This window comes from Tachysurus fulvidraco, chromosome 13 (assembly GCF_022655615.1).
Source record: "Tachysurus fulvidraco isolate hzauxx_2018 chromosome 13, HZAU_PFXX_2.0, whole genome shotgun sequence".
Lineage (NCBI taxonomy): Eukaryota > Metazoa > Chordata > Actinopteri > Siluriformes > Bagridae > Tachysurus > Tachysurus fulvidraco.
In genome coordinates, this window is record NC_062530.1 from 20,380,593 (window position 1) to 20,502,488 (window position 121,896).

The 121,896-nt window shown below is 37.6% G+C and overlaps 9 protein-coding genes across 17 annotated transcripts in view; 4 read left to right on the top strand and 5 right to left on the bottom strand.

Moving 5' to 3' along the window:
* The window catches only part of cry1b (cryptochrome circadian regulator 1b), a 10,149-nt gene extending 2,357 nt beyond the window's left edge, over positions 1-7,792 (top strand). Inside the window, exons 2-11 of one of the 3 annotated variants that reach the window (XM_047822646.1) lie at positions 273-381; positions 1,386-1,528; positions 2,030-2,214; positions 2,363-2,451; positions 2,764-2,919; positions 3,125-3,436; positions 4,129-4,280; positions 4,478-4,680; positions 5,244-5,342; positions 5,577-7,792. In XM_047822646.1, the coding sequence (XP_047678602.1) occupies positions 273-381; positions 1,386-1,528; positions 2,030-2,214; positions 2,363-2,451; positions 2,764-2,919; positions 3,125-3,436; positions 4,129-4,280; positions 4,478-4,680; positions 5,244-5,342; positions 5,577-5,677 (1,549 nt within the window). In that variant the 3' untranslated portion in view covers positions 5,678-7,792. The remainder of the gene's footprint in view (positions 1-272; positions 382-1,385; positions 1,529-2,029; positions 2,215-2,362; positions 2,452-2,763; positions 2,920-3,124; positions 3,437-4,128; positions 4,281-4,477; positions 4,681-5,243; positions 5,343-5,576) is intronic. The other 2 variants (XM_027161962.2, XM_047822647.1) reach the window with 2 other exon arrangements.
* On the top strand, positions 6,805-9,579 carry zgc:153031. The gene is made up of 6 exons (XM_027161964.2): positions 6,805-6,942; positions 7,742-7,791; positions 8,322-8,427; positions 8,569-8,695; positions 9,076-9,191; positions 9,403-9,579. Exons 1-6 carry the CDS (start codon positions 6,842-6,844, stop codon positions 9,503-9,505), a joined length of 603 nt encoding a protein of 200 aa, XP_027017765.1. The 5' UTR covers positions 6,805-6,841; the 3' UTR covers positions 9,506-9,579.
* A 2,320-nt stretch (positions 9,580-11,899) lies between these two features.
* Positions 11,900-13,851, bottom strand: mterf2 (mitochondrial transcription termination factor 2). Its single transcript, XM_027161243.2, has 2 exons — positions 13,814-13,851; positions 11,900-13,399 (listed from the first exon to the last, which is right to left on the bottom strand). Exon 2 carries the CDS (start codon positions 13,367-13,369, stop codon positions 12,251-12,253), a length of 1,119 nt encoding a protein of 372 aa, XP_027017044.2. The 5' UTR covers positions 13,370-13,399; positions 13,814-13,851; the 3' UTR covers positions 11,900-12,250.
* An 11,365-nt stretch (positions 13,852-25,216) lies between these two features.
* On the top strand, positions 25,217-31,105 carry si:ch73-62b13.1 (Carbohydrate sulfotransferase 1-like). Of its 2 annotated transcripts, XM_047822610.1 has the most exons (3): positions 25,217-25,300; positions 28,761-28,923; positions 29,592-31,105. In XM_047822610.1, exons 2-3 carry the CDS (start codon positions 28,770-28,772, stop codon positions 30,701-30,703), a joined length of 1,266 nt encoding a protein of 421 aa, XP_047678566.1. In that variant the 5' UTR covers positions 25,217-25,300; positions 28,761-28,769; the 3' UTR covers positions 30,704-31,105. The 2 variants fall into 2 exon arrangements, with proteins under 2 accessions (XP_047678566.1, XP_047678565.1); XM_047822609.1 differs by lacking the exon at positions 25,217-25,300 and having other exon boundaries at positions 28,686-28,923.
* Positions 31,106-35,352: 4,247 nt separating this feature from the next.
* Positions 35,353-39,538, bottom strand: tmem263 (transmembrane protein 263). Its single transcript, XM_027161975.2, has 3 exons — positions 39,301-39,538; positions 37,987-38,057; positions 35,353-36,841 (listed from the first exon to the last, which is right to left on the bottom strand). Exons 2-3 carry the CDS (start codon positions 38,048-38,050, stop codon positions 36,543-36,545), a joined length of 363 nt encoding a protein of 120 aa, XP_027017776.1. The 5' UTR covers positions 38,051-38,057; positions 39,301-39,538; the 3' UTR covers positions 35,353-36,542.
* Positions 39,539-42,961: 3,423 nt separating this feature from the next.
* Positions 42,962-53,331, top strand: si:dkey-103i16.6 (uncharacterized protein LOC557125 homolog). Its single transcript, XM_027161495.2, has 8 exons — positions 42,962-43,492; positions 49,436-49,625; positions 49,707-49,880; positions 50,545-50,777; positions 50,866-50,966; positions 51,056-51,217; positions 51,336-51,548; positions 52,251-53,331. Exons 2-8 carry the CDS (start codon positions 49,438-49,440, stop codon positions 52,353-52,355), a joined length of 1,176 nt encoding a protein of 391 aa, XP_027017296.1. The 5' UTR covers positions 42,962-43,492; positions 49,436-49,437; the 3' UTR covers positions 52,356-53,331.
* Positions 53,332-54,124: 793 nt separating this feature from the next.
* Positions 54,125-70,311, bottom strand: ric8b (RIC8 guanine nucleotide exchange factor B). 3 transcript variants are annotated; one of them, XM_027161491.2, is made up of 10 exons: positions 70,095-70,311; positions 67,583-67,630; positions 66,383-67,000; positions 64,160-64,254; positions 61,185-61,335; positions 60,982-61,077; positions 60,719-60,863; positions 60,221-60,365; positions 59,241-59,360; positions 54,125-55,638 (listed from the first exon to the last, which is right to left on the bottom strand). In XM_027161491.2, the coding sequence occupies exons 1-10, from the start codon at positions 70,176-70,178 to the stop codon at positions 55,527-55,529; spliced, it is 1,614 nt and encodes a 537-aa protein (XP_027017292.2). In that variant the 5' UTR covers positions 70,179-70,311; the 3' UTR covers positions 54,125-55,526. The 3 variants fall into 3 exon arrangements, with proteins under 3 accessions (XP_027017292.2, XP_027017293.1, XP_027017295.1); XM_027161492.2 differs by lacking the exon at positions 70,095-70,311 and adding an exon at positions 67,725-68,250; XM_027161494.2 differs by lacking the exon at positions 70,095-70,311 and adding an exon at positions 67,991-68,013.
* A 2,265-nt stretch (positions 70,312-72,576) lies between these two features.
* Positions 72,577-90,494, bottom strand: rfx4 (regulatory factor X, 4). Of its 4 annotated transcripts, XM_027161371.2 has the most exons (19): positions 90,424-90,494; positions 89,023-89,190; positions 86,525-86,611; positions 86,333-86,393; positions 84,750-84,873; positions 83,695-83,756; positions 83,272-83,485; positions 82,725-82,802; positions 82,444-82,607; positions 81,705-81,805; positions 81,553-81,611; positions 80,863-81,007; positions 79,822-79,916; positions 79,123-79,240; positions 77,959-78,078; positions 76,673-76,825; positions 76,372-76,537; positions 76,147-76,285; positions 72,579-73,897 (listed from the first exon to the last, which is right to left on the bottom strand). In XM_027161371.2, exons 2-19 carry the CDS (start codon positions 89,063-89,065, stop codon positions 73,628-73,630), a joined length of 2,199 nt encoding a protein of 732 aa, XP_027017172.1. In that variant the 5' UTR covers positions 89,066-89,190; positions 90,424-90,494; the 3' UTR covers positions 72,579-73,627. The 4 variants fall into 4 exon arrangements, with proteins under 4 accessions (XP_027017173.1, XP_027017177.1, XP_027017172.1 ...); XM_027161372.2 differs by lacking the exon at positions 90,424-90,494 and having other exon boundaries at positions 72,577-73,897; positions 76,673-76,822; positions 89,023-89,399; XM_027161373.2 differs by lacking the exon at positions 90,424-90,494 and having other exon boundaries at positions 76,372-76,498; positions 89,023-89,399.
* An 806-nt stretch (positions 90,495-91,300) lies between these two features.
* polr3b (polymerase (RNA) III (DNA directed) polypeptide B) lies at positions 91,301-116,342 on the bottom strand. The gene is made up of 28 exons (XM_027162021.2): positions 116,145-116,342; positions 112,917-112,949; positions 112,767-112,823; positions 112,626-112,690; positions 112,469-112,544; positions 112,032-112,132; positions 111,447-111,538; positions 111,252-111,369; positions 111,039-111,147; positions 109,868-109,990; positions 107,320-107,436; positions 107,041-107,175; positions 105,406-105,567; positions 103,935-104,135; positions 103,183-103,345; positions 102,815-102,968; positions 102,168-102,242; positions 101,867-101,965; positions 101,318-101,445; positions 99,813-100,022; positions 98,687-98,845; positions 98,358-98,475; positions 97,902-98,044; positions 94,138-94,241; positions 93,067-93,233; positions 92,734-92,847; positions 91,934-92,107; positions 91,301-91,850 (listed from the first exon to the last, which is right to left on the bottom strand). The coding sequence occupies exons 1-28, from the start codon at positions 116,214-116,216 to the stop codon at positions 91,721-91,723; spliced, it is 3,399 nt and encodes a 1,132-aa protein (XP_027017822.2). The 5' UTR covers positions 116,217-116,342; the 3' UTR covers positions 91,301-91,720.
* Positions 116,343-121,896: the final 5,554 nt, after the last annotated feature.

Consider the following 121,896-nt stretch of genomic DNA (forward strand, 5'->3'; position numbering starts at 1 on the left):
GCAGTCTGGTAATTTCTCTAATAATCCCTTTAGTTATATGGTAGCTGGATTCCCAGATTATTGCAAAGGTTTCTGTTTGCTTACAGGCTGGTATAGTAAAAAAAAAAATACTTTAGAGACCCCATGTGATAGGAGCATTGTCAAGCATACATGCCATTCATTTTAATGTTTCTAAACTATTTTTAAGCTTTTGGAAATGAACGTACCCAGAACTAGCCAATAACATGACTGTTAACTTCCTGGTGCTGCTCTTGTCCTTTGCTTTATTTCAGGTTTTTGTTGCAGTGTCTGGAGGACCTGGATGCCAGCCTTCGCAAACTCAACTCTCGCCTGTATGTTATTAGAGGTCAGCCCACTGACGTTTTTCCAAGGCTTTTTAAGGTAATGAAACTTTCTAAAAGTCATTAGCTACTTTTATGTTGTTCTTAATTTAGTGCCCTCTTTACAGCTTGGCCTGTTTTTTCCCCTAAAGTGAGACAGACAGAATACATGATGTCATTTATCATTTTTAATTTAGCAATGAATAAAAAGGTAACAAACAGTTGCATCCTGAAGCAACATGAACCTTACTTAATAAAGGAAAGCTTTCCTTTTTTCCCTTAGACTTTTATACATGAATTTGTATGTGTGTGTGTGTGTGTGTGTGTGTGTGTGTGTGTGTGTGTGTGTGTGTGTGTGTGTGTGTGTGTGTGTGATCCAGGTGTTTGAAGAGTTGTTGCTGGATGCAGATTGGAGTGTGTTTCTTTACTCACTTTTATAGAAATGCAGATTATAGATAGGCTGTCAAGAAGCTGTGTTTTGTGCATAAGCATGAATTAGGTGTTAATCTGCAATACTTTTGTGGCAAGCAGATCTATGAACCTTTTTTTTTTTTTGGCCACTGAGAGTATATCGTTTATTTAAATAAATTGGAGTTCATGATCTATTGAGATTTAAGAGATTTCATTTTGTGAGAAAGCTCCGTTGGCTTAGTGGTTAGCACGTTCGCCTCACACCTCCAGGGTCGGGGTTTGATTCCCGACTCCACCTTGTGTGTATGGAGTTTGAATGTTCTCCCCGTGTCTCCGGGGTTTCCTCCGGGTACTCCGGTTTCCTCCCCCGGTCGAAAGACATGCATGGTAGGTTGATTGGCGTCTCTGGAAAATTGTCCATAGTGTGTGATTGCGTGAGTGAATGAGAGTGTGTGTGCCCTGTGATGGCGCTCCGTCCAGGGTGTATCCTGCCTCGATGCCCGATGATGCCTGAGATAGGCACAGGCTCTCCGTGACCCGAAGTAGTTCGGATAAGCGGTAGAAAATGAGTGAGTGAGTGAGAGCTTGATGCTCTTCTCAGGGTTCTAATCTTGAAAAATAAAATACACAGATGTACATTGCTCTTTATTGCAGGAGTGGAACATCACGCATCTTTCGTATGAGTATGACTCTGAACCATTTGGGAAGGAGCGAGATGCAGCCATCAAGAAACTGGCCAACGAGGCAGGGGTGGAGATCGTTGTTAGAATCTCCCACACACTCTATGATCTAGAGAAGTGAGTGTATATCGGTGCATATTGCCATATGGCTCGTCATCTTTTTTACATTTGTTCTTTTTGAAAGCACTTTTATTCCAAGTAAATTGCAAGTGAGGCAGTCCAATTTTAAGCATGGCATTGAACAGTTGTAGATTGTGGGTATTGTTGCATTTGAGTTCACAATATGCTGGTCACCAGAAAAAAACTATAACTGCAGAGCTTCTGCTATTACTCTTAGTCTTTAATACAAAAGGGCACATTTGTTTCTTTGTTTCTTAACAGTTTATATTTTCTTTAGGTAACGGTATATGGTTATCTGCAATATTATTGTGTCTAATTAAACATAAGTGAAAAAAATATTCTAGAGTATAATGATTAATATACATGATATATGAATAAATAAAAATCTTTGTAAAAATAATCATAAAAACAGCATATGACAAAATCAGTTTTTGAGTATGAACGTATGTACTTCATCACCACTTGTTCTATTTCTCTACCGCCTCTCTCTTATATTAGGATCATTGCACTGAATGGTGGGCAGCCCCCTCTCACCTATAAGCGCTTCCAGACGATTATCAGTAGAATGGATACTGTAGAGATACCAGCAGAGACCATTACTGCAGAGATATTCAGCAAGTGTATCATGCCTATCGGTGACAACCATGACGAGAGGTTTAGTGTGCCCTCACTGGAAGAGCTTGGTATGAATTTATTTATTTACTTGATGTAAATAAGTGTGTGTGTGTGTGTGTGTGTGTGTGTGTGTGTGTGTGTGTGTGTGTGTGTGTGTGTGTGTGTGTGTGTGTACACTGTACACCTTCTAGTTCCTAACGTGTCTTTTTGGTGTAGGCTTTGAGACGGAGGGTCTTCCATCTGCTGTGTGGCCAGGTGGAGAGACTGAGGCTCTGACTCGTCTAGAGAGACACTTGGAGAGAAAGGTGAGCAGAGGCGACTGTCGGAGAGTGAATCATCTTGGACTTGATTTCCATTTAATACAAATGATATGCCTTGTCAGTACAGAGAATGTCTGGAGTGAATTGAAAATACTAATATAGCAATATGGGTGTACATTCCATGCTGTATGCATTTAAGTATATTGATGTACTGTAAGAGTACATCTGCCAAGGCTTCATAAAGGCAAGTAGTGATATGGTGTTCTGGCAGTGCTGAAGTTCAAGGTTGTTGGACAGTGATTTCTGAAGCAAAATCCCAAATTCTTAATCTTGTTTCTTTATGATTTTTCTTTATTGATCTCTTTGGGGAAGGCATGGGTGGCAAACTTTGAGCGTCCCAGGATGAATGCAAATTCATTACTGGCCAGCCCTACAGGTCTGAGCCCTTATCTTCGCTTTGGCTGCCTCTCCTGTAGAGTTTTCTACTTTAAACTCACAGACTTGTACAGAAAGGTGAGCATAAGACTACAAGCTGTATTTTGTTTGACTGTATCTAAATACAGTAAATGTATGTAGTACATAAATATTAATATAACCATTTTGTGTCAGTTTCTTGCAATAATTTTGTAACAAGTATATTTATATATGATCTCATCTGTCAACATTAGTTCCTAACATTGCTTCAACCGTTCATCAAACATTTGTCTGTCACTGTTAGGTAAAGAAAAATAGTGCACCTCCACTGTCTCTCTATGGCCAGCTGCTGTGGAGAGAGTTCTTCTACACTGTTGCAACAAACAGCCCACGCTTTGACAAGATGGAGGGAAACCCAATCTGTGTGCAGATCCCATGGGACCGTAATCCAGAAGCATTAGCAAAGTGGGCAGAGGGCAAGACAGGTTTTCCCTGGATTGATGCAATTATGACCCAGCTGAGGCAGGAGGGGTGGATCCATCATCTGGCACGGCATGCCGTCGCGTGCTTCCTTACCAGAGGAGACCTGTGGATCAGCTGGGAGGAAGGTCTCAAGGTGAGAAGAGGAAGACGTTTGTTTTATTATTTTGTCACATATCCATAAACCCATGTAAAAAACACTATCAGCATGTACACATTTTATTGCTTTTCAAAGGTTGAATCAGATCAAATAAAATCTATAAATTTTTTTATTTTTTTAAAACTGTTTTAGAGTCTTTCATAAAATAATGTTAAGGTACAGAGCGTTTGTTTTTTATTTTGTTAATTGTATTTAAAGATAAAGTTACATGTCTGTCAGTAAATATCAATAGGTTGTATCAAAAAGCATTGGTTTATTAAAGTATAAGACCAAAATATTTGATCCAAGATTAGTCTCAGCATGTGATCATGTGTCACGTTGGTTCTCAGGACCAGTCAATCAGGAGGGAAAACAGTTTTGTCATTGCAGAGCTTTTTAGAGAGCTGAACAATCAAGTAGAACTTGAATGAACAATCTCCTCCCTAGACATGAGCTGTTGAAGTTACATCAGGAAAAAGTATTCATGAAGATTTGGCAAAGTTACAGCAAATTACAGCTGCTGAATATCATACCATGATATTCATGGTATGATATGTGGGCAGAGGGCATGTGTTACCTTGAAACACAGCGTTTGTGTGTGTGTGTGTGTGTGTGTGTGTGTGTGTGTGTGTGTGTGTGTGTGTGTGTGTGTGTGTTTGTGTGTGTGTGTGTGTGTGTGTGTGATCCAGGTGTTTGAAGAGTTGTTACTGGATGCAGATTGGAGTGTTAATGCCGGCAGCTGGATGTGGCTCTCCTGTAGCTCATTTTTTCAACAGTTCTTCCACTGCTACTGCCCGGTGGGTTTTGGTCGCCGCACCGATCCCAACGGAGACTATATACGGTAGTATTTCTCACTGAGTTCTACTACGTTCATATAATTTCATGCTTATGATGCTCCTTTTTGTACTGGGTACAAAATTATTTTGTACTGGGTAACTTACTACTAAGACTTAGTAATATTGGTAGACTATACTAAGTATTCCAAAAGCCAAACAAAACAATTATATGAAGATTTTTTGTGTGTGTGTGTTTGTATAGTCGGTATTTGCCTATATTGAGGGGTTTTCCTGCCAAATACATCTATGACCCTTGGAATGCACCAGAAAGTGTACAAAAGCTTGCCAAATGTATCATTGGGACACACTACCCTAAGCCTATGGTCAATCATGCCGAAGCCAGCAGAATAAATATTGAGCGTATGAAACAGATCTACCAGCAGCTGTCTTGCTACAGAGGCCTTGGTGAGTATTGGAAAGATGGTGTAAATGATTCTTTTAGACAGTGTTCATCTTGGTATTGGATTATTAGCTGTTGGATTGTCTTTCGTTAAAAGCCACTAAAGATTTTTAGTTACCATGAAAGTATGTATTGTATTGTATAGTATAGTGGTGCACTGCTTGTGTACTACTATATAATACATGCTTACATGGTAACTAAAAATCTTGCCTGGAAGCCCATGGCTGGGCATCCAAGAGAGAAATACTGATCTGCTTTTAGGGTAGGAGGGATAGCCTTCCTTTCCCTAATAGATCAAAATAACATTATCCAGTTGTGGGCATCATGTATGTAGAGTAGTATAATGCTGAGGTAGTTATCCTTATCCTCCAAATACATTTAGCTCCATTATTATTGAGCAGCTGTAAAAATGTGGTGACAGGCTTCATGTGCCTCCGAGGAAGTGCATGTTAACTAAACCTAAACCTAGCTGTTATGTGACTATACCAAGGACTAGCCAGTGGAATTGGCTTATTTGGGATGGGGAGGTAATTTACGATAGTTTTTATTACTAATTTTATTATTTCAGGGCTTCTGGCCTCTGTGCCATCCAATACCAGTGAACAGGTTGAAGGTGCAGGAGCAAGTCTGAACTCTGCAGACAGCACACAGGGAAGCAATGGTGCAGGTAATTTCACTAAAATAGTTACTGCATAATACCTTTACCAGTCATAGCAAAGCTCCTTTAGAAAACATCTGATTATTCTGGGAGGTTATTTATGTCCTTGGAAGCATTATGAAATCTAGAAATACAGGTTTCATCTTTCTTTAAAAAAGATCAGATCATCACCACACCCATGTAAGGGAACATTCTGTACTCCTGTGGTGTCAGCTGACTGAATTATTATTTGTTTTTTTTTAGGCCGAGGAACAACCACTCTGAAGCGACTTAGTGAAGAGCTATTATCAAGCAACAGATGCAAGATTCAGAAACCGAACAATGACGAGACACGCTTACAGTGAAAAAAGCACATACCTCTCCTCAAACTGCCAGCAGGATTGTAGTATTCTGAACTTTTTACATCTTGCTTATGTGCTTGTATCACTTTTACAATAATATGTACCATGTGTGCTTGACCGTAATGCTTAAAGTAAATCTTGATATGTGGCTATATGTATAATACACTATACATATTCACATTATACTGTATTATAATACTTGAAATCACATTTTTAGAAAAAAAAAAACATTTGTTCCCTGGTTTTATGTATATTCAGCTATATGTCCATGCACTAAATCTAAATTCATACGCGTCCTTATCTACATTCCAGATCAGTGTGTAAATATTTGCATGCATGATTTTTTTCATATATTGGTATATCTGTGCCATAAGGATGTGCAGTGTAAACACTTGCCATTGTGTTGTTCCTGTAATATGTCAATACAAAGCAATGAATGTGTTTATTTTGATGTTGCCGATAATAATAATATTAATATCAATAATAATCGCATCCTAAAAGGGTCTCACCTTCTAACATGGCTAAAATGCTTATTTTTGTGTAAAGATTTAGTGACTTGTATTTGAAGTGTGTGGCTTCTAGTCTGTTTTTGTAGAATTACAGGGACACTATAGACTACAATGTGAATATGCATGTACTTTTCTGGCTCATTGGCAGACTTATATTTTTATATTGAAAGCAATACCATTTTTGTCTTTTTTTATTTGTGTATGTTTTATCAATTGGCATTAAATAATACATTTGTAATGTAAAATTTTCCTGGTAATTTAGGCCATTTGACTTGGAGAAAGTGGCCTAACTTTCATTGGGGGATGAGTTAGGAAATGTCCTGCTTTAGGGCAAAATACAACATCACCATCACCTACTCAAATTTAGAAACTCCCAGAAATACCAATATTTATTCAACATAACCGGTTTTGTCCCAAAAGACTTCTGATCAAAGACTGAGTGCTCTGAATAGGGCGTAGAAGGCAATGTTACTCAAACTAGTGCCCTTTGATGAGGATTTGAAACGTAGCACACGTGTTGCCAGATTGATGCGTTACCATCTTTTTGCAAGATAATCGAAGGATTCACGCTCATTCTGCGAAACACAAGTCGGTTCATGGATAACATCCATGTTGTGTGCAGTGTGTGTGGTGGCCGTGTTAAAACAAACAAACCAACATGAAACCGAAGGATGAAACACCGAAGCCGATTCGGCTGATAGCTGCGGCGTGCAGAAATATGGGAATAGGCAAGAAGGGTCGCCTTCCGTGGAGTCTTCCGTAAGACATCATTAAGGATTATAATATCTATGGTCAGAGTGACGCGGCTGTATTGTACTGCTGTTTGTGTAATATTTATGAATGGGCGGTGCAGCAGTTCAGTGGCTTATAAAATATATTATACTGTTATACTCAACATGGACTGGACAGATGTTTAGGTTAGGGTAGGATAGGACAGGACAGAATAGGGTAGGATAGGACAGGGTAGGTTAGGATAGGATAGGACAGGGTAGGTTAGGATAGGACAGGACAGGGTAGGTTAGGATAGGGTAGGATAGGATAGGTTAGGATAGGACAGGATTGGATAGGATAGGATAGGATATGATATGATAGGACAGGACAAGACAGGATAGATCATAAGTTAATGTGTTTTCAGACATGAATTTATGTTACAAAAATGAATGGAACCTGACTCTCTGGTGTTTCTTATTACCTTAGTGTGTGTTCTGAATGTCTCTGGGTTTCTCCTAGTTTATCAACAACATAACATGAGTGGGGGGAAAGTAAAAGGGGTTGGGGTGAGAGATAGAGTCCATTCCAGCTCAAGTGCACAGTGGTCATTAAAGCAAAAAAAAAAAAAGAAATATATTAAATACTAAGAAATACTCAAATTCATGTAAATATTTCAGAGATTCTCTAAGTTTGAGATTCTCTAGAGATTTTCTAAGTTTGATACACCATCTCTGATTTGGTGGTAATGATGAAACTTTTGAAAGAAAGTATAATTTTCAAGTACAAGGTGAAAACTGAATCCCAGTCTCTATCTCTTTTTGGAAAACAAAACAAAACAAAAAAACAGGACAGAGTTTCAGTTCTTTTTGAATACCATCACGGCTGTGTGTACATCAGGTGAGTAGTGCACTCACATATATGTTATCTGTTTGCTTGCACTTTGCTGGGTTCAGTGATCAAACAAATAAAGAATGATGTCTGTATTTCCTTGTGCAACTCATTTTGCAGTGATATGTCTGGGTAAAGTGCGTTCGTTGCACCTTTGAACACAAATGTCTTCAATCCATTGGTCCCTTACTCACTGAGAGTGATTATAATAAACCCTTAAGTGTACAACCTTGACATAAAAGCTCTATTTGTTCCCAGTGATAGTCCATATGCAAAAAAAAGTAGGCAGTACCAAGTTAGGCACATATTGAAGTCATTACTATTAGCTTAGCTCAAAGGCTCCAAACCCTGGTCCTGTAGTACACCCTTTCCTGCACAACTGAGCATTTTATTGTCGAAACTCACCCGCTTCAACTCTGGTTGAAAACTGATTGAATTTGGTGTTAGGACAAAAGGGAAAATGCTAAAACATACAGGACAGGGGATGGAAACATGACTCTTAGACAAATCATTACATGAATCTTAAATGCACATCTTAGGAAAGAAGAACCTGATCATATGGGGTAAATACAGCTGGTTCTCCTGCCCAGAGAGTGTTTTCCCCCTGGCCAACAGCCTCAATGTAGTTCTGAGCAAAAAGCTGAGGTAATATATTTTATTACATTAGCAAAAATATGAATCATGTTCAAGCAGTTCTTTTACAAATTGTGCATTATTGTGCTAAAGTAGTTTTGTAGCTAGGGCATTCCTTAACATTCCAGAAAGCCAGATGTTTTTCATTCCCAGGTCTGTCCCAAAGCATGCTCACTACGTGTGTGAAGAGTTTGTCAGTGCAGTTCATTTGGCCTCCCACCCTCCTCTCAGTGACCTTGTAGAGACCATTTGGATCTTAGGAGGAGCTAAAGTGTACAAGGTGAAAATTAAATCACAAATATTATTAGCTTTTGATTAATATTCGTAGATTTTTTTTGTCATCAAAAGTGACTTAAATCCAAACAAAGAACTTGAACTAGTTAAAGATTAAAACTTGATTGTCAGTGCTAATATCAGTTTTAAAATGTTAATAGATTCATAACAATCATATAGTTATTACAAGAATACTTCACTGTGATTTGTAATATTGCCCTGAATTGGCTCTTCACACTTTTGGAACACTTTATGGAAGTTTCCACATAATTTTGATCATATAATGTATGTTTTGGTATAATCATCATATCATAAACCCATTGCTCTATTCATAAAGCATTTCCACACTTCAGATACAAAATAATCCATTGAAATATTTCCTCACAGGAAGCTCTGGAGCACCCTTGGTGTGACCTCATCTACCTCACTGACATCATGGCTGACTTTGACTGTGATGTTTTTTTCCCAGATTTCGACCAAAATGTTTACAGGAAACAAAGCATGTAAGATAGCTTTGTATTTTTGGTGAAAAGTTTGTATCTACTTAACCCAAGGTTTTGTTTGTCCCAGCACAACAGGCTAAACACTACTATTTCTTAAATACTTCTACAACAATATCTTAAATAGTATTGTTTTTTTTGTCGTTGTTGTTTTTTAAAGTTTTCCAGATATACCCAAGCCATCTCTAAACTCATTATTCATAATTTAATTTAGTTTCCCTGGTGTGCCAAATGAGATTCAAGAAGAGAATGGCATCAAATTTCAATTTCAAGTCTTCAGGAGGGAAAACTGCAATAAGAAGCTGCAGCTACAATAAGAAGATGGAAGTGTTATTTTTATCAAGTGTGTCTCGGTGCATACCATGTAGAAATAAAAAACATTTAGCCTTTTTTTTTATGTCAAAATTTTTATTTTTTTTATTGCATAGTGTTATTTAACTCACAGAATGATTATATATATATATATATATATATATATATATATATATACATATTGTATTTACTGTACATATATTGTATATACATACAATATTTATATATATATATATATGGATTAACTGAAAGACTAGAAATACTGAGCTTCTCCATCCTACAAGCATGAAGTGCATTAATTTTCCAGTGAAGTTAGGAGCTCTTTGTCGTTCTGCGTTTTCCCCACAATACTTGAATGAATTATGTTCTTCAAAAGATTTCTGTAATCTATTTTATTATGGATAGGATAAATATCCAAAGGTGCATTGATTAATTTGGCTGGACAGTTTCAAGCAGAATATCGATCTACATCTACTGTTATATTTGTTATATTTTTTGGGCTTTGTATGGTTATGTGTCTGATGGATGTGTGAAGATTCAGGGAAACTTGCTAGACTGATCTCCAAAACATTTTCAAATCATATGAAATAAAATAAACTTTTTGGGTCAAGTATAATTTTCTAGAATATGACGCTGCCACCTGGCTGACTGTACAGTTGTTCCTAATAAAGTAGATGATGAGTGCATGCATAGTATATAGAATTATTGTATTTTTTTGTATTATTTTTTTGTATTATATTGATATAAATCATTACTATATCTAGAGATATCATTGTACACTCAAACATTACTGAATATAATCAAACATTACTAAATAATAAAAACCAATCACTAAACATTCAAGTTGTTGTTGTTTTTTTAACATAAAATTGCTTTATTTGTTATAAATCAAAATATTTTGCTACATATTGATACTGAAATATTATCAGGTGGAATCTATATCTACCTCCAGCCGGCAGGTCACTGAAATCTACCTTTTCCACTAGATGGAGACATTGATCAGGGTAAGCCTTGATCATCTGCAGGATCTCTGCACATACAACGTAATAGTGTAAGAATAATACCTGAAATTGTATGTGTGTGTGTGTGTGTGTATGTGTGTGTGTGTGTGTGTGTGTGTGTGTGTGTGTGTGTGTGTGTGTGTGTGTGTGTGTGTGTGTGTGTGTGTGTAATCCTCTATAGCCATATAACTAAGAGCTTTCAGGTGAATAACGTATGACAATGAAACTAATAAGCACTGGTCACACAAATGTCATCATCCAGGCCTGAACTGTGTGATTCCACACATGGGATATTTACCACATTAATATTAATATTCTACTAATGGCCAGGACAGTGAGCGATTGATGAGATAAATGAGAGATTTTAATTGCATGTGTCATCTATGTTCACATTTTCCTTGATTTATGCCCCATAAAGCCAATGTGTAACACTTGTTAATAATAGCCATTTTCAGAACTATTTATACAGTACTCCTCTTATTAACCTCCTGTGCTTTTGGGGATAAACCTCTGTCATTAGATGGGGAGAAGGCTGAAGACTTTCAGCCAGAAGTGGGGAAAAGAGAGGATAAAACAGGGACAACAAAAGATTAATACAAGAATCACCCGAGAAATGAGGTTCAGTTTTCTTAGCATTTTCATTGTAAAAAAAATCACCAGCAACAAGCCCATCAATTATATGTTAATGTTAAGTCAAAATCTGAAAAAATTAGATTCTACTACCTATCATTAACTCAGCAACCAGTGTCCCTCCTAGGTGTAAATCTTTTGAACATACATAGAAATATACTCAATAAACAATAAAGTTTCCTCCAAATAGCAAATATGTTAAACGGAAAAGCTGACTTTGGCATTAGACAGCTCTAGCAGTTGTATCTTCATGTGATTTGTACTACACTATGTACTTCCTGTCGCTTAGTGTCCACTGCTTGTTGTGGCCATAGAGAAGTGAGCTTAAATGCATTAGCCCCACAAATGGGCATGAAACATAGTGGGTTTTTTTTGTATTTTGGACTAAAAATATCAGCCCCAGCTGTATGTTACTTACACCTGTTAGTGATGCTGATTATCTGTAATCCACTTACTCCACTCAGTTTGATCATCTGCCAATTCCCACCCACCAGTCAACTCTTTCACTATATACAGTAGTATACGACAGCTACAGTACCTCTTTGGGAACTATTGTTCAAACCGCTTCACAAAGCAGCATTTTGCTCCTTTGTCTCCCAGGCTACAGGTGGCTGTGGCTTTGTCAGGATACAAACTCAAGATCTCCTGATAAGAGAGCAAACACCTTTCTTTTGCACCTCTCGGGAGCCTTTCTGATGTGTATTCCAAAAGCATTGGGCATCATTTCTAATTATTTTTCATTCAAAGAACTAAAAGCCCTGCTAGCCATTCAACATCAGACCTCAATTTTAATAACATCAAGTGGTATACATCACTGACTACATGAGTGACTTGTTAACAAAGTTAGAGCCGCTTTACAGAGTTTGTATCATTAAAACACATTAGATGATATTTCATACACAACACAGTAGCTGGAAATGCAGTAAAAGCTGTTCTCGAATCAGATTTACTAATATTACAAAGGGCCATTTATTGTGTGCATTACAATTTTTTTAAAAACACATTTAAAAAGTCAGAATTAATTAATCATAATCTCCGTAATTACACCTATATAGTTTTATTCCACACCATGAGGTACAATAAATAGAGTTAAGCGCATAGCACCTTTCCACAAGAATCTCACTCTTCTGTCCTTACAGGTGCTACTGGGTTAAAAAGTGGACGCTCTCGCCTCAGAAAGAGTTTTCCACAGCTCATTTCAAAGTTCTTCTTAGTGCCTTTGAGGAGATCCAGGCTACCGGTACTAATATCATGACCATAAGACTGCAACTTCTGAATGCGATACTGAATAATCTGTGTAGTCAGCTCCAGGACTGCGGGTGTCTGCATGATCTGCTGCAGGCTAATTCCAGCACTGATTAGGCATTTGAATCTGTCTGTCAAAATGGGTACAGAGTAGTACAGTAATGCTGGGCACTGCAGCACTATCTGTCGAAGCTCAGCTTCACTGCAGGCCAGCATTTCTTGTGAGTAACTCAAAGTAAGACCCATTGATTCTGGGTGAAGTTCTGTGACAAAGCTTTTTAGTTTGGACAGAAGCTGAAGGAGCTCACTGCTGGTAAAGCCCCGTTTATGCAGGAAGTTAAAGTTATTCCTCATGGCTTCAGGAGACTTCATGAGCACGTACGGGTTCTGACTGAGCAGTTTTTGCAACCAGACCTTCATATTGGTGTCATTTCCTCCAAGGTCTATGTACATCTTCTGAAGGGCCTGAACCATCTCCTTGTTTTGCTCAATAGGACTTCTGAAATTTTGTGGGGCGCTCGCCATCAGCTTAGCGATGACACGTTTATTAAGGCCCAGGTTCTGGAAGAACATTATGTTCGCCCTTTGGTGGTCGATATGGCATGATGTGATAAAAAACGAGGCTGGAAATTTTTCAATTATACCAACTAGATCACTTTGGCTGGCGCAGACGGACATCCAGAGCTCCTTTTGAGCCTCTAAATGTTCAGGTGTGCAGAGGATTGCCTCTGGATGCTGTTCAAGCACTTGAGTAATCACTGAGTCTTTGGCCCCTAAGGTTTTCAGCATTCTCACAGTCTCTGTCACATAAACTGGGCTCTGGTACAACACCCAGCCTCTGATCTTTCGAATCTTTGAGACGTTGACTGACAGGTTGTAAAGGGCATCTATGGTGGAAGTATTCTCTGCCTGCATGACAGAGGAGCAATGGGTGCGTTGGAGTTGTTGAAAACGCCGACAAAACATCACGGACACGGTTAGAGAGCGCAGCATGACTGTACCTGTCACAGGTGTGTCATTTACCTGTGACAATGCAAACATTTCATTCAAATGTCATTAAAGTCAGTTAGGCATAAACACTAAACAAGTAAATATGAACCCTAAAACATGTTTTGACTAGTTGTTATTTACTTTATATGGAAATCTCTGGTGTGGCTACATAAAATATTCAAAACAGTGAATCATGTTCACTCAGTTATTCATTTAAAAAAGCAAAGCACTACATAATGAACTCAACAGAAGGTTAAACAATTTTATAACCACTAATCCATGCCATGTTTTTGCAATAAAAAAACTTTTCCAAATCCAGTTTTATATATCCACATTAGTCCACTAAATAACGTTAAATAATCATATCTACAGCCAATTTAGTACAATGTACAGTATTTACACCAGATTTTTAAATCACTCTTAGCCAAAGAAACATTGTTGTTCTACCTTTTCCGTATTTGTGACCCTTATAATATGATGTTTCACTTCTGCCCCCTTCAGGATAGGAGCTAAAATGAACTGAACATCCTTCACCATGCTGAAACAATTATTTGACTATTTGCATATTTCTGATCATCTAAAAGTATTTCAATTCTTTTGAATCACTAGGAGCGTTTTAAATATGGTATTTTACCGATAAACCCACATATGAGCCTTCACCAGATGGAACACAGTTGTCTGGAATATCTGTGTATGCTGTAGCATAAGTTACTTCAGTGTAAATAAAAAGCCCAAAACAATTCCTTCTTGTAAATACACAAATATTCTTGTAAATGCACAATTCTCCTCATTCAATGTCTTCCCCGGAGACTGAAGTTTGTTCTAATAATAACAGGGGATCTAATCTGGAATGGGATGTTCATTATATGGACAAACGGTGTAGCTTTCTAACGCTTGTAAAGGTCTTTATACTGTAGGTGTTTGAAAGGGTATAAAACACACTTACATGTAAAATACTGACACTACAGTAAAAATTCACTTGAGTGAAAGTAAAATTCTGTAAACATGAATCGGAATCAGAAATCATTATTAATCCCCAGGGGTAAATTGGGTAAAATTAAATAAGAAACTTGGTGCAAAACTAGTTACTTTACAAATAACTTTTCTATGTTTACAATTACAACAGCTTAACCTTAAATGTTGTATGCCCTTTAAGAACAATAATGTTAAATAACAAGGTGAGCTTTGCTGAAATGAGCATTCTGTAGATAGACAAAATTCGCCGACTAGCTCTGGTATTCAAGCAAAAATAAAGCAATAATGCACAAGCAAGAATGAGGTTATACTGAATATCAGCACAGCTGTAACTCAGACATAGGTATGTATCACAGCCATAGTGAAATAATCAGTATAACTGCACAAATGCATCGGTGACACTGCTTTTATACAAAAGTTCTGTTCACAACTAATTAATAATGAGTAACTAACATTTTGGATACAAGTCAATGTTATTATTATTCTGATTATTAATTAGTGCTCATCTGATTATTCAAAATCTCAAAGCTCAATCTGTTCACTTATTATTTAAACAGTTCCTTCCGCATAGCTACACATTCCCAAAGAGCCTTGAAAACATAGTGAAGCAAAAATGTGAGCAAAAACATGGTGTGTTCCAAATTGAAACGTGTGATCATCTTAATGTCTGTTCATATGTAACATATATATTATTAACTGTGATTTTTTTATTTCTTGTTTATGCAGTATGTTTTTCCTTGTGTAGACTTCCCTGCACATTCCAGCATGTCTAATGCACAAACTCACACCCACACACACGCACACACACACACACGCACGCACCTGCTGAAAAACACAAAACCTGCCCAACCACACATTGACATGCAATCTGTGTCTGTTTTATGTATGAAATGCAAATTTATAAAACTGGAACACATGTGAGTTGAAAGGATTGACTTCAACATGATTGATAAATTATTCTCATTTTTTGGAACACAACTCATTAGAACAAAGAGAAATAAAATAAATGCACTGTAAAAATATGGATAAAAAAAATAAATAAGTACATCATGAAATGGGCGGACCTTATTGCCAAACAAGTTGCTCAGAACTTTCACTGACTGTGTATTTCTGAGACAGTTTTTCAGAAAGCTGGGGAGTTTCATAGACAACCTGTGTTGAACATGATGTCTAAATACGGATTAATACTGGTTTTGCTGCTGGCTAAGACTCTGGCCCAACAGGACCCAGAGCCCATTTTTAAAGCAGTAGGAGAAACTCTGGACATGTTTTTTTGCTTTGGAGTGGACTACGTTGCAGTATACAGAATAAATGAGGGAGAAAAGCTACTGTTGTGGAATTCCTCTGCTTCAGTCTCACCTCCTGATGATTACAAGAACCGAATCAAGGCTTTCAACACTCACAGCGAACTACTTGGTTGTCAAGTTACGAATCTCAAGTTATCTGATGCAGGAGTATATCTGAGAGAATGCTGGTTGGAAGGAATTCTTACTAACCAGCATACAAACTACTTGTACATGTGTGATAAAGCAATGCCGTTCCAGGAACTTTTCCTACAAAATGGAGGTGAAGTGGTAGATTGTGACATCGATTACTCTGAACAACGCGACAACACAAGTATCAAATGGTTTAGAGAAGTGTACCCTGGATACAAAACAACTTTGTTTTTAGATACAGAAAAGTTAAAAGAAACATTAGAGGAGAAACTGAAGGATGTTATCCAAGTGCAGGATGAAGGCTTTTCACTTTACATTTCAGAGGCTGGCCTGGAACAGAACCAGAATTTCTACTGCCTTTTTTTTAAGAGGGGTCAGTGTAAGCACTTCAAGAGCATACATCTGCCAGAGAACAATAAGCCTGAAATGCAGTCTGTTTATTTTGCTGTGGGAGAGAAGGCAGTTCTGTCATGTATGTCAGAGCATCTGAATCAGCAGCAAAAATACTGGAAAACACCTGTTGGAGACATTAGTGCAACTACACCACTCGGCCAGATGTTTATATCAAAGCGTGAAGGGAATATGGATAACTCACTGGTTATACCCTCTATTACAGGCAATCACTCTGGGGAGTATACATGTTTGTCACAATTAGTTGAAGCAGAATACCACATTACTGTTTGCTCTGAGCTGGTTTCAGATAATGTCCATTTGCACAATGGTGAAAAAGTTATCCTGGATTGTACCTTGACCAAAAATGAGTCTGTTAACATTCTGTGGTACAGACAGCTATATCACATGGAAGTTGAACTACTCTATGACTCAGAGGATCCTTCTATAAACTTACCTGCCGATATAATGAACAGAACCCATATTTCAGACTCAAATGCTTCACTTATAATCAAGGAATTTAATGAGAATGATAGTGGAGCATATTGGTGTGTGGTGTTGTTTTACAGCATTGTACTTGATAATGATGAGTCCTTAGAAAATGATGATGAAGAATATGATGACGCTATAGAGGATTACACGGAGGAAGATAATACAGAAACATGCATTATTAAGAGAGTGACCCAGTTGAAGATTCAATCCAAAAACCCCAGACGCTTAAATGAAGACCTTAGTCAAAGCCCCCAAACTGAGCCTGAGTCTAGCCCAGTTCCGTATGCTATAATTGGAGGTGTGTTAGGCATATTGATACTGGGATTGGTAGTTTTGTTTGTGGTGAAGGTGAAAGCTAAGAAAAGAGCCTTGGATTCAAGGAGGGCTGAGCACAGAACACAAAAAAAGGACCCAGCTGTCTCTGCACCACTGGTGTCCTTGTAAATCCTTGTACCTTTTAAATCCTTGTAATTTCTCATATATCATACCTGTCTCGTATTTCACTTAAATGCTTATTCATGTTAGCAAAAAAACTGTTAGTGTTTTATCTAGTCCTAGAGCACAAGAGTAAAACAGGCAAAACAAGAAATTGTGCAGGGCACAAGCAGGTTTAGGACTGTTGGAAAACAATCATGTGTCTTAATAGGTATACTCTGAAATGGTGAGCTGAAGTTTCAGTTTACACTGCGGACAATGGAAAGGGTGCTGGGAAAATTTACCTGGGGTATGCAGTTGTAATCAGGTATGAATATAAACTGCAAAACAGCTTCTGGCACAGAGTGACATATCCTCATACGAACGGATGTTTGTTTCAATGTCATCTACATGTATGTACTGTATATATCAAATAGATCAAATTCCTAAGAGTCAATTGCAAAACATATTTAACATTAGTAATAGTCGTATTTAGTAACTGAGAGATTCTAGCACGTCATATATGTTTTGTAGATCCTTTTGTGCATTATGCAAATTTTGGGGGAACTTTACAAAGTACTGATACCATAGCCAGACCACTGTCATTATGTATTTTGATACCCAAATTAATTGCTGGGTGGCATGAAATAGTATTAGGTAGAATTCACACAGTTTTGTGTTCCATTATCCAGTCCTGAATTTGGGTTACTGCCTGTAGGTGGGTTGGCTACTCTGATAACACTTTGCATCAAGGTTCAATTATCTGCTATTATTATTATTATTATTATTATTATTATTATTATTATTATTATTATTATTATTATTATTATTATTTAGTTATATGAATAGACATTAATACATTTTTAATAGCAATGAATTAGCATAAAACTAATAAAACAAATAACAAGTAATCAGTGCTGACATCAACCACCAATGAGTAAAATTACTCACTGTGAAAAAAGAAAAGTTTTTAAATCTATGAATAAAATGACTCATGATTTGCTACATTATTTAATCAATGACTAATATTACCAAAATACATCAATTGAAATGTTTATCAGCCAAATTTTGGAAATTTTTTTATTCATTTGTAGTCATGTATTTAATAAATTAGTTATTGCAGGTATATTTCATTAACATTTAAACAGACAAACATTTAAAAATGTGCCAATATAGAGAATAGCCACCATCTATCACGAGTGAAATATTGCTTAATTAACTCTGTTTCATTTTATACTAGCTCATTAATTATGAAATTAGTCAATTAATGTTAGTGGTAGTTTGGGTTAGGTTCTTTTAAATATCAGCTTTCATTGCTCTAAATTGTTCCTATTGTCATCAATTACACTGTATCTATGTATGTAATCTTTCATGGTGTTTTATTGTATACATAGTCTACATTATCATGAATACATGATATACATGAATTCATTTTTGGGGGAAAAAATCAAAAATAAATCATATACTGCTTTGTTTAACAGTGGTTTAGCGGTGACAGATTTATATATTTATTCATTATGTCTTCTGTGATCATGATAGTATAATGGTAGGGCAAATTTTCTGTTGTCATCTGAGCTGCGGGCTCAAGTGAGAGAAAGGAGATGGTACGGAGAGGAGATGATAATTGAGTACAAAGTGCTGTAGGGCAAATTTAATGAGCATAAATCTGGTGGAACATGCTCCTGTAGAGGAAATACAGATAAAGGAAACGGCTCTGGTTCTGTAAGCAGCAAGGTGTAAAGATAGAAAATCAGCTTTAAATGATTCAGATCAGAGGAAACCCCTGAAGCATGAGGAAAGCATGCACACCAGGCATACAGGCCACCTTGCCCCTTAATTGCATATCTATTCTATATTATATTGATTAATTTATTCAAGAAATAGTTATCCAGCATGTTTTAACCATGTGAAAAAACTTTTTACTCTTTCAAGTGTAGGTTTGTGAATGAAGTGCCGAATGTCACTAATGGACGAGGTCGTCCAAATGCTGGAGGACCACTTGGTGGCATATCCAGGGGAAGGCGATCCCTTCTCTCTCTCTCTCTCTCTCTCTCTCTCTCTCTCTCTCTCTCTCTCTCTCTCTCTCTCTCTCTCTCTCTCTCTCTCTCTCTCTCTCTCTCTCTCTCTCTCTCTCTCTCTCTCTCTCTGCTTCTCTCTTCCACTCTAAGCCTTCTCCTTCTCCTTCCTCTCCCTGCTCTTCACCCCTCCCTGCTTCATAGAAACAGGTAGAAACAGTATGACGATTGATGACTCTAACCAGAGCTCTGCATGTGTGTGCGTAGAGCCTCCTGATGGATTGATGTACAGCTAAAACACTTTCAGTACATGAATGAATAATGGGGGTTTACTGTTAGTAAATAAATGCCCAAAAACATGTGACAAAAAAATAGTAAGAAATAATAATAAAAAAAAGGTTTTTGTATTTTAATACAATTAATAATGTATCTATGATTGCTATGTCCAACCCATCACTCTGAACAGAAACATATCCTTGAAACTGTGAGAATATGTATTGGCTACAAAATAGAACTGTCTCGGGTGAAGCTGTGGAATATAAACAATAGTTTAGTGGAACCAAATACCTTTAATTAGTTATTAAAGATAAATGTGAAAGCAAAGGTCCCAACAATCATGATGAATGTTATTTAGCCTCAATAACCAGTCTTTAAATGTGATTTAAACACATTGTTAAAGGCTTTACTGTTATGTATCATTTGGTTCTTGACTCAAGAGTCATGTCAAGAGTCAAGAGGATTTTATTGTCATTTTGACCACATATAGCTGATGCAGAACACATTGAAATAAACCAATGTTCCTCCAGGACATAAGACAACACAGGTCTAGAGCTGAAGAGTAAAATAAAAATTACTGACATATATCTTATGACATAAAATATGACATAACCCATTGACATAAAGTGAGTGTGCAAACTTGGGCTAATAGTTCAAGACAAAAGACAGGACAAAGGAGTGCAAACAGACAGTACAACAAACTGCAAGACAGATAAAAGACAAATACAGTAAGTAAGGAATGTACAAATCATCCTTTAATGCTTCAGCTTTGCCTGTAATGATCAATGCTTTAAATTAGATACAGTATATAATGTCTCTTTAACAAGGAAAGCAAAAAAACTCTTTATATATAGCACATTTCACTGCTACACTGTGGTTGTTTTGGAAGGAATCTGTGAAACACGGTGTTAATTTAAATCTCCATTCACTGAAACTTGTTAAACATAGGCTTCTGTAAACTATTTGTGAATAATACGTTTTGGGCTCTCCTTACTTTTCACACATTACTGTTTTAAAAGTGAAAAACTACTGACTGTCATTTCAACATCATTGTAATATGCCATGATAGCACATAAATATACAGTACATCAAAATAGAGATAGATGTGATGTCACAATCCGGCCTGGACCTCTGTTTGGAGCAACGACTGTGGTAAGTCTAGGGGTGAACGACGACCATGTCAAGGCCAGAGAGAAAGCATTGAACGTGCCGAAACCAAGAGGTGGGAGTGACTGAGATGGTAAGTAAGGGGAACACAACCAAGCATCTCAAAAAAAAGTTATACAATTACAACTACAACTGTAAACCAAATGTTTCTGGATGTGAATGATAGAGGAGTGTATTAAGTAATATATGTATTTTACTTGTGTATGTGTATTACTCCCTGTGTAAATAACCTTGGCTTTCTGTTTGACATGAGCCTTAGATTTTATAAACAAGTTAATGCTATGGTTAAATAGAGGTTAAAGCCAGATAAAAATGAGAGGGTTGTGTCACGAAGGACATCTGACTTAAAACTGTGACAGAATCAAATATACGGATTGGATGATCCACTGTGGCGACCCCAAACAGGGAGTAGCAAAGGACAATGACCATAATAACATAATAACTCTTATTCTGAGTACTTTCAATTTTATATTCCATATTGAGTTTATAGTGCAATTTATTGTCTCTCTTTGATATCCCAACTTTAAAATATAGCTATGGTAAATTTCATTTATAGCCACTATAACTAAGAGCTTTCAGATGAATAACAGATGAGACAGTACAGGTTATAAGCACTGGTCACACAGCTGGTCAAGCACTGGTCACACATGGAATATTTACCACCTTAATAATATTCTACTAATGGCCAGGACAGGAAATGAAAGATTTTAATTGCATGTGTCATATAAGTTCATATTTTCCTTGAGTTATGCCCCATAAAGTGTAACACTTGGCATTGACAGAACTATTTATACTCTCTCTTATTAACCTCCAGTGCTTTTGGGGATAATTCTCTGGTCACAAAATCTAACAGGATGCCTAAAAAATTCTACTCCCTATCAGTAACTCAGCTATGAGTACTATTTGACCTTGTGGCTTATTACGCCTAGAGAGGACTTTCTCTAGGTGTAATGTTTTCATAAATACACATAGAAATACACTTATTACAAGATAGATACATTACATTATACCTCACAGCCAAACCGTAAAGTGAAATGTTCTAGTGGAAAGTCGTCTCTGCATAGTAGAGTTTATTATAAAAATAAAACAAGACCTTATCTGGAATGGGATGATAAATATGAATATAAATGTGACCATCACATCTTTGTAATGTTTGTTACTCAAGTAGATTTAAATTTTCTTATTTTATAAATAAGTTGAATAATTACTTTTTGAATGCTTGTGATTAAAACAGCAAATCTGAAAATATTCTTTATCTGAAGAATTTTTGAACAATGATGTTAAATAGCATGTGAGTTATGCTGAAATGAGCACCACATCGTTATTACAAGTACTGTATAATATATAGCTAGATATGTAGTTAGCTCTCCTGCAAAATGCCCCACATTATCCTGAGCATCAGCTACAGTAACTAGCACCATGGACCAGGAATGCTCATCTGTCTCCACTGTCTCAGTCACTTCTGCTTCTGTTTAAGCTTTTGTCATCAAGTTTGCAGACTTTCAGAAGAAAAATCCTTTATTTTAACTAGGTCTCAAATGAAAAATGAATGATTTAACCTTTGCACATACTGTCTTTTAATTGTCTTTTTTTCACTCCTACGAGGTTAAATGCACCGTCTCTCTTCATTCTGCAAAGACCATCAAATTATTGTAATAATTTTTTTAAAGGCCCTAAAAATGATGATTTAATTTTATACAAAAAAAAAAAAATTATTGATTACATAACTGAAATACTGTAACAAGTCTATATATGTCATTTCTTTTCCAACGCTGCTACGTACTTATATAATAGTACACAAGCAAGAATGCAGTTATAAAGAATACGGGCCACAGCTAATCAAATCCAAGTGTTTGCATGTGTCATCTGTATAAAAGTAATCGTACAACATTCTGTAAATACAAATTAATATATATCGAGCAGATATAATAGTGGAGTACAATTTACCTGTACAGTATCTGGCAGACACCGTAATTCAGAGGTGCTTTACCTAATAAAAATATAAAAATATACAAAGAACAAAAAGGTCAAATTCTAAGAATACTATCAAATGAAAACTAATAAGTAAAGGACTCTTGATTATGCAGTGTATTTTGACTTATGTAGACTTTGTTGCACAAACTGTATGTGTAGGGAGTGTATTCTCCCTTCTGGGCCTAGTTAATGTGTTTCACATGTTTCTGGTTTAACTTTCGTACTTGCCTTGCTTTCTTGGATTTCTTTGTTTATACGTTTTGGTATTCTCTGAGTTGTTGTTTGTTTTTTTTGTGACTAAGATTTTTTGCCTTGGAATTATTGCTTGATTTACAGCCACTGATAAAACAAAGCACCTTGCTAAGACAACTGAAGACACCTTGCCTTGAAATGCCAGTCTCAGGTTTCAGGGCTTTTTTTGGTGTTTGGTTCTATCAGTAATATTTTAGACTTAAAAATCCAGAGATCCTGGTTTGATACCCGCTCTAAACTATGACAAAAACGCACACACATTCACACGCACACACACCTGCTGAAAATCAAGTACACACTGACATGCAATCTGTGTCGTTTTTTTATTTATGAAATACAAAGTTATAAAACTGGAACAGATGCATGAAGAGAAGATGAGGCATGACTCCAACATGACTGATAAATTATCACATTTTTTGGAACACACCTCTTATGAACAAAGGGAGCAATAAAAAAACACTTAGGGAAAAGCAGTCATGAAATACAAAATGAGTGCACCTCAATTAAATGACCTGTTCAATAAAATAACATCAATTAGTAACAGTTCAATTTAATTTTTGCTGGATAAATTCTTAGTCACATATTTAATAAACATTAAATAATTCACAAATATTTCATTCAAATTTAAACAAATTTACCAATATTGAGAATAACCACCCTCATGTCTGCACAAGAGCAATATTGCTTAATTAACTCTGTTTCATTTTATACTAGCTCATTAATGCTGAAATCAAGGAATACAGCATAATTGCTGACACATAAGAATTAAATGCTATTAGACATTAATATCTGTTGTTCATATAGTAAGTGCTTTATCCTGGTAGTGGATCTGAAGGCTGTCTGAACTCATGGTGAGGACACAAACTGGATGAGACTCCATTCCATAGCAAGCCTCCATGCACACACACATTCACCCACTCATTTATACCTAGGGGCAATTTAGAGTAATGAAAGCTGATAGTTAGTGAAACCTAACGTAAACCAACTCTAACATTAATAGACTACATTACTTTAATTGACTACATGACTATATGTATGTATTCATTTTCTTTCATGTTGTTTAATTGAATAAGTCTACATTATCAGATCCTGAAAGAAAAAAAATCCTGACTGTCACCTAGTGAACCAGTACAGTATATATGTATTTATTACTAGACTTCAAAGCCCTGTACTGTATAAGGGCATCTGCGAAATGCCGTAAATTTAAAATACATAATTTAATCTAATAAACAGCTTTAAACCTATCTTGTCAATTTTGGGAGTAAAATATATCAAACTGCTTTGGTTTTTGTTCAAGTCAAATGTTTGACAGTGACAAACTGATAATGATCTGTACTGTATGATTCTTTATGTGATTCTTTATGTGATCTGAAATACAAATTGTAAACAACCCTAAATTTTGTATTATAATTAGAGCAGCAGGCAGTAGGTCAGAAAAAGAAGATGGATATACACAACTGAGTACAGAGAGCTGTAGGGCTAAATTAATAAGCATAAAGCTGCAGGAACAAGCTCCTTTTGGAGACGGAAAAAAAATAAAAACAGAAACAGTTATGGTTTTGTGAGCAGCAAGCACTTACTATGTTTTATTCTAGCAGGGCTCACTGACATTCAAAATCCCCAAATTGCAAATGTCTTCTTAGTGTATTTAAGCTAATCTATTGTTAGATTAAGGGGATGGTTTTTGTTTAATGGATTATAACCAGGAAGCATGATAATATTTGCACAGAAAAAAACTCTTTATAAATGTTTTATTACACAGGTATATTCATCAGTCTGTATATAAAGGAAAAATGTATTCCAAAACCATATATGATAATCTTTTACATAATTCCATTGCATACATCATAACAAAGATCTTAAACAAGACTGACCCATCCAAGGTAATAATAATAATAATAATAATAATAATAATAATAATAATAATAATAATAATAATAATAATAATAATAAATTTATATAATACTATTATATATTACATGTATGCATTTCTACAGTTATCTATCTATCTATCTATCTATCTATCTATCTATCTATCTATCTATCTATCTATCTATCTATCTATCTATCTACTTCTTACACATGTCTTTAACATAGTTATACAAGTACAAATGAAAAAATATATTTTAAAATTATGTTTATTACAGAAAATTGTTTGCAAACCAAGTCATCTACTATTCACAGGAAATATTTTACTTTATTTGTTTTCTAAAAACATTAATTATGATATTATCATTTATTATAGTAAAATGCAATTCCACAATTAATTCTACAATACATTCCAACCTGGTTTGCAGTACCTGTGATGATTTACTTTATTATCTACAGTTTCTTTATAAAAATATTTACTGTTGCAAACCTTGCAAATCTGTGGCAAGTTGGGCGTAAAGTCAAGGACCATTAAGTACACCCACTTGATCAAATGTAGTCAAGCCCTCATTGTAAACACCAGTCATGTCAAAAGATTCTAGATGCACAAATTAGAGTGTAATATAGCAAGAGAACCTCAAGAGACTGAACTAGCAGGCAAAGAAATCTAAGAAGTAAGTAAATAATAATATGACGTTTCTATTGAGATATTTTGTTTAAGACGAGAAACATATGAGAAAAAATATTAATTGACAAATTATTTGAATATTCTGGTTGTTTATAATATGTTTATATTTATGAAAAAACAAAAACAAAACAAAACAATTCTACAGAGCCATTCCTTTGACTTCTTTTTTACTTAAGACTTTTTCATACATTTCTATTATATATTCTTATTCTTTTTGTAAGGGAGATGTGCAAAGTGAGAATTTTATTGTATGGTCTATTGTGTTTTCACAGTGCACATGACAATTAAAATTAATCAAAAACTGAAATCTTTTACTCCAAGAAATATTCAGACTTCTGTTGATAGGTGCATCTTGTTTGTTTTTTGTTATCCCTGAACTCAAACCTCTGAAGTTAAGAATTTGAATTGATTGGACAGACACTCAGTGTGGATCCTGTTAGACAAACAAACATCTCTGTAGCACTTTATAAATCAGGCCTTAATGGCAAAGACAGAGTTAAGGACTCATAAACAACATGCGAAAATAGATTATTCCTGTGGTGAAACCGGTGGTAATGGTAATATCATGAGATTGGGGTGCTCAGTGGCAGAGAAAGGTACTGGTGACAATAAAACTTCTTTGGATGAAACTTCCTCTAGAGCCTTTTAGAGCGAGTCACAAAAACAGTGAAGTAGTTTTGGGAAAAGTCTATGAATGTTTTTTTTTTTTTATCAGAGAAGCTAAAGCCAAGCTAAAGCCTAGCACATCATCCGTTTCTGTGGAAAGACCAGATGATGGCATTTCACAGAAGCATCCAATTTGATGATATTGAAGGATCTGTCATGAAAAATGGATAAAATGATCGAAACAAAGTGAACAAAGCTTGAAGATATTTATTGGGGCTTCAACAAACCAAAAAAGGGGTCTGAGTATTTTGGGGAATAAGAGATTTTTGGTTCTTATTCATTCATCAAATCTGCAGCACAATAAAGTGTGCAACAATGAAAGGGGTCTAAATACTTTCTGAATCAGTATAGTACAGTTTTGAATGTTATTTATTTAAATTTAAATGGAACGATATAAGACTTCTAGTGCGAAGCTTCCATTTTGCATTGTTAGAATCTTAAAATTATTTAGAGAATCTTCAGAAATTTGTAAATTATTCTATAATAATTTCTAAATTTATTGTAATGTTCTACTGTTGCTTTAATAACAGCATGCACTTTAATTAGCTTGTTTGTCACAAGGTTCTATAAAACCTGATGAACTCATGTTAGAGCAACCTAATTCTGTGACATAGAAGGGAAAAGACAGTTTTATTTTAATTTCAATATTGACAGCCATTTGTTTTTCATATTTGTTGATATTGATTAATGAGTGCTGTATTTAAAATTAAAATAAACCTGCCTATCTCATGTCTTCTGTCAATATTAGCACTGAAAAACTCTGTAATGCACACAGTACCTAAATAGCATTCTCTCTACTTTTGTATGAAGAAACTACAGAAGACACCACTAAGTGTTTATACACCCTTTAAGATATAGGCGAACAAATGAGACACTTCCTTCTGGTGATTAATGTCTAATCTAAATTTGTCATTTTGCTGTCATTTTGATTTGCTGTCATTTTGTAATACATAATTGAATCCCTGCAGGATAATAAATTTAAGTTCAAGTTTATTTGTATAGTGCTTTTTACAATAGACATTGTCTCAAAGCAGCTTTACAGAGCATAAACATAGAGCAGAAGGTAAACATAATTAATGATAAAGGAAATAACGAATAATAAAAGTAAAAGAATTGACAGAATAAAAAATTCTCAATGCTCTACTGGCAAAACAAATTATGTGCCCAAGTAAATCAAGTAAACCCAAGTAAATAAACTCCTTTCCTGGCCACACACTTCTCCTGTTACTGGTCACCTCATGGTTTTCCAGACCCACCAAATTATCCCATGTGTAAAATATCCATATCTGCTTATTCCTGTGGAGCAGATACAAAAGAGTGAACGTACAATCAGTATTCCCAAAGTTTTTCAGTCCACTGTAACACTCACCAGGATAAAGCAGTTACTAAAGATAAATGAACAAATGAACAAAAATAAATATGAACTATTATAATGAATTAATTAAAGAATTCAAATATAATAAAAGCTAATTATAATAGACACTGCTGCCAAAGCAGGTGAGAAAAAAACTACTGATTTTAAATGCAAAAATTATAAAAGTTTAAGACAAAGATTATTTTTATTATGTGGTCTAATGTGGTCTTAAGTGGTCTTATGTGGACTCTGGGCTCTCCATAGAGTTAGGGTGGAAGCTAGCATAGGAGTCCAGCATATAAGCTGCTTGTCTGGCCAAGACAGTAGAGGATTGTGGCATTATATTCATTTTAGGCCTAGAAGGCCTTGATGAAGCGGGGTAACTAGCTAGTGGTTGTGTACCTGATGGAAGGCACTGACTTCATGTTGAAACATGCTAATTGTACTTCTCAAAAAATCATAATGTCTTTGTTTAGATTTTTTCTCCTTTGCAGGCAAAAACCCAAATCACCTAAATGAAAAAAAATGGTGAAATAAAGACCACATGTTTGACATTTAAACAATAATATAATTTCATTATGGTTAATAACCAATTGTTCAGGAAAGGTTTGTCTCGTTTTACTGCCCTCAAGTGGTATCATGTTGACAGGATTCAACAAAACAGGAAGTCTGTGGTTGCTAATATTAGTTATAATATTGGTTAACACTTAACCATTTGTTTGTTTGTTTGTTTGTTTGTTTATGCATGAGAAATAATTTTTGTATTACTCTAAGCTGGCTACTCACAGGCTGGACATGCCAGCGATAGACATCTTATTATACAGATAAGCCCTATATAGATGTGGTACAGCCCTCACCAGCAGAATTTTACAATGACAAAGCAATATAGTAGCATATATACTACTGTAATTAATGGTGAATTTGAACACGGTTAGAAGTCATGTGACAGACTGTAGTGTTGTGTAAGACTTGGGGTAAGGGTCTTCATAGTGACAGATGTATGCTTATTTCTATTTCTATTTAATTCTTTTGTATTAAATTTATTCTATTTGTGTAGCACAAACTGCATGACTAAAACAAAATATGGCTTTTATACTAGTTATATTCAAACAGTCCTATGGTTTTTCTTTTCATTTTTGAGAGCTTCTTTATGTGCTCATTGATACAAAAGAAAAGTCTCTAGGTCCTCCTTCTCACCTTCTAAATATTTGATTGGTGACTGGATAGTGTTTAATCCCATTTGTCTTCTGTTAAAAAAAATGAAAGATTAAATATAAAATAAAAGATTGAAGCCAAGGCAGCTTTACAAATATTAATTTTTATTGTGCATATTAGTATTTTAAAGTTAGGCATGAGCAGAAACAGGAGACAGGTTATACAAATTAGGAACTGCAGTAAAGTGTCCTCTGTGTGTCCTCACTGGCAGACTAGTGAAATGGAAGGGCAGCAGAAGACCATGAAGTGCTCATGGAAATTCGTGCTCCTGCTGGTATGCATCTGCCTGGCAGTGCAGTACATAGCTATTCACTCCATCCACAATTTCCTCCCAGGACCATATCTGGACTCCAACCTATGCCAGCAATGCTCTCGTAAGTCATGGCACTTTCAGCACTATAGTTATGCTAAAGTAATTTTCTATGTTTGACATGCAGATTATGATATGTCTAGAGTCGTGCATTAGAGATCACAGTTGTTTGAGAATTTGTGTGCTGGTCGGATCGTGCACAGATTAATGTTCTTGAAAGCTGTTTGGTTTTTCAATGGGTGGGAGGTATAGTCAATGACTTATTCATTCATCTTCAATCACCACTTTTGTTCTGATCAGGGTCATCAAATAACTTAAACACTGAGCTACCACTGCTGTTAGCTTAGGATTGAACCCAGGGACCCTGGATGTGTGAGGAAACAAACACATTTATCTCATAAAATATATACAGTAGTCTGCTCTCAAAGTACTTCCACACACCTTGGAGCCTTATTTTTCAATCTGTGATCAGTTGACTCCGACTCTGCTAATTTTCAAAGTCATTTGTTTAGAACTTATTCAAAATGCTTCTTGACAATGCAGTTTTTAACATCGTGCCACATTTCTCACTGTTAATGTCTTTAGTTGAGATTAGATACAGTCATTCAACTTTAGGCACTCAAGCTTTAGATGTGATGTGTTGAATAAATAAAGGAACTGTGTATTTTGTTGCTGAGCTCTGTTTTGACCATAAGCTCACAAAATCTAAATATCTGCTCTTTTTATTCTCAGGTCACAGCTTGGAATCCTCCTACAACAACTCTGTATCCAGTAAGAATACCATTGTCCCTGCTCGAAAGCACATTCTTCTTTTTTCACAAACCCGCAGTGGCTCCTCCTTTACTGGTCAGCTGTTTAACCAAAACCCAGATATCTTTTACATGTATGAGCCACTTTACCATACCCAGCAAGCCATCTGCAACTACAGCGAGTGTCTCTGGAAGCCCATGGATAGAATTGTGGAGGTGGTCAATAGGGACCTCCTCTTCAACCTGTATACCTGTGACCTTCATTTCCTGGAGGGCTACATCAAGCCAGAACCTAAATATCACCTGACAGCTTCACTCTTCCGTCAGAGTGCCAGTCATGCTCTCTGCTCACCACCTGTCTGCCAAAATCGTAACATGGAGGTTATGAAAGTGCAGCCAAATGAGAGCTGGTGTTACAGAAATTGTAGAGTCTTAAACTTCACCTTAGCTTCCATGGCTTGCCAGTTAAGACGCCATGTGTCCATCAAGACAGTGCGGATCCCTCAGATCAGTCAGCTTCGCCTCCTCACTGAAGACCCACGATTAGACCTGAGGATTGTTCACCTAGTTAGAGACCCCAGAGCAATCTTGGCATCACGTATAACTGCATTCCCTAGTAAGTATACTGCCTGGAAGATCTGGAATGCCACAGACAAACAGCCAGCTTCTGTGGACTTAACACAGATCACAAAAACATGCCAAGACATGGAGGACTCTGTGAATATTGGTCTGGAGAAGCCAGCCTGGCTGCATGGACGGTATTTACTAGTACGCTATGAGGATTTAGCGCTTAATCCTGAAGCCAAGGCCAAGGAGATTTACAGATTCCTGGACCTGGATATAAGCAATAAAGTCCTTGAATGGATATCTCAAAACACCAATGACACTTCTAAAATTAAGTCAGTGTACTCCACCAAAAGAGACTCCAAATACGCATCAGAACGCTGGAGACTTAACCTAGGCTTTGACATTGTTAAGACAGTGCAGAAATTGTGTAACAATACTTTGAACTTATTGGGCTACAAAATAGTACAGTCTCAGGTGGAACTGAGAAACATGAGCAATAGTTTGGTGGAACCAGAAACATTTAATTAGATAGTGAAGAAAAAAATGTGAAGGCAAAGGTCCCAACAATCATGTTGAACATACATACTGATTTAACCTCGATAATCTGATTTAAAATGATCTAAGCCTTAAACTATGTGTGAATGTGTGAGTGGTAAGTCTGGGGTCGTCTTGCCTTTTAACATCACTGTTATAAAATCGACAAACTATTAACTGTGCTTTTCAAACTGACCATGAAGGTGAACACAGACTCAAAATATTAACAGTATAAGGGGGAACTCAAAACATGGCAAGTAAACACTCAGAAAACAACTATGGTTAGCAAAAATACATGCTATCAAATAGTTGCAAAACACAAGTGATTAATGAGAAATCAAAAAAAGAAGTGATCATAATGGTCATGGTCATAAAAATGTGATAAAATGTAAGTCACTCCGGATAAGGCTGTCTGCTTAATGCTGGAAATGTCAATGTAAATGTCATGGAAATATGGAAAACACAACAGAAAAGGAGATTCAAAAAAAGGAGATTCTGGCAGGGAAAAGATTGGTGTAGTCATGACAGGTACAGTAGGTGAATTGTCCATCTCTTAGTTAGCCACTCTCTGTGTAGACGAGGTGTTCACATCACATCTGTGGTGTAACAGTTAATCAGATCTGACCTGAGGGTCAAATAGCGACAGTCCAATCCAAATAGTAATGAGAAGCATGTACATAGAATAAAAATAATGCACTGTAGGTTCACCTTTAAGGCAGAAACTATATATGCAAGAGCAGTTACAGTATCACCAATGCAGTTCAGACATTTTGGAAACCCAACACTAGAAGCCTTAGAGCTACAATATGTGGACTTACCTTGGACGTGAATGCTGGCTGTGATAACTGGGTGTGAAGGAATGTGTGAATGTGTGTGTAAATAATGGCTTGCAATGTATTGGTGTCCAATCCTGGGTGAATTCTGTACCTGAATTTTCTATTTACATACATTCCTAACTACTAACCAACCTACCTATCTGTGGCATATTTGCACAATCTGTCTTTGCAAAATAAAATTATCAGATTTTCTTGCTTATCTATTATATTATTACTGTCTAAGACGTTCATTAGTAGCTCTGTATTATGTTTTTAATATGTAGTTTATCTTTTCTATGTTTGCATTTGCTTTTCTATCATTGCGGTATGTTTCCTCTGAAAATAAAACCATAATTACAATAACGAAAATTTCAGTTGCCCAACTTAGATGCTCATTTGGCTAAAACTGTTCTCATTAATTAAATGTGTAATTATACTCTAATGAGTATTTATCCTTAAATGGAGGCTTTTTATAGACCCTCATGGGAACGTGGCCAAGCATAAGGTTCATAGATAATGGGTATACATTAAGCAATACCTGTACAATTGCATATACTGTAGATATAATGAATGTATCCAGAATATTATATTAAAAGTGGTGTCAGTTGATTTTAAGTCACAGAAATGAAGAATCATATGTTGTTCTTTTTTCTTTTTTTAATTATTAACAATTACACAATTTGACATCGTCAAGCTATTATCCCATGCTGAAAATGATTCGAAGTTCAATTCAAAGCCAAAATGAACACAAAGATTACTGAAAGCTAACCATAATGTGTCCTTTATTAAAAATATATGCTTTTAAGTTCTTGTCACTGCTATTTACCCATTGATATAGAAAGAAATATCCATGTGCAATTCAAACACACAGCTACACTATAAAATGTCTTTAATAATAATAATAATAATAATAATGTATTAAAATAATAACATAATATAATATATATAATATAATAATAAAATTATATAATTAATAATTAATAATAAGCCCTTTTTGAAAAAAAAAAAGTATTCTCTAGCAGTGTGAATCTGTTTTGCATCCGTTCTCACTCCCATAATGTGACAGATGGACATTAAAATGAATAAATGGATATTCCAAAATAAGTCACTTATATACGTAATTTTTTTTTAGCATATAACTCAGATTTTTTGTTACCAGGTTTTATGGTAATCTATCACTTCTCCAGTGCTTGTCAGATACGAACTATAAAGATACAAGAAGCTAAATGATTGATTCTGGCATGTTTTATGAACCGAAATACCGAAACATTTCCGTTCTTATTGTTCACTAAGTGAACTTCACTTGAACATGAAAACATTTCTTGAACATTTCCTTTGTGGTTCTTGCTTGCACTTAGCTTCAGAAATACTCTAGTAGCCTCCCCCACGATAGCTGCCAATTTTTATAGGCCAGAATAATCTGATAGCATAAACATCATCAGCACCGTGTGTTGTGATCAACTTCCTTCGGGAAAGTTTGTTTCTCTAGATTGCATCACTGGACCAAGAAAAACAGAGAAAAGCCACAAGGCAAACATGGGTGACTGATATGAACATCACAGTGCTGTACTGTGGCAAGGCACTGAAGGATAATCTAACTGTAGCTCCAATAACTGCCATAACAAGAGATACTGTACATTTGGATATGGGAAGTTTGTTAGAAAAGTTAGTTAGTATAAACATATTATTATTTAAATAAATGTTTGCACTTGATGGTAAATTCTTTTATTTTTTGCCCTTACATTTTCATTTATTTTACAGGAATCAGGAATGCTTGAGGTATAATGCAGTCAATGCATTTAGTGAAGTGTTTTCTTGTCAATACTAAACATATCTTTGATTTCAGTGCCTTGTTTAAAGGTGTAGTTATATAAAAATGAGACATGATTACAAATAAGAATGACATCAATGTCATTCAGAAACACTGATCTTCTTTAGTTAAGCCATTGCTTTTTTTATTTGGATGCATGCCTTGGACTTACTTAGCAGATACACAATGATCGCTTTTTGGTTTTTATGGAAACACCTTGTTTGTGGTGATTTAACAACTAAGGTTTTCCCAGCAGAACATTGTCCTGAACATCACACTGTGCCATTATAACGAGATGATCAATGCTATACACTTCGCCGGTTAATAGATTTAATGTTATGGCTGATCAGTAAGTATCTTAGGAAACCCACATGAACTTCATATTGCACTTTGTTTTTACCAAAAAATCAAAACTTATTATTTTATAAATACACATACAACAAACAGGGAAGAAAGTGCTAGTCTTTCATGATTAAGTAGGTCTTCAATCGTCATTTGAAAGTAGCCAGTGACTCAGCTGTACGGACCTTTAATGGATGTTCATTCTACCACCTTGGAGCCAGAACAGAAAAAAGTCTTGTACTGTAGTATACTTACCTCTAACCCGGAGAGCTGGTGGGACCAGTGGAGCAGTGCTGGTAGAGGGTGCGAGGTGCATTGCGAGGAGTGATGATAGCTTTGTCAACCCAAGGTTGCAAGCTGTGACTAAAGCAGAGATCAGATCATTGTGCAGAGATATTGCAAGATCATGACCTGGGTATGAATCACTTGGGATGGTCAGCAGTTCAGTTTTGCTAGGATTGATCTTCAACTGATATTGCTGACAGACATGCTGAGATCTGAAAAGAAGCAGTGGTATCTGGGGGTGGGAAAGAAAAGATACATTGTGAGGAAATAACTTCAACAAGAGAGTGGAGAACAAGAAGAAAAGAAGGTCACTCCCCTCCATGTTACCTCCAGGTAGAAAGCAAACCATACCCATGCAGATCCACAAATCCCAAGACTCCTGAGGGTGGACAAGAGAAACTTGTGGGTGACCGTATCAAACACTACTGAAAGGTCGAGGAGGACAATAACAGCTTGGCTGATCTAGCAGCATGTAGTTTCTCAAAGACATCAAAAAGGGCTGTCTGTCGAATGTGCAGCTTTAAGGCCAGACTGGATCTTGAAGGTTGTTCTGTGAGAGATAGACAGACAGTTGATTATACACAATGCGTTTAAGAATTTTTGAAAGAAAAGAGAGTGAGTCCAAAAAAGTCAGGAGAAAAGTAGATTGAAGCTCTTCAGAGGGGAGGTTGAAATCACCAAGTATTGTTAGAAGGGAAAGCACTGAGCAGTGTGTCCATTTCTTCCAGGAAGTCTCCTAGGGGACCAGGAGGGCGGTAGATAATGATGAGAAGGTTGATTGGAGAGGTAACTGAAATGACATAAAATTCAAAAGAGATGTTTAAATGAGACGAGGAGACCATGTGGTGCGGTAGAATATATCAACCAGTACTAGACAATTATTTACAATGCGCTAGAGGGATACTTACAAACCGCTTTAATTTAAATGAGTAAACCCTGCCCACAATTCACACCTTAAGGGAGACTAAAACTACTCCTGATAAATCAGCTGAGAGAACTACTAAGCAAAGGCCAACATTAGAAGATAAACAATGGTATAAAATATAACAAAATTCAAATCACACTACTCTAGAACAAAGTCAAAATCCTACCTTAGCAGAAGACAATATATTCAAATAAAAAGAGTTAAAGATAACTATTCCTGCACATACAGTCAATACCTCCAGTGTCCTAGAACCTCTAAAGTCATGAGTGAGCTTCTCAGAAACTATCAGATCCTTGAGTATCAGATCCTTGAGAAATGAGTTTTTGAAGGAAGTGACAGACCTGGAAGGACCTTGAAACTCATACCTTGAAATGACTGTTGAGGAGCTAAAACATTCATTCAGTAAGGTACAACCAAGTGTGGTTGCCACAATTTCCATCAATTTATTGAGAGTCAAAACACAATGCAATGTTGAATCCTATTACTTTATTTAATTCACATTATATATTCAAGCGCAGACTTACATATTTGTGTGTAAAATGTATACACTTACATTGATAAAATCTAAAAAGAAACAAAGAAACAAAAGAAAAAGAAAAAAATTGCTTATTAAAGAGAGGACCTACATTGACTGAGCATCTTGCATTCTTTGGTTGTAGGAAAATAAAGATTTAGAGCACATCTTTGAGAAAATACTGTTCATTTATAAATTGTCATCATATAAAAATGTACTGCGGTATTAGCCTGGGAAAATCTCCTTATGAAATGGACAAGACAAATTTTGAAAGCCATTGGAAAGAAGGCTTTAAGATAAATAAAACATGTATAATCAAACATACTTTATTGGTTACATTCTTCACTGCAAGGCTAGAGTAGAAAAATGGCCCAGTCCTTATCATACGTTATAATCAAACCTAAACAGATATTACACTGAACAATATTACGGTGTTGCTTAGGAATGTTTGCTACCAGCATTCAGTTTTCACATGAAAAACTCCTTAGCTGTTGTTTTGGTACAGAGTAAACACATTTGTTTGTGACTAGAGGCTCAAGGCTTCTTTGCAAAGTACTGCAAGTGGAAAAGAGAGAGACTGATGAACAAGCTGTATGAAAGGACAGCAAGGCTCAGTCCGGACCCCAGAGGCTGTATCAGAGAGATGAAGCATTATTTTCAGCCCACCAGTCTCAGATTTTCTCCTGCAGTACACTGAGGGATACCCAAGTGATGCCTGTCTTAATTTTCTCTAAGTCTCTGCTACAAAGATATGCATGGTACCTAGTTTCTGGTCAAAGATACAAAACCTGGTCCAATGTGGCTTAGCAAAACATGACAATGTTATAGTGGTCCCTCATTAATACCCAAGTCTCCAAACTTTCACTAATACTTCAAAAATAAAAACTTTTTGCCCTTACTGGGATCACAACATTCTCACCTTGTCACGTTCCAAAACATACAACCTAGGACACAAAAATGGCCTCTTATGAGAAGCAGATGGATGCTCCTTAGTACACTGAAGTCGCTTATTCATAGATCAGATCTAGATATATCTGGTCCCAACAAAACGTTTTGCAGAATATCAAACCAACCGTCAACCCAATGAGGAGTCATATAATAAAGTCACAAATGACAGCATCTCTCCCAACAATTCAGCCATTTCAATCAGACTTGTCCTTCTTCTTGGCCCCTCCAATGGGAACTTTGTTAGCAACTGCTGAGCCAACTGCAGTTACTCCGCCAGCTACTGCTGTTACGCCCCCTCTCACCAATCCGACTCCCATGCCAGGAACAGCAGCAACAGAGGTGACCGCGGTCTTAGTGAGGTCCAAGCTCTTCCCTCCGAGCCAGGCCACCCCACCAACAGTGGCTCCAACAGCCCCCTTGGTAACACTAAAGAGACCTCCCGTCACTCTGGAAAACATACCTGGCTGAGCTTGTGGGTGGTCTTTATTCATATCTGTAGAATAGAAAACAAAAAAGTACTTAAGATCAGCAATAATTACCTATAAATTATAACGATTATATGATCAATCTAACAGCAAAGTACTATAGTCAATAATCTAGTGTAACTCAGAAAATAGTTCCATGTGGCTAAACTTTTTTCACCGTATATCTACTGCTTCCCAATCCATGTTATCTCTTCTGCTTGAGTCTGCAAGTGATGCTTTGGACATTTTAAATTGAAGAATTTTCAGAACCATCAATTATAAATATTGGTAACTGATGTTAATTGTATACTTGTCTGATTATAGCTAATATTTATTTTGACTTTAATAACCCCTTTGTTTATACTGACAGAAAGCCAGCATCAGCATATCTTTCAAGCAGAATTTTATAAATGTATGATGAGGGAAGCAGATACCACTACCAATATCGGATAGTCAAAAACACATATGCAGTCATATTTATTTGTTGACTGGTTTTAGGGAGGAAAAACAAGACAAGACAATGCTTAAATGCTTTGTGTTTCATGAGTGTTCCTTTCCCTCCCCCCCCAGGTCAAACCACCCCTAAATTAGAGCTCAGCAGCCCTGCTTTGGTTAGATCAGAGTTCATGCCAGAAAAGCCTACAACAAGGAAACCAGTGATATTTCATGACATAGCATTGTACATATGATTATTGAAGTTTTTTTTTCATTATTACAAAAGACACACTGCATCTTTAGATGATCATGTGACTAAAGAGCTATCTGATTTTTTTTTTAAGGAATCGGAGTATTTAAAAAAAGGCATATGCTCAAAAGAGAAATTCACCTGCAAATATGAATGAACATCATTTTTGTATTTAAATTTCAATAAAATCTGACAAATGCTGACATAGCTTTGGACAATTCTGGAACCGAATGCAAATTAACAGTGGCTGGAGAATAGCACTGAAACACCTAAAACAATTATTTAACAATATATAACAAGTATTTGATGCTCCAAGCCTCAAGAGGGGATGCAGAGGAGAAAAAGGAGTATGAGGTCATTTGTTAGATGGAGGACTAGATAGCACAAGAGCACCATCATGTGAATTCACACTGGTACTACTTTTATGTATGTCAGAATCGATTAGATAATTCAAAAAAAAAAAAAAAAACACTCAAAGAAATTCACTACCTCCTGGAGGTTCATCCTTTAAGTATGCAGGCTCATCATGCTGTGGCTCATCTCTTTTGCTCATTGTGGCTCTGTGGAAGAAAAATGAGAAGGTGTACATGGTTTTTAAAAATACACTCATGAAAGGGACCAAAGAACTAACTAAGGCCTAGAGTGTATGGTGCTGCCAAGATCAACAAAGAACAAGGCTGACCAGTTTACAACTAGTCAGGACTGTGTTTACTTACATCTTTAAAGACAATGAATAATTTGGCATACTGCCAGAACTGTTCTGAACATACAGCCATTGACATTTTATAAAACAAAAAAACATGGTCTGTCCTCACTCACATACTATTTTAATGCCATTCAGTGTCATATTAGTGAGAATGTTGGAATCAATAGACCAGAATGTATTGCAGGTATAGGATACAGCTGCTTTGTGCTAAAGCAGAGGCCTGGATAGATATGGAGCTACAAGATGAAAAACACGATGCTGTTCGTGGCAGGATCAAACCGATCGGCTTTAGAATAGCTGAACAGTCTAAAGGACTAAAGCACTGCTGCATCAGTCACTGGTAGAGATTAAGCGAGACTAAATTCCTCCAGCAACACTTAGTGAAAACAGACCAACATGTAAATATAAGGCAAAAAAGTAAAGGAATAAATAAATTTTATACACCATTGAAAATCACAGAGATCACGTTTTAAAGATCAGTATGCAAATCACTCACGGATGAACTTTTACTCCTACTATAAAATATTCTAATCATTTTGTTAAAGGCCTTCAGTGTTTCCTGTGAGAGCTGAACATGAGCCTAAAAACAAGTCATCCACTGAGTGCAGTTACACGTAGGCATGAATGATTACAGCAGTGTGCCACCCTTTACTCCACCTTTACTCCATCACAAAGACTAAACATGACTTCAGAAAACAGTATTCATTAAAAACAAGTGCACATATTTCATTAGAAACCTGAAGAGGCTGACATCGTATGTTACATGAACAAAAGCTAAAATGCTAGAGATGTTAGAAAGGTTAGACATTTTAATTTGGCTGAAATCTTAACAAACTAAAAGGTTTTTAAGGACATCAGACATATAACAACCACCAGCAAAATATATACACTGATACATATGTGTGTGTGTGTGTGTGTATATAATATTATATACAGAGATATGTAAATATATACAAAATATATAGATATAAATCCCAAAATGTTAACTGAGAATTACTGGTATTATGACACACTAATGCTAGCTAGTTAACTCTACAGCTCGGTGTAAAAGTTCTATGTAAAACTTTCCTAAACTGTTAGCGACATGATGTTCTTACTTTTAGAGATTTTTAGCAGGAGCTGCTTTTCCTCTCCTTCCTCTGAACTTTCACTTCTGTCCGCTTCTTTCTTGTCGCCTTTTTAAAAGTCAATCAGGTCTGAAATAATCTTAAATTCACCGACTCTTTCTTTATTTCTTTCTTTCTTTCTGTCTGTCTGTCTCACGTACAACACACTCACACGTTGCGTGACGTGACGTGGCGCTCTACTTTGCTCTTTTTTTTACCACCTTGGACACATTAAACAGGAAGTGACGTTTACAGTCGCACTGACGTTTCACATGATTACCAAAAAACAAACAAACAAACACCAAAACAAACAAACAAACAAACAAAATTGCACTCGCATTTGTTCAAAACTCACAACAGTCGATACTTATTGGAGGACACGTCGTTAATTCGTGTCACAAACATAAGAACGTTCATAGAACATTCATAGAACATTTACACCGAGAGTATAATATATATATTTGTAAATATTATACATTTGTAAACCAAAAATTGATGTCTATTGATGTTGTTAGGATTCAAATATTTCACTTGCAGCAGAAAGACGTTTACAGGAAAAGTGTGTTGGAATTGAATGTGTTTTATTTGATATATATAAACATATAAATATGCATTCTTCCATGATAGCTTTCCAGTTAGGGATTAGGTTACAATCTGTATGGATTTTGTAGGTCTGTGTCAATGTGGAGTTCTTCTGAGTTGTCTGGTTTTCTCCTACCTCCCTCCCAAAAACATGGATATAGGTGGATTGCTTGGGTTAATTGCCTCTAGTTCTAAACTAAACGTGTGTGTGTGTGTGTGTGTGTGTGTGTGTGTGTGTGTGTGTGTGTGTGTGTGTGTGTGTGTGTGTGTGTGTGTGTGTGTGTGTGGTGTATCTTGCAATGGACTGGAATCCCATCCACAGTATTTTTTCCTTGTGCATAGTTCCTGCTACAAGCTCTGAATCCTTTATATTATCTCAGATATAACACTGTGTTCATTCCATTATTGCTGCACATGCAATAATGTTGAACATACAGTATTTACACTGGTCAGCTCTGTTTCTGTTTATTGTCTTTTGTGTATTGTCTTGTCTTTTGTCCTGCATTGTCTTGTCTGTCTTTGTCTTGTCCTGCACTGTCTTGTCTGTCTTGTTTGTCTTGTCCTGCACTGTTCGCACCATGTTTCACAGATGCACTTTATGTATCTAGGAATAACTTACTAAGTCTTTATAGCTCTGTCTTTGTTTAATGTAGCACCATGATCTTGAAGTAACATTGTCTCATTTCTCTGTGTACTGCAACAGCTATATATGGTTAAAATGACAATAAAAGCTTCTTCACTTGACTTGACTTGACTTCACAGTGATCCTGAACAGTATACAGTACAGTGGTTAGTGAGTATAAATAAATGGATGTATAGAGAAAGACCTTTAAAAAAAAAACCTTCTAATCTAAAAATCTAACGTATTTCCACACTATGCAGTAAAGTAGCCCAGGTGATTTTTTTAATAAGCTTTAAATGCCCAGTTTTGATGAGTTTGTATCCTCAATAGCCTCCGTTTTCTTGTTCTTGGCTGACAGGAGTGGAACCTGATGTGTCCTTCTGTTGTTGTAGCCAGTCCACTTCAAGAATTAATGTTTTAAGCATGCAGAGAATTTCATGCATGCTGAGATTTTTCAACTCATTTCCACTCACCCTGGTTGTAAACAATGATTATTTCAGTTATTAATTACTTTATAGCAAATTGAGCTGTGTGATTATTTGCAGTGTTCTTCTGCCACTTGATAATAAAGTGGACAGTGAGTGTGTATGTGTGTATTGTGTTTGAGTGTGCTTGAAGCATTCAAAATGACTAAGATTCATAGTGCCAGAGTGGACAAAAACAGTAAAACAAACATTTTTCTTTTGTCTTTGGATATTTCTAGAATTGCACATACAAACAACAGACATAAAAGCATACAACATTTTTCAGCTTGCATCACTTAATGATTGTTAGAATAATCTCTACTCATGTATTATACTGTTGTATGTTCACAGTGGGGTATATGCAAATGTGTTAAATGTGGTTAAATGGGCACTTGTCAGTTTAACCACTTATGATTTCATTAGCGAATATATTTAGAAAAAAATATTAACCATATGAAAATAATTGAACTGCCCACTAGCCTCTGTAAGCTGGATTGAATGAAACGGGAGCATGGAATAAAATTGTTACATGTGTGTCTACGACTCAAATATATTACTGGTTTTTCCCTATCACTTTGCAGTCTCAATCAAAGGTCAGCAGATGAAACCAAGAGAGACTGATCTTAAAATATAAAGCAACCAAGTCTACCATATGCCTGTTTCCTCTTTTCTATATGATCTGGAAAATTTGTTGATTCATATTAAACATAGTCCCAAGGAAAAAAGTGGTGTTTAGTAGTAGTTGTGTTTATAACAGGTACTGAAGTACCCGCCTGTGTTCTTTTTACTCTGAACACTACTCCAGAGCAGTATTTGCTGACTGTTTAATGGCCTAGAAAGCATTAGAATGGGTTGAATTAGTTTCTATATCTTTATGGTAAATCAAATAGATCTGGTCTAACAAGGCCCAATCTGTGAATAAAAACCCAAGAAGAAAATTTGTCTAACACGATAACAATTGTTAATGAAAGAAACTTTAAAACTTGTAAAATGCAATATATAAATAACTTGTTTTGTTGTTGTTCGTTGTGTTTTATGGATGTGTACTTAAACATCATTCTTGGTATTTCACATTTATGCTTATAGGCTGTACCACAGAGAATGCAACGGTTTTGTTATAACAATTCACCGCCGAATTGTGCAAACGGACATTTTATCCCATTCTGCCCTGCTGGGGTTCATGATAAGGTCTGCCAGAACTGTTATGAACATACAGACATTGAAATTTTATAAAACAATAAAACAAAAAACATGGTCTGTCCTCACTCACATACTATTTAATGCCATTCAGTGTCATATTAGTGAGAATGTTGGAATCAATAGACCAGAATGTATTGCAGGTATAGGATACAGCTGCAAACCGATCGGCATCAGAAGAGCTGAACGGTTTAAAGGACTAAAGCACTGCTGCATCAGTCACTGGTAGAGATGAAGCAAGACTAAACTCCTCCAGCAACACTTAGTGAATGCAAGTTGAATGCACTTAGTATGCAAGTCACTCATGGATGAACTTTTTCCCCACTTCAATCATCTATAAAATATTGTAATCATTTTGTTATTTGTCATGATTCTGAGGTGCCTGATAAGGTAGATAACTTGAACACAAATCTACTTTCGTGCGTTCAGGAGTTTACGCTATATTTCAGACAACATTCCCCAAACAGACGTTATTGTAGTTGTTAGTAGTGATGTGTCATGAACGAGTCGAATCTTTGATCCAGGTTTGAACCGACTCACATACACGTGCCCTTTTGAAGATGTAGGCAATGAGCTTTCTCTATTTATTTTTATTTTTATACAGTTAAACTAAAAGGAAAAATGAACACATAATATAGCAAATATTGTCCTGGTTTTTATTATTCACGTTAAAGGTCTAGAGGCAGTCGGAAGAATCGTTTTTATCTATGAACCGAATCCATTGATCTGATTCACTGAACAGAACAGGAATTTTGATTGAAACTGGATAGGGAGAATAAAATTACACACACAAGAGTATGTCGTGGGTACCATATTTACTTTTTGAAAGTATCAACCATCCAAAGAGATTGACAACAAACTCCTTTCCTAAAATAGCTCTATTTTGTTTCTCTTTAAAAAAAATTAATTAGAAAAAAATGAGCAATCACATGGTAATCGACACAAGACTCCCTTGGTGCACACCTTTCAGTTTTTACTCTTACTCGTATTATAACCAATAGTCTAATCTTCAAGGGTCTAATTTTCCTCATTTCCGCTCAAACGCCATGTGATGTTTGAATACACGCGCTCAGTTTCCTCGCGCTTCTTTAGAGTGACGTATTTCCTGTCCGTTTGTTGTTGCCTGGTTGCACATTAAACCACAGATGACCCACAGATTTCTCGCCTTTCATTCGTGACATGGTGTAAAGCTGTCTATAAATCTAAGTACGGTGCTTTATAGGAGGAGAACACGGAGCTGCTGGTGCTGTTTGGGGGGCTTTAACTGAGCTGTAACATCTCAACCCTTCATGTTTACCTGACAACTAACTGGAAGCAGGTTTGGCCACAGAACGACTAGCTGCTATTTATTTGTTTACCTTTCTGTATAACAACAACAACAACAGTGGTACAACATGATGTAGTTAGTACAGTGTATAACTAAAGGTAGTATTAATGTTATAAGATGTAAGAATGCATGCATTCATGCCTTTCTGCAAAAATCAAACAGTTCCACTAGTTCATGAGGTTTTCAATGACATCTGAGCATCATTCATCATCAGACTAACTGTTTAAATATATATCTACAATATTATCTTAAGATGCATGGGTAATTTACAGAACTGTGTTTACAATACTTTTTTTTCTGCTATTGAAAATAATCCATGGGCAGCTTTTTTTTCTTCTTCTTGTTTTCATTTTCTTTCATTAAAATAGCACTACAAGCAAATTGTACTATAATAATACAGCAACGTTGTTGTTGTTGTTGTAATTTCATCATGCAAACTTCAGAAGTAAAGATAAGGTTGAATTGCCTTTCTTTTCCTGTGGACAGTCACACAGACATTTTATTAGGAACACTACACTAATACACAGAAAACGTTCCCTACATCCATCCCATCACCACCATCAGCCTGAACTGTTGACCTGAGCCTGAGCTTGTAGGGTCCATGGATTTATGGTGTTGATGCTAAGTTCTTTCCCCGGCATCTGATTTTTGCAACAGATTTCAAGATTCGTAAGTGCAGGCAACATTTTTCCCAAGCTTTATCTATCTTTGACCTGTGGTCCTGTAGCCTCTAAAGCCTCAGATTCCTGTTCTGGGCTGAGGCTTGAGCCTGATGTGTTGTTCTGCTGTTCCAGCACATTCAACTCAAGGTTCAGTATGTTGTTCACTCTGTGTTGCATTTCTTCTCAACACGGTAGTAACGAGGTATTATTTGAGTTACCATAGCTTTCCTCTCAGCTCAAACCAGTCTTCCCAGTCTTATCTGGCCTCTCGAATCAACATAGTAATCCCACCTGCAGAATTTCTGTTCGCTGGATGTTTACCATTCTACTGTATATAAACTCCAGAGACCAACCCATCCAACACTAACAAAAATGCTGTGTCCGACATCAATTAGAGCACACAACCCACCATCAAAATACAATAAATACTATTAGTTACCCCACGTTGCTGCTGTCACCTGTACCACCAGATGTCAGTCTTCACCAGGTTTTCTTAAAAGGACATTGTCATGTTGTTTTCTTTGCTTTAATCACTTTGAAATTAACAGTGGAGGAAAATCACTGAAACTAAAATGTATGTCCTTCGGCACCGTACAAAGGTTTTGTTTTGTTTTGTTTTTTCTATTTCTTTCATTACTCAGTGTTCTTCACCTGTTCAACACTTAACAGTGTCTTGTGGATTCTGCATTCCAGACTTAAACTCATTACCAGGTCATTTTAGTGCTGTAACATCTCGCATTGCCAAACCCACTGTACAGTATGTGTTTTTTCTGTAGTCAGTTGTTTGCTTTTTCTTATGTACACCCTTGCACACACCCTGAACAAATAGCACATTGAGCCTAAATTAGTTGCATTGTATCATATAAGGATTGAACAAAGAAGCAACCCAAAGTGACTTGTCATTAGCGCAATGGTGAATAAAGAGGAATGTAGACCTTTTTGTGTTGAAGTGATCACCGTGGTGACAGGAGCTGTGAGGGCAGCAGATGTCGTAGAGTAGCTCATTATACAAGTAACACTACGAGATGGAGCAGTTATCAGACTAGGCGAGAATGACGTTTTCAACTGATTTTACAAATTGTGTTTTATTTGCACCTTATAGCACCTTTGATTAAGGTGCTAGTGATTGAAGTTTTGACCATCTAAGTACAGAGAGACAATTTGCACACACACTTTTAATAGGTCAGTTTAAATGATGTATAGTTATATACCCATACCCAGTTTAAATGAATTATTCACTATTTTATTTCAGATTGATGTCATGGTCTGTCTGAACACTCGTCATTTTTCTTTTCCCCCTTCTGCTTTATTGGTGATTTCTGTAGAATATGTTTATATGTATGAATTTTTTTGGTTGTAGAAATGTTTGTAGTTTGTTGCCTGGAAAGCCCATGAAACCTGCCATTCAGAGGCTTATGAAACTAAAAAAAAACACCGAATCATTCTATTTTTAACACCTGATGTGTATCTTAGGTCACTTGTTTTTGTGTTTTCCAATGCTAATTGATGGCATAGCTGCTAGCCTGCCTGATTGATAGCGCATGCTGCTGTCATGTCATGTCTTGTCATGTCATGTCATGCTAGGCTTAATACAGAATATCATATAAGTTTGAAGATGCACTTTAGTGCCTCCTCATGTCGTATTCTCATAGTGAGCTTGTCATGTGAACCATAATAAAGTGAGTGTAACTAAAAACTAACATTTTGTTGCTCACTGTGTGTAACAGTCAGCTTGTGCCTTCCCTACTTAAGGTTTGCTAGTTTCTGCACATGGCTTGTGTTATTGCTATCACCTCTCTCTATGTTTAGTAAACATTCTCTGAGGTAGACAGCTACGTGTTTGCTGTCTTTCCACTGCTGACTCCATGCTAGCTGGCTAAAGAACAGGCAGAAATCAGCCGTTACTACTTAAACACTTCATTTATCCTACTGGAAGCTGGAATTGTTTGCCTGATTCTACATAATCTTGCTGTCAGATCTGCTTCATATCCTGTTTATTTTGTTTCTAATTATTCTATGTAGTGAGTTTGTGAAAATTCCCGATGGTGTTTCCCATCAGTATGTTAATTTGACATATGATTGTAGTTAATTAACACCAATTTGTTGAATATTAAAACTCGTGAGTACCATTTAGGAAGTACAAAAATGTATGAGTGAGGAGTTTCCCTGACACAGCATCTCATTAGATTTCATCTGTATCTTACTACATGTCAGTGGTTTCATTGTTGGTGTTCTCCTTTTCAGGGGAGATGTACTGGAGAATGCTCTGTGTGGAGTCGTATTAAGATGTTCTGTGATATATTGGCCCTGCTCAGCGGTCTCTCTATGGGTGGACAGGACACAAAAGCTGTGATCTCTTGCCACCTGTAGTTTTTAATAGTTCCATAGAAATGGGTATTAAAGTAATGAAGATAGGGAAGTTTAATCTTATAAGGAGCCTGGATGCTTTTAGAACTCCTCAAGAGGGAGAAAAAATAAGAGAGAGAGAGAGAGAGCTCTAATCTACTTAATTCCAGAAGCATCTGGTGTGTCACAGTAGACAAAATCAACATGTCAGTGGTGTGCTCTGGGTTTTTGGTTTGGATTGGTATAGTTTTTTTTTTTTAAATTGATAAGACTTCCAAAGTTTAGACAGTTTTGTCAGGTTCTCGGTCGCAGCCAATTGTCACCCTGAATGTGATTGTGTCCCTCCAGCCTGTGATAAGTTTAACATTCTTCAGTAAAAGGACAGACTTTAAATCATTTGTATGCTATGACGCAGGCTCCATTTTATAGGATGCATTTCTTTGTCTTCAACTCATAGTTTAAAAGAGTGTAAGGTGATTAAAAATGGTGCAGTGAGAATGCTGCCACTTCACATCTCCAGGGTCTCTGGTTTCATCCCATGCTCAGGTTTCTATGTAGAGTTTTATGTTTTCCCCATGTCCTCCAGATTCACTGGTTTCCTCCCACCCCCATCTCCATTGGTGGATTTGATGTACACTGCGATTGTGTGCATGAGTGTGCCCGCTGCCCTGCAGTGTCCTGTTTGGGGGGTGTTCTTTACATAGCACCCAGTGTTCCTGGGTTAGGCCCCGGATCCATCACAACCCTGACTAGAATATCACTATAGAAGTGCTTACTGGAGAGCCAGCTGCCTAATTTATTGACACTTTTTGTAGTCATCCATGTTATATCCTTCTGTCTGTTTATAAGTAATGATGCAATTCTAATTAAATATTGACAATCAAACCATTAAACTCTAAAACTTACGAAAATGTTTGTAAATCTTTTAGTGATTTTATACAGAAATTAGATCAGCCGTAACCTCCAGACTTCAAAAGAATAACCCGTACAATAACTGGTTGAGTTCATAATTTCAAACATTTGTGCTTTAAAATCCCAAACCCTTCATCTGTGTTCAGTTTGATTTGCCATTATTTTTTCACTCCATATCTAATAGACAATCCGCACCTCACCAATTAGCCAAAAATCGTTTAAAGCCTTTCTGGGTTTCAGTGAAGTTTGCCATGACTCATGTGGTAATTTGATACAAGCTCCAGCACACTTGGACTCTGGCTGAAATTTTTTGGCTAATTTTGGCAACACACTCCCACATCTCTGTTGCCTCCTCAGTACTCTCTTTATTGAAATTTACCCTGAATCATCTATCTCAGTTCAGTCACTTTTTGCGGTGTTTGAGGGGCCTTCTGTGGGGCTTCCTCCTTTCTGTTCCAGCTGGGTTTGTTGACACACGGTCAATCCTGGACCCCCAGCACCCCCACCTTCTCTGGGCATTAAAGCTGCCACAGCTGTGAGCTGTATTAGCATAGCTGCTCAACAAAGGGGGAACACTAAATATATTACAGCCATTAGCTTTTGTTTGTAAGGTGACAGTTTTAAAACACTGAAGCTTTTCACTAACCAAAGCAGGAGAATACAAAAGAGCCACACCGTGATTTTGCTTTAAGTGCAGTTTAAATATAGCCTCAGAAGATTCTGGATCTGAGATAGTACCGAGTCACACTGAGGGACCTGTTGCTCAAATCAAGAATGAAATCGCCTAAAACATTCTGATAAACATGGCATACATAAAAACATACATTATATAGGGTTATAATGTCACATGTAAGCATTGCCAGGGTTGTTAGTCTTTCTCAGGCATCTTGAAGCTAACTGTGGGATGCTTTATATAAGAGGATTTATTTTTTTTATTTTCATTTTTTTTGTGATGATAATGATGATGATTGATGAAATTCAACAATTGAAGAGTGAAAAGACTTTTACTTTTTTTATCAGTGATGATTAATTTATTTAGTTTTTACAATAAATTTAATCTTGAAGTCTCCATTTGCATGCGTGTGGGACATTGTTTCCACACAAGCAGTATTTGAACTCATGTTGGTCAGTTGGTTACTAATTTAATATCTTAAGTGCTCGGTCCACCCGTGTTAGTTGAATATAAATTGAAATCTGTTTGCTCGTTTTTGATCTAGCCTGTTGATCTAGCTTTTCAGGCTGTATGTAAACCGCTAATTTGTGATACAACTAAGGAATAAATCACGTTGTTATATAGAAGAGTCAACGGCTGTGTGGTCTGACACTTGGCCTGATTTGTTACCAATCTGAAGTTTAATTTCCTGTTAAATGATTGGATTTGTCATATAGTACAGCAATTTGTCAGCATTTTTATTTAGTTTTTATGGAGCATCACATAATCCTTTCCATTTATAGTTACATTGAATGTTGTAGAAGTTCTTTAATACTAGTTGTTTCCTTTTTTCACTTATTTTATAAGCATTAGCACCAGTTTTCTTCTTCTATCCCCCTTTCAAAGTTAATAAGACAACAAAAATGCAGATAACTGGTATCACGTTACCATTAAACTGTAACTCCATTGTCTTGTTAAAAAATAGGCTTGTGGAAAAAGCTTACAATTATTGAGGAACCACTTAACCTGTGCTTCATTTCTGACTGTTACAAAGTACTGATACTAGAGATATTGAAATGTTATATTCAATATATATATTCAATGTCAAACATCGATTTATTATTAGTCTTTGGTTATGTGGAGTGTCTGCCATATAAGTACCTGTTTCTACTGAAAAGGAAATGTATTAGAATGAGTATATTAATATAACCCTTTGATTCGCTTTGCCATCTGATCTGTTGTCAGAGCTGCTGTTCTAGAACAAAAATGTCAACATTCTTTGTCCAATCAGATGAGAGAATTCAGCAGCACTGCGGTATAATGCAACATAATAATGTACCATGTACGTTTGTGCATGTGCAGGCATGAGCAAAACGAAGATGAGCAGGGACAGACGGAGCAACCAGCCTGGATTTGGAAGAGTGACGCGCAGCTCCGTCGGCTCTCAGGAATCCGCTCCATCCTCCTCTCAGCAGAGCAAACCCTCAGACGCGGTCCTACTCGATGACCTGAGCCTCATGAGAGTGAGCGAGCTGCAGGCCTCATTAGCACGGTGCGATACTGTGGCAGCGCTCTTAATTTCACTGTTTGCTGTGAATCGTGAAAATGACATGAGTTCTCCTTATCATCTCAGGAAAGGGAAGTCACCAAAAGCAGGCACTGACGTTAGTAAGAGCACATCAGGTCACTCAGTCCCCCAGGGAGCTCTCGAGACTGTGGGCCGACTCATGAAGCTGGGTCGCTTGCGTAACGTGGTAGTAGTGGCTGGCGCTGGAATCAGCACAGCAAGTGGCATACCAGACTTTAGGTAAGAGTTTCAGTTCATCATAAGCACTGTGCTGTAGAGTTAACTGATCTGATTGGCCAGGTGTTGATTACTTTAGTTCATTTAAATTAATTTAAAAACGCCGACCTGTAAAGTAGACATGTAGATACTTTAAGCTTAAGTATATTTTAAAATATTTAATACTGTATATAATAGCACATAGCTATTGCTTTGGCCAAGCCTTCTGTAAGGAAATGTTTGTTAAAGAAGAAAAAGCTTTGGAGATAAATCTGTTCTTTTATCATCTACCACAGGGAAAGATCCTTGTGCTTTGAGCTTTCTCTATAACATAAGCTACAATTTTTTGACTTATCTTTGAGAGAGGTTCTCAATGTGATAGCTGTTTTTTTTGTTGTAAATAATACAAATATTTAATGGGAACTAACTTGTTTTATAGACTTTACATTACATGTAATTATAAACTTATATGCTCTTCTTTAATATTTCAACAGTTGTCATCACTGGTAACTCACTTGGGTATAAGAACCTATTTATAGACCAATTTTGGGACCTGCTTTTAGATAATAAATCATCAAACTTAACATGGCATCATGCCGATCTATCATGTTTTATTCCTTAATTAAATACAACATCCTCCTCATTAACTGTCAGTTTTCTACCATATCATGTTATTTTTTGCCACCAGAACACCGGGCACTGGCTTATATGCCAACCTGGAAAAGTACAACGTTCCCTACCCCGAAGCTGTCTTCAATATCGACTACTTCTCTGATGACCCTCGTCCTTTCTTCTCGCTGGCCAAAGAGCTGTACCCTGGCAGACATCGACCCAATTACATCCATTACTTTATCCGCATGCTTCACCAGAAAGGTCTGCTCCTCCGCATGTACACCCAGAATATCGATGGCTTGGAGAAAAGTATGTTGAATTCAATTTTATTAGACATTTAGAACCCTGTTTTTTTTTTTTTTAAGTTTTAAAAGCCTTACTTTTGCTATTTTCTTAGTGTGTGGTATTCCCGATGATAAACTTGTGGAAGCTCATGGAAGTTTTGCGACTGCCTCCTGTCACTTGTGCTATACACCTTTTCCTGCTGATGATGCCAAGGTGAAAATCAGCAATGTCCTGTTACAACTGCTCTACAAGGGCCACTATATTAATAATCACCTATATCCTTTTTGCATTTTGCATTTCAGAAAGCCATCATGAGTGACAGCATCCCCACGTGCTCGTTCTGCTCTGCCACAGTCAAGCCGAACGTTGTGTTTTTCGGAGAGGATCTCCCCGAAAAATATTTCCAACATGAAACAGACTTCCCCAAGGCAGACCTGCTCATCATCATGGGCACTTCTCTAAAGGTCAGACACGTTCATCATCATCAGCATTACTATCATCACAAACCTACAGGAAACATTTGAATTGATTATGGTGGTTATACACAGTCTCTTAAGGTTGTGTTCTTATTTTTTGTGTTAGATTGAGCCCTTTGCCAGCCTGGTGAACACAGTTAAGCCCAGAGTTCTACGTCTGCTGCTAAACCGACACGCAGTGGGGCCGTTTGAGCGGAAACCCCTGAGAAGAGGAGACTACGTGGAGCTGGGAGACCTGGTGGATTTGGTCAGACGACTCGCTGAGATTCTGGGCTGGCAGGCAGAGATTCAACACCTGATGAACAGCACTGAGAGTGGGGTATGTGGTGGTGTTTAACTAGGATATAATCTCAGGTCAATATGTTAAATGTTTTATATAATGGCAATAGAAAAAATGCTGTTTTCTTTCTGGTTTATTTCTTTACAGCTGGAAAGTTTTAAAGCATATCCAGCATAAAATGTAATAAAAATGACATTAAATCAGTTCTACTCATTTTAAAGCAGTACAATATGCAGAAAAAGCCAAGTATATGCTCCTCATTGTATTACGGTTCAGTCTGTGTTGGTTTCCTCATTTGCTCATATCAACAGTGTGATGGCTACAAGCCTAGCTACAAAAAACTTTGTTTTTCAGTCCTGCTGTCTGAAAACAACTAGTCTCGCATCAGTAAACATGCCTATTCATTTCTTTAACAGAAGGGGTGATTTACTGATCATAGTGAGTTCCTGGAGCCTGCTGCATATCCCTTGGTGTAAAAACTAAAATTTTAAGGACGCACTGACACAAGCTAGCTTGTACTCCAGTTATTACATCTTGCTTCAAAAAGATCATTTTGTTTTGCCCGGTACAGAAGTGCAGAGAGATTGTAACCCTCCCTTTCCTGCAGATAAAATAGTGTACTGTAGGTGGCGCATTTGAGGCTAAAATTAGAAGAGGACACACATCATCACTGCTGTGTAGCAGCTCTTTGCTTTTACTTTTGGGAGTCAAGTTTTACATATTCGCTTGAATTTCTTCTAGGATTTGCAGACCATCCCCATGGTCATATCTGGTCCTCACAAGGCCTGCTCCTGCAGCAACAGTGAAGAGAGTGACTCGTCAGAGACAGACAGCAAGGGCACTTGACTTATAAACTACTGTCACACCCTGCCACAGACCTCCACTCTTATAACTCTGATACAGGCCACATTATCCTTCTTTTTATTTAAGGTAATGTTATGTGGGTGTCTTTCTTGACATGTCAGTGGCGTGTTTTTACCTGTGAACATTTTAATAGGGTATTAAATGACTAATTATTAAAATAAAGTATTTAATTATGTACATTTGTGGAACATTTCTCTAATAAAGAGTTTTAAACCTGATGAGACCTAATTATAAGACATAAAGTGGGTATTTTGGTGGACATAACCCACGACATATGTATGTGTGTGTATATGCACGTTGGGTCAAAGTGTACTCTGTGGAACTTGGAGCAGGTCCAGCTCTGAGAGGACAGTGCTAAATTAGCATGGGAGGCGTGACCTCCTGAGTGTGTAGTGTCCCGCTGTGTGTGTTTTCACAGGCACTGCAGTCTCCAAGCTGGGGCCTCCCTCCAAAACTCTAATAAATGTCTCTGCTTGGCAACAAAGAACCAATATCCTGCTGCTGCTGTGTGTGTTTGTGTGAGAATGTGTATTTGCTTCTTTGTGTCAGTGTGAGTAAATGGCTGTCAATAGGGTTGTGTGTGAGTGAACTGCAGTTTTGCTTGCCAGTGTGTAATTGAGAGAAAGCAATTATTACATTTTGCACAGTTGATTAAATAACGATCACCTAATCCTGACCGTATCTGCTCACATCTCTGGCGTCGGTTCATGTCTCAGTGTCTGTCTTAAAACTTATGATGGATTTGTTTAATCTGAAACTGAAGTTTTTCAGTTTTAAACTATTTTTATGCCTTCCTTATGGATGGTGTACTTAGTGACGTTTAGATCTGAACAGTTCGGGACATAGTTGTATTCAGGAGTCGCTGCTGTTTTTTTTTTTTCTTTTCTTTTTTCTTTCAAAACTTTACATGCATTGTATCGGTATCAATTTCTCTTGATAATAAAAGTATTTAAGTTCTGCCTGCCTGGTCATTTTTCTAAAAACATTAGTCAATGTTGTTAACCTCTATTTTGCCTTTTCTAAATATAATTTTTGTGACACATATTGAAAGAGAGATTATATTTGGGGGGAATTGCTAGCTCAAAAAAGATAGTAATTATGTAATCGAGTGGATTAGTTTCAGCCTTTTTTCAACATTTTCTTTCCCAGACCCAAATGACATGGTGTCGAACATGGTGCATATTTCAGCACTTAATTGAAACTAAATTTTAGATATAAGTATTTAAAAACCTAATCAACGAGATACTGAACAGACATGGACACACTGACAAATTCCTAATTTAAACAGAGTTTAGTAAAGTATAAAAAAAACAACAACAAAACTTACACACATTGTGTAAATTTATCATAGAGGTGCAAAGAAAAATCAAATACCAATCTGTTATACTAAAATTCCAGAAAAGTAACATATTTTGTCGAGGATGAATTAGGTGACTGTGTGGTGATAAACAAGCTGAAATATAGCATTAATGACTGAGGAAACAAACGTGAAAATCTGGAAACACGTCTTAAATCATAGGTAAAATGAAGCTTCATTTACATGCAATTTGCATCTAGCTCATCGACCTCCAGTAAGTTTTATATGTAATAAAACAAACGATTCAAGTCAAACAAACCTAGCATTTCTTAGTAACTCTGTAGTTCTAGCATTTATGTTCCCAGCACTTTGAAATTCAAATAGGTTTTGACTGACTGATTTTCCCTTTTAAATAATATAATAATAATAATAATAATAATAATAATAACAGAAATCTACTTCACAAACGCAGTTTTGCTTTAATTTATAACTTGTATGCACAAACAGAACTCATCAGTGAACCGTCTACAATGAAAATGGCTTTGTTTCTCTCATTTACAATTATTCTGAAAATAAAATTGTTTTACCAGAGAAACGGGCTGAATAATGGACTATAATACAAACATGAGCTTTAACAGTAAGGCCATCGAAGTGTGTGTGTATAATGTTTTATACAGCTTTCTACAGATTCTAATAAGCACAAAGGAAATAGACTCATGGTGTCTCAATCGAGAAATAAGGCTGTCGAGACAAATAGACGCCTCTGAACAGAACTACAGCTCATGTGGGACTCACTCTACTGTACATAGTGACAGTTAATCTTTCTTTTACACACTGAATTTAAGGATACATTCTCTTTAGTATTATTTATCTATTGAACAAATATTTGTTTAAAGTTTAAAAAAAAAAATCTTAAGACTTTCTTTAATACAACCCCCCCCCAAAAAAAAAAAAAAACATTTGATATCCTTAAGATTGTCCAAATGTAATATTAAAGCAATGAAGTCATGCTTAAATTATAAAGACTACCCTGGTCTGTATGTACCTGTGTTCTAAAAGCCACATTAGTGATAAACATTCAGCGATAGCCAAAGTTCACCTTTAGTCTTTCGTATTTGACTACAATATGGTGATTGATATCTGTTACAGCTCACCGGCTGTCTGTAAAAGACACATACACCAGAGTGGTAAAGAGCAGCCCATGCTAGCTGTCCTATTTACACATAAGATAATATTAACAGTCTATATATTCTTCATCCCTGTTTCACAGAAATGATTTGTGACAGTTTAGTGCACCTCGCAGAAAGTAAGGAATGATTACTAAATGTAGCAAAGTAAAGTAAATTTCCAACTGATCTAACAGAAAAAAGAAAAACATTGGATTACAGCAAGGTTCTGAATAGGACAGTGGAAACAGTTCCCAGTTCGCTCTGAGATGTACGGATTCCATCACATGGAACAGAAGTAAGGAACCCGAAGAACGTAATAAAATGTGTTCCTTCGGGCAGCATGAATTCTGAGAGGAAATGTTAAATTTGGTTTCTGAGATGAAATGTTAAATTTATGATCGAGGGTGATGTCACCGAGCATTAAACCTGAGAAGAAAATCAAAACAAAAGAAACTAAATCTCAACAAATGTTTGTGCTGGACTCAAAGTAGTCTGTGCCCGTTTGATTCTACGCTGTGACTCCGCTCTAGATCGTTCGTTTGCGTGGATGTAGAACATCTCAACAAGCAAACTGTCACAAACAAAACTTTCTAACACAAACACAATACAAAATAGTTTTAGATTATTTCTCTTTACATAGAGGTTCAGTGAGTGAGTGAGTGAGTAAGTGAGTAGACTCGGCATGTCTTAATCCGAGTCCGAGTCACTGCACTCTGGAACTCTGCATGTGTGTAGCGTTTCCTCTAGGGGAGCTAGTGTGCCATCCTTCCTCACTCCCATTGGCCGGATCAGTTGCTGCCTGCAGGGAGAGAAGCGCACAGTCAGACATTTACTGAATTGTGAATTATTATTTACAAATGGTTTCCAATAATCAGTGAATAGCGATTATAGTTTGTGCCCAATGCATGAAAAACCTGTAAAATACATGATGCAGAACAATTCCATGTACATATTTTCTAGTTGCATTTCCCGTATACACATCGTCTATACAAAATAGTGCAAATCACTGATAGGATACAATCACTAAGACAATAGTAACAGCTAGCTAGCTGGGATAATCATTTGATGCAGTTGTTGCGCTCACATCTCATGAATGTGGTTTTTCAAGCCACCAATTTGTCCCTACAACCCACCTGCTCTTTGAATGCAAGCCATTGTGTCACCCATTGTAATACCATTGAGGTTCTTCCTCTAAAGAGGCCTGTTGATGTGTAGGACATCTTTCTTTTCCTTCACATCCGGCTACACAAGAGCCCTTAGAATCATGGCCCCGAAGATAGCCCTTCAAACACAGACCCTGAACCCAGCCCTTTAGCTGTGCACGCCTTACCTTCCCCCCGCTTTGCAGTTTAATTACAGGATCAGTACTCCTTCTAATCTCTTCAAAGCTGTGGCTGCTCCTTCACGCTAATCCAATTATATCTGCACTATGTGTCACTAGCACAGCTTAAGATGATTCATCAGAGCATTATCCAATCAAAGCAAAACCTTAAGATTATCACAACATTATAGAATCAAAGATTGACAGAAAAAAAAAAGAAAAAGAAAAAATAAGCTTAATGACATCCATTTCTGGGATGTGAAGCAAATAAATGATGGACTAATGGATGTGATTCACAAATTTGTGGTAAATTTGCACTTTTCTCAAGTGTAAACACTTTTCTGATGTATACACAAATGCTCATGTACACTCACACAAAAAAAGGTTAAAACATGCAGATTGCTTTTTAAGAAAGATGTTCAGTGATTTATACCTTTGGTTTTTGTATTTGAAATGGACACAGGTTATTTCTATAAATTTACTACACATCAATACACCTGTCTGAGGCTGATTTCTTATTGTCTCATTTATGAACTGGACAATGATTCTGCTTGCCAAGAAGAACGACGATGCCTCACTTGTCCATAAAAATCACACCTACTGATTCGTTCCACAGATGATGAAGTAGTGAGCAGAAGGATGAGTATGAGTGAGCGTGTTAGGGGTGGGTCTGAGTCAGTGCTAATTGGAGCGAGTCAAGCAGTAGCAGGGTGGGGGAACATTCTTGCAAGGCACTGAGCTGTCTCCTGAGCAGCCGTACTGGGGGAACTGGTGACTGTCCCTCTGCCCTCACCACATCACCTCCTTTCTCTACAATGAAGAGAATAGGTGAGGAGAAAGAAGAAAGAAGGATCCTTTCGAGGAAGGAATCTGCTTCTCTTGGGCACACGCTGCTCATTATGGCTCAACCACACTATAGATGGACAACAACAATGATGTCCTCTTGTGTTTGCAAACTTATTCAACACCCCACATCTCTCTCTCGCTCTCCCCCTCCCTCATGTTTCTATATCTTTGTGAGGACCTTTATCTCAGTGGTCAGAGCACTTTTTTAAGCCAGATTATCACTGTAATTTGCTGTGTCGAGACGGAGATTGATAGTCTTGGGCCACGTTCATGCACACAGTGACTAACAATGATGAAGAGACTTGAGGACATTCATTATCACGGAGATCTGCCGACTTCCAATGATGGTTGGTGACTAGACATGGGCGTGACCGGTTTCACAACAAAGCTGAGAAAAAGAAAAAACTTTATGCAAATATGTCCAAAATCTCCAAAACTCCTTCGAAAATGTTTTATTTTTATTTTAAAAAGAATGCTAGTTGCGACACCCACTGATAAATGTTATTACTCTGGCAAACACCTACTGTTGACTACACAGTACAGCATCTGGCAGCTTGCAGCGATGAAATCACTGTACGTGTGAATGCAGCTTTAGAAGGAATGATGTGACTTTACGATGCAGTGAGCCAATTTACATGTAGTGCTCATCGTCTAAATGCCATCATTGAGGGGACGACATAGGATTACGTGAGACATGAGACAGCTAGAAATGCAATGTGGCAATGACAATACTTAATCAAAACATGCTAAAGGACAGAAAAATAATATCATCAATATCTCAAGCTCACAAAGAATGTTTCAGTTTACAAAATCAGAAGCCCAAATTACACTGATTAAGGAATAATTTCCTTTATATTTTCTTCACTGTATAATCTAACATGAAAAAAAAATGTTAATGCAAGGTCGACTAAGATTTACTGGGACTCTCTCATAGTGTGTCAAGTAATCGTCTTAAAAGGATCTAAAGCCTGATTTAATCCTTATAAATAAAATTTTTACACATTTTACACCATCCTATCAGACCTTTTGGTCCTCACAAACAGTATAAACATGTATACAACACACACACACACACACACACACACACACACACACACACACACACACACACACACACATACACATACACATACACACACACACACACACACACACACACACACACACACACACACACACACACACACACACACACACACACACACACACACACACACACACACACACACACACAAATTGAGCCTTTGTTCAGTTCTTATTTTGGGATAATGTTTGCCATGTCTATTGAATACAGCGAGTGTGTACAAAAGACACGTATATGTATTTACAAAAAAAAAATAATAATAAAAAGACTTGAATGTGGAGCGCAAAGGACCAAAAGCTTGTGTGTGTGCCAATTAGCTGGTAATTAATGCAGAAGGACTGATGTGGCGACCGGTGCGACAGCAGCTTGCATTGACTCCTGCTGAATGCTGCAGTCTAGAGGAAGGCAAGCTGTAAATGAGGCAGAAAGACGCAGCGAGAGATTCTTGCTTTAATGAAGCGGTTGGTAAGGAACGTGCTCAGAGCAACGCAACAGCTCCTCATACTGAAGCCTCTCTAGCCTTTGCTGCCAGTCATTGACCAAAAGGTCAACATGGAGGCAGTCTGTTCTTACCAAAGTCTCTAATGAGAGAGGAAGAGTAGTAGAAATATGATGCACTTGCTCAGTGTGCAAAGGCTCTCATTTGCAAAGATCTGGAATGGTTAGACATATAATGCATTCTACACTAATAAATAAACAATTAATTTCATCAGTGGTTGCAAACCACAGTAAATTTAAGAGATGAATCTGCATCAACTGATCGACTGTTTTTTTTAATGTTTTTTTTTATAATGATCATTTAATTCAGCAATCAAAGACACAATATAAGCCAAATTGAACTGAACTTAGGAAGCAAAATCTATAATAATCATTACAAAGAACAAAACTACAATAATAATCATTATTATTCTTATAGTAGAAACTTGGTCCTTGGTCTGCTTTAAAAAGCACAGTTCCTTCTTTCCTGTATTATTTTTACTAGAAAAAAAAATCTTGCTGTGAATAAAGATTACTCACAGAGCAAGAGAGAGATTTATATGTATTACTGCAGCTAGAGCTTCATCAAGTGCCTCCAAACTCATGTCCTTTCTAACTGCATAATCTGCCCAAATCTAAAATCAGCATTTACAACAGCACTCATGGGACCCACCTTGACAACTCGCCAATCATGTTTGCAAGTTTCTGAGCTTCATATTCCTTCTGTTCCTCTGTCATGTCATCAATTGGGTTTGGCATTGGCTCCTCTATGTGGCCTGTGATAGGGTTAATGCTAAAAGATACAAGTGGGGGAAGGGGGGAGTGATTCATGAGACAAGATGAATTATACCCTATATATTCTTTAACGAATTATAACAGTGATACACTTCACACACCATATGTTTGTGGACACCTGACAATAAAACCTGAATGTACTTTTCCCAACATTGCATTCCAGATTGACTTCCATTTGATGATTTATAAACATACTGAAAGACTTTCTACAAGGCCTTGAATCTAGTTCAGCCTCTGTGGCATTATTGAGGTCAGGTACTGACATTGTAGTGAGAAGGCAAGGACTGAGGTCAGCGTTTAGGATAAACACAAAGATGTTCAGTGGGGACAAGGTCAGGGCTCTGAACAGGACTCTCGAATTCTACCTATCAAAAACTGGCACCACGTGAAACTTGCTTTGTGCATTGGGGCTTTATAAACACTCTAGTGACGGAAAAGTGGAATGATAGAGCATAAAAAGCTCTTCTACATATTTAGGTACTATGAACACTGTGATGGTCAGGTGTCGACAAACCTTTTGCCATATAGTGTATTATCAGGAAATCAAACTATATAATATAATTTCTATAAGAAGCTGCTTTTAACTTGTGTCTGTGTTGAAAATAATAGCTGAATTTCATGAAGAAGAAGAAGAAGAAGAAGAAGAAGAAGAAGAAGAAAGAAAGAAAAAAGAGGAAAGAAGAAGAAAGAAAAAAGAGGAAAGAAGAAGAAAAAAGAAGAAGAAAGAGGAAGACTGCAATGCTGTTTCATAAATGTATGATTACAGATACATACTAACATGTAACATGGCCTTATTTGACATTTGTAACACATTAGATTTTTTGCCACTGGTATGGTATGATGGTTTTGATAACTTACAATGGTTTTGCTGATTTATACTCCTCCGTGTCTGAATCCTCATCAGGAGAGTACTCAGTGTCTCCTCTGCCCCCTGCCAGCAGCCCCCGAGCCACCAGAAGCCCCGCAGCATTGCCATAGCCAGTGTACTTCAAAAGGTTGTCCACTGCAGGATGGTAAGAAAAGCAAAAATTGAAAAGGCTCAGCACAGAACCAAGGGAGGGATCATAATCCTTCTGCAGCTTCAAAATGATTTATTCAGCAGAAAATTATTCAAAACTTTAAAGTCTTTCACTTACATAAAGCTTAAAATCATTCACAAAATTACAGATCTTTCTTTTAAACAATGCATTTGACAACTTTGCTGCAAACTAGGCTATATCTAATATGCAATCATGCTCAGCATTGCACCTAATCTAAAGCAGGAAATAAAACATGTTCTTAAAGCTATGGCCTAGAACCATAAAATCCTCCAGGTTCCTAAAGTGGAATCCTGCCTTTAAACACACCGACACTCACCATTTTCTTTGCAGAGAACGAAAAGAAACTCGGCGGCTCCCTGTTTCACCCCCATGTCTATGTGGGTCATGAGGCGCACCAGTTTGTTACGCACTGTGCTGCCCACTTCTGGTCTCACTTTTACATCTTTCAGAGGTGGTAAAACCTGAGCATTAAACACTTTCATTTAGAACAGGCAGAATGAAAATGGGGTACAAACTTCGCTCTAGTGGACGACTGCCGAGCAGACAGCAGGGTGTTACAAAGGAGCGTGCAAACGGTACCTTAGCTTTGAGGTATCTGCGAATCTCCCGGTGGTATCTGGAACTTTCAGTCATTAGGCTGAGCACTGGAGTCAGGCCTTCTTTGTAGTTTGAGCCCTGAGAAAACAGAAAAATACAAATCCTGTATAAACCCTGCATATTCTACAGGCATATGGGGGGGAAGAGACAATCTTGTTACTAAAGCTTTATATCTGTTTCAGTACCTTGTTTATTCTTTTCTCCATGAAGTCAAGAAGCACTTGCAAAATATCCATGTTCTTTCCACCATATTTCTCAAGTCCTCCCTGTACAGGCACATCGACCAGGACATCTAAGCAGGATACGGGAAGGTTGCTCAGAAGATTTATGGCATTACTGTTAGAGATTAATGGACAGAATAATTGATGATTACTATTAGAGTACTGTAAAAGTGATTATATTTACAAACAGTCAGTTCCATAATTAATGGAAAGCCAAATACCACCATTATGAATGCCAGGGACCGATAATCCAACCAAAAGACATAGAAGAAATGGAATCGTTCTAAATGTTAAAGCTGCAAAATGTATAGAATGTGAGTATACACTATTCAGGGAATATACCCTGAATATACACTATTGCGATGTCAGTAATCGCAAAGAATACATTTTTATATATATATAAATATATACGGTGGCTTAGTGGTTAGCACGTTTGCCTCACACCTCCAAGGTTGGGGGTTCGATTCCCGCCACCGCCTCGTGTGTGCGGAGTTTGCATGTTCTCCCCATGCCTCGGGGGTTTCCCCCGGGTACTACAGTTTCCTCCAAGGTCCAAAGACATGCATGGTAGGTTGATTGGCATCTCTGGAAAATTGTCTGTAGTGTGTGATTGCATGAGTGAATGAGAGTGTGTGTGTGCCCTGCGATGGGTTGGCACTGCGTCCAGGGTGTATCCTGCCTTGATGACCGATGACGCCTGAGATGGGCACAGGCTCCCCGTGACCCGAGAAGTTCGGATAAGCGGCAGAAAATTAATGAATGAATGAATGTTATAAGTTTATAAATACTGCCATTTAGAAGTAATACCTCCTCACCCTGTAATAACCCTTTACAAAAAAGTTTGCTTCAGTGATTTGTACTTTTTCTGGCTTGCTGTCATCTCATTATAATTCATCCGTACTGACACTGTAAACCGTGCCAGGAGAGACAATCAGACTGAATAAATATTTGCAAAACTCTTTACAAACTGTTTAAACTTACATGCAAGCCATCTAACAGACACTAACATGTCATGCTAACACTGCATTCTAGAATGTACATGTCTGGGCATTTTGCAAAGCCGGCGAAGGCCCGGGGAAAAGTCAACCCCTGATCTTATTTGAATAACAAAAGCCCAGCTACTAGTGCTCAAGTCTGCTTCAGCATATTCAATCTGCTTTAAAAAGGCACAGAATATAGTCGGTGAGGCCAGAGAGTGCTAGAATGCATTGTGTTTGTGTCAAGAAAGCAAGACATTCCAGAGGTGTGAAAAGACTGGCGACTGAGCTATTGGGCACACAATGAGTCAAACCCACACAAACAGGGTCAGGGAATCAGAATGCACTAGCTTGTCTATGCAGGGCAAAGAGGGACACCATTAATCACTGAAAAATGACACCCTTTTCTCACACTTACTGCCGCACTCTTTAAGTGAACTGAAATTCATTCGTGTAAAAGTATACACACCCAGTTTGATAAAGATCTCAAAAATTGATATATCAATACTTTACAATATCTCATGTAACTGCTGCTGTAATACTGTAATGGTAACTATAATAATTCCAGTATTTCTTCACAAGCAATCTTTGTATTATATTGTCTTGTATTTTTTGTTTGCACTGTCTTTTGTCCTGCACAGTGTTGTTTGTCTTGTCCTTGTTTGCACCAGGTTGCACAGATGCACTTTATGTATCTATAGGACTAACTTACTATGTCCTTATAGCTCTGTCTTTGTTTTATGTAGCACCCTGGTCCTGGAGAAACGTTGTCTCATTTCACTGTGTACTGCAACAGCTATATATGGTTAAAATGACAATAAAAGCTTCTTGACTTGACTTCTTGATATAGCACTACTAACCATGTGTAAAACCAGTGTTGGGCAATAACACGTTACTAGTAACTACTAGCATTTCCAAAGTGGAAATATGCTCATTATTTCACTTTAGTTGAGCATAAAGACAAAAACCTTTTAGTCAAATGTAAGCTGTGTCTTTCTGGTTTGAAGGTCCTATCTACTGTGATAAACAGCGACTCCAATCTGTCACAGCACCTCTAGAAACTACATGCCTCGACTAAGCTCCAAGCTAACCCGGTGTCGGTGGACACACTCGAAGTGAGTCAAGCCCATCCAGCCAAACAACAGTGACTAGATTTTAACCAGACTGTTAGACAGGGACAGATCAACAAGCAGTTTTGTGTTTGTATAGACCATAACGCATAAAAGGGCATTAATGGGAACATTAAAGAACGTTCTTTAAAAAAAAGTTTCACGTCTGGTTACGAAGTCTGATTAGAATGTTCTTATTATAATTCACCTTAAAGATGCCCTGCCACACATATTTCATTACTTTTGTGGTAATGTCTGAAGTTTACCATGGACTCTAACATTTTTTGTGGAAAAAAATGCCTTGATTACCTTGTTTCAAGCCATTCTAGTGTGGTATAGAAAGCCTGCAGGAAGACTCAGCTCGATTTGTGCCAGTTCTCATTAATATTCAATGAGCTATGCTGCTTGGCTCCGATTGGCTAACCGCTAGGATATGAGAGCATGACTATTCATTCACCCAGCGCAATAAGTCGCCTAGGATAGAGGAACTTTGTTTACAATCACCTGGAATTGCGGCAAAATGGCTTCTTCAGGTATATTGACGTTCAGCCATCCTTGCTGTATATGTAGGAAACTCACTGAGATCATGAATAGTAATGAGCTCGTCAATTCCACTTCACACTGAGCAGCTTTTCTAATTGACCTGATTTCTCCGCTTATTTCTTTTCAGTGGCTAGAACTGACCGGGGAGGTAGCAGTTCATTTTCACATTCCTGACACAACACAAACACATATGGACCTAACACATATTAAAAAATACAAGTAAAAACGGTTTTGTGTGGAAGGGCACCTTTAACATGCAAACACAGGAATGGAGATACGTGTGAGAGGTAAGGACTTCAGGAGAACCTACCTGTGCACGTCTTCGGTTTTCTCCTCGGTCTGAGCCCTCAGCATCAGAACGTGCCTCATTATGGCTGTGATACGTCTCAGCTGGTGATCATTGTGCTGTTGAAATAAAGACACAAGCACAGAGTGAGCTAACTACATAAATATAAATATATAAACTGGTTCTAAAGTAATGCACGGCTGTTGTGCACTAGGGATGCAAAATGCTTGGCTACCAGATATATTTCTCTAAAAATAACCCAAATTTGCACATTCAGTATTCTGTGTATGTACGTAGTATGCACCAAGCCATATTCATATATAGATATTTTGATATTTTCTGTATATTTTTCCCCCTTTGCCATTAAATATAATTTTATTTAATTTTCTATTGTAGCCATTTTATTCTGTTTTGTTTTTTTTAAATCCTACTTTTGAGACACGGACAGTCCGAATGCATTTCATGTTGCATTGTGTATCTGACAAATTAAATTTTAAAATTCTCCAAACAACACAGACGCATGTCCCCATTAAATACAGAAAAAAGCACCTAGTACAGAAGCGTTTTCTGTAATTATACCCAGACAATCTAATGCTGCTGAAGATATGAAGGTGTGCGTATATAAAGCAGAATTCACCTTTTCAGGCTAAAGGTGCTGAGCTATTTAGCAGTAAATATGATACATGGAAATATTTGCACAAGACAGCCCTAAATATTGACCTATTAAGCATATTTTATTTTAATAGATCACTGTTTTACACCTATACGTAACACTTATTAAAAGTGTAAATCAAGTGTGTGACTGAAAAAGGGCCGGAAAATCTGCACAGCAACCTGTACAAGCTGTACATTTCCCCCACATCATCACTTTAATGAGGAATGAATGCATTGTTAATCAAAAAAAATTACTTTCTATTTATTTGTATAATGTTTGTATAAAGAACTGTGTTGTATTAAATATGTATTATCAGAGGATTTTTAAATATTTAATGTGTCCACCAAGCTCTTGGAAACATTTTGGCTGGTATTTTTTCACTAGCCACTTTAAAGGTGGGGTGTACGCTGTTTGAGAAATGCTTCAGAAAGCTGAGTCGGGCTGACAAACAAAACAAACGTGTAGCCAATGAGCAGAAAGGGGCGTGTCTTGTCAATATTCTGCGGAGAGAGTGTTCAGTGCGCATGTGTGACATTAGCCGAACGCGATTAAAACATTAACGTGGCAGATAAAAACAAAAAGCGAAAAAAGGCTTACGATAAGACAAGAAGTAAGACCTGTGTTAATATAGGATCAGCTTTCCAGCGCTGGAAAGAACTGAAGGAAGGCCTGCGATGGGACACCGAGGTTGCTTTTTTCCTTCTCGATAGGTGAGTAACGTTGGTTTTGCATTGTTACACAGAACTAATATATGCCGTCCTTTGCATGATTATGCTTGTGTGTCATTTTTGCTTGTTTGTTTCTCTTCAATCGTATTGTTCTTCCCTTCAGCTATGATAAAGACACATTTCTTCCCATTTTTACGTATGTACCTGGGTTACGTATGTATGAGTGAGCGGAGCTATCAATACAGGGATGGGACCCATTTGGGTTAGGGGCGTGTTTGTTTTGGTGATTTCAAATGTCGACATTGGCTTTCAAACTACAGAGACCCCACCTTTAATGGGAACACTGGCTCCTCTGCTTATTCATGCAATAATAAAGTTAGGGTTCGTTTGGTCTACTGTGGTTTAGTTGTCTGCTTTCTGACATACCAGAGGTTATTTGAGCCACCATTCCCTTCCTGTCATCACCAAACTTGTGATTCTCCCATCACCAAGGCCTCTCCATCTGTAGCACTACTGTTTAGTGGATGTTTTTTGTTTATAACACCAATCTCTGTAAAGGTTTATGAAATGCATAAATAGGCTGTCGGACAGCAACAACTGTTCCGTAGTCAAAGTGTCTGATTTGTCCCATTTCATTTATTTGAGGTGAACATTAACTAAAGCACCTAACTTGCGTCTGCATGATGTTCTGCATTGTGCTGCTGTCATATGAATAGATTTCCATATCAGAACCTAAAAAACAGATATTGACTGTCCACAAGACACAAGGTAAATTTACTACTGGTTATCTAGCTGATTATGATTTTGTCTGGAGAAATAATTTATAAAAAGTTGCGTTACCAATAAGCTTTACTTAAAAAAAATTAAAATAATAATTTACAATTTATAGGAGAGTTGAAGAAGGTGCTCCTACAGGCTTCTCACCTCATCACTGGAGTTAGCCATAGTTAAGTTGAACAGAACTTTAAGTGTCTCCATTGTCCGCTCGCTCCTCTCTAAAGAAAGAGGTGGGGCCTGAGAGTCAGGACATGCGACCTCGTATTGCCCCGCCCAGCACACATCCAAGGTGCGCTCGAGTATACCAATGAGCAGCTCCACCGCGTCTGATTCCTCATGCAGCGCTCTTCGGACGTCTGGCCTCAGGGCAGAAAGCAGAAAGAGCAAACGGAGAGAGAAGAGCTCCACGTCATGTTTAGAGACGGTCAGCTTGCGCAGACGGGCACACAAACCCTGTGCCAACTGCACGTCTGCACCCACCTGCTGCGCTGCTATGCTGTTAAACACCACGTTACACATGCACTTGAGCGCCTCCACCACTACCCGCTCCTCGGCCGCAGAGAGCGATTTCTCCAGAGGTTCCACATCGACATCAGGCAGTGGGACGCATGCCAGCCGTGCAAGAGTGACAATGCCGTCGTGGGTGGCAACAGGCCCAAGGACATGCTTATCACGAGACAGGATGCGCATGGTCTCCAGACAGGTGCTCTGACACTGGGGCCGCACAGGCTGTCTGAGCACTGTGAGGATGCCTTGACACAGCTTCTGCAGGGGAGAAACACAGACAAACAGTGGAATAGTGACACATTTACATAACTAGCTTATTTAAAAACAAGCTAAGTTGGCCTTTGATGTGATCACACAATTTAGAAGCCATGTAATCCACCCACTGACATATGGACTAAAATCAAAGAACTGAGAGAAAACGCATACAGATATGGAGAAAAACATGTTCAAATGCACAGAGAGAGTTACCTAAGCCCAGGATCATGTCACACACCCTGGTGCTATAAGGCAGTAACAAAACCTGCTGCAACACCATGCCTGCCGCCTGTGCAGCACAAATACTCATTCTTTTTTAATGACTGATGTTTAATTATTCATTAACTGTGCTCTGGCATTTATCGGTGCATGCCATTTTTGTTTTCCATATGGAAAAACTCACATTTCCAACCCTCAGCAAACGTGTCCTGTATTTTTTTTAATGGTCTGCTTAAATTTGTCAGTTATAAAACCAAGTAGCTCTAAATAAACTTCACTCAACAAATCTGGCCATGAGAAAACATCCTTTTTTCATTAGATTACAATGCAGGACACCTCAACCCAAAACATCAATCATATACTTACTATTCGAGCCTCCTCTTGTTTGCAGTCAAAAGCAAAAGTCTTAGAGTTCTGAAAGGGAAAAAATGCAACATGAAATACCAGAATACTGATTCTCATCTAATTTACATTATGTACGGTTAAGTCACATGACTGAGAAACACACCGAGGCTGTTGATGATCAAGATGTGGTGACCACTCAATCGGAAAAAAATCGCACACATTTTGCATACAAATAACTTAGAACAAATATATAATAAATAATAATAAAGCATAAAATCATACAGCACACTATCAACATCTTCAATCAGTAGTCACTTTAAAACTGAGGTAAACTGAGAATGTCATTTCGTTTAAAAAATTAAAATAAAAAATAAAAATACTTTAGCCTTATATTTACTTTATTTAAAATACTTTAGCCTTTATACTGACTTTAGCCTATTGGTCGTGTATAATTTCAGTTCAGTCGATAGACCGATTACAGCTCTGGCGTCAGAATCAGAATCAGAATCAGTGTGTTCACACACACAAGGAATTTGGTTCCAGCTGTTTGTGACTCTCAAAAGTACAGACATAAATAACACTATACTATACAAGAAAAGATAATACAGACTATACAAGAAAATGCAGAGGATGTGATAGAATATAGACAGTGTGAGTATTAAATATGAATACAGGATATATGACTGGTCAGTTATGTACATAAAGTGTGAGAAGTGCATGGTAGTGCAAATAGAACAATATAAAAAAACAATATTGTGTAATATTATGCTTTTGTGCATTATGCAGCAGTTCTGATAATGCAGTACTTGTAGATATGAAGCAGTGAATATAATTCGGATGAGTTGTTAATCAGGGTGATTAGGGGCCTGGGGAAAGAAACTGTTTCTATGTCTGGCAGTTTTGGTAAACAAAGTTCTGTAGCGCCTGGCAGAAGGGAGGAGCTGAAAGAGGTGTCCAGGGTGCGAAGGGTCTGTAGTGATTTTTCCTACCCTGTTTTTGGTTTTGTATCGTACAAGTCCTGAGGAGTGGGCAGGGGGGCACCAATATTTTTTTTCTGCTGTTTTTACTATGCGTTGCAGTCTGTTCATGTCCTGTTTTGTTGCTGCACCAAACCAGATGCTGATGGATGTGCAGAGGACAGATGCAATGACTGCAGTGTAGAACAGCATCAACAGCTCCTGTGACAGACCAAACTTCCTTAATTGGCGTAGAAAGTACATCCTCTGCTGGGCTTTTTTGATGATGGAGTTTATGTTGCACTCCCATTTCAGGTCTTGGGAAATGGTAGTGCCCAGAAACTTAAAGGCCTCCACAGATGACACTGGGCTGTTGGATATTATGGGGGGGAGTAGTGTTGAGGGGTCTTTCCTAAAGTCCTCTATCATCAACACAGTTTTGAGGGTGTTTAGCTCTAGGCTGTTCTGACTGCACCGCAACACCAGCCGCTTCACCTCCTGATTTATTGGCAAAGCATTGTTGGGTTTTTAAAGATGTGAACTCTAGTCAGGAACTGAACAATAAGTAAAGAGCCTGAGCTGTAACTGCAAATGAGATCAACTGGCAAGAATAGTGCTATTCTTTTCGATTGCCAGATTGTAGCAGTCAGTAACTATATTCCTGTATAAAACGGCAAAAAATATGCAAGTGCATTAAGCACTTTATTAGAGTTCGGGTATGTTCTGATACTAAAAAGTGAACAGGATACACAGTAAGCTACATGCAACAAACTGAACTTTAAAATGATTTTAACTTAAGATTAACTCGGGACTGACACGTTAACTCGGGCCTGACACGTTAACTCGGGACTGACACGTTAACTCGGGACTGACACCTTTAACTCGGGACTGACACAGCACAATGCCACTTTATACACTATATACACACCATACTGCACATGGACAATTTAAGGACAATCTTTATAAACCATACACATTCATGTATATGTATATTTATGTATACGTATATACATTATTTTTCCACTTATATTTTCATATTTTATATAGTTTTTATATAGTATAGTAATAGTATTATATAGTTATATAGTATAGTAATAGTATTATATAGTAATTATTCTTTTTTTTTTCTTTTCTATCTCCTTTTGGTTTTGGTTACAAAAAAGCATTTCGAATTTCATTTTATCCTAAATTGGTCCTTTTTTATGCTTATATACCGGACAGATGCAAAAAAGCATTTCACTGCATGTCGTACATACATGATTGTGTATGTGACAAATAAAATTTGATTAGATTTGATTAGATAACAGCAAGCTAACATGGTAAAGCTAAGTGTGTAGCATTGCTCCATATACTTTAATTATACTTTAAATTTCGGCTAAGGATAGTACAAAGGTGAAATAATATATATACATATTTAATTATATAAATATATATTATATAAATATAAATATGCACAGATTAGTAATGAGTTTAGTAACCCTGTGAGTCAGTACTGTCATACAGCTTGCTATCAGTAGTAGCATGCTAGCAGCTTGCTAGCTAAGCTACTAACTGATAGCTAGCTGTATGAAACTTACCTCTGCGTTGTATTCCTGCAAACGCTTTTCAACTTCCTCATCGTTCCCGTTTTCAATATGCATCAGAATTCTACTCAGATCCATGGCTGGATGCTGACAACCTCAATTTACAGAACAGTGTCTGAAGACTGGCAGCAGCGGATGTTTTGGTTTTGTCTCCTCAAACCTCACTGTGTTCAAGTTTTCATTGCAAAACGTCACGTCAGGGAGAGTCACGTGACTTCCGACATAACAACGTACCCAAGCGTACAAATCATAGCTATTATCATAGTTATTAGTATGTCGGATTATTATGGGGTTTTAAGTTATCGCTATAGGATCATATCAGATATCAGATAATAAATTGTTATTGGTTGATAGATCAATACGACAAATGTATATAACATGATAACAAATTGAAATAATGGCATAATATCTTGAAATAACTATATGTTCAATAAAGAATATAGCTTAAAAAGATTTATTTCAGGCTTTTTTTTTTTTATATATTTTGGATGCTAGAAATAGCTATTTTAACAAAGATAATAAAATACCCAGAATTCTTTAGTCATAATGTAAATAAATAAATAACATGGCTGAAGTACAGCTTCTTATTCACTCCAGTTACTCAAACTAGTTTAACCAGAATCACTTAGAAAAGTGAAAGCACAAGAATGATTCACAAAACAAAAAGATGCACCGATGAAATTTTTGTGCCTCTTTTACCATCGACACAGGAAAATTTGCCTTATTCCTAATGATGACAAACTATACTGACTAGTTGAATGTTATGGCTCCTTGTTACAATGATATATTTTATATTATACATAACAGTATAAAGTTTATAGTGATAGTCCTGCTGAAAATCCTAACCAAACCAAAACACCGGTCAAATTGCTAGACCATATTTGCCAGCTGGTAAATTATTTTTCCAGCTTTTTAAATGAGTTAATTGATTGATAAATGTTTATTTTATAATAGCCTTACTAGCATGTTATTTTCTTAAAGAACTGAAACTGTTTTATTACCCAGTTTGAATAGCTGGACCTGTGTTTTTCCATATGGGAGCAGCGTATCCATCTGGGTATTAGGTCTTATTCTCACTGTTGTAATATATTTTTTTAACCTGTTTGTCAAAGCAGATTATTTCATTTCAAAATGTATGAAGTTGTCAGATGCATGTAGCTGCAGCATAACACATAAAACCATGCAGGCTACAGTGAGCAGGAGTGGAAGCCGATGTGGTCTTCTACTGTAGTAGCCTATCCTCCTTAAGGTTTGATGTGATGTATTTTCTGAGATGCTGATTTATTGATTCAGTAAAATAAAAAAGAGGCGTATTTGAGTTATTATAGACTTTCTGGCTTCTATCATTAACAGATTATTAAAATGTTTTGTATGATTCTGGGTAACCTTTGGAAAACCAGCTTCTCTTATACTCAAACCAGCCTATCTGGTATCATATACTGGTACAGTATCTGGTATCAGAGTATCTGGTATCACACTGTCTGTATTATGATGCTACTAGCATATGACACATATGACATAATTGCACAAATTTGGGATAGGGATATGCTTATAAAGAGTTGTAGTGATGTAGCATTGAAAAATGTAGAGTATAAACTTATTTACTTATAAATTCTCTTTTCAAAAAAGTGTAAAAATAAAAATGATTAAGCACATGTACAAGTACATTAACAACAGCACATGCAGATTACAAATACTTAAAAAACAGACTTAAGTACAGTTACAGAGTACTTTGTTATTCCCCACCTCTGGGTTTTGTCCATAGACACAGTCTCTGGAAAGTGAAGGTGTTCAAGTAAGGCAGACTGTTGACAAAGATTATAGAATACACTTTATTTATGTTAGTTTTCCTTTCTGCACAAACAGGAGTTATTTTTAAGATTGTGTTTTTAAGATATGTATCTATGCAATTACAATGCTTTTAATGTCTTGGCCTACAGTATGTGTCCATAAATGAAAGATAAGGTTGACAAGACAGTGAGTTTCAACTTTCATAGTATGTATTACTATGTTTTCACGTATGTATGTACCATGAATGGAAGAGGGGTTCATCAATTTGTACTTTTAGGAGAACCATCCTTGTAAATTTCTGCAAAAGTGGGTTTTGAGTCTGGAAAACATTCCAAGCAGGACTCCTTTAGAAAGCAAGAGTGCTTAAAATAATAGTTTGTTCATCCGTGATACTGCTGACCCCTACACAATCTCCTTTTCCATGATGTGTCTGTATTGGTTCTGCACTTGAGCCCATATCTGAGTGAACAGGAGTAATGGAGGCTATTCAAGGAAGGTGAAAAGGTCTGGGACATTTCTCATCAGAAACAAAAGAGACAGACGGGAATTCTGTCGAAATGACACACTAGAATGACTCATGGCAAGTTACTCTGGGAAGAAATATAAAGCATTTTGGTTTAAAGAACTTAGCAGTTACATAAACTGAACTAGTATTATTTTAAGGAACCAACCCAAAAGCATATGTGGAATACAAGTCAGGTAATACTTCTCATTTAAATAGGCAAATAATCACGCTTGATAGTGGGTTTTAAACATTGTTTATGTGGCAACAAATAATTCCACATATATCATTTACACGGTAACAGCTGTCACCACAGACATTATTGAGTGCTTTTATTTACAAGAGAAAGTGGCTAAAGATAATAAATGTTACATTTTGATATTCTTTCCTTATTTATTTCTACCCATAGGGTAATAGGTCCACTGTACCTTTGAGTGCATTTAAAAACACACAAACCTAAGTTAACACTTTTCTAAAAAAAAAAAAAAAAAAAGCAATTTACAATACAAACATATATATATAAACAAAGCCAAAGGATGCCATGTTACTAAAGAAAATATTTAGAGTTACACTCTCCCACAGTGACAGTAATCTGTAGTACAAAGAACAGCACAAAATGCTGACGCACAGCATCTAAAACACTTCACTGTGAAATCGTCAGAACCCCACATTTACATATACAATCAGCAATTAGATGACAGATGATATTCAGTTCTGCAGTAAACTCCCTTCCTTTGACGTCAGTATCATGGCAATGGGCCAAGAGGCATTTAATGGAGTTATTAGTTTACTGTAAAACATGAGCCATGAAACTCAGGAAAGCAGTCAGCACAAGTGCTAATCCAAATATGCAATGAGATAATAAAATCTTTAGTGTTGTTAAAGAGCTGCTTTGACGTCAAGCAGCAGAACAGAGGCATGTTAGATGCATACTTTCAGAATTAATCTAGGCCACAGTCCAGGATTTTGGAGAAGGAATGGAAATCAGGAATTTAAAGTTAATTAAAAGGCACGCTTAGGCTAGATCTGCACTGTCATCTCGTCACAATATTTCTGCTTGTTGAGAAAGTGAGTCTGTGCACCTCTTGTATCCTTTCCAGTCCACCACTGACACATATGTCGGCTGTATGATGCTGGTTGTTCCTTGGCCTTGCTGGATCCCTTCCTTTCTCCATACTTGTGCTGATTCACTCTCCACATCTCTGCAGATATTTCTAAATGGACAGAAATTTGGCTATTTGGCCCACCCTGTAGTAGCTTCTCCACTAATATAGGCAAAGCCAGGAAAATGTTGTGCATGCTCATATTCAGAGTTTCTGCGTGGTGTCAAAGAGGAGTACATATCCCCTGTAGAGGCATAGCGTGTTGAGTGCATAGGAGTGCTGGAGTAGCTGTTGGCTGAAGGAACATCTGGCCAGCGGGGGGTCACCGGGGTCGCATGCAGCCGAGGAGTACCACCCATTAGACATGGCTCCATGCGGGACATCGGGCTGTTCAATGAGTACTACAGAAATAGAAGGAAGAACGGTCAGGGTGTTTGTGTGTACCGCAGTCATGTAACCGCATTTTAAAAGATCACAAATAAATTCTAAAATCAAAGACACAAAAAAGATGTTTGCTGTCTTGCCCGCATTCTTATGACTGCTATATAGTCATCATGAGCATTTTTCAGTGACTGTTGTATTTGATGATACCTAGCCAAGAGAACAAGTTAGACAAGAGAAAATTTAATTTGTTATGTCACATAACAATTTATGTACTCACAAGCAGGACTCACTAAATGGTATATCAGTTTGATAAATAAAGAGATATTTAAGAGGTATTAATAGCTATATAAAGTACATAATGATTAATGAAATGCTTGAATATGACTGATCTTACTAGATCATCAAATGCTTTGAACAACGGTAACTCAGATTGTATTTTCAAGGTTTATATTATTAATGTGCTTGTTGTAATGTTATTAATGTTATTGTCTCTACAGTAACAAACGACACATGGACGTTTATGTCAGATGCTCCACATAAACAAATTTTTATAGATGTTTTAATATAAATGTTTAAATGGAGAGGTTTGATGAGAAATGTATATATGTAGAATTGTTGGAAGGAGTCTGCAGTGTTGGTGCTTCTATCAGAGGTAATCCCATAACTTGAAGTTATCTAACATGTAGTTATGAAGTTAACATGAAGTTATCTAACAAGTCTTCAGGGTAGTGAGTCTTCTTTTTTCTTATTAACTTCAAAAGAGAGAATTTCAAAGAGAAGCTGGAGAAGGGGGACTTTTTATAGATGAATATGTGATAACAGGAACTAACTTGTTTTGAAGATGTTCTAGATTTAGCTACTAATCATGCAAATGAAAATAATGTAATTACCCTTTTAATATTTTTTGCAACAACAGCACATCCTGTAGTATTTTTTCCTTACACATTATATCTTGTTTATTTGAGCTTAAGGAAATAGTGTTTCAGCAGAGACGCATTTTTGGGGCTCTATATCAAATTTTTGTTGCTATTGGTAACTCAAGTGATCATAAACAAAATCATATCATACATGTCAACATGTGTGCTTCCCAAACATCCTTTCTGTCTTCAAACCAGCACAGTGTTCCGTTTGTGTCATCTAAATCACTCTCTACTGAGTGCATCCACTCAGACAAAGATCAGACATTGTGCCTGTTTTAAACACACAGAGGAAAAGTGGAAATAAAAATCTGTCTTCTCTCTAAATAGAAACAGTTCACAGTCAATACCATTATGAAGTACTGCAGCATGGAAAAAGAAAGTCAGTCAGGGTCAGAGACCAAGATATGAGCCTTAGCGACCTCTTGTTCGTGCAGAGAAAAGAGGCCATTGAATAACAATATTTTAATAAAGGCATGCTCGGTCTGATTTGCCGCTCGCTGGCGAAGGATCTGTGAGGCAGCTATTGAGTGCTGGGTAGAGGGGTGTTGAGTGGGGGGGTGTCAGAGCTGTGACCAGGCCACCTGTCAGTGTCTGCATCCGCTGTGGAGAGAGCGATTCACCCCCGGCTGCTTCGGTAGCACTGAGGCTGGGTCAAAGATCTCTTGACAGGAAATTACAATTACTATTACGTCTGCTTCGGCTTACAATATACGATGCCATCAAGCTAGCAATCTCTTTCCTTTCTGTGTAGAGCTAGATTTAACCATTGCTAGCCACTTTCAGTTTGCTAAACACAAAATACTAATCTAACCGTTTATTAATATTTGGATGCACATGTTTTAAAAAGGGTGGTGGAGAATGTATAGAATTCTTTGCGGTAAGTCCAACTTAAGGAAAGACTTTCTTTCTAAATGTGTGCTCCAAAACATTCTTGAAAAAAAAATACAATGCATTACATTTGACTGAAATGACAGCGAGTTCATCCACAGGCTAAGTGATCCATTACTTCAGACCTCTCTGTATTACACACAGTTCAGCATTTCACATGCTAATGACCACAGTGTGTCATTCACCATTCTTATTCATATTAGCATTCTTGTCTGAGTTACAGGTCTTGTAAGGTGCTATTAAACAGGCAGGATTGGAATACACTTTCATTACCATTTCCATTTCAATGAATGGGAATACACAACTATTACGAAACAGTGGAAGTCATTATAGTTGTATAAAGATGCATATTGTACTAAACAAAGCCTAAACTCAGCAGAGGTTAAGACTGCAGTTATTAGAGGGAACTTTCACACTGTCTACTGTTTCATAGAATAGAGTCTTAGCAAACAGCTAACCTGTGCAGACGATCGGTGATAAGAGGAATAGTGCAGCGGTGTGGGGAGGGCTGCGTCATGGGGCAGGCTTGGATACTGGCTCTGGATGGCATGATGATGCTGGTTCGTGTAGCTGCTGTAGTTGTAACTGCCCGTGTATCTGAGGGAAAAATCAGGGGAAAAACATTAGCCCATAAAATCAGGATTATTGGAACCGTTCTGCTGTATCTCTTATAATGAGCTCACCCATGCTCGTCTCTGTAGGGGTAGACTTGCATCCGGTGTGCTGATGAGGTAGGGTGCACCGGGGCACTGCTACGCATGCAGGACAGCTGGGATCCTCCATCGGGGGGATTGCCTCCTGACGTGGTCACTGTGTATGTAAGGGACCATGTATATGACTGAAGAGCTCCTAGTATAATACACACATATACAAACATACGTTTCTCCCTTGGACCTCATTTAAATTACATAAATAATAGAAGAAACCTTTGACTCTGGTCATCATGATTAAATATTAACTGGATTTTTCTGAATGCTTACATACCTGAGGTAACAGACACACTGTTGTATTCTGGGGATTGAGCTGAAGTTGGGGTGCTGGTGGCTACAGCTCCCACCGAGGGCACAGACTTTGCAGGAGAGTAGGGTTCAGGGGACACTGAGGTGCTCTCAGTGAGCACCATATCTTCACTGTCTGCTGTAGAAAAACAATAATAGAAACCTCATTAAATTAACCCACACTTACTCACTAGTTTAATAGCAACGCTAGGTCATTCATGTAACTATCCAATCAGCCCATCATGTCACAGCAGTGCAATACATAAAATCATGCAGATACAGGTCAAAGCACTTGTTGTTTTCAGTAAGTATTGAAAAACATGATTTGCTGGGGTTTTCATGCACAACATTTGGTAGTGACAAAAACAAAAACAAAAAAACAATGAGCATCAGTTCTGTGAATGGAAATGCTTTATTGTGAGAAAGGACTAAAGAGAATGTCCATAATGGTTTTGACTGAAAGGAAGGCTACAGTAACTTAAATAAACACTCTTTACAACCATGGCGAGCAGAAAAGCATCAATAAGCAGACAATAAGCTGAATTCTGAGGTGGATATACTGCAACAGCAGAAGACAAAATCGGTTACCAGTCCTGTCAAGAAACAGGAACCTGTGGCTGTGAGGAACTGTCACGATTGGCTGACTGGTGTACGGCTTTTCCTCATGGGCATCACAATTTTATAATATAATAATATTGTAATCCCATCATTCATTGAATCAATATCTTGAGTCCCATAAAAAGAGTGGGACTTTTTCTTAATACTTGATACTTAAAATTTAAACCGCTAATACCTCAGATGTGTAATCTGCTTGTCCTGGTTGCCTGAGGTACTGATTTGTCCACCGATTTTTAATTTATTTTATTTAATTTTGTCATTTTTAATAATACAGCAAAAACAAAACTCTCCTCCTTATATACACCCACCAAAAGAGTCATCTTTAGAGGGGTCATAGTAAAACAAACATACTGTCACACTTAATAGCAAAACAAAAAAATAGTAGTAGAGATAGTGTATAAACAGTGTATAAAACTGTCCACCCCTTTAAAATGACTATCGTCACTTCTTCTAACAGTAAAGCAGTTTTTGACTGATCTATATTGGTTTTGTCTGTATATCTATTTAAAATATATTAGTTATATGGTGCATGACTTACATGTTATGTTGATTTACCATTCTTATGTTTCTGGCCAAGCAAAAAACTTGTGTCTTAATGATGGTGTATTGGAATATACGGCGCAATATCTGACAGCCTATATCCTCGGGACTCACCCGTTGTTCCTTCTCCCTTCATGGCCCTCATGAGCTCATTGGCTCTTTCCTGGCAGTGTAGTGACTCCAGCAGGTATAGCACATAGTCATCAAACATCAGGTGAATCAGATGGAAAGAGCCTGCACATACAGGACAAAGGAATATCCACTTAATCACAGTGTACCCTGTTCTGTGCTTATTTGTTCACAGCTTTTTTCAGAAGCTGAGCTACTCTTATCAAACTACGCTTGGTTGGACTTGTATTAGACCCTCTAATGAATCCAGATTACAAACTATGATTACAGATTAGGCATAAATAACACACTTTTTAGAGTTGTTGGTGCGAATATAATGTAAAAGCCCTCACTCATAACAAAAGGGGGAAAACATTTTTAAAAGAGCATGACACAATCCCCACATTGTACTAGTAAGTCCAGTCAGTGTGTGCGTTATAAACCCTGTGGCTATTCAGAGCACCAGGCGCAAATACTGCCCACTCATAAAATGGGAAGCAGAAGGAAACACTTGCGGAGGGGGTTAGCCTTTGTTAATTAGCTGTTTTGTACCAAGAGCTGCATTATCAAAACACTGCAACCAGCTGTGTCTTTGAGATTCACAGACAGAGCTGAAGAGGAGGGGGGTTTTGCCCTCTTCTTATAGTCCTTCTTTCAGCTACTTTGCTATAGACACGGAACTGCTGTTAGCCAAGAGTTAGTACGGTAGCCATGTTGGCGCAAAGCTTTGGGATTTGGATGGTGAGAAATCATTTGACAACAAATACGGAGGAATAGACCTCAGGTCATAAGAAAGTGAAGACTTTAATTTGTTTAGACATAGTCTAAATTCAAATATAAATTTTACTTGTATAGTGCTTTCAACTAGAAGCACTGTCACAATGCAGCTTTACACAAATCTAGATGTAGATTTAGATTCAGTGAACAAGACAGAGAAGACAGTGACCAGAAAAACTCTCTAAGATAAAATTAAATTACGAGACACAAAAAATCGCCATTCTATTTTGCATTAGACCAGATAGTGGGAATATAAATTACAGTATACAGCTATAGGAGAGTTGTATTGTGAATAAGAGTTCTGAGACAAGCACATGACGTTCTGGCATCTATTATATGGGGGTCGCAATCTCATGTGTCTATAATAGGATATCATGACTCTTGCAGACTCACCGAAGCTGGGGGCGCTGTGCAGAGTCATGTCCCGGATCACTCTTGTCCCAAAACAGGACCACATGAGAAGAAACTGCTGAGCAACCTTCTTCAGGGACCCAGGTCTCTTCCCTGCCACCTAAAGGAATATTATCATGAGAAAGGCTTTGCAGGAGGAGCACAAGGGCCTTAACTTTAACGTCCATGCAGGGGTCTAACCCCACAGGAACGAAAAACATGTCAACAAGTCAACTATTTGATTTTCCCCTGGGGAAACGCCTTCCCATTCAACCATTGTCTTCTGGGTAGTGGACGTTCCCAAGGCGACCAGATATTTACAACCCAATATCTGCAATATAATGGGTGCAAAAGGGGCCATGAAGACATCATTAAGTTGGGGAATTGCAGCACAAATGGCCCGGCATAAGCATGTCATAATGGGGTCGGCATTTTCAAGGATGCTTTACATTTCAGGAGCATTGCTGTTAAGATGGGCACCAGAAATATATTTAATTCCTAAATTATATTAAGTAAAAACTTAAATCTTAAATTCACTTTGAGGGAAAAAGCAGAGAAAATATAGAATTTTTAATAATCTCTTGTTTTTATATTTCTCAATAAATTTTAAGCATAAAGAATCATTATCTGAGTGTGTTTTGTGAACAGGCACAAATCTCGATATAATAAAGTTTCTGCACAGGGAAAAGATTCTGAACTGACCCGAACAACGCATCTGTCCACCATAGAGTCCAGCCACTCAATATACGCTTCAATTGGGGACTGGTCCTCCAGCAGCCTGTCAAACTCCTGATACACTGGAGGAGGAAAAACAGGACAAGTGAGACTAAATGGATGGAAAATTGATCAGGACCTCTTGGAATCAGAGGTCTTGTATCTCGATAGGACCCTCCTGGCTAATTAAAGGATTAAATATAATAGAACTTCTGATTTATGCTTACTATGTTAATGCTAATTATTAGACCACAATGATTCATAGCCCAAAGCAGTTTGCCCAGGAGTAAAGCAGAAATGCATGCAGTTTACACCATGTGAATTTACTTATAATAGAAATGTGGTCTTTATGTCATTTCATGTTATTCCAAAAACAAAAAAACAAAGTTTTTAGAAATGTAGAACTCTGGCATAAATTAATGCATGAATGAATGAATGAATGAATGAATGAATGAATGAATGAATGAATGAATTATGCCACTTAATACAATTCTGTACAGTGATGCAGTGGCAAGAGCCAGTTTCCGAACTTTGATCTTATCGTCATTTGTGGCTTGCCACCGAAATGAGTCTGAAATTCTCCCTGGGTGTTAAAGTGTGAGGGTAAGCTCGGTTAACCTCTCAGTGGCTGTGATTAAACACTGCCACTCATGACCGTGGGAATGATTCATCTCTGGATACATACTATAGCTATTGAGTGACATCAGATTGAGCAGAAAAATCTTGCCAGGGGAAATATACAGATATTAACAATTCATTGTTAATCGCTACTAATACATTCACATCGACTTCAGTTTCTAGTAAATTTTTACATTTGCAGCATAGATGATTCATGTGTCAAGTCAGAGTAGCTGGAAAAGGACCAAACCCTAATGTTCTTACTAAAGCCCCAACCCTTTGTGTTGTATATTTTAACTGAAGAAAACTTGCTATAATTTATTAGAATTAAAGACATGCTCCCCCACTTTCCTTGACTCTCCGAACAGGTTTTTATTGATCTGTCTATGAGATGTTTCTTCAGTCACTCACATTGGATTATGAGTCGTCTCTGCTCCTCCCGCGAGTCCTCCATCGTGTAAAGTGTCTGCTTAGTGATGCTGTTCAGATCGACATTTCTCCAGTCCTCCAGCATCTGAAAGGTGATATCTGCACTGTGGATGACGGTCCGTGACGCCTGCAGGTCAACAAGTGCAAAAATGTTTCAGTTCAGTACAAGAATTTAGACCCCCTTACTTACATCTCCTTCACTGTTACATTTCAAATCAATTCAAATGTATGTTAAAATACTAATAGTAAAAAAAAACTCCTAAATGAAATGAATTTGCCCCATCTTTCTGCTTTCATAACCGTAACCCCATTCATATTATCTGATCATCAGCATTTGGATCCACCAGTATGTATTTAATAGATTTAACCCCTCAGCACTTGCTCACACCCACCCAGATCTTCCTTGTGTAACTCAGAATGTCACACACTGGCTTCTTCTGATCAAGTCTGGAGACAGAGAGGGTTATTGTACAACTTATTTCGTTTGCTTCTTTACTTTTGGTTCTTTTAGGATATGAGACTAGGCAAACCACATTTTCTATTTAACATCATGGAATGAGTTTTTTGGACAAACTCTAATTTGTGCACGTAGTAAGTGAAAGGTTATATAAGAAAACACGGACGCGTTAAAAGATGCATGATATTTCTGGAGGCGAAGGAATATAGACTCACCTGACAAAGATGATTTAATGACGTTTGCCGCTTGAGGATCTGGGAGAATCTTCTTGACACTGAAAAATGTAAAATTAAACATTTCTTACACACTGCCTTCAGATACGTCAACTGTAAATACTCAATATAAACGTGGCTAAAACTAAACTTACATTCAAACTTGATGTTACGCAGGTTCTCGGGCAGATCGTGCAGAGCCACCCTTAACCACTCATCAAGCTGCTTAGCAAATTTCCTGATGACCTGAGTCAGGCTGTATGGACCATTACAACAGAGAATTAAAAAAAAGAAATACTTGTCAAGCTAATTATGTAAATAAATATGGCGGTTTTATTTCATTTGGAGGTAAATGGAGCTGGAAAAAAAAAGAAAATATGTCTAGGTAACACACTGATTAAAAATATGTGTGAGGACTCTTCACATGGACTTTCATAAACATTAAATATAGTCAACTAATATTTGCTTCTTTTCTGTCCATATCTTAATCGGGGAATTTGATGCTTCGCTTACACATACCTTAATGATCTAATAAATTTATGGAAAACAATAATAAATTTCCATGAATTATAAAGTTACAGCAGAAAATGCGTTTTATAATCTGCATGATCTGCAATTCCACTGAAGTAAGTCACGAGGTATTTATACACGAGCCTCCTTGTCATCTTTTCACCTGATCGTTATGTGCTCTTCAATCGGTTTGTAAATAATCGCTGATTATAAACATCAGGATAAGCTAATTATACACATCAGGATAAGGTTTCAATAAAAGAACTAAACTGGGAACTTCAGAAGACTTCGAGTTAACACATGAGAAAAGTAATAAGACTTAATGCAATCTTGTTTTTTTTTTTTTAAATATCTACTAGCATGATAGGGCAAGTGAGCACTTACCTATCAGGCAGGGCCTGTAGGACTGTGGGCATGAGGACCCCTGAAATGGCTTTGTATAAGATGGAGTCACAAACCCCTACGATGTTTACTACAGTGGATGAGCCCAAAACAGGCAGCATGTGTGGAGGCATGCCTTGCCAAAAATGCAACAGGAAGCTCTGGACCTATATCCACATACACACAGTAGGGAACACATCTTAAACATTTTAAACACCACAGGTGTTAAGTTTTATAAACCAGACATATTCGGAAAAAAAAACAATTTTGAGGAGATACTCAACCTCATCGAAATTGGCTCGTATAACGGTGTCTAGTATTCTCTGGCAGTGAGTTCTGTACATCATGATAAATGTTGAAACCTGGGAATAAATGAGGTCATTTAAATGAGATTTATTGACATTACATGAAACGTATTCATTCTATATTTCTGATAATTCCTCCTTAAAACATGCTGTAAAGGTTCTAACAAAATAAATGCCACATAAAATACTTGCATCCACAAATTTTTGTCAAACGTGGTGTATAAAAAGTGGCTTTGGAGATCAGCAAGTCGTAAACCATTTCAAATTACAGCTCCCTTTTTTAAAGCAGGACAGCTAGAGTCTGTACTTTGTTGTGTGTGAGATCTTATTATCTACTTGAAAGATTAAGAGTTCGCTAGGACCCAGCATATAAATCCTCTGGGTCCTTGTTTAAATCCAGACCCAGGAAAGGTGCAGGGGGCAGATGAAAGGAGAAGCAGGAGGGGTGGATGTATGAGAAGAGATGGGGGTGGGTCGGCTGGCTAAAGAAGAAGATAGTCACTGGGTTTTTTAGTGCTCTATTTACCTTCTGTTCTGGCAGAATGGCAGGCAGATTTAGGTCTTTGACATTTGGAAATTCTGGCAGCAGAGTGCCCAGTTTGGAGCGGGGTGAATACGCCACTGTCTGCTTGGTAACCTCTTTCTTGCCCGTCTCATTTACCCAGGCGCCACCCTTCTTGGAGTACATCACATCGTAGTACTGTGAGCTCTCCTTCACCGCTAGGCCGTAGTAGTGGTACCTGAGAGAGAGAGAGAGAGAGAGAGAGAGAGAGAGAGAGAGAGAGAGAGAGAGAGAGAGAGAGAGAGAGAGAGAGAGAGAGAGAGAGAGAGAGAGATTTGCAGACCCAGTTAGTAATTGACATTTAATTATATCCAAAGTTATCCATAAGAAATGCATTGATACAACAGTGGAATTAGGCACAGACAGTGTCAGTCTGCTAAAACTTACTTTGATTGGCCCCTGGTTCCCAGCCTTCGTGTCGTTAACTGAGGGAACTGCTGCCTTATTATCTATAAGAACAGAGCACATGAAAGCATTTGCTACAGATCACACATTGCTCTTCCTTCACATTCGCAAACTGCTTACAAGTTAGACAGTTTATTTAAATTTACTGGACATGTCCAACATGAAAGGAGGAGAGGTTGCAGTGTATAAAAGACTGGCTCTCCGTTTGACCACTGAAGTTCTTGCCAATTGTCACATTCACAAAATTCATATCCAACAGCAATTCTTTCCATCTTTTTCCCCCTTTTCCTATGTCTCTCTCTGAGTGTCTGTCTCTCTCTGTTCTGTTTTTGTCCATGAGATTGGCTCCTTGGTCCAGCTCCCGGTGCAGAAACTTTAGCAAACAGTGGAGCTCTCCATTGTGTAGGATGAAAAAAGAGGCCAAGCTGTGAAGTTTCTGTCAGGCTCGGCTTGATAAATGAGCAGACAGGGAGGCAGCCCCAGCTCTCTCTCTCTTTTTTGTCCCGAATCAATGAAGCCTTCCTAAAGGACACCCCACGCTGCTTCAGCCACTGATCTAACATTCCGCAACATCTCACCCTTCCAAATTTCCTTTAATTACACATTAATCCAGACCCCCTCTCTTTTTCAATATCCTCGGGCAGGAGCTGTGGAACAGGGCAGGGATGTCAGGTGGTGCCGGCGTAAAGAGGTGCTCGGACAGATTGTGGGAACAAGGGGAAGCATGTCTATAGGTTTAGATTGTTAGTTTTCCAGAAAAAGTCAGTGACAGTGATATTCTATTATTCTATTAAAGGTTAGTGGTTTTGAACAAGTGTCTAGAAGGGCTTGAGCAAGGTTCTTAACTCTAACCTTGCATATTAAAAGCTTCAAACTCACCTTGTAATACACTTGTACTATTATAACATATTAAAACCATCTAAATTCATTTAGCATCTGAAACTGATGCCAGTATTTTACATGTCTTTGAAATAAGTGATATTCCTATGACACAATTCAGCTATAATTCTCAGAAGAACTAGTTTGTGAGAACTTACCTTCCCAAAACTAGCAGCATTGACAGGCTGAGTGCCATGCTTCTCACAGAAGTCTAGGTAGTGCATGTAAAGTGCACTGCGAGGGACACACACACCCTCGGCAATCTCGTAGTTCTCCTCCAACCTGGTGAAAACCATCTTATCAACACACTGTCTAAAATTCTGCTGTATAACATTTCTTAGAAACATTTCAGAGATCCTGATATTGCAGTGAAGCAATTAAAGCCAAGCTTTTATTAGATAAAGTCAGTAAGATAAAGTCAATACGCACTCTCTGCTCTCTTTCTAATCATTTTCACATGAATTAAATGTTTACTGATAAGTAGTTCGATCTTAATTATTAAATCCAACATTTTGCAGAAAGTCCGGCAAATTTATACTTGAAAGCCAAAGCTAATACAATAAAACGTCACTGACTATAAAACAGATGAAAAGTTGTTGACTTTGAATCTAAACAATAAATAAAACAGTGGAATAAATTAGGCTGTTAGCACATTTGTATAGCAAACCATGTACAGCTGTTATTCAAAATATTGTTAATTTATATATATATATAAATATATAAATATCATATAATTATTATTATTATTATTATTATTATTATTATTATTATTATTATTATTATTATTATTATTATTATTATTATTAGTTTAAATATATCACCTGTATATTTTTGTACTTAAATACAATTGTAACTACTTGTACTTGGAACTACAAAAAAATATTCAGTTACAATTAATAGAATCGTTTTCGTTTCGTACCTCGCAAAGGTCATTATTATGCATATTTTTAAATCATGAGTAGAAACTTACTAACATATACTAACTAATATATGAATATTAATTAACCATGATATTTCTGACATAATATTTCTTATTAAGATATCATTAATTAAGCTATTCAGCTTCATGCATCAGAAAACCAATTTATTTCTCAATAACTGTTTTATAACATAAGATTATTTAAATCTCAGTTCTATAATTTAATTCTGGACTTTTATGTCACAAATATGTCAATTATAGCTTATGAGGTTTGTATAGCTGTCACAATTATAATATTACAAACAGCAAATAACTTGGTGACTGAACGAACAGCATACCAGGAGCTCCTATTTTTATAGCAATTAATAGATTAGGTGTGCAACATTGTTATATATATATATATATATATATATATATATATATATATATATATATATATATATATATATATATATATATATAAATTTAAAAGCCCAAACACAAAATATCTACGCTGAATAACAATTCTGAGCAAAAAATTTTACTTACCATATAAATTGTGTTTAGTAAATAGTCACTTGCACATCTACGTCTATCTTTGAACCAGAATGTAATCAAAATAAATTCACAGAGTTACAGTGCTGCAAAACATGTTACAGTGACCACTTATGTCCAGCTGTGCTTATAAAATCAACCCTGGGCTTTTTGCTGTGAATGAAGCTTTCTCTGTCTCATGATGCAACATGCTTAATATTAAACCAGCCAAATATTCATTGTCCAGTGCATAAAATGACATACAAGAAACAAATGGTGTTCAATAAAACCGAGTAGCTTCAATCTTACCATTGTAAAGTTGCAGGTGTTGAATGGCGTTTAGATGCCCGGTTGTTTTCCTTCTCTTCATCTTTGACAGATTATAAAAATAAAACAAAACATGATGTTAAATTATGGTTATAACCTAAAATTACTTGTTCTAAAGAAGAAAAACAAATCTTAGGGTATAATAACTTGTTGTATATAAGTGACATGGCTTACTTTCGTCTGTGGACATATTCCCTAGGGACGTGTGGCTGGAATAGGGTTTGCTCTCGCTTTCATTCAGGCACCTTTCAATCCAGCTTTCTGTAAAAATGCACAAGTGGAAATGTTTTTTTTTAAACTATATAGCCTAAGTAACTAATATTCAGCAAAGAGAAGATAAATGATTTTCCAATTATTCATGTAACGCCTGCTTTTTTCAACTGTCATAAGCAGGGCTGCATAAAGCAACAGGTGTTCAATCGGTTGGATGCAAAAAAAATAATAATAATTTGATGTAAAACACAATAGTTTAGTTTTTTTTTCTAGTTTGTGAAAGTCTGTGGGAAAAAAGTAATATCTGTTATACAGTGGCTAGATTTATGCTAAATTTAATCTGGAGTATTAACTATTAATGCAAGTTTATTTTAATAAAGGATAAAGAGAGAAGTGGGTGTCTTTCCTGGATTTAGATTATAAACATGAATGCATGTTCTATAGATTTGTCCTGATTTATCAAACTATCCTGCCATAGTGAGCATTTATAGTATTTTGTGCTGTTCTTTCTCTACTCTTTATTTTACTGTGATTTTACTAGGGGAAAAAAGCATCTCTCGGGAATCTATACGTAGCCTATTTTGAAGGTGCGGATTAAATTTCCTTGTCAGAAAATATAAGCATAAAACTATTTTGGTAGAATATTCTGACAGGTTATTTTATGCTCAGAAATAGTCATTTATGGGTGTGCAAAAGTAACGTGCGCATGCGTAGAGGCTCTTGCACACATCTTGTTGATTTTGGGGCAGTTTCTGTTCTGCATGTTGTATCCGCCATAATACCACACTAAATACTTATTCATACATATATTAAATAATATAATAAATACTGCAACAGCCTCCTTCTGGACATAACCAGAGGTCTGTACTGTTTCCGGCATGGGTAGTGATTACTATCACCATAGCAGCGGTTGCTAAGGATGCGTGTCGGCAAGGACTCGACACATCAGAAGTGTTTAAAGCTGACTTGCAGGAGAAACTTTCTCTGAACTTTCAGTGCAATTGCAATTATTTAACATGCACACGAATGGAATTGCTATTTTTTAACATGCACACAAATGGAATTGCAATTTTTTAACATGCACACAAATGGAATTGCAATTATTTAACATGCACACAAATGGAATTGCAATTTTTTAACATGTATACAAAATCATTTAAAATGATAACGCGGCTGGGGTACAATATATGTCACTGGTATTGAGACGCTACCAGTTCACATTTAATAGTATAGAAAATACAAATAGAAATTGCATGTTGCAGTATAATATTACCTTTATAAACATATAATAATTAGTTAAATCGTAAAGGGTTGAAAATGCAAACAGGCATAAAAATGTAAATATATGTAATATATATATATGTATTTTATGATCCCTATAAAATATTTGCGACGTGCCGACAAGCAGTTGGGCCTAATGGGTTTTTAATTGGGTCACAACAAAATATGTCTTCTCAGAAATGTGTTCTCTAAATTATATACTAAACCCGGTCATAATTTACCGGGTTAAAAACAGAAACTTTATTGTTAAAAGTTATCGTAAGGTTTATCCTAGATTCTTGTAATTGAATGATTTGTTTTGTGTGCAGCTTTAGCAGGTCTAAATAATTGGATTAAATCCAATCTAAAGGCGAGAGACGGATCAAAGATCATTTCTTGTGTGGCACTGAACATCACCGAAAACATCCACAAGAGAAAGAATGTTCTGTATATTTTAAATAAATAGAATATTGTACTTAGATTGCTATTCTAATGAATACGCAGTTAATAAGATTTAGGCCTAATATGCACTTTATTATAAACAAGTAAACTGTGGGCATCTTAGATTTAGAAAAAAAAATTTGCCTACCGTTTCCAGTAACACATACAACAGCACTATTTTAAAAAAATAAACTTCAATACACTTCTATAAGAATGATTTTCACCTTAAGCTACTTTAAAAAAAAAAGAAGAAATTAAATGCAGCTCGGTGCATACAGCAGGTGCAGATCTGGGCCTCGAGAAGCAGCCACTTTTAAACTCATTCACCATAAAAATGACTCCAAACCGCTTGTGAAAATTAGAAGCACAAGCCAAAAATAACGCATTTAAATTCCAAGTGACCCAAACGCTGCTCAGAAAGTTCAATAGGATGCAAAAGTTGAAAAGTAAATTGTTTGCATGACTAGAGCATGCATCCTCTGCAGCAATGAAAGAGAAGAAAATAGCCCTCCAAGCTGTTTATCTCTAATTATTTTAGGCCACCACGGCTGTCCTGCTGAAGGATACTGAAGTATTAATTATTTTTTTAAAAATTAAAAAAAAATTTAAAAAAAAAGAGAGAGAAAGAGAAAAAAAAAACTTTCTCTACAATAAGGTTTGCCAGTAAGACACAATAAGACATTTCCAAGTCTTGAGTCCCAAAACTGCACAGGCTCCCAAGCATCCCAAAAGCCAGGAGCAGTGCAGCAAGAACCAACCTGTGGATTCCATATCAGGCTCTTCGAGCAGCCCACAGTGCATCCTCTTCCCATCCAATGTCCCCAGGGCTCCTGTGAGAAAATGGCTTCGAGCAGGACTCCCCCTCCTCAGCTCCCTCCGAATGTCCGAGAGCACTGCCTGTCACTGAGACGCATACGATGTGCTGGCTACAGAGAGAGAGTAACAGAGAGAGAGAAGATGGTGGTGAAGGTGGTGGAGATAGTGGAGGAGAGGTGGCGGGGGTGAGGGTTGGAGCGGTGGGGGGGATTGGGGGTCAGAGACTCCAGAAATCCAGAGGGGGGAAAAGCCAGAGCCGTCAAAATGTTTGCTGATGTTTCATGGGAAAGGGGCTGATTTTATAGGAGCCCTGATGGGGGACATGTCATTGATAGGCTCGGCAGGCTGATGAATGGCTTCGAGTCAGATGGGGATGTGGCAAGGCTCACTGGAAGTCTTTTGTGGGGCTGTTTTGAATAAGAAAAGCTCCCTCCCCAGAAAAAAAGAGGCTTAGATCTACGCAATCCCAGCACTGTGGCCTCCCCGTCTCCCATTATAGCATTTAATACGTTTTCATACCCCCTCCCTACACACACATACACGCACTGCCCCCACTGTCTCCGTTTTAAAGTTCTTGATCCAAGGGCCACTTTTTGGCCCATTACAGAACTCTTCTTGATGTCTGCATCTTCTCTGGTATACCCAAATAGTATTTCATGAAGCAAGCTAACAAACTGCATTGTAACAGTTCATTTTTAAAGTTTAGGCAGATTTATGAAGTTTAAATTATTCTTGCCACTTTTCTAATCCAGCATCGGTGTATTTCACTAATACAAAAAAAAACTAAACAAAATGGCACCAAATCTTGAAAAGGGAAAAAAGAGAAAGTTGAAGAATTTCGCAAACAGCATTGGTTGACCCCCCTCCCCTTCTGTCTCTCTCACTCTCTCCTTGTACCAACCTTATTTTAGTGTGCTGGGAGGAGAGCGTTGGCCACAAAAGGGGGAAGTAAAAGTGTAGAGCCTGAGGCAGGGAGGCTCTGATGGAGTGCCTGCGAACTGCAGAGGGGAAAGCTGTGATTAGAATATGAATGGAACCACAGGGGGGAGATAGAAGGAGAGAGAGAGTGAGCAAGAGAAAGGGGGATTATTGCTGAACTGCTCCCCACATGGTGGATAGAGGAGGAAGACTCTCCAGCACTCTGTGGGCTCAAGTATGGTTTACTGGGGTTACATTATAACTGTGTGGCTACTTGTTGCTCCTTAAAAAGCAAAAGAGAGAGCAGGGCAGGTAAAGAACATATTAAACAACTTCTAAATGTTTCTATTCCCCCAGTGGATGCCAGATCTTACAACATGTCATGCAGGACACAAGCTGAATGCATCAGACTTAAGGATCAGCACTTGTGAGTGCCTCATTAATTCCATGTTTTCATGGTGTACACAGTCAAAGATGGTAAGATGTTAGGAGGAGCTTCTGTTCTCCCCCTCAAAAGACATCCTCTTTCTGTTTTATTACACGCCATCTCTCATTAAGTCCTCATTAGTTAGGACAGGTGCAGTCTCCTAAAAGAGACAACAGCACACCCCACCTCCCTCCAACTTTTATCAGCGAGTCACTGTCAGTGCCCTTTCTACAGCATTCTCCCAATCAAAAGCTTCCAGAACGGCTTAGTGGGTGGCGGCAAGCTTTGAATGCTGGACGTTTTATTAGTGTAAAAAGCATCAGAGGAGGAAGGTGGCCAACAAGCACTTTTCCCTTGTCAGTGTTGTCACATTAGCACTTAATCAAGGACACAATACTTTCACCTCCATCCTTACCATCAGGCCAGCTGGGATAAACACTTCCTGTTTCACTGACCCTTCATCCCTAGTAGAGGTTAAATCGGGTGGGTGTGCAGGGGAGTGCCGCTCCGGGACCATTGATTTATGCATACAGCAAAGAGATCTGAACTTAATATGGTGAAACTGTCAATCATAGCATAGTTTATATTTCTAGTTATATATTTATTCTTTTATTTCATGCAGCTATTTATCCTTTTACTGTATTGTGCATATTTGTCAGAAAGGAATGAAAATAGTTTGACAATTGCAATTAATGTCAAATCTGACAAACATGGAATTCTGCAAACATTTGATCATCGATTCATATGTCTTTTACAATCCTATTTCAACCATATGAGTGTTATTGGAGTCACATCTATTTCCACGTCGCTCTCTGCTTACTGGTCCAATAATAAAGTGGTGACAATAATAAATTTACGAAACATCACAATATTTCTAAATAACTTAAAGAATGATTTATTACTTACATAAACATACAGAAAATACATTACTTTATAAGAGCACAAATGAATAAACCAGGCATCTCAATGAATTTTTCTTCATTGGGAAAAAAAGGGAAGCTTGAAGTAGGCAAAACAAATTTTCCAACATTTGGGAATATTGTGATATACAAGCTATATTACATCCTCTGTATATTAATGCAGAGATTTTCTCTTAATGTGTCAAATGTCTTACTTAGGCTCAATGTAACCAATGATGGTTTTCAAAATGTCAAATATGCAACACAAGCCTCAGCAACAGCATGTTATAAATATGCAAACTGAGACCTGAATCTGCATCAGCACATGAATCTACATGGACTTTGACAGTCCAGTGTTTTTTTTTGCCTGAGAATTAGCAGCATCATTTAGCAAGCTCAGTCGTTGTAGCGTGCCAGTCTCAGGCGAGGCACGATGTTCATAGACTGTAGTTCCTGGAAGAGCAGCTTGCAGGCGTAGGGAATGCGCAGAGATGAGACGTGGCATGAGGACTTACAATAGTGGCACCTGCGGCACACAAAGAAACAGGATTGAATACAAAACCTAAAATCAGGATATTCTCTACACAACAAAATGGATTCAGTGCTGACCATCCAGAGTATCCCAGCAGCCCACACTGGTCACACACATCCACTTCAAAAGCATCACTGGAGATCATTAGGCGCTCTAGCAGCAGCATGCTGGCCCCATAGCCAATCAGACAGTCCCTCTCCATCTCCCCCAGACGCAGACCTCCGTCCCGGGAACGACCTTCTGTAGGCTGTCTGTGGACACCATGGACACGTGTGTACTGTTATGTTATGCCTACTAGAAGACGTAAGACAACTACTACAAGGCAGTAATAATCATTCACAGAGTTCTCTACAGGATCCTTTTTCATAGGACACGTCGCTTGATGATAAACATGTCAACTGACTGACTAATGGAACCCTGTTTTCAGCAAATGCTGACACAAAAAGACAAATTTGTACAGAGCTCCCAAATGGGTGTGTGTGTGTGTGTGTGTGGGGGGGGGGGGGGCAGACTTTAGCCTCCCAGAAACTGCGGACTGGCTTTTTTTTTTGTGGTAGGAGGAAACCATGGAACCCAGATGGAGAATATGGAAAACTTCACGCACACAATAACCTGAGTTACGATTGAACCAGGAATCCTGTAGGCGCAATCATACCAACTGCTGTGATGTCTATAGCTTGCATTTATTTCTAAATTTGCTTTCAAATCCCCCTGTTCGATTCTCTCGGTATTCTGAGAAAAAAGGCTAACTAATTTGGTCACTTTGCAATGACTAAAGTCATAAAAATATCTCTAAGGGAATAGTGCTCAATGACGTAAAAATGATCATAACTTTCCAGTGAATTTAGTGGCCATCCTAAAGCAGTTATGATTATACCTGGTGAGCACTGCTCGCGGGCCTCGTGCTCTCGCGTGCATCTTATCCAACACCATGTGCTTAAGTTTCTGGTAGTATACTGGACCAAAGTAGATGTAGGCTTCCAGAGGTTCGCTGTGTATACACAAGGAGTATAGGCATGTTAGTAAGCCAAATAATGAAGTTTAATTATGGAACAGCATTCAATGGATGGCAATGTGATGACATTTTCATGGTTCTATAGCAAAGCACACCGTGTTTCTAAAGGAAATCATTATGTATTTGTCTAAGCTATTAAAACGCATCATTCTGAAAATCCATATAAGCAATTTCAAATCTAAATGACGTTGTTACCCTGTAATGCCGGATGTGACGAAATCTTTGCCCTGGTAGTTGTATCCATAGCGAATAAGATCCTCACACACATCCTTCACTTTACTGCCCCCGAAAGCTGTGCCATAGTGAAAACGCCCGTCCAGCACACCTGCTTTTCCAGCCAATAGCTCGATCAGCTTCCCGACCTAGCGCAGTAAACATGATGCAAATAAGATAAACAACTCCATGCTTCAAGCAGCTCACTCGTACACTAATTCTAAGCTGTGAATTAACCTGGTGCAGTTATGCTGTGCATTTAAACACGAAAATTAAACTGTGCATGATGTCAGAGCTTTTGCAGCTGGAGAATGTGACATCACGGACACGGTCACGGTCCACTGCACCGGTGCCTTTGCACAAAAAAAAGGCTGAATGGCCTTTGACCTCCTGATGCTGAAAGGGTGAATCCTTTTCTTCTACTTACACCAGTATCCATCTGAGAGCCTGCTGGGTGCACCCAAACACACACTTCAAATTGTGTGTTGAAAAAACAACAAACAAACTAACAAAAAGAACACACTTGTGCTAAATGACAAACTGAATTTCTTTGAAAAATCATACTTCAATCAAATAAAAAATATATAAATAAATAAAAATGCATGTTGCAAAATGCAATAAATTCACTGCATGGCAATTCAAAACTTTAGTGCAAAGAATATTTAAGGTTGAAAATATTTCAGTGGGTTAATGCTTTAGGAACAGAATAGTTTTATAAATAGAAGTTCTATAAACATAGAGAAGAGAATAAAAAAAAGAGTTTTAAGTAGTCTTAGACTATTTTTGCTTAAAACTTTGTTGCTCCTTTGCGAAGGTTAAAACACCATTAGCACACGAGCCCAGGGCACTTTCTAATTAAACTGAAGGGTTTGAATGTTCGACTCTTACTGCTGAGCGGTCATTGGTCTGGTTCTCGGCTACATTTTCACTCAAGAATCAACTAAACGAACGAACGTAATTGTAGCAATAATTCCTACATGTACTTCAGTATGAACTCCAGTGGAATTCAATTAACAGCAGAAAAATGATTCATTTCCACTGGATGGGGCTTACAGTCATTCTGGAGGGGTATCCGTGTGGGTTCATGATGATGTCCGGACATATCCCCGAGTCGCAGAACGGCATGTCCTCCTGAGGGACGATCAATCCACACACACCTGTGGCAGGAAAAATGTATGACGTTGAAAACATCAAAAACGCAGATGTAAATTATGCAAGGTGTTTAAACAGCGATCAAAGGCTTCGGTTATTGTGGAAATGGTACCTGGTTCACTTTTATGATCATTTCAAAGCATCTACATATATTATTTTTGTTCTGTAATATTTGTCAGTACCAAACCAATGCTTCGTGTTTTATCATTTTGCCCTGTGTGTCAGAACAAAATCTTTAAATAGAAAAGCATGTAAAGGCATTGTACAGCTATGGCTATATAACTCTTATTTTCAAATCTGATTATTACTGATATTCCTTAACAGTGCAGCTTGGTACAGTTGGGGTTGAAAAGCGAATCGACAGTCCATGATGTTTGTGTTTATATTCAGGTAATCGTGTGATGGATGATCCACATAAAAAGTAGGCAGGTTATAACTGTTGATATGAGGAGATTTTTATATAGCGTGTGTCAAGGAGTCTGCCGTATCGTGACCTTCAAAGATGCAACTAGGATATTTGACACAGGTAAAGGATGGAGGTTTTTCAAAAGGCGTGCGGTGGTGTCGTCTTAGTGAGGGAACAACATAACATATTCTAAGTGATAAGATTCAATTAAATGTTAAAGCATACCTGCTACGATGGGCTGTATAAACTATATATATTTTTTGCATCAGTTTGTTGATGTTTATGAGGAATAAAAAAACATAATCTTCTTAATCTCAAATGCGGTCCCATACACAACAACCCAAAATTACACCATCAGAGTTACACCACAAAAAAAAGTTTATCCTGCATTTCAACCGTCGGTTTTTCTTACTAACAGACTGCAGAAAAAGAAACGTATGCTGTGTGGATATCTGCATGTGATAGTGATCAGGTCTACTGACTTTAGAGAAAAGGCGAAACAGGGGCATTAGCCATTCACAAGGTGGGCTAGAGAAGTGGTGCGCAGCTCCGAGTGTGAGCGCAAATGTTTGCTCTGAGGGACAGAAGAGTGTGGAGCAAACACATTATTGGGCCATTTGCAAGTTGTAAAAAGAGAGTGGGCAGGAGCAGGAAGTGAGGAGAGGTGCTCGGGCAGACAGTGAGAGAGGGATTAAACTTCTGTAACTTCCCCTTGCTGTGCCACACACAAAGGCAGGACCAGTCCGTGAGCGGAATGGAATACGTCCGTGTGTAAAGTGAGGACAAGCCTGAAGATATCTAGTCGATAACCTATGAGTATGTTATGCACTACAATCAGAAAACTCGATCTAGTCACAATAAAGCAGCAGAGAATTTTCCTGCCGAGGTTTTATTCAGAATGACGATAGCTGGGTTAAAAATAAATATATATATATTTACCACAGTGTTGTTGAATTCCTAAATCTAAAAAGTGACAGTGTTGATTTGTTTTCTAACAGCAAGGCTCCGACACTAGTGCTGGCTACAGTTCAAATCAGAGATTACAAATGCGCCTGACTGAATATGTCGTAGTTTCTATAGCAACAGCTAAATCTGCGAATGCCTGTATGTTGGTAGCTCTATAAACATGCAATTATTTATATGATACATTTTTCTTTAAGAGGTTTAGCGAGCATATCTGGAACGCTCAGGTGTCAGCACGTTGTAACGGTCAAAGCACTTTGTTCTTTCTTTCTAGCAACAAATGTGTTTTTTTTGGTTATAAACTAGAAGGAACAGAAAGATGCAGGAAAGGAGACAAAACTTTATAGCTGCAAGTCAGAACATGAACTTTTCTCAAGGACGATAACACACTTCATCATAAGCTGTTGCGGGAAACTAAAACTTTGGGGTGGTAATGGATCACACTGCACTGTTATCTTCTTTCTTACTTACTTTACTTCAACGACACGGCTCATTTTATTCCTTGACTACTGGACATTATAACCCTGCTTATCTCAGTTTGATCGAGTATCCAATGTGTCAGGATAAAGTACAACACGGAGGCTTACTTTCACACTGAAAAATGTAAACTATTTAAACAAAAATGAACATGGAATAAAACTAGAGTAGAATTCGTAAAGCATTCCAAAAAAAGTGATTAAAATGATATAAAAATGTAAAATAAAGAGTCACTCGTCATATTCACTGTTGTTTATTTGGTGAGCGAGTGAATGATAAAAGAGGCATGAAATCAGCAGAGAAAAGGTGGTGAGCATTAAGAGTCCACGGCCCTCCATCACACCCCATACAGCCTCAGACTGGCAGCTCACACAATAGACCCTACCAACACGGCTCAGCGAGAGTGTGTGTGTTTATGTCTGTGTGTTTGGGTCACTGGTGAATAATTAACCAATTTTGCTCTGTTGACCAGAGCTTATGAGACCAGTCAGAGTAAGCAGGATCGGTGAAGGGGGATGTAAGTAAATAGTAAATAAAGACAAAACCCCGGTGAAACTTGCCTACTAGAACTGGCACCAGTGCACTGTGGGATATCCTCGGTTGGCTCTTGGTACCAATATAGCTGCCAACTTTTTTCCTTCAAATACATAATTTGTTTAATATTTAATCCTGCAACTGTAATCCTGCTTCTCTTTTCTTTCTAAGTTCCTAATTATCTGGCCTATAAAAAAATGGGTTTAAGCTCTAAATGAAATGCGATATAATGAATTTAATCACTCATCACCCAAAATTCTGTCTAAAAAAAAAATTATGTTTTCATTTTAATAGTAAATGTAAACAATTTTTTTTAAACAGAATTTTCTAAAAATCCTCTCCTCATCCTTTCCTTCTGAAAATCGTATTTAGTCTTATTTTGAGAACAGAACATCTATTTTCCATGTCTGGAAATGAACCCAATGGACTCGAACATTTGGCCAACGTGGATTAGATTGCTATAATATCTCAGACTGTCCTTCACTTGCACTTTCAGACAATTCCATTCTTCAAAACCATTAATTTAAGGATCCCAACAAGCAAAGTTTATAGCCTCGAAGCTTTTCAGCAGCACTTGGGAGATTATGCTTAAATGCATTCCTAAAACACGTTCAATTATACCAAACAACGGACTGGAAGCCAAAACCACAGAAAAGGCGTTCAAGAGAACCGCACTGACCCTTTCAAACAATAACTGTCCTGTGTTAGCCCAGTCTAGCAGCTCTGTGCCACTCCTTTAAATACCAAAAGGCCCGGTAAAAAGAGCAGTAAATAGCATCCCGGGCTGTTTGCAGCTAACCCCTCCCTGACCTCTGATCACTCTCATGGGCCGTGATGAGTGCCCAAGGACAACCTTGCTTAATGAAATGAGTGAATTATGCATGGCGCCAGTTAGTGTGCTGATTAAACCATCATCGTGGCCTGGGCTCTCAGCAGAGGTGCGTGAAAACAATGGGGCCTGTAAACACTTTTTTCCCAGGAGCAGCACGGCTGTAATAAATTTGCATATGCTGCTTTGGGACAAAGAGCTAATTAATTGAAAAACAGCCCTCAAAAAAAGAAGGTGGAGAGCAGGACCCTGTATCTGAATACATGTTGAGACTAGGCAGGAAAAAAAAAAAAAAAAGACCCTTGTACGTTGAGATTGCACACACAGAGCACTCACATTATCTTGTATGTGACTAACTGGCAGTGAAATTTTGGCTAGGTCTTACAACCAAATACATGTTTTTAGAATCATCTACCCAAAGCAAACGATTGGAGAGAGTTCTGAATCCCGGTCTACCTTTCTGGCCGTGCCTACTGCTGAACTTGTCTCCTATCTCAGGCCGACGTGTTTGCCGGAGCAGGATCTTGATCAGAAACGCGTCCTCGGCGTTCGAAGACATCATCACCTTTTCGATATACGAATCTGTTGAGCCCTTGTACCTGTGTGAACAGGAACGTCAAAGTCAGCGGTCCTTAAAATAGTTCAAAAGAGAGTATCACATGAACACTGGCTCTGGGGCAAAAATCTATCCTGGATCAGATGCAGGCCATATTGGGTACCTGTACACACACATTTGTACACACCTAGGGGCAAATATTAGGTCACTACCTGCATTTTTTGGATGTGGAAAGACCCAGAACAAATACATTATTTTCACAATAATTGCACAGAGTCTCACCTCATAGTTTATTGGTACTTCAGTATAAGTGTGACCATCCCTAATTATACTGTGTGTGGGGTAAACAAACTCACGTGATTGGCACATCTCTGTACAGTGGCTGGCCTGGCTGGGTACTGCCCTCCAGTGGTGTCTGGGTGACTGTGGGCATGGACTTATTCACCAGAACCTGCTTATTCTCCACTCGCTCCCCTGGTACACAGCACACAAAGATATCCAGTATCTCTCTGTGGAAATTAATCTTATTCTATGTCTAACCCTTATTTTCTATCCTATCCTATTTCGGGATATAAATCATATCTTATTGTATGTATACTGTTATGTGGCGTATACTCATTGGTGTGCATGCTCATTTGCTCCCTATGTGCTAAGCTCTAATGAAATGAATCTCTCCTGTGCTCACCAGGGGAGCAAATGCCATCGGCGTCCAGGATGCTGTGTCTCCAAATGGGCTTCCGTGTTTCTGCATCCAGCATGGGACCCATGACCTTGTCAAAGGTCTGATTAGTATAACGTCTTAGCGTGCACTTTGCGTTCTTGTACACAAGACACCTGCCAAAACCTGAGACGAAGGAAGAAAAATTTTTAAGTACAGTTGAATATGGAAAAGTTTATTCTCTAATAATTGTTAGATGTTTGGTATTTAAAGTGGCTGGGATCAAATTATGTTATTATATTACTATTATAATGTGATTCATACAGAGCATCCTTATTGGGAAAATCGCTTCCTGGTACAGGAAGTGATAAAGCCCTGCATACGGTGGTAAGAGCTGTGGAACAGCAGGCAATGCAGCACCAAAGCAACAACCTCCATCAAGGATCCAACACGCCTCATTTAAGGACTGTTCTGCTGGCCGTAGTCCAGCAAGTGTCTTTACAAACTAAGGAGGAGCTTTTTTCCCCCCACAAGCCATCGGGAGGATGAACTCACAACCCTTCATTCCTTTTAGCTCAGTACGTTTAAGCACCAGCTAAATTTTTATTTTAATTCCTTTGATTAAATCAGTCCCATGTATAAAGTCTGCTGACTGCCTTTGGACTTTAAAGTAAAAGATGTTACTTAACACCGCAATACATTCTGAAATTCTTGGTCCTGATTTTCTCACTCGAGCTCCATTAGTAATAGATAAATGTTCGGTTGAAAAACGCTTCATACCACCGGAGGTGAAAGTTATTTTCCTATGATGTACATTTCACTAACTGTACCGTACCGTGTCCTGTCATCGGAGTGGTACTCTAAAGTGTACTCTTTTCCACCTTAACGCACATTTAAAATTATTTAACATACATAAATGGTCAATAATTACTTTTTAAAGTAAATACATGCACCTTTTTAGGTAAAACATACAGAATAAAAGTAAAATACACATACAGTATACACACCTTTGAGGTTAAACAACAATAGAATATATTTTAACAGTATTTTTCGGAGTGTGTTCTTACAGCTGCCTGTCTGACTATGAGATAATATTTGGAAACATAATGAGGTAATCATTATTAAATGTGTCATGTTTTTGATTTGCACTTACCTCTGTCAAGAGAGGCCTTGTTTAGTATCAAAGCGTCCTCTATATCATAACCGCTGTAGCTCATCACGGCCACTGTAGCGTTCTGACCTGCGGGTAGCTTCTCAAAGTCGATCAGTTCAATGGTCTTGGTCTTTACCATGGGCCTCTGTGGATAAGCTAGCAGGTACATCAGTGTGTCTATACGATTCCTCTGGTTATAGCCAATAGTGCCTGCAGAAAATGGAAACGCTGCTCATTAAATAGACAGACAAGAGACAAAGATAATGTGAGCTGATAATGTGTGTGGTGGAAAATATCTAGTATTAGCAGGTTGGTATGATCACCTTCTATAGCCCTAAAATGAGTGGTAAAACAAAAGCTAAAAAAATAAAAGTCTCATTTAATACCTCTAGAAAATTACAAAAAACAAACTAGAATGTACATTTCCTGAAGAAAATGTAAATGGTGCTTGCACTTGGCAAGTTCCTCTCATCGGGCCGAGTGTTTTGATATATGACATGTCCATGTTGTGCTAACTATTTGATTTCGCTTATTTTGGGGGGCGGGGCTCCATGTGAATACCCGGTGGGGTGCCGATACTTTTGGACAAAAGTTGCTACTGAAATAAACCTTTGTCCGGTGTAAGGTCCTAAAGGAGCTTGTAGAGTTTGGTGTAAACAATAACAAGAATGTTGCTTTGCAAGCACCATTAACAAACAAACAAAAAATGCACAGGCGTTATAAAATGAATAAAATAAACAAATTCTTGATATGCAATTATTCAAATTTAAGAGTAGGCGAAATCTGCATCCCTTAAAGCTCCCCTAAATAACCTCTTCATGCTTAACTAACTTCAGGCTGGTGGATGTGAGTGCATTTAAAGTGACAGTATCTTTAGCTGCAGTGTTCCAGCATGATGCGGTCTGACAGAGGACCGTCTCCTTAATCCACCCGGGCAAAGTTATGAAAGAATAGCGGCCGTCCCTTGAGGCCTTGACATTTGTCAGATGCTATTACTTCACAATCAGGGTACAAGCACACAGTGTGTGAAAATAGGTCCGGGGCCACACAGAGAGATTTGCACATGTATGGGGGCCGTCCGCAAAAAACCCACAAGAGACAAGGGCGAGGATATCGGGCCAAACCTAGCTGAAGTCTCATTGGTTTTGTAAAGACCAAGGGGGGCAGGAGTAGTTCTGGTAACCAGGGAGCGGTGTGTATTCTCTCTCGCTCTCTGGTGCAGCTGAGCACACTAACCCTCTACACACACTGAGCAAGACACAATGAATGGCTAATGACACTTGGGGAGACCATTGGTAGCAGCCCTTTTCCCTGCCCCACACACACACACAGGCTGGCAGGAGATGTTTGACGTACACAAACATCCACACTTACTTTAGTGTGTCTAAGCGTGTGAATGCCACTGTGAACATGAATATGCCTTAGAGTGTGTGCATGTGAGTCTGTGTATACCATACACAATTATTTAGTTGTAAAAATGATGATGTTGGACACGCAGCTCTTACCCATGGCCTGCTTGCCCATAGCACACTGATAGGTGTTCCTGGGGGACTGGTTATGATGCGGATAAGGAATCAATCCAGCACAGACCCCCAGCAGCGTGAACGGCTCAATTTCCAAATGTGAAGTGTCCCTGAAACACACCGATAGACATACACTGGAATTTTTAGTGTTCATGTAAACAGTTGCCACCTGCATTTGACAGATTATCTAAAATGTCAGACATAACCATAATAAAAGACTGTTATCAACTATGTATTCAGTGCATGTATACAGTTAATCTGATCTCCTTTGTTTTCATGCATCTGCACAAACACAACCAGGTGGTGAAAATGGCTTGCACTGTTGTCGTTGGATCGAAATAGCCTTCGCCTTGTATGCAGTGAAACCTTTTCTCTCATATTAGGTCAATTAAATAATTAAAACACTTGATTCTTGATTGAAATGTTGACGCTACCACCTCTGTACTGTAGCATCGATCACCCCCCCCCTTTTTTCTAAACAAAGCAAACCACATTATACAGAAAAGTAAACCACTTTATAATAAAACCTACTTGCTGATCATGTGTTCATACAGAGCAATGCTGCAGTCATTCTCCTCATTCACGTCCAGATACTCCACCAGACCTTCATGAAGAAAGTCCTCGAAGCTCCTGTAAGGAAATAAAGGAGGTGTCTTTATTTAACCAATAAATAACAGGGTAGATAAAGCAACCTGAATACACAAATGTCTGCCAAACGCAGCTTTTTTTAAAATGCAAAGACAAAAAAAAGGAACAGAACAGAAAGAAGGCTTGTTCAAGCCTCTTTTCAAAATCAATGAGTGTTTCAACTATTGATCCCACTGAAGTGCACCTGTAGCCCTGAGACAGCTCCTCGATGTGTTTGTTCTTCACAGCCGGCTGCCCGTTCTTCACGATTATGTAAGGTCTGGCAAAGCACAACAAAACAACACAATCAGCGCTGAATGAAGCCATCACTGTTATCCGAGAAACAGGCTCAACACCAGAAATAAAGCAAGACACTCATGTTACACTAAACCGCAACTGTGCCGCAGAGGATGATGTCAAAACGATGGCACGTTTAGTACTACAGCACGAATACCAGAAATAATTTCCCTATCAGGCTAAACAAAGGATATGACTGACTTTGTCTTTATCGTTCGGATACAAATACGTATACGAACAGGAGGCACCGCTGATCACTCACCCACATGAAAGTTAAAACCCTCTATTCATATGATATTCTCCAAAAAAAATACAAAAACAGACATTTTGGGAAACCAAACCGACCACAAGGTAACTATTAGTTAAAAATAACTGTTCAAGCAGGATTAATATTTCCTGTCCAGTGCACAAAAACCAAAACAACAACAAGAATTCTTCTGAAACCTGAAGACAGCCAAAAATATCCGGAGCACAAAACAGATATAGAGTGAGAGAGTTCAGCATCCATACTTTAAACAACCTGAAATGTTCAGCAAGGACGCTGAGGCTCTGTACCTGCAGAGGCGCCCCCCGTCAGAGGAGATATACACACAGCGGTCGGTCACATTGGTGGAGATGGACACAAACTCGTTAATGAAACCGGCTCTTCTCATCAGCCTGAATGTGTTGATGAGCTTGTGATGGTCTCTAATCACTCCTAAGATGTTACCTGTACAAGCACACATGAGGTTTTGTGTTATCTCAGCTGACATGTTGGTTAGTAATACGTTTGTTTGGAATTAATCAAATGCTATGCTTATACCTTATAAGGAATCGTTCTTAAATGTCAAAAAACGTGAATCTGCTTTTCCTAAAAGAACTTTTATTTTTGTAAACAAATAAAGATCAGATGATGCTTCCGCATGTGAGAGAATAGGTGTTACCGTTCAGGAAAACAAGAAAAACACTGGGGTAGGACAGCTCCTCGCCACACAGCAGATTGACGTCCTCCACTCCCAGGTTAAAGGCTAGCTTAATAATGGGTCCATCCTCCATGTCGGTGGTGATGTGCGTCATCAGAGCCAGATTCTTCACCAGACCACAAGCCTGAATCACAAACATTCGACACATTCATTTAAAATCTCGGCACTAACCTGAGGTAAAAAATAAACAAACAAATAAATAAATAAATAGAATAGACTTCAAATAGCTATTCACTTTTGTATCATCTTTGTGTAGTAAATTTGCTTATTATTTGTAAAAACTCTTACAGAATATTACCATAAACTATTCAGTAAATACATTGAGTACAACAGGGAGTGTGTGGTTACAAGTCTGAGAAATCTAACACACTGCTTGGTCTTCATTTCTCTAATACATTTAAACAGACATTATATAAATTGTGATCAGGTCATTGATCAAATAAAAGTATGTTTAAATTCATAAGAAATCTACATTTACTGATCGCTTTTACACTTATGCCTTTTTTTTTTTTTTTAAAACACTGATCCGTTCGTTCATGCAATTGTCCAAAAGTGTCACAATCTGGCATCAGTGGTAATGCATAGACAAATGGCACTTTTTTCCTTTTTGGTTGTTTGCTAATTCCAAGAATAAGAAGGCACACAGGTGCTCAGTAGGTGTTGGGATCAAGATATTTAATAAAAATTGTAAACACAAATTGACGTGTACTGACCTCTCCTTCAGGAGTATCTGAAGGACAAAGCATTCCCCACTGTGAGGGCTGCAGGGAGCGCGGTCCGCTCACCTTCCTAGTCTTCTCAAACTGAGAGGAAATACGCGTCATCATACCCAAGGCTGAGATGAACGAGAGACGCGACAGCACCTGCGTCACTCCTTGCCTGTCCATCTTAAACCTCTTCAGAGACCAGTTCCCCTTGGGGACAGCACACAGAGAGACAGAGTGAGGTGTGAAGGTATCTAATACACAGAACAAACGGTCATTAGGAACGGGAAACTAAAAATAGGTTCACAAAGAGCTATCAAGAGATAAAGGCTGTTATCACTGTAGTAGAAACCCATGAGTTTAGTGTGTATGTGGGGAAATGGGGGCATAATTCAGAAAGCTCTGATACTGCAATCACAGCTTCCAGGTTACCAGTTTACTTATATGACCTGTATATCAGTGTTGTAATGTAACAAAGTAAAAATACTTTGTTACTGTACTTAAGTAGAAATTTCACGTATCTGTACTTTACTTCGCTATTTAAATTTGTCAGCTTTCACTTTTACTCCACTACACTTCCTAGATAAAATGTACACTTTTACTCCGTTATATTTCCAATAAGCATCTTTGTTACTTGTTACTACAAAATAAAATCAGAAGAAATGTGTGCGACTGCAATAAGGGAGGTTTGGCGAATCACTGCCCCTAGATCGCATTATGCAGCTCTGCACGCTCTACGGAGCAGCACAGGTACATACAGCGTGCACGCGCAGTCAGAGCTGGAGGCGTTTATCTATAACGGCGGCAACCAAAAGCAGTGAAATGTCACTATTCTTATTACCAGAGCTGATAGCACAAACAAAATATTAATGCAATATCAATACTAAATGAAAATAACATTTATTGATTTGGTCTTTGTCTTGTGAATATTTGTTTATTAATGACTGCATTGATTGGACACACTGTTTGTACAGAATGCACACATACATACTGTACATCCAAGACTGCCCTCATTACATCATGCATAAAATTTTGGTGTCCACTTTTGCCATTTAATAATACCATACCCTTTGGCTTACTATGTAGTCATATAATATATAATATAAAACTCATCTTGTTTTAAAATTCTCACTGAGGGCTAAAACCCCTAAAGATGAAACCCTAGAACCGCCCCTGCTCCTACGCCTACCGAAAATCTCTGAAATTTTACTTTTACTTCAAATACTTAAGTAAATATCAGATACTTACTTGAGTAATATTCTAAAAGGTGACTTTCACTTCTACCAAAGTCTTTTTCTAGTACGATACTTGTACTTTTACTCAAGTATTGCTTTCTAGTACTTTATACAACACTGCTGTATATAAAACCCGCAGTATGTAGCAGAAAGAGTGGAACCATCAGCATCACAAAGACATTTGAGGTCCAGCTCTTGTTATAAAACTTCACAACTATATCGCTATGTTTATGTCAGAGACTCACGGTAGAGATGGCGTTAACCATGCCGTTTGTGATCTGGTCTTGCCGCATGTGTTTCACCACGTCGAACTGGGCCGCTCTCTGCTTGGGTATGATCTGGTCAGCGATCTTCTTCAGCTCAGAGTTAAACTTCTTAAATAGATCTTCAAACAGCAGAGACAGAAGCTGGAGGAAAGACCAAACAATACATGATTTGAACAAGTTCCACAGCACTCTAGAGGTGACAAGTCAGAGTGACTAAAACAGGGAGTAAAGCACAACAATGCTGCACAAAGCTGTAATCTTTTGATTAGAGCCTCAAACAATTCAGTGTGCTTTTGAGCATTCAAACCTCATTCTATTCATTAATTCCCGTCAACACTCTTCTACTTCACGTCTCTTTGTTGTTCTGATTCCCGAGTGCCACTTCCAAAAACAACCAACTTTATTAACTCCATCTGGCTCCTACAATATCTCATTCTGTGTCATCACCCTCTGGGTGCTGCAGCATGTAATAACCAGGTGTGCTCGTGTTCTGATAAGGCTGACCTGGCCTTTCGCCCGGGGCTCTCTCATCCTCACTGAGACTCTCCAATAGCAGCTTGCCTCCATTCAGCAATATTAGCATACATCAAAACAAGCAGACCGCACTGAAATTAATAAAGAAATTAAGCTTCTGCAGCACAGCAGAGCCAATTAGTTGAATGTCAATGAATCATAATTGAGGAATGAAGAGATTGACAGTGTTGGGAGTGTGTGTAAGCTCTGCTGAAAGGGCTTGCTTTGCTCACTAGCCTCACACACACACAGTTCACCCCTAGAGAGGGTTGGTTGGGGGAAATTAAAGGACTTAAGACTGCGGTAATTACATTATCAGAGCCGGGCTTGTGGATTAGCTCAATCGCTCCCGTCAAGGCAGCCATTCTTTTGTCACGGCTGCGCTAAATAATAATAAAAGCCAGAAAGGCCTGAGCTTGGCTGGGCTGGGATTTGGGTGCTGCCTCTGCTCTGCTGCATATCTCGCAGTCAACAAAAGCGGGCGAGCTGGGAAACGGGGTGGGCAAAACACAGAGGAGACAAACAAAGCGGCGGGGCAAATAATGAAGGTATTAATAAAAGACAAGGAGGGCAGACACAAAGAGGAAGATGAAGGATTGGGAGGAAGCCAGGCATGCAGGTCTGAGTTCAGTTTCACACAGGAGCGGCGATGTGTGGAAAAGAGAGAAAGAGAAGCCGGAGTCAAAGGCTGGAAATCTGAAAGATCCGGAAAACATTGTAATCTAGAAAAAGGCCCTATTATGAAGATAAGTAAGATGGTAAAGACAGCACACTGAGGAGAGAAGCTCTCAAAACAAGGAAGAGTTAAAAAAAAAAAGGCATAATATTCACAGTACATGCTTATCTCAAACTCAGCCACAAAATGTGGCACGACCATGCTCTCAGGTTGAAGCAAAAAAGCATTAAAAAGCTGTCAGTCAGCCTTAATTAAATTAGGGGCGGCGTGAATAAGGCCAAACAGGGAGGAGGGGCTACTTATAGGAGCATACATTGTATACAACCTATTTGTGGACTCTAGAATCTGTAGTCATCAATCTCCTCTCACTCAGACTGCTTCAGGAGCATGTGTGCACATTTTTTCGTTACATCCATCATCCATACCTGCCCGGCCAGCTCGAGACGCTTGTTTCCATAGTAATCGCGATCGTCCACTTTGTTGTTGCCTTGAGCAAGAATCACCCTGCGCACCATGACAGCCAGATAAATGCATTTCGCTCTGAAGTTAAACTCCTTCACCTGGAGAAAACAAAGAAAAGGCCACGCTACTAAATAAACCATCACCCAAAATTTACATATGAGAAATTTAGCAAGGTCATGATCAATGAAAAGGAAAAAGGCTTGAGAATAAAAGTTTTAAAAGTTTTAAAGACAGAGACTCACAGGTACGTGGGTGAGAATGGTGGAAGCGAGCAGCTCTCTGGCTTCCTCCATCTTGGTTTTCTTCGGTCCACCCCACATGCGTTGACGCCGTACTTTGTTTCCTATGTACTTCAGAGCCTAAGATAAAGAAAACAGTCACAGATGCTTTAGAAGCTGGCGGTGGTTTGTTTCAGCAGAATGATTTCCAGATACACACACACACACACACACACACACACTTGTTACTTTCAAGTCAAGTAAAAAAACTTTATATCAGTGAACACGCAGGATAGCTTAAGGTTCACCTACTCGCTAAATACGTGTTAGTGATCGGATGCACAATCGCTTATCTGATGCACACACCTGAGCTTGGTACTGTTTATTCGACCACAAAGGTTAAAGGTCAAAGTTTGGGTTCCCCCCCATAGACCACCCACTCTGACCATCACGGCTACATGGCTGTATAACTCAGATGATTCAGAAGTTAAATGGGGAAATGTTGGAAGGTTGCAGAATAACTGCAGTGCTGGTGAATGAGGCATGGATTTTAGTTTCAATTCAAGCAATTTTTAGGGTGTTCTAACAACTGCAAGTAAAAACAAAACAAAACAAGCCATTTTTGGACCGAGGGATGAAAAGTCGAAGTCTGAGTGGAAATATTTTGGAGGTCTGAGGTCTGTATTTGGAGCACAAAACAACTCAAACCAACATGTCTTTACACAAAATGTGTTTTTTAGGCTGCAATTGCAATTTTTTAGACCATTTCTTTAAAATATTTTTCTCTTCTGTGTTTTATTCAAAATATCAGATCTTCTGCACATACTTTAAATGTTCAATTCATAAAAGATGTTCTCAAAATTTTTCACATTTTTAATACAAAAATACATTTGTATTAATGTGTCATTTTATATACATGTGTGTGTATACTTTATACTTCTTGTACCAACAAGTACCACAAATTAAATTTCCCTGTACTGCAATGACACTTTCTATTTTAAACATGAAGCCGTTCTTGAAGATGGCCGGTGTGGCCGAGCGAACAATCGTGGAGCTGTAACTGTTGAACCTGCTGAAACCTCGCTCAATCTGCACCGTCAAATATTTATTCATAATTAGCTTCGATAAGATGATGTGAAGTACTACATTTCAGCACATGAAAACAGAATTGCCATTGAAAATACTACAAAATTAAAAATATATATATATATAACACTTTCTATCTATTATACCACAAAGTCATTAAATGTAAACATCTGACCAATCAGAACCAAGCGATTTTCTCAACAGCTCGGGTCTGTCAGTAGTTCCAGCTTAAGAAGTTCTAACAGCTCGGGTTTCAGCTTTATATTAATGCACTTGTTCCAATATGTTAGTTTTTATAGTAAGTTAGTTTGTATAGTTAGTTTCTTCACAGGAACTTTAAAGAAGCTCCACATACACAGATTTCAAAAGATATATATATCTAAAACATTTTTACTCTTAGCATGATGTATTAAGTGTTAGCAGTATTTGCAGCTACTTCGAATTTTTCTTCTTTCTACAAGAGAACTTCAAGTAAAAGGAGCTTCTGGTGAGGAAGCAGCTACTTATAACAGCTATAACTTTATTACATAATAATAACAGGATTGAAATTTTTTTTCCATGGTCTTTCAACAACATTAATTAAAACTGAAAATATATATATATATATATTTTTTTTTTAAAGTTTGACGTATCTTAGTCTAAGTAATAAAGAACCGCCTGTGTTTGCAAGTTGTTGTTTTTGGGTCATGGTGGTTCTCGTTGGAAACAATAAATAAACTTTACGCCCTGACGCACGTTCCGGTTTTTGATCGTTGTCCTATGACAGCCCAGCTCAATCTGATTACGCTTTATTAACTACATTTAACAGTTAAGTACGTTTAAGAACAAAAGTCAGTCTGTGCACTCATCATTAGCTGACAGCTGTTGCCTCTAGTGGTCAAACAGTGCAAAAACATCTTCCCTCCCCTCTTATTAGGAGCCTTTAATGATTTTGCTCTAATACATCTTATCTGAAGTTTGCCTGGGTCAATTGTCACATGCACATAAGGCTCATTAGAGTCCTGATGTGACACACACAATAGTAGCGGTGCACAAACAGGCGCGTGGGCATGCTCAGACACAGGTTGCTAGGATGCAGATATGCTTCTTACTAACCTATTGTTGGAGATTGGAGCAAAAAAAAAATAATTTTAAGAAAAAGGTGTCTTTGCTGCGCAAATTGGACCTCATTACTCAATAACATACATAGATGTGTTGTATCGCAGTGGATCAGTAAGGATTTAATAAAGAATTACAAAAAAAACTGTATTGTTATGTAAGCTGTGAGAAACAGACCGAGTTAATGTTGTTAAATACAGCCATGATAATTCATATTAAATATGGTGCATGATGGGCACTTTGTACAAACCAAAGCAGCATGTACAGAATTGAATTCCTTATCCTTGCACAAACTTTAAAGCATTTGAATGATATGATGCCAGTATCTTGTTAACCGTTTGCTTTAACATGCATCTTTGGTGCTACAGTATGCATAGCTGTGGTGTACCTGCGTCTGGGTGAAAACCTGAGCCTTCTGGCACTCTTCCAAACTGGGCGCAAATGCAGCCATGACGTGCTCCTCTGTTCCAATCATCTGAACGATCTCCTGATCGCTCTCCACACCCATGGCCTGAAAGTGTTCAGGAAAGCAGTGGTGAATATATATATACAAACAATCCCTGCATCTTAAACTCACTGAGACAATGTGCACGTCCCAGGCAAACATCTGTATGTGACACATCAGAGGTGTTTCAGAAGTGACGAGCGAATTTTAGGCCTCTCCGACATTTACTTATGCTAATAGGCGACTGTGGGAACAGGACTGGGCTTACACACACTGCGTATAGGCCTGCAGCGTTTGTCAAAGCCTCCAAGGAGCAAAAAAAAGCCTGAAGGAATTTACTCAGGATGCACGAGTACAGAACAAATATATGCCCGACAGCTAATTTAGCTGGCTGCAGTCGTATCTGTGTATTTGGAGGAAGTCTGAAGCAAAGCGACTCCTATAGAGAAAGAACTGTGGGAGGCACTTCGGTTCGGATTAAATACAACAATAAGACCTGATTCCAACATTTTAAACACCCGTACGCAATGTACTGTTGTTATGTCAGCTAGTAATATTATTCAGCCCTGAAACTCTACAATACTAATTTTTTCTGTCTTTCAGGCTTTAGGCTTTTGAACTTTTAAGCCAGCCAGAAAAACTTCTATACATTTTTGTTTACTTTTCTTAATAAAACCCACATTATACTAACTTTATCAACTTTTTTCTAGGGTCAAAAAAGATGTATTAGTGCTGAGAATTACAGCTGTAGAACTTTAAGTGTTTTGGCTTTTTGACGTAACATTTACTTTTTTCCTGAATACATTTCCTAATGTCTATACTTATCCAGGTCTTGAAATGAATGCATTTGAATTTTTCTAAGAAAAAAATGATTAAAATCTAATAAATGTGCCCCCTGACTGCATACTTTACTTTTTCCTATCTTCCACTACCACAGAATTTCTTTTTCGTTATATTGCACCATCTGCTGGTTACTGGCTAAATCTCAACATAAGGTTCCGCTAGCTCTGTGCTTATACACCATACAAACACTCAGCATTAGAGGCTGCTTATATCTGGCTCTACACGGCATGTTCTTATTTAATTCTAAATTCTTTGCTTTCAGCATTCTCACTTTGAAGATGATGCCGATGGGAGCGTCCTCTGAGAGTGTGTTGTGTTTCAAATAAAAGCGCCCTTGCTTGACGATCATGTTGGTTCTACTCTTCTTCTCGTGGGTGGAACTAAAATCCAGAAAGAAAGAAAAAGACAATGGAAGAAGTAAAGATGTGTGAGAAGTTATTCACGTGCTATATGGTGGAAAACAGCGAGAACGTGACTGCAGCACCTGGTCACTGAAGCTCCCACCGCGCCTTTGCGGTCTTGCTCCACAATGATGCGGTTCTTGGACAGCTGCTCCTGGATGAGAATGACTTTCTCCTGACCTTTCACAATAAAGTATCCACCTGCACAGAGAGATACTCAAAAGAATAAAACACCAGTTCCTCTAATTACATCCTGATTTCTTTGGCAGAGGATCTACCTGGATCTAGGGGACACTCGTTCAGTTTAGAGAACTCCATGGGTGTCTTGCCGGTCAGCACACAGTTGGAACTGCGCAACATAATCGGCATCCTGAAAGGAAAAAGAAACCATATTATAATGACCGTTACATAAAAAATATTTATAAAGTCTTGATTCGGATTGGACAGAAGCTGGTGATCACTAGTTATCTATCTATTTTAATTTGGATCAAAAACTCGTTGTTTTTATAGTCTATTTTGTGGAGGGGCTCCACATATACAGGTTTAAACCACTGGTGAAGTTGTTTTCAAAAATGTGAAATAACCCAAATCCACTGCAAGGAAATTGGTACTTTACAATTTGACAGTGAGAGATTTGCAGTTTCTCTGTAACAAGTGTTTATTATTCAGTTTAAGAGCAAGGGGGGGAAAGTTGATGGACTGGCTGTTAGGGCAAACAATAAAAGGAATCCATCTTCTTTCATGATAGTTACACAACATGTTTTCTTTAGCAAATTGTTCTGGTTTAAGAGAGATAAAACCCCTCATGATGTGCTATTGTTTTCGGTATGGACGTGATGTGACGTCGGAGTAGATTTGAGTACCTTCCTATAGGTAAAGCATTACGGATGATCCTCTGACTGCCTCTGGTGTACTCGATGTCCACTGTAATAGGGGCAGAGTACGTCATGTCTCTCAGTCGACACTGAAAGGTAAAGACAAAGAGAAATGAGACGCTCTGTTGCCCAACCCTAGTTCACATACAAGTCACAGTACTTAAAATTAGACGAAGTAAAGATAACTACATGTTTAGAAGGTGGAAAATAGATTATGGTGAAGATTATGAGCAAAAAGAAGTCTAATACTTGCAATTCTATTGATATTTTTCTAACAACTTTGTTCAGGAAATATGGGAGAGCTACAGAATAATCTTAACTCAGTGTTCTTTAAAATCAGGTCTAGAAACCTGTAGGACCATAAAAAACACCCCTAGATTATGAAATGACCACCAGGACAGATGATCATTTAATTCATTTATTACCTCATGTGGAGTCACTGGTCTGGTGACATTAAAGGTCTCTTCCACATCAGGCATCCCAACGTAGATATTGAGGTACCTGTTAAAGAAATACAACAATGTACCTTATATAAAAGTGTTCAATTTAAACAAAAATACAAAACAGAAAAAGTAGCCTTACTTTAGATACCACATTGGATCTGCATCACTTGTAATCTTCTCGTTGGCTTTCATGATCTTTTTTATCTGAAACGTGACAGCAGATTATGTTAAAAAACACTAACTTCTCGATATAAGTAACATACATCTAAAATGTCCTTACCTCCACATTGATAAAGTAGTTAAAAGAGTCAATGTGCTGTTTCACCAAGCCTTTAACCTGAATGAAATGAAAACAAAACAGCCTCTAAGAAGACAATACTGGTGTTATTTCATTCTTAGTTTGGTATTAGTTACTGGACATGGTGCTTACCTTCAAAAAGGCTGGAAGCAACTTCCATTTTTCCTAAAAAAACACAACAAACAAACAGAACAAATAAAACTTTTTCTTAAACACAAACAAATTCACAACATTCAAACAAGAAACTCTTTTTAGCTATTTTATTCTGACAAAGCCCGTGTAGTGTTGTGCACAGTGGTTTACACAGTGTATTAAAGGTCTATGCATGTTTTAGTGTACAGACTGCAGATATACAGGGGTTTGGGATCACACAGTGTATTAAACTGTGAATACTGTACACACTGAACAACAAATACAGCGGTTTACACAGTGTATTAAAGTCTATGCATGCTTTAGTGTACAGACTGCAGATATACAGGGGTTTGGGATCATACACACATGTTAGTTTGCACAGTGTATTAAAGTCTATGCATGCTTTAGTGTACAGACTGCAGATATACAGGGGTTTGGGATCATACACACACACACACACGTTAGTTTACACAGTGTATTAAAGGTCTATGCATGTTTTAGTGTACAGACTGCAGACATACAGGGGTTTGGGATCACACATATGTTAGTTTACACAGTGTATTAAACTGTGAATACTGTACACACTGAACAACAAATACAGCGGTTTACACAGTGTATTAAAGTCTATGCATGCTTTAGTGTACAGACTGCAGACATACAGGGGTTTGAGATCACACATATGTTAGTTTACACAGTGTATTAAAGTCTATGCATGCTTTAGTGTACAGACTGCAGATGTACAGGGTTTGAGATCATACACACACACACATGTTAGTTTACACAGTGTCTTAAAGTCTATGCATGCTTTAGTGTACAGACTGCAGATATACAGGGGTTTGGGATCATACACACATGTTAGTTTGCACAGTGTATTAAAGGTCTATGCATGCTTTAGTGTACAGACTGCAGACATACAGGGGTTTGAGATCATACACACACACACACACATGTTAGTTTACACAGTGTATTAAAGGTCTATGCATGCTTTAGTGTACAGACTGCAGACATACAGGGGTTTGAGATCATACACACACACACATGTTAGTTTACACAGTGTATTAAAGGTCTATGCATGTTTTAGTGTACAGACTGCAGACATACAGGGGTTTGAGATCATACACACACACACATGTTAGTTTACACAGTGTATTAAAGGTCTATGCATGTTTTAGTGTACAGACTGCAGACATACAGGGGTTTGAGATCACACATATGTTAGTTTACACAGTGTATTAAACTGTGAATACTGTACACACTGAACAATAAATACAGCGGTTTACACAGTGTATTAAAGTCTATGCATGCTTTAGTGTACAGACTGCAGATATACAGGGGTTTGGGATCACACACATGTTAGTTTACACAGTGTATTAAAGTCTATGCATGCTTTAGTGTACAGACTGCAGATATACAGGGGTTTGGGATCACACATATGTTAGTTTACACAGTGTATTAAAGTCTATGCATGCTTTAGTGTACAGACTGCAGATATACAGGGGTTTGAGATCATACACACACACACACACACATGTTAGTTTACACAGTGTATTAAAGGTCTATGCATGCTTTAGTGTACAGACTGCAGACATACAGGGGTTTGAGATCAAACACACACACACATGTTAGTTTACACAGTGTATTAAAGGTCTATGCATGCTTTAGTGTACAGACTGCAGACATACAGGGGTTTGAGATCATACACACACACACACATGTTAGTTTACACAGTGTATTAAAGGTCTATGCATGCTTTAGTGTACAGACTGCAGACATACAGGGGTTTGAGATCACACACATGTTAGTTTACACAGTGTATTAAAGGTCTATGCATGTTTTAGTGTACAGACTGCAGACATACAGGGGTTTGAGATCACACATATGTTAGTTTACACAGTGTATTAAACTGTGAATACTGTACACACTGAACAATAAATACAGCGGTTTACACAGTGTATTAAAGTCTATGCATGCTTTAGTGTACAGACTGCAGACATACAGGGGTTTGAGATCATACACACACACACATGTTAGTTTACACAGTGTATTAAAGGTCTATGCATGCTTTAGTGTACAGACTGCAGACATACAGGGGTTTGAGATCATACACACACACACATGTTAGTTTACACAGTGTATTAAAGGTCTATGCATGTTTTAGTGTACAGACTGCAGACATACAGGGGTTTGAGATCACACATATGTTAGTTTACACAGTGTATTAAAGTCTATGCATGCTTTAGTGTACAGACTGCAGATATACAGGGGTTTGAGATCACACATATGTTAGTTTACACAGTGTATTAAACTGTGAATACTGTACACACTGAACAATAAATACAGCGGTTTACACAGTGTATTAAAGTCTATGCATGCTTTAGTGTACAGACTGCAGATATACAGGGGTTTGGGATCACACACATGTTAGTTTACACAGTGTATTAAAGTCTATGCATGCTTTAGTGTACAGACTGCAGATATACAGGGGTTTGGGATCACACACATGTTAGTTTACACAGTGTATTAAAGTCTATGCATGCTTTAGTGTACAGACTGCAGATATACAGGGGTTTGGGATCACACATATGTTAGTTTACACAGTGTATTAAAGTCTATGCATGCTTTAGTGTACAGACTGCAGATATACAGGGGTTTGAGATCATACACACACACACACACACATGTTAGTTTACACAGTGTATTAAAGGTCTATGCATGCTTTAGTGTACAGACTGCAGACATACAGGGGTTTGAGATCATACACACACACACACATGTTAGTTTACACAGTGTATTAAAGGTCTATGCATGCTTTAGTGTACAGACTGCAGACATACAGGGGTTTGAGATCATACACACACACACACATGTTAGTTTACACAGTGTATTAAAGGTCTATGCATGCTTTAGTGTACAGACTGCAGACATACAGGGGTTTGAGATCACACACATGTTAGTTTACACAGTGTATTAAAGGTCTATGCATGCTTTAGTGTACAGACTGCAGATATACAGGGGTTTGAGATCACACATATGTTAGTTTACACAGTGTATTAAACTGTGAATACTGTACACACTGAACAATAAATACAGCGGTTTACACAGTGTATTAAAGTCTATGCATGCTTTAGTGTACAGACTGCAGATATACAGGGGTTTGGGATCACACACATGTTAGCATCCAGGCTAATATGATCATACAATCTGCAGTGAGGTTTAATGCCTGCTTACCTCCACTGTGTCTACTGCAGCTGAGAGCTGTTGGGGAGACATGTCCCCAAAGTCCTCCCTCAGTAACTCCATATTTCTGCCAAAATCTAATCTATCGAATCATAATAAACTTCAACACCTTCTACTAACACATCAACCGGTAGTTAAATATACACGTGAGCAATGCATTGCTGGTGTGCAACCATTAAAGTGTACCGGGTAATAAAAATGACAAAGATGATTGGTTCCACTCACAGAAATAACCTCCTTACTATAATCCGATTATTATTATTATTCAATTAAAAAATATTTCATTAGTTCTTATTATAATCTACTTTTTATGCAGCATTATACACGACCATAAATACCCATTGGAAATATAGTTTTGTTTTGTTTTTTTCAGAAATGTCAATATAAGGGGTAAATTTTAATTTGTATATACATATGAGCATGGAGAAAAGAGAGTGGTAGAATAAAAGAAAAACAATCTCTATTAAAATCAATAAATATGTTCTTCAACAGCAAGAAATACATAAACGAACAATTAATTAGTGCTGGATGAATGAATGAATTATCTGTATAACCTAAAGATCAATAGAATGGATTAGAATTGATTATACATCATTACTATGACAGTGATGTATTTAAGTTTGATTCATAGATACAATATATATTTAATTTATTAATTGACTGCAAGATACTGTACAAAACAAACAAACAAACAAACAAAAACACAACAAATGATTTAATGATGCACAAAACTCTCCTAACACTATAAAATAACATTATTCTAATGTGGCAAGAAGGCTTGCAAAAGTGTTAAAAAAGAAGTTATTCTCAACAAGAAAAATAACAAGAATTGTAATCTTTGTATAACTAAGTCAATTCTAAAAAATAATGACCGTAAAGTGACTTTTTTTGTCTTTTGGGGTGATGCATACTACAGTCAGACCATATAATTTGTTAAAATTAGAAACGTTCCTACACAAAGATCTGAAAAAGAGCCCTTGCAAATGCAGTAGGAGGTGCATTTGTATACTTGCAGTATACTATTTTCAGATGAGAGCACGTTTTGTATTTCATTTGGAAACCAAGGTCCTAGAGTCTGGAGGAAGGGTGGAGAAGCTCATAACCAAAGTTGCTTGAAGTGCAGTGTTAAGTTTTCACAGTCTGTGATGATTTGGCATGCAATGTCATCTGCTGGTGTTGGTCCACTGTTGTTTTTTGAAAAACAAAGTTACTGCACTCGTTTACCAAGAAATTTTAGAGCACTTTATGCTTCCTTCTGCTGACCAGCTTTTTAATTTTTAGCAGGATTTGCCACCTGCCCACCCTGCCAAAAGCACCAAAAGTTGGTTAAATGACCATGGTGTTGGTGTGCGTGACTGACCAGCAAACTCACCAGACCTGAACCCCATAGAGAATCTGGTATTGTCAAGAAGAAAATAAGAAACAAGAGACCAAAAAATGCAGATGAGCCACTGTCAAAGAAACCTGGGCTTCCATACCACCTCAGCAGTGGCAAAGACTGATCACTTCCATGGCAAGAGAATTTGACAGGCTAAAAATGAGGCAGCTAAATAGCAAATGGCATTGATTGGATAAAACTCATAAAGAAATAAATAAAATAAAATAAAATAAAACTCAGAAATAATACTCATAAAGTATCAGAAAGTGATTTTTCTCTTATTCTTTTGGTTATAGATGTTTGTTTTCACCCACTCTCTCAATTCTTGCGACATTTAAAATGGTTTTTTGTAGTCCTAATTTGAGAGATTCAGTAACATTTATGTTGTATGGAAATAAACTGCACCTATTAATAAATAACCACCCTCTGGTTAGTGATTGTATGTGAGCAGGCTTTGCTAAATAAAAACCATAGTGTTCATTGCTCTCGTTTTACAACAATAAATCTAAGTTTAAATGTTTTTTAAATTAGAAGTAGATCATCAAAATGTCCTTATTCATCTACTATACTATAAGCACACTATACAACAATCATACTTTCATCTTCAGGCATTTGAATACCCAAACTTTTTCCGGATTGTGGTGACAGTTCCTGAGGAAATGGTGGTGGAGACATGCAAAAGGATCAGGGAATTCTGTACACACCACTACAGACCTCGTAGTTAAGACAGCAATGACCTGGACAAGTGAACCTGGACCATGCTCAATGAACAAGCTACAAAAGGGAACATGTAGTAGACAGTGAAATTCACTTCAACTGGTTAGAATGAGGATTGATGTTTTAATGAGGACTGAGAAAACCAAATACTCCATGCACTAGTGATGACTGGTCATGATATGTGATATGGTTCTGATAAGGCTGAAATCTAATATTTGTCACAAATTTAACAATAAACTATTAGAGCTGAGAAATGGCATTATAACATGAAAGCATATTCCTGAGTTCTCTTTTTTATTGCCATAATGCACTTTGAAGCCAAAATATTATACAGCATTAGCTTAGTCTAGATTCTGAAGTCAATGGCATATCATCGGTCCAATGATAGACCAAATAATCCACTGCATTCTCATTCATTATAACTTATTAGGCTGTATTTCTCACTCAATGTTGATGATGTGTTATCTATAAGTCAGGATTTAAAATATTACCTCAAATTCACAAAAATAGACACTAGACAGCGCTTTAGGTTGAGTAATCACATCATCAGTGATTTTTCATGCTATTCTGTACTAACTGATGGTATTGTTGAGCATGTTTGCACAAATGTCCAAAATTATCCACCTTAAACCTTAAATATGTTAAAAGAAATCTGATGTGGATGCAACCATTTTATTAATGTCTTTTTAGTACAGCAAGACGGAGATGAGCTTAGGCCATGCGACCCCATTACTATTATATATACTAGGCATCTATTCTGTGCATTTTTATATGGACAATCAAACTTTCTTATGTAAATCTTGCACGTATCACTATATTATATAATTATAGAAATATAGGAATTATAGAACCTTTATAACATTATAGAACTCTGCTGCTCTCTGCTGTCTGATCTAAGAACTACACAAAGAAAGAAAAGTTCAGTCTGTGTACTTTAAAAACAAAACACAGAAAAAGCTTTTAGATACTAAGCAGTAACAGAGCTGAAAGAGAGGAAACGGAGAATGTGTGTGTGTGTGTGTGTGTGTGTGTGTGTGTGTGTGTGTGTGTGTGTGTGTGTGTGTGTGTGTGTGTGTGTGTGTGTGTGTGTGTGTGTGTGTGTGTGTGTGTGTAGAACTGATGTTTAGGTTATCAGAATACTCTTACGTCTACCATTAAACTCTCAGCATGGACATCTTCAGTATCTTTGATTTTATTATATTTGATATAATATTAACATGGTGTCTGTGTAGTTTTTTGTATAGTGCCATGGTTTTTAAAGAGATGAAAAACCTCTATTCACATCTCTATTGTACGAGATTTAAGATGTGAGTTAAATTAGGAAGATTTTTACAACAGTAGAGTAACAAATGTAGTGATTATTTTCACACTCCTACAGGTTTGTCAAAGAGGCAGGTATCAGACTTAAAAATCCTCTTAATTTTTCTTCTGTTTTCTTATTTTAAAAGTAATTAAAAAAAAAAAAAAATTAACCACACACAAACCTGGATTTTTATTGGTGTTAATTTGCAGTTAATATTTTTATAAGTTTTGTCAGCATTTCACAGTAAAGTTTGATGTAGTAAAAAAAATAATAGAGTACCATAATTCTGATTATAGAGTACAACAATACAGTTTAAAAGTACATCTCAGACAACCACAGCTGCCAGCATTTTATCAAAAATTAACTGAAAATATATCTTATGTACAGTAATGTCACATATTTGACAGTAAGTCAGCCGAGCCCCGTCCACAGCTGAGCAGGGGCAGCTGAGACCCGTCCACAGCCGAGCCGAGCGGGGGCAGCCAAGCCACCTTCACAGCCGAGTCACGTCCACAGCCGACCCGGGGGGAGCCAAGCCACTTCCACAGCCGTGCGGGGACAGCCAAGCCATGTTCACAGCCAACCCGGGGGGAGCCGAGCCACACCAACAGCAGATCAGAAAAGGCAGCGGGAGGCCCTTTAAAAAAAAACACAGAAACAACAAACAAACCAAAGAGAGCAAGCCAAGGACAACAAACAAGAGACAAGGACTCAGGCACAATACAACTGTTAAAAATAAAGAGATTTAAAATGAAGGATAGGGCAGGGCAAAGACAGGTGAGACAAAACAAAAACAAAAGCAAATGGCACAAGACACGACAACTGCCAGAATGTCCCCATAGTGTCCAGGTAGGGAATAGTCCCAGCCATTCCTGACAGTAAGACTATATACAGTTTGCTGTTAAATTGTTAATGTAAAACCTTTGGCTATTGATTATTGGACGTTTCTGTGCTTTCCCAACAAAATATATGCGATAGTCTTTCTACCACAAAATGATACCACTGCCAACTTTTTTTATAATGCATAATCTAAAAAGTTCATTCAGAAAATATCAAAATACACAAAGTGTTGTATACAGGAAAAACAACCTGGTAATCTAAACCCTTCTGTCTATCTGACCACACCAGATCTTTTAAAACTTAAAACTTAAAATTGGGGGGCATGGTGGCTTAGTGGTTAGCATGTTTGCCTCACACCTACAGGGTTGGGGGTTCGATTCCGGCCTCCGCCTTGTGTGGAGTTTGCATGTTCTCCCCGTGCCTCTGCGGTTCCCTCCGGGTACTCCGGTTTCCTCCCCCGGTCCAAAGACATGCATGGTAGGTTGATTGGCATCTCTGGAAAATTGTCCGTAGTGTGTGATTGTGTGTGAGTGAATGAGAGTGTGTGTGTGTGTGCCCTGCGATGGGTTGGCACTTCGTCCAGGGTGTATCCTGCCTTGATGCCCGATGACACCTGAGATAAGCACAGGCTCCCCGTGACCTGAGAAGGTCAGATAAGCGGTAGAAAATGAATGAATGAATGAATGAATGAATGAATGAATGAATGAATGAATGAATGAACTTAAAATTTCTTACTCATGGTGCTTTAGCTCCAAAGTCTCATCTGTAAATTAATTAATTGATCACCATGCTGCAATCACTTGTGAGAATGAACTTGAACATGTAATAGTAAAATCTTAACTTGAGTTTCACTTATTATCAGTTTATATGGCATTATACAGATTTAAGACGCTCAGTCTGTTGGCTAGAATGTGTTTGCTTGTGAGAGGAAAACTGTGTAATTACCTTTAAACCAACGAAAATGCTTATGATGTGTTATAAGTAAGAAACTCTCGATACTCATGAGTGGTGAACAAAAAAGTTATTGATTTTTATTGAATGAATTTACAGATTTTTTTTATTGAATTTGATTTACTGATTATTTACTATCAATTATAAACTGTACAATTATTAAAAATTAATATATTTTATACCACAACAAATGCTCAAATCATTTTTTTTATTTTTATAATTAGGACTATTATACTTTAGTATTATTTTAGTAACATGGACAGTTCCAGCTGCAATGTTTGGTAGTACATTAATTAATTAATCTGAGACTAAACAGATTTATGAACTGACTGTTGTTTTTAAAAAATGTGATTTGACAAAAATCATTTACACAAGTTATATTATTGTAATCTTCCTTAACAGTTCATACATCCTCAATATTTACGTTCTACATTTTCTTAGGATATCACAGCTTCACCATTATGCAAGTTTATATTTAGAGTCCCAATAAACAATCCAGGTACCAGGCTAAAAGGGAACCGGTACTCTGAACTGGGTGACACTGGATAGTCTGG

Coding starts and splice junctions, on each gene's coding strand:
- polr3b (XM_027162021.2), bottom strand. CDS start 116,216: ATGGAGTTACTGAGGGAGGACTTTGGGGACATGTCTCCCCAACAGCTC. Junction 111,148..111,251: donor GTGGGAGCTTCAGTGACCAG/GTGCTGCAGTCA, acceptor TCTGGATTTTAG/TTCCACCCACGAGAAGAAGA. Junction 107,176..107,319: donor CCATTCTCACCCACGTACCT/GTGAGTCTCTGT, acceptor TGTTTTCTCCAG/GTGAAGGAGTTTAACTTCAG.
- si:ch73-62b13.1 (XM_047822609.1), top strand. CDS start 28,686: ATGAGCAGAAACAGGAGACAGGTTATACAAATTAGGAACTGCAGTAAA. Junction 28,924..29,591: donor CCTATGCCAGCAATGCTCTC/GTAAGTCATGGC, acceptor TTTTATTCTCAG/GTCACAGCTTGGAATCCTCC.
- ric8b (XM_027161491.2), bottom strand. CDS start 70,178: ATGGATCTGAGTAGAATTCTGATGCATATTGAAAACGGGAACGATGAG. Junction 61,336..64,159: donor AAAACCGAAGACGTGCACAG/GTAGGTTCTCCT, acceptor AATCTCTAACAG/TAATGCCATAAATCTTCTGA. Junction 59,361..60,220: donor TATAAATCAGCAAAACCATT/GTAAGTTATCAA, acceptor TGTATCTTTTAG/CATTAACCCTATCACAGGCC.
- si:dkey-103i16.6 (XM_027161495.2), top strand. CDS start 49,438: ATGAGCAAAACGAAGATGAGCAGGGACAGACGGAGCAACCAGCCTGGA. Junction 50,967..51,055: donor TTCCTGCTGATGATGCCAAG/GTGAAAATCAGC, acceptor TTTGCATTTCAG/AAAGCCATCATGAGTGACAG. Junction 51,218..51,335: donor TCATGGGCACTTCTCTAAAG/GTCAGACACGTT, acceptor TTTTTGTGTTAG/ATTGAGCCCTTTGCCAGCCT.
- mterf2 (XM_027161243.2), bottom strand. CDS start 13,369: ATGCTGCGCTCTCTAACCGTGTCCGTGATGTTTTGTCGGCGTTTTCAA.
- rfx4 (XM_027161371.2), bottom strand. CDS start 89,065: ATGCACTGTGGGCTGCTCGAAGAGCCTGATATGGAATCCACAG. Junction 83,757..84,749: donor ATGCTGCTAGTTTTGGGAAG/GTAAGTTCTCAC, acceptor CTGTTCTTATAG/ATAATAAGGCAGCAGTTCCC. Junction 79,241..79,821: donor TGGACAGATGCGTTGTTCGG/GTCAGTTCAGAA, acceptor ATATTCCTTTAG/GTGGCAGGGAAGAGACCTGG.
- zgc:153031 (XM_027161964.2), top strand. CDS start 6,842: ATGAAACCGAAGGATGAAACACCGAAGCCGATTCGGCTGATAGCTGCG. Junction 6,943..7,741: donor CGCCTTCCGTGGAGTCTTCC/GTAAGACATCAT, acceptor ACAAAAAAACAG/GACAGAGTTTCAGTTCTTTT. Junction 8,428..8,568: donor GTTCTGAGCAAAAAGCTGAG/GTAATATATTTT, acceptor TTTCATTCCCAG/GTCTGTCCCAAAGCATGCTC.
- tmem263 (XM_027161975.2), bottom strand. CDS start 38,050: ATGAGCAAAAGAGATGAGCCACAGCATGATGAGCCTGCATACTTAAAG. Junction 36,842..37,986: donor AAAGGATGAACCTCCAGGAG/GTAGTGAATTTC, acceptor TCTATTCTACAG/ATATGAATAAAGACCACCCA.